Source organism: Bos taurus, chromosome 16 (genome assembly GCF_002263795.3).
Source record: "Bos taurus isolate L1 Dominette 01449 registration number 42190680 breed Hereford chromosome 16, ARS-UCD2.0, whole genome shotgun sequence".
Taxonomy (NCBI): Eukaryota; Metazoa; Chordata; class Mammalia; order Artiodactyla; family Bovidae; genus Bos; species Bos taurus.
Window position 1 is genome coordinate 3758555 of NC_037343.1, and position 105748 is coordinate 3864302.

The following is a 105748-nucleotide window of genomic DNA, read 5'->3' on the forward strand; positions in this document are numbered from 1 at the left end:
CAGGTGGCAGCTGAGAAATGCCGCACCCGAGAACCTGGTGGGCTACAGTTTTATAATCAAAGGAAAAGTAGGAGCGGGAGAAGAACTGCTTTGTCTTTCCTGAGTAGACATCATGTTTCCATCAGCAGCTCCTCCTCCAGCGTGAGCAGGGGAGTTTTCTCATCCCTCCGGGGTCAGGCGAGGTCCACAGTTACTGTTTTTCCATGTGTGCAGAGAGCGTGTCCTAGGGATCATTAACACACTGAGCTCACTGGGCAGTGCATGCTCTCTTGCCATCATTGTTTCATTGTTTGGGGGGTGTCGCGTGCTTCTGTTGCGTGGTTTTGTTGCTAAGCAAGCCTGCTTGGTTTTGTGGTTAAGCAAACCTACTTTCTTGAGTAATCATTAACGTATAGGGGTCTCCCATATTTTTTTTTGACAGCTCCCTAGTGGGATTAACTATTCAGTCACCTACTTTGTCTGGTTACTCCCTATCACCCTAGAGTCCCACAGGGTCCTGCTCAGTACCATTAGCGTAAGGTTCATTTGAGCTGCCTGTAACTATGCCTTGGGGGACTATGGTTGGCAGATTAAAGGGGAATAAAGTGAGTTTCACTTCAGTTCAGTTCAGTCGCTCAGTCATGTCCGACTGTTTGCGACCCCATGAATCGCAGCATGCCAGGCCTCCCTGTCCCTCACCAACTCCCGGAGTTCACCCAGACTCACGTCCATTGAGTCAGTGATGCCATCCAGCCATCTCATCCTCTGTCGTCCCCTTCCCCTCCTGCCCCCAATCCCTCCCAGCATCAGAGTCTTTTCCAATGAGTCAACTCTTCGCATGAGGTGGCCAAAGTACTGGAGTTTCAGCTTTAGCATCATTTCTTCCAAAGAAATCCCAGGGCTGAGCTCCTTCAGAAAGGACTGGTTGAATCTCCTTGCAGTCCAAGGGACTCTCAAGAGTCTTCTCCAACACCACAGTTCAAAGGCATCAATTCTTCGGCACTCAGCTTTCTTCACAGTCCAACTCTCACATCCATACATGACCACTGGAAAAACCATAGCCTTGACTAGACGGACCTTTGTTGGCAAAGTAATGTCTCTGCTTTTGAATATGCTATCTAGGTTGGTCATAACTTTCCTTCCAAGGAGTAAGCGTCTTTTAATTTCATGGCTGCAGTCACCATCTGCAGTGATTTTGGAGCCCCCAAAAATAAAGTCTGACACTGTTTCCACTGTTTCCCCATCTATTTGCCATGAAGTGGTGGGACCAGATGCCACGATCTTCTTTTTCTGAATGTTCAGTTTTAAGCCAACTTTTTCACTCTCCTCTTTCACCTTCATCAAGAGGCTTTTTAGTTCCTCTTCACTTTCTGCCATAAGGGTGGTATCATCTGCATATCTGAGGTTATTGATATTTCTCCTGGCAATTTTGATTCCAGCTTGTGCTTCTTCCAGCCCAGCATTTCTCATGATGTACTCTGCATAGAAGTTAAATAAGCAGGGTGACAATATACAGCCTTGATGTACTCCTTTTCCTATTTGGAACCAGTCTGTTTTTTCATGTCCAGTTCTAACTGTTGCTTCCTGACCTGCATACAGATTTCTCAAGAGGCAGGTCAGGTGGTCTGGTATTCCCATCTCTTTTGGAATTTTCCAGTTTATTGTGATCCACTTGCAAATGAGGTGAGTCCAGATCCCAAGGAACCCCTCTAAGGCTTATAATACGTTTACACACTGGGGATGTGCCTGCCCCCCATCCCCACATTCCTCCTGAGGTGGGATTTTTCGCTCCTCATGAGGTCCATCCTTTGTTTAATAGTCCTCATTGTTAGAAAGTTCTTCCTTTATCCAGTCTGAGTCTCCAGTACTGCTTCATCGCTGCTTACTGTCTAGGTCTGTTTGGTCAACTAGACTACACATTTCTTAAGGGTGGACTTAATATCCTCGAACCCACACCTAGCCACATGTAGTGACAGATACAGGGCCTGGAAAGGAGTGTTTGATGGAACAAAAGCTCTAGTTGAAACTCGTTTCTTTGTTTCACTGGCAAACATGCCTGGAGGGAGGGTGCAGTGATTTTCATGAAGTGTAATAATTGGACAGCATACATTAAAGTTGGAAAAATTCCAGGGCAAATTCCTCGTGGTTACTTAAACTGAAAGGGTGTATCAGTTCACCCTCAGGACAACCACTGGTTTCTGACAGCCGATTTGCTTTTAAATGGGTGCCCTTTGGAATCCCCCGGCCCCCATTCTTCTTTTCTGAGACCCGGTTTTAAATGACACGTGTGTGCTGGGGGAGGGGACAGACAGGTATCTGTAAAGCTATAGAAGTACATTTGAGCCTCTTTAGGGAGCATGTAGAAGTGATCATGGGCCCCTGGCTGCTGTGGGTGCTTGTGAGCAGGGGAAGTGGGCTGTCCTCAGCTGATTTTGAACGTGAGACCGAAACTTAAATTTTCAGGAGATGATTGCAGAACTGCCCTTAACGCCTTGGGAAGCCAAGTCACCAAGCACCTTTGGGCTCTAGTCTCTGCTTCCTCTGTCCACATGGATCAAAAGTCAGCAGCTTCCCCTCTCTCCCTCTGACGCAGGCTCCACTGGAAAATGGCATCTGGCCTCTGCTCTGTGGGGGAGGCCCTGACTATGTGTTCATTGAATTTCCTTCCTTTCTTTCTCTTTCACGCGTCAGAACCTTCGTGGGGACACAAAATGGATACTTGGCATTTTATCAGTGGGAATAAGACATGGTGCAAATAATGGTATAAGAAACACAGCTAAAGGGTTGTGATTTAAAGGATCTCAAACAGGAAAGCTTTGTGGAGAGGAAGGATTTTCATGGGAAGATGCAGGCCTTGGGAACATGTGCAGATGCGTGGTATGTGGCCAGGGAGTGAGGTTCACTATGAGAAGTGGTCTTGGTGGGGGACGGCGTGGGCCCTGGGTGGCAGGGAGAGTGATGCAGGCTCAGCTTCTCTGCACACTGGTGCTGAATGGAGTCTCAGAGTCAGAGTTTCGGGTGAAGTAGCAAAGGACAGCTTTATTCCTTTGCCAGGCAAAGGGTGACACAGCAGACGCCCACCTTGAAAACTAAGCGTCCTCCCCGGGAGGACTTGATGAGAAGCTTTGTAACAATACTTCCCAAGAGTAGGCTTGCTGACCAGAAGAGGGTGTGTGCAGAGTCTCCTAAACCTCTGGGCCCTTTAATCCTTGCCTCAGGTGGTTCCTGGTGGCTCCTCTCCTGATTAGCAACTGTTCACATCTGCCCTTTGGACCTCAGGAAAGGTCACGGAGGCTGGAGTCTTGCCTACAAGAAATGAGGGGGAAAGGGCCTCTGTGCTGGGAGCCCCACAGGGCCCCCCTTGGTTTCAAGAGGAGGGGCCGATCTGCTTGGCAGAAGAGAGATGGCACAAAAAAGGCACCTGTCAGGGCTGAGCGTTTCACAGGCGCACCCCACAGCGCTGAGACGCCAACCTGGATTTTTGTGGCACTGGGTCTAATATCTCGTGGCTACAATGTCAACATCTGTTGAAAAGGAGTCCTTCTGGGGACTGTGCACCTTTGGTGAACAGCGAAGAAAGAATCTTGGAAGTAAACTATGAAGCTGAGGAAATGGAGGTGGCTCTGTTTGGTCCAGGGTAGAAGACACGGGAGTGGAGGGAGGAGGTGAGACGGAGGCCAGACCCTCCAGAGCCCGGGAGCCCGGAGCCTGGCTTTGAGGTGAGCCGTGAGGAGCTGCTGGGAAGCTGGAGCAGGGGCAAATGTGGTTAGAGCCGGGCTTCCGAAATGTGTCTGGGAGGAGGAGAGACCCGGTCAGATGGTTGGGATGCTCCGGAAATAGTCCTGGTGAAAGGCAGTGACTGGGGCATAAAGGAACAAGTGGCGGAAGCGATCTTGTGACAGACCTGCCAGGGCCGCCGTGGAGTTAAGCCGCGGCCTGGCGCCATCACCGCCCCGGCGGACGTCATGGCGGCCCTACTGGGCCAGGTGTGGCTGCAAGCCCTGTACTCGGTGGGGAGCAAGACGCTGCCTGTCCTCACTTCAGGCACTTGGAGGGTGCTTATGGTCGCTGACTGAACCTGAGGACTGCTCGGGGGATGGAGGGCATGTGAGGGCCAGGGGAGCTGCCAGCTCTGTAGAGGAGGCTGCAGCCCGGGGGGTCAGGGTGTGATGCCGCTCACCCTGGGGGGAGACAACGCGATTGGCCGGTGGTACGGGGCTCCTGTCAGCGGGACGTCTTCTTGACCCCAGTTAGGCTCCGTGAGGGCAGACTCTACCTGTCTGGTGCACGCTTCTGTGCCTAGGCTTCTGTGCCTGGCACTTGCTCTGGGCTAAGCCTGCCTCTTCCCCGCTCCACATCTTGTTTCTGGCCAGAGCAATACTGGGGAGGGCTCCTGCCGTTCCCTGGTCTCAGACCTGTGAACACGACCACCAGGGTCAAGGAGCCTGTGGGCAGGGTGCTGACCAAGCACAGGGTTCTGGGCCTCCTCCCAGGCTGGGGGGATGGCAGGAACCCTGGCTCCCAGGAGTTTCCTGGAGAGGACGCAATTACAAGTCGGACGTGCAGGGACCAAATCCCCCAAGAAAGGCTCTGAGCAACAGATCCAAGAGAAGAAAGATGCTGGCAGATAGGAGTCCTAACTCACTCATGGCTCTCACATCATCCTGCCAATGGTCCATTCTGAGATCACCTCCTTGTATCTATTCCCCTTCTCTGTCTTTCTCACTTCCCTTTTCCGCTTTCTTGTTTCCTTGGAATTGAACTTCCCAATAAAAAGTTAAATATAAGCTTCTGACTTAGGCATTTCAAAAAAATTTCCCCTTAGGGAAACAGGACTAAGGTAGGGCTCCATAAATATTTGCTGGGCAAATGAAAGAATTGTATGACCAGACTACTGCAGGATTGAGAAACAAAGATACAGGAGCTAATTTGAAAAAGTCACAGGTTTAGAGATTGTCTGTCAACTCGGGAACTGTCTCCATAGGCCATACCCAGCAGAGACACCCCATCCCAGAGTGGTGGGAAGGGGACAGAGAGAAGAGGCTGAGGCAGACGCGAGACACACTCACATTTAAGAAGCAGGAGAAAAGAAGGGACCCTTGCAAGAGGCCTGGTGAAGCAGAGACAACCAGTGTTCATTCAAGCCCCCGTACACCGCCAGGCCACAGCTCGCCACCCGTTCCCAGCCCCTGTAGACAGGTGTGGCCGTGGACCACATTTTAGCCGATGGACAGAATGATGAACAAGACAGAGCGCCTGCTCCTGTAGACCTCAAGTCAAATAAATCCAGAGAAGTGTCCTGCTGGTACCTGGGCCGCTTTTAGATCTGGCCTGGGAAGACTTCCTAGCAGAGCTGCTGCACTCTCCCTGTCCACAGGACAGTAGAATGACTCTGAGGTCCAAGGGGGTGCGGGAACCACAGGCACATGGAGTCCAGGGTTTGGAAGCATGGTCTTTTTAACTGGCCTCTCCATGAATGAAGAATACACTTCGATTGTGTTAAGCCACTCGATTTGGCCGGGAGGTGGGGTTCTCTGTTAAAGAAGCTAGTGTTATGTCATAACCTAGCAAGTGTGGAAAAGACGAGGGCAGATGCTGAAGCTGAGGAGTGGAACACACTATGGCCCTGAGGCCTGGCCTTGTGGCTCTAAACCCTGATGTCGTCCACACACCCCAGGTTTGTGTGGATGTTGGGTGAGTTCTTGCATACCTCCTCTCAAGCACAAGTTCTTTTAAGAGCTCCCTAGCCAAAGTCACTGAGCTGTGCTCCTGAGGCCACTGACGTCCACATGGGGCAGTTATCCCAGCGTCCCTTCCATGGTGATATGCACATGCCAGAGCTCTTTAGCTGAGAACAGTAGACACAGCAGGAAGGACAGAAGCAGAGAAGCCCTGACGACCTCATCACTGAGGCCTCAGGAGCTGCCTCTGTGTGCCTGCCACGCACGACTCAGCGCCAGGTGCCCCTCCACCCTGTGGGGTCCACTCAAGATTCCCATTCCCAGGCGAGAGCCTCAGACAGGGGTGACTTGAGGCCTGTATTCTTCCTGTCATGTCGGTGGTGATGATGGGAACCCCAGGCCCCCCAGGAGAGGCTATAGGACTTAGAACAGGAGGACGATGCCTCAAGGAAGTGATGCCTCCTGTACCCCTACAAACAATAGCAGGTTCCCTGGAATCCTCTTGGCAGGATCTTATCTCCATGTAGGAGCAGGCAGGAGGAAGGTGTTTGGATTCTTTGGGGGAGTCAGCAACCACTAATCTTTCAGCAGCTTATACATTTTTATTTTAACAAGAAAACATTGTTAGGGAGACTGGCTGGAATCAACCTTTCATCTTTACCTTTGACATGCCCTGAACTGCCAGTTACCCGAGCGGGGGAGGAATATGAATCAGAAGCTGTGGGTGAGGAGCTGCGAGACATGCATCCTATTTTTATCTCTATTTTTGACAAATTGTGTCATTGTTTTATACTCCAATTTCCCCATTAACAAAGCAAGGTAAGAAAACCTCCTCTGCCTGATTTATAGATTTTTTTGTGAGGGAAAGAAGAAAAAGAAAAGAAGAACAAAACACCAAAAACCCCTGAAAGGACTTTAGGGGTCCTTCTAAGAGCAGTTAGTTATCAGAGCATTTGCTTTGGCTTGTATTTTGTTCTCCTGAAAGATAGGTTGGAGTCTGAAGCCCTATGCCTCGGAATGACCCTATTTGGAAATAGGGTCATTAAAAGTGCAATTAAAATTGCGATGAGGTCATTCTAGAGTGGGGTGGACCCTCCATCTGATATGGCCGGTGTCCTTATAAGAAGGAAGAGACACAGACACACACGGGGACGGCATCAGGGGATGAGGGAGGCAGAGCTCAGAGCGGCACAGCTGCAAGCCCAGGACGGCGAGGACTCCAGCCGCCACCAGAGGCTGGCTCAGGTGAGCAAGGATTCTTCCCCGTGATTCCAAGGAGGAGTGTGGCCTTGCTGACACCATCCGTCTTGGGTTTCTAGCCTCCAGAACTGTGAGGCAATAGATAACTGTGACTTAGGCCACTCACTCTGTGGTGCCTGGCTGTGGCAGCCCTAGGAAATGAGTGCAGCATCCTTCCCAGGGCACGGTGAAGCTTGGCCAGAGCTCTCGGCCCGTCCCTGAGAGGTGGTGACCTAGTGTCAGGCATGGAACAGGGTCCTGGATTTCAGAGGTGAAGGTCACAAGGAGCCAAAGTCAGTTGTGGAAAACCCAAAGCAGCTATTTGGGCTAAGCAGGTTTACACAGGCAGCAGGAGTCGAGTCCATACTGACAGAAAGCGTCACTTCTGCTTTGAGGGGCCAGAGTGTTCAGAACAGAACCAGGTGAGGGCAGCCTGGAGACAGAGCGCGCTTTCACTTCCTGAGACGTGACTGAAGCATCACCTTCACACTCAGCTGCACCACTCAGGCTCCTGGAACCACAGGTACCAGGCGGCTGCACCAGCATAGCGGCCCACGTAGAAATCATCCTCGAGGAGAAAGACTGTGAGGGTGTTCTCTAAACGTCGGCCCCGCCTCCACAGAGCTTGTGCTGTTAACCCCTCTATTATGCTAAGTGAAGTGAAGTGAAAGGCGCTCAGTCGTGTCCAACTCTTTGTGACCGCATGAACTGTACAGTCGATGGAATTCTCTAGGCCAGAATACTGGAGTGGGTAACCTTTCACTTCTCCAGGGGATCTTCCCAACCCAGGGATTGAACCCAGATCTCCCACATTGAAGGCGGATTCTTTACCCGCTGAGCCACAAGGGAAGTTCAAGAATACTGGAGTGGGTAGCCTATCCCTTATCCAGCAGATCTTCCCGACCCAGGAAACGAACTGGGGTCTCTTACATTGCAGATAGTTTCTTTACCAACTGAGCTATCAGGGAAGCCTATAGTGAAGTTGCTCAGTCGTGTCCGACTCTTTGTGACCCTGTGGACTGTAGCCCGCCAGGTTCCTCCGTCCATGGGATTTCCCAGGCAAGAAATTTCTTATGCTGCTCTTGGTTTATTTGGATCAGATTATTCTCAATTCACTCTGAAAGCAATAATTTCGTTAAATATATATATAGGCAAAAAGACTATACATATATTATATATATAAAGACAAAAAAGACTAAGAACAAAACCAAAAAAAAGTGTGTGCATATATGTATAGTCATGAACTTTTTTGGTGTGTGTGTACCTGCATGCTAAGTTACTTCGGTCATGTCGGACTCTGCAACCGTATGGAGTGTAGTCTGCCAGGCTCCTCTGTTGATGGGATTCTCCAGGCAAGAGTACTGGAGTGGGTTGCCATGCCCTCCTCCAGGGGATCTACCTGACCCAAGGACTGAACCCTCGTCTCTTACATCTCTTGCATTGGCAGGCAGGTTCTTTACCATTAGCACCACCTGGGTAGCCCAGATACCAATGTATGTCTTTCATAAAATCTAAGTGGTATAAAGTGAACTTTTGAAAAGCAGGGGATACCTGTATTAGAGAGGTTTATGGATAAATTTTCAATGTGATGATTTATAATATAATGCTAAGAATTTGCTTCAAAATAATCCAGGTATGTGGGGCTGGGGAGAGGAGTGGCTGGTGGTGCAAGATAAAACAGGCCTGGCCGTGTATGGCTGTGTTGTAAAAATTGAGCTGGGGTGCACAGGGATTTACTGCATTGTGATCTCTGCTTGGGCACATGTTTGGAGATTTCCATTGTAAGACAGAAATCAGTAAAGCAATAAAAGTTTCCCATATTCCTTAGGATTGTGGTTGTGGTTCCCACATCCCCTAGGACCTCAAAGTTATTCTACTATCCAGCAGCTCCGGTAAGAAGTCTTCCCAGGCCAGACGTCCACCATTAGCAAAAAGTAATAAAAAGTATGGACATACAGTTAGTTCTTCCATCATGGAGGTGGAGTTGGTGTGCATGTGGGTGTGTGCGAAGTGTGTGTGAGTGTGTGTTTGTGTGTACGCTCTCATACTGTTTCACTCTAATTTGGTTGCAGCTCTGAACAACTGCATTCTATCGAGAACAACTTTTTGACAGCTATGGAGAATACTCAACTGAATTTCCAAGGGGATAGGCACAGACACACGGGCCCTGCTTAGGGGGCTGCTGGGGCCAGCCCCACACGGGTGTTCCCTTGGCCAAAGACAGAGGAAAAGCAGCTAATGAAGGTATTGCCTCATGTCCAGAAGGACCCCTCTGGAGGCTGGATGGCAGAAGCTCGAAAGCCACTGGCTCAAAACTTCATTCCAGCCGTGAATTTCTGGAGTTGGAAGGAAGAATGCAAATCCAGGGAAAGGAGGAAGTAGGCTGACGAGAGGCTCTGCTGTGTGGTGGTGGCAGCTGCGCTGAATGGTGCTGGAAAGCTGCTTCACAGTTGTGGCTGGTGGGCTCTGAGGCGGGAGATGGATAAGCCCCAAGCTGAGCAGGTTCTGCCCAGTGCTCAGATACTGCAAACTAGAGGGAGAAACAGGCTGGGCCCTGCCCAGACAAGAGATAAAAGACTCCAGATTCCTGATTCTTGAAGTTAAAGAGACCTCCCAGACTACATACAGGCAGAAAAGCTCTCTGGAGGTCAGAAAGGGAGGAGGCGCCACCCCACAGTAAGTGATATCAGCTACCCATGGGGCTCTTTACTAGAATCCATCTTGGCCAAGAGATACGTGTGCACATGTGGGAGGACCCTAAAATACACCGAATACGGACTCAGAACCAGGCAGAGCAAGATGATTGGCCAAAGGAAACCCAGGAGAAATGTCCCATAAAAGTGATTCTAACTGCCATGAGAGTTTGACTCTCTGTGAGCCCGTGCATGTGTCTATCTGCACATACTTTTTTTCCTCCTAATAAACATTGTACTCGCTTCACTACTTCCCATCTCTATGTGGAAATTCACTCCTACACAGCTGATGGGCCAGGGCCGTGCCACTGGCGACTGGTCCCTGGTGGTCTAGTGGCCAGGACTCAGTGCTCTCACAGCCTTGGCCTGATTACAGTCTCCGGCTGGGAACTGAAACCCCACTTCCTCTGCTATAGGCTGGGGGAACCCGAGATCAGTTTTTCTCCCCTTTTCATATACCTATCCATGTTCACTCAATGAAGTGTTTGCACAGTTTCGTATATGTAGGTCTTGGCTTCTAAGTTCTACATTCTACATTTTTGATAATCGTTCATCTGTTATACACCCACATTTTACAACTGGGAAAACAAACCTTGTTGCATGGCTGGAACAGCAAAAGGTTTGCGTTGGAAGATCTTGGCTTAAATTCTGGTTTCTTTAGTTTCCAGCACAGCTCAACTTAATTTGTTAAAGTAGAGACATTGCTCTGTAAGTGACTCACCACTGCTATTCTCTTGATGATTTTCTGAGAAGAATCATTTGAGTGGCTTCTTCTGGCTTTAAGGCAAGTAGGCATCCATTTTTCCATGAGAAGAGTGTGACCTCCCCGAACCTGCTTTTTCGATTTGGTGGAAACTTGAGGTCTAACAAGTAGGAGTTGTCGTTTCAACAACCATTTGAAATTTGAGGTTGCCAAGGAGGGTTTGGGAAAATTCACTGAGGGCTTCCAGAGTCTTCCTGAGAGGAAGGAGATAAAGATGCAGATTTATGACAGCATCCTTGATGGGTTGAGGCGGCTGTGATTGGAAACTGCTGGCATAAAAGGACAGCGGCACCATCAGGGTCCAGGGGAGGTGTGTGGGTGAGCGGGGACTCATACGGAGTGGCCACGAGAGAGTGTGGGGCACTGGAGGGGGAAGGGTCGGCCGATGAGCTGAGCGCGGTTGGAATGTCTAATTTGCCCTCAGCATGGTGTTCACAGTGACAGCTCCAGAATTCCTGTGTTGGAGGAGTTTAGCGGGCTTGACACGGAGCTGTGTTTTAAAGCAAAACGTTCATTTTCATTTGCTTTGCCTATTTATACTTGGTGGCTTTGAGAAGAGGTTAACGGAGGTCAAGGCGTAGGGGTAGGCCAAGCCCTCCATCTATGCCTTACTGCTTCCAACCTGGGGCAGCGACCCCGATGCCACGCGGAACTCTTGGGCAAAGCCAGAGTACTAGAGTGTGTCGCCAAAGAAATGCTGTGTTGAAAACTCGGGATCACAGATTTCCAAAATGCCTGGCAGTTCCCTTTCTACCTCACTCTCCAAATCTACCAGTCCCCTGGAACAAGCATTTTCTTGTTTGAAGAGAATGTTAGCTTGAATGTTAGAAGAGATATAACCTTATTCTGTATCCCCACCCCCACCCCAGCAGCTCATATCTTGAATCACTTAACTCTCTGAATCTCTGTTCCCTTATCTATAAAATGGGATGAAAGGATCCTGGTCTGTCTTGGTGGTTGAGGGATTAAACTTTGTCAGTTGAAAAGTCCCCCCCTCCCCCCCCCCCAACAATGTCAGGAAACCTCATTAAATGTCTTGCGCAAGGTTGGCTGCCGCTTCACAGCAGAACAGCAAATTAGAGGCAGCCCCACGGCCTTCCCACCCCAGGCAGCTGGGCCCCTGGCAGAGGGAATGCCTGAAACTGGGTCTGACGGGAGGGGGCATCCTGAGTGCAGGCAACTGTTTGAAAAGGGGAAGTGGCAGGCGGGTGAGGACGGCCTGTGACTTGAAGAAAAGGAAGCCGTTCTCACCAGCAGGGTGTAGACAGTTGGTTGGAGGGTGTAGGGGACTCCGGGGATGGTAAAGGTGACTTCCGGCAAGGCACGGATGTTGAGGTACTCTACAGTGTTACGACAACACAGCACTGAGGACCCGCTCAGGTGCGTCTCCATTCTGACTCGCCTACTGCCAGCCCCTCCCCCGCCCCAGGCGAGCACTCGCTTCTCCATGCTGGGCACTGCCCCAGTGGCCTGTGCAGCTGCTTGCTGCTGTCCAAGGGACCTGTGATGATAGAGGTCCCTTGGGTCCACAGTGACCTGGTGGCCCACGGAGCCAAACATCTTGGTACCTTCCACCTGGATTCTGAAGGTAAAGGAAACATCATCAGCCACTCCCTCCCCTCCCTTCTCTTGTCTCCTCCTAAGCTTCCCTGGCCCCCAGCAGCTCTCACTCGCTGCCGGTTATCTAATGCACTGAAGCACAGGAATAACCTCCATTTTGGTCTCTCTCACTACATGAGGGGTCTGAATTTTTCTTTTTTTTGTGGGGGGTAAGATCTATGGCATTCTGGAAATACATTTACTTCTCAACCCAGTACACACACACACACACATGCACACACATCAAAAATTTCATGAAACATGCTTAGTATGTGAGGTTCACTCTGATATCTTCACTTCAATGAAGGTACCCATTTCATTAAAAAATGTAGGTCAGAGAGATCAGAGATCAGTCGCTCAGTCGTGTCCAACTCTTTGCGACCCCATGAATCGCAGCACGCCAGGCCTCCCTGTCCATCACCAACTCTTGGAGTTCACTGAGACTCACGTCCATCGAGTCAGCGATGCCATCCAGTCATCTCATCCTCTGTCGTCCCCTTCTCCTCCTGCCCCCAATCCCTCCCAGCATCAGAGTCTTTTCCAATGAGTCAACTCTTCACATGAGGTGGCCAAAGTACTGGAGTTTCAGCTTTAGCATCATTCCTTCCAAAGAAATCCCAGGGCTGATCTCCTTCAGAATGGACTGGTTGGATCTCCTTGCAGTCCAAGGGACTCTCAAGAGTCTTCTCCAACACCACAGTTCAAAAGCATCAATTCTTCGGCGCTCAGCCTTCTTCACAGTCCAACTCTCACATCCATACATGACCACAGGAAAAACCATAGCCTTGACTAGACGAACCTTTGTTGGCAAAGTAACGTCTCTGCTTTTGAATATGCTATCTAGGTTGGTCATAACTTTCCTTCCAAGGAGTAAGCGGCTTTTAATTTCATGGCTGCAGTCACCATCTGTAGTGATTTTGGAGCCCAGAAAAATAAAGTCTGACACTGTTTCCACTGTTTCCCCATCTATTTCCCATGAAGTGGTGGGACCGGATGCCATGATCTTCGTTTTCTGCATATTGAGCTTTAAGCCAATTTTTTCACTCTCCACTTTCGCTTTCATCGAGAGGCTTTTGAGTTCCTCTTCACTTTCTGCCATAAGGGTGGTCATGACCCCGTAAAATGGTGTCATGACCCACGATGGATAAATCCTTTCGGTTTGAAAAGCCCTCAGTAGACAGTAAACATTGGAGCCTTTTTGGTTTTTGTGTCTCTGTGCCAAGCACATGCCTGTTCTCTTGCAGGAATTTACCCCCAGCTGAATTGAACCTTAAATTATGTTTCTTTGAATTCCTGCATTGTCTGGAACAGTGCCAGGTGTGTGGCAGGAATCTATCTCCACTTCTCTCGATTGTTCCATGCCTCTGAGTGCGTGTGTGTGTGAAGGTTCAGTCAATGCCGCCCCCTCCATGAAGCCCTTGAGGAGTTCTTCGGAGAGAAGTAGACTCGCCCTTTCCTTTGGGTCGCTTTGGTGGCCCATCTTATGGAGCACTGACCACCTCCCACTCTACACAGTAGTAGTTTGTCCATATGTTTCCTCTTCTGCAGTGCTTTACGAAGGCAAAATCAGAGTCCAGCTTATTTCTGCACCCCATGTCACTTAGCCCCTGTCTTTCATGTTCATTTGTGTTGAATGAGTAGTTGGCTGAGTGTTAGTATTTACTGTCTGTTGAATGGAAGATGCACCACACGTGTAGGAAAGGAGCTGAGAGTTGGTGCCGTGTGCCTGCTGTCCTGCCCTGCACCTCTGCTCACATCTTACCTTTAGCCTCACACAACCAGCTTCTGGAATCTTCCCCAGTGACCAGTAGTTTCATTCAAGTCAACTCCGTTCATCAGATTTGAGTTCTGCCTGCTCTGTGTTCTCCCCTCTTGGTGACCACTCTGTGGAGGATCCTTATGTGTCCACTGCAATCTGCCAGGAGCCTTGCTTGCTCGTGTTGTCGTTTAGTCGCTAAGTCGTGTCTGACTCTTTGCAACCCCATGTGCTATAGCCCACCAGGCAACTCTGTGCATGGGATTTCCCAGGCAAGAATACTTGAGTGGGTTGCCATTTCCTTCTCCAGGGTATCTTCCCGACCCAGGGATCGAACCCAAGTCTCCTGCGTTGGCAAGTGGATTCTTTACCACTGAACCACCTAGGAAGCCCTTGCTTGGTGACTAGAACCCAACTTAGGTCCCCAGGGAGACAGGAATGGTCATAGCCTCTGAAAATCAGCTCACTCCCTGCACCACCTCCATGTCACCACATGGAAAGAAGGGCAGATTGTCAAGGAAGGGCCGCTGGAAAACCTGAGAGCTGAGCCTCAGCCAGGACTCTGCTTCTTGGTTTGGTCACTCACAGCAAGTACCGAGACAGGCAGAAATGTCAGCCTACCCTCTGAGATGAGGGCTTCTGACAGCTGTAGGTTGACAAGTTACAAGTGACAGCTGTAAGCTGATCAGCCTGAACCTTTGACGGGAAAAAAAGAAAGAAAAAGAAACAGCTCTGCTCAGTGATTCGTGAATATCCTCCTGCTTCTCTGATAGATGGGTAGGGAGGTGAAAAATGGAAACCACAGGTCTGGTCATGCCAAACTCATGTAGGACCAAGGCCAGCACCATCCTGGGATGTACATTCACCATGTGACATGTGGCATGCCCCCAATATCCCTTTGCTCCAAATATCTTCCCCACTCTTGTAGTGGTGCCTGGGATTTCCACATTATCCACTCCTTTGTGTTAGGCAAAAATGCTATTTGAAATCAACATGACTCACTGGAGCTTGAATATTTATTAATATCGTGTTTATTTTTTAGAATGTGTTCCACCACCTAGTAGGATCCTGGGGAATAGGACCTAAAACTGATTTGTTTTCAGGAGGAAAAGGATCAGTGAAATACGAAACTTGGGGCCCTATATGCAGAGCAGTAAAGGGGCAGGGGAAATGGGCATTTGTGGAAAACTAAGGAAAGTGGTTTTAGAGGTGCGAGAGTGGACGAACTGACGTTTGTTAATGGCCTTTATGCAAGGCGCCATGCTAGGAATGTTCCCTGCCTGATCTTATTAATTCTCATGTCAACCTAGTGTCCATTTGAGGAAAATGGGGCTCAGGGAGATGAAGTAATGTAAGCTGGGGGCTTTGAGTCCAGGTCAATCTCATTGCAAAGTCTTCTATTTTCCATCACAGTTTACTTCATTCCAGGCTGAAAGGGAGCAGGAAGCTCTGAAAGGAGAAAGTGGAGGTGTCCAGACAACCTGCCCTCTTACTCCCAGTTCTGCTCAGGCATGGTCCCTACTGCAGCCAGGCTGGAGAGGAAGCTGTTTTAAGGAGTTTTCAATTCAGTTCAGTTCAGTCACCAAGTCGTGTCCAACTCTTTGCAAGCCCATGGACTGCAGCAGGCTAGGCCTCCCTGTCCATCACCAACTCCCGGAGTTTACTCAAACTCATGTCCGTTGAGCTGGTGATGCCATCCAACCATCTCATCCTCTGTCATCCCCTTCTCCTCCCGCCTTCAATCTTTCCAAGCATCAGGGTCTTTTCCAGTGTGTCATCTCTTCGCATCAGGTGGCCAAAGTATTGGAATTTCAGCTTCAGCATCAGTCCTTCCAGTGATTATTTGAATGAGTAAGGAGTTTTAAGGCTCTCCAAATGGGAGAGGTGAGGGGGGAACTGGGTTTCAGTTGAAATAGGATAAGCTCAGGACAAGTCTCCCTGGGAAGCAGTCAGAGGTAAGAAATCTCTCCCTGACCTTCCTGGGACCCCAGGTAAGTGTGCCCAGAGACAGGTGAGTCTCATGACCTTTTCCAGCTACAACATGCAATTTAAAAATTGTATAAAAAAATAAAAATTGTATAAATTGGCAAAGCACATATAAAATCAAGCCATTTTTAAGAGTATAGTTCAACAGTGTTAAGCATACCACATGGTTGTGCAACCAATCCCCAGAAGCTTTTCATCCTGTAAAACTGAAACTCTACACCCATTCAATAACTTCCCACTTGTCCCTTCCCTGGTCTCTGGGGGCCACCATTCTACTTTCTATTTCTACTTTCACTACTTGGGGTGTGATAAGTGAAACGGTACAGTCCTTGTTTTTTTGTTTTTTTGGTGACAAGTTTGTTTCATACTATTAGAATTTTCTTCCTCTTTCAGGTTGAATAATATTCTATTGTGTGTGCTAAGTTGCTTTAGTCACGTTTGACTCTTTGCAACCCCATGGACTGTAGCCCACCAGGCTCCCCTGGCCATGGGATTCTCCAGGCAAGAATACTGGAGTGGGTTGCCATTTCCCTTCCCAGGGAATCTTCCTGACCTAGGAATCAAACCCTCGACTCCCTTGTCTCCTGCATTGCAGGAAGATTCCTTACCACTGAGCCACTAGGGAAGCCCAATATTCTATTGTATGTATATTACTTGTTATTCCATCCATTAATGTGCATTATTTTATTGTCAGCTAGCTTTTGAATTTTTTCCCCACCTTCTCCCATTGGAATTAAGCTTTTTGAGGTCAGGGACTGTCTTCCTTGTTTCATTGTGTTCCCAGTGACTAGCAACATGGTCAGCACACAACTGGGGCTTGATAAATATTTATTCACTACATAAATAAATGTCTAATCCCAGGGATTTCTTCAATTAGTCTAGTGTGGTACTGGTTACAAAGTCTTTTCCTCAACAACTTTATGAGGCAAACCCCATTTTCTCAATACTCAGAGAGACTATGTTTCACCCCAAATCACACAGCTGGTACTAGCCCAAGCCAGAGCTCTAACCCAGGGACTGTGACTGCTGAAGTCTAGACATGCTGTTTCCCTGTGGTTGTAACCTTAATCTGGTGAGCCTCACAGGCCTTCCCTGTTCACACACACAGTAAACACGGATAGATTCACCAGCTCCTCAGCTGTCATGTTGAACACCAGGGTCTCCCCTTCTGCGGCCAAGCAGGGGTATCCCAGGCCCCGAATCCCATCAGACTCTGCATGCGTGGTCACTCTATGACACTCTCTCAAACTGCTGGCTGACCGCAGCCAGTCCTATGTAATGGTGAAGCCTGAAGGAGAATCATAGAGGGGATCTCTTGTAAATAGTGCAGTCTCCCTCTGTGGCTAAAGCGAATTCTTCCCCTACTCAACTTTGCTTGATTAAATGTTTTCTCCGTGTTTCCATTCACTTTTCTATGCAAACATTTTTTATTGATGTATAATACAGAAATCACAAATATACACTTTCATAAACTATACACACACATAATCAAGCTCCTAAATTGAGAAATAAGACATTACAACTCCCTCCCCAGAAGGCCCATCACGCATCCCTTCAATTGTGATTTTCCTTAAGAGCAACCAGTTATTACTGGCTGTTAGAAGCCATCAACCCCCTGGCTTCTAACGGCTTATACTTGTCTTTGCCTATTTTTGAATTTCGTATGAACGGAATCATACGGTATGAATTCTTTTGTATCTAGCTTTTGTTACTCAACATGGTGTTATTGCATGCTGTTGAATTTTCGTTGTCTTTAGTATTCCCTGGTATGAACGTATTGGCATTATTTATCCATTCTACCATCAATGGATATTGGAGGTGTTTCCTGTATTTGACTAGTGCTAACAGAGCTGCTTGACTTTTGGTGAACATGCTTCCCAGGTGACCTAGTGGTAAAGAATCTGCCTGCCAGTGCAGAAGATGCCAGTTTGATCCCTGGGTCTGGAAGATTCCCCTAGAGGAGGAAATGACAACCCACTCCAGTATTCTTGCTGGGAAAATCCCATGGACAGAGGAGTCTGGCAGGCTACAGAGTTGCAAAGAGTGGGACATGACTGAGCAGCTGAGCACGCATGCCTGTGTACATATTACTGTTAGATATATGGCTAGAAGTAAAACTGCTAGATGATAGGGTTTGCAAGTGTTTCTTTTGAGTGAATGTGACAGAGTTTTCCGTAGTGATTGTATCACTTGATGTTTCCAATATGCAATGTTTTGAAGGGTTCAGTTGATCCATATCCTCACCAATACTGGATATTGCCTGTCTCTCCCCCTTCAGTCTTTTAGTGAAATGCAGTGGGAGGCACTGAGGTTGTAGTTTGTGTTTCCAGATGACTAATAAATTAGACATTTGGATATTCTCTCTTGTGAAGTGGGTTATCTCCAAGAATCGTATTGATTAGTAGGAGGTCTTTATTCTGAATCAAGTGCTTTGTTGGATATATGGATTATAAACATCTTCTCCCAGACTGTGGCTGGTGTTTTCACTCTCTTAATGGTGGGTTTTTTTTTTTTTTGATGAACAGAATATATGAATTTCTATGTAGTCAAATTTATCAATTTTTACCCTTATATTAATAATTAGTAGTTTTTAAAACTTGTTACAGAAATTTTTGCCTACCTTAGGGTCATCAAAACATTGTCCTGTTTTTTTCTGAAACCTTTATTGTTTTACTTTCACATTTATATATATCTACAATCTATTGGAAGTTTGATAACAGGTGAATTGATTCATTTTTTCCTTTCTTAGAAGTCAGATTTATTGAGATATGCATACACATTAAAATTCACCCTTTTAAGTGTACAGTTCAGCGATTTTTGACAAACAAATACAGTTTCTGTTTGCTAATATTTTGTTTAAAACTTTTCATCTATATTTGTGAGAAAGAGACTGATCTGTAATTGTCATTTCTTATGATGTCCTTTGCTGGCCTCATAAAATGAGCTTTGAAATGTCCCTTATTTATCAATTGTCTGGAAGAGTTTGTGTAAGACTGGTGCTATTTCTTCCTTAAATGTTTGAAGGAATTTACCAGTGAGGCTACCCGGACCTGAAGTTTTCTTCGTGGAAATATTTTAAATAGTAGACTCAACATTTAGGTAGATATTGCAGTATTCATTCAATGTTTAAATGGCTATTGCAGTATTCATATTTTCTAATTTTTTTCTTGTGTCAATTTTGATAGGCTCTATTTTTCAAGGCATTTGCCAATTTTTAAAATTGTCAAATTTGCAGAAATAAAATTATTCTTGATATCCTCTTATTATCATTTTAATGTTTGTAGGGTCTTTAGTAATGTATTACTTTTTATGTCTAATATTGTGTAGTGTGTTTTCTTTTCTTTTTTCTTTCTTGAACAGTTTTGCCGACCCCTGGGTTGGGAAGATCCCCTGTAGAAGGAAATGGCAACCCACTCCAGTATTCTTGCCTGGGAAATCCCATGGACAGAAGAGCTTGGTGGGCTACAGTCCATGGGGTCACAAAGAGTTGGATACGACAGAGCGACTGATACTTTGACTTTGACTACCAGTTTGATTAATCTTTGTAAAGAGCTCATTCTTGGCTTTGCTGATTTTTCTCTATTGTGTGACTTTTCTATTTTATGAATGCTCCACTCTTCCTATTATTATTTTCTTCCTTCTACTTTCTTTGGGTTTGATTTGCTCTTCTTTATCTGTTCTCTTGTTTTCTTAATTATTTGTTACTTGAAATAGATGCTGAGATCATTGATTTTCAGCTTTTCTAATATACACATTTCAGGCTATAGTTGTTTCTTGAAGGACTACATTAGGTGCATGCACAAATTTTGACATATTTTTGTCATACCTTCATTATCTGTATCAGTCAAGGTTTTATAAGGGAACAGAGTCATTAGGAGCTGTATGCAGGAAGAATTACATTCCAGACTTCTGACTCTATGAAGCTGTAGGTGTTGACTAACAGAGGACTCTGGGATGTTGCTTCTGCCCTGGTGCTACAGCCTCAGGTCTACAGTTTGGGCAGCCAGCAAGGGAAGACAGAGGTCAAGTGGGAAAGGAAGGGAGAGTTCAGTCCTCCAGGTTGAAGGAGAACAGGAAGCTACCCAGTTCTCTCACTGCTTCTAAGTCAACAATGAGGGGGCCCGCAGCTCAAGGCACACCGTCTGTCACAGCAGCTACCACTGGCTCACATGTTAGCTCTGGAGTAGGAGCAGGGGGCCTGGGACGAGGTCAGCTCTGCCCTGACCAGCCAGAAATCTAGAAAGTCTCTTCAGTGCTGCTATGAGCTCTGCTTTCCATCTCTGAAGCCCAAGAGGCGGATGGACTTGGAGCCTGGAGACAAGTTGGGCCCTGCCTTGGGCTCCAAAAATGTTAAAAAAGGACACGAAAGGGATTTGGGGACCAGCCTGGACCCTTGACCCCTGTCCTCAAGGAACCAAAGCCTCTTTGGCCTTTACCAACTTCCCAGGAGTCCTTCCCTTTGACATTAGGGAAAAAGCATGAGCTAGAAGTGGCTGGATATGGAAAATTTGTTTTAGCACTGAATCTGCTGTGGTTTGCCCCTAATCACCCATACGTGCCATCAGGACTAAAGACAGTCATTATAGAAACCTAGCCCTGAGACACTCCCTCCAGACGCCCCAGGCAAGCCCACTTCTGTAGCAGGTGAGAACACCAAGGCACAGAGAGGTCAAGTGACTGACCCAAGGGCATGCACTTCACTCGGTGGCCAGGATTAGATGTCAAGCCTGATCTTTGTGCTGCAGAATTGTCATCATGATCACCGTGATCCCTCCCTCCCCTCCCCTCTTCCAGGCCAATTAGTTCCCACATCCCCTTAACTCTGTTGCGAGTGGCAGGTTTGGTAGGCTCAGATGTGAGAAGAAATTTGTTGGTCTGTGCAGCCACGGACCATCTGGCCACTGACCAGATCAAACTCATCGTGGGTGGTGTGCGAGGAGCTCCAGGCTCTGGTGGATTTGGAAGGTGTGGCAGAGATTAGAGGTAGGAGCGTGGGACTGTGTCAGAACCTGGGATTCTGTTATCTCTGGAAACACTCCTGCCCCTGCTGCAGGTTTCCGATCCTCCTAGGCTGGAACCAAATACTGTTGTGGAAGATCTGAACACTTTCCCTAGGGAACAAAAGCCCTTGGGCATGTGGGTGATGTGCGTGCGTGTGTGTATGTATGTGTGTGTGTGCTCTTTACAAAAAGGGAGAAGGCAGAGCACTGGGGTGAAATGGTACCATGTGGGCAAAACCAGGCTGTAGTATAGGCAGTGATTCAACCTCAGCGGTCTCAGCACTGGGAGAGGGGAGAGAGCAAAACCCTCGGGCCTCGGGGATGGGGATTGGAGGCAGGGGTTTTGTCTGTTAATAAAACATTTGAAAGCTGAGAGTGGTGGTGACACTATCCAATCAACTTCTTTCTGGAGCTTCAGCTTCCAGAAGGTAAATTAATAATAGGAGGACAGTTGCTCAGGGCTCTGTGGAAATTGGCTTTACCAGGGCTTGATAACCCCAGAGACTGTGTGCCATTGTAAGATATAAGCTGCCCTTCCCTTCCCGCTCAGTTGGCTCCTGACCACCACGCGAGGAGCAACCCAGGATGCTCTTGGCCCTAGTTCATCAGCTCAGCACGGACATGACCAACTGGAAAACATCCCTACCTCATGCTCCTGAAGTTGATGACTGAAGGTGAACCTACTGCACTGTTGTGGTACAGCAGGAAGAGGGCCCGGATGGGGTGCCTGGATCAAGACTGGGCTCTGCCACTCTCTCTACACATGACTTTGGATAGATCACTTTCCTCTAAATCCAGTTTCCTTGTTTATAAAATGAAGCTGATGGATTGGGTGATAATAACCAGGAACATTTTGGTGTGTACATTTAGGTTATGTGTCAGGCTTTGCCCTAAGGACTTTACAAGCATTAGCTCATTCAATACTCACACCAGGCCTATCAGGTAGTATTTTAAAGCCCATTTTACAGATGAGATCACTGAGGCAGAGAGGGTTTAAGTCACTTGCATAATGTGCCATTTAAACCCAGGTTTCAAATCCAGATTTTCCTGATTTTAAAGTTGACAGTCTGAATTAGATAATCCCTAGGGTTTTGCATTCAAGAATTTCTTCCTGGAAGAGAAAAACAGAGAGAGGATGGGAAGGAGGAAGAGATAAAGAGAGAGGGAGAGAGACTAATTTCCTACATGGTGGAAATTTTGAGTCCTTCTAATTGTAAGAAGAGTTAAGGGTGTGTGCAGGGTGGAGTATGGTGGTAAGGAGCTGTATGATGAGAAATCTTGTCACTGTTTACTTTTTGCCAATATTTTCTGTTTTGCTTCAAGGGGCCTCTCAGGAAGAATCATTATTGTATTTCTGACAGGTGCAAAAAATCCCCCCATGCACTCCTCTGCTTTTTACCTGCCCCCTACCCCAATCCAGACACAGAATTATGAAAACCAAAAATTTAAGGCATTCAGACCACTGGTTTACTGCTATGAAGAGCATCTGGCACTGAATGGGTACTCTCCCGCATGGCTTGATCTGCTTTGATTTGGCAAAGCCTCCTGCTTTTGCGCAACTGGAAATAAGGATTCAAAGTCACTAACATCTCACCATGTCAAGAATTCAATTAGTTGAAGTCATTTCAAAAATCACTATCAACTCTATTCTGGGAAAATGCCTTTCTGACCAGAAATTGTTGGGTGAAGAGTCAGCCAAGGGCACAGGCGCTGGGGAAGCTTCTCCCTGGAATACTGCGTGTGCAGGCGGGTGCCGATGCGCGTGCACAGGTCCCTGTGCCTGAAGCAGGAAGAGCAGATCATGTCTCAGATTTTCCAGGGAACAGGACACACGTCAACACCACCAGCTTCTGTGCTTGTCACCGAGCCCAGATTTCTAAAGCAGATAAAACAGGGTTTGGATTCCAGCCCTGCCATTTGTGTGACACTGCGCGACAGTGGAGTTGTTTTGGAGTTTCAGATTCCTCTGAAACAGAAAAGGAAGAATTCCTTGGATGGTATGAGGATTCCAAGAGACCATCCTCAGGATGAGGACTGTCTATGTGTCGTTCAGTCCAGTGCTTGACCTGAGTAAGCACTCAGTACTGATACTCTGGCTAAACCACATGAATCAGGACAGGCACCCAGCACTGACTGAGTGCCCATTTAATGCCACATACAGCTCTAAGTGCTTCATTTTTTTATTTATTGAAAAAAAATTTTTTTGTTTTAATTGGAGGCTAATTACTGTACAATATTGCAGCGGTTTTTGCCATGCATTGACATGACTCAGCCATGGGTGTACATGTGTTCCCCATCCTGAATCCCTCCTCCCACCTCCCTCCCCATCCTATCCCTCGGGGTCATCCCAGTGCACCAGCCCTGAGCACCCTGTCTCATGCATCGAACCTGGATTGGCGATCCACTTCACATGTGGTAATATACATGTTTCAATGCTATTCTCTCAATGACTTTACTAATGTAATCCTTCAACAGCCCCATGAGGTAAATAGTCTCAAAAAAAGTGAAAGTGAAAAGTGAAGTCGCTCAGTTGTGTCCAACTCTTTTCGACCCCATGGACTGTAGCTTGCCAGGCTCCTCGGTCCATGGGATTTTTCAGGCAAGAATACTGGAGTGGGTTGCTACTTCCTTCTCCAGGGGATCTTCCCAACCTGGGCCTTGGATCAAACCCGGGTCTCCTGCATTGCAGGCAGATGCTTTACCCTCTAAGCCACCAGGGAAACCCCAGTCTCAAAGAAGTAAAGGCATTTGTCCAAGGCCAAACAGCTGATAATGATGGAACCAGGCTTGAACCTGGGAAGTCTCACTAGAGAGCCTGTGATCTTCCGCAACACTAGGCTGCTGTCTGGAGCATATATGTACCATAATGCTACACATATTAATAGACTAAAATTCACTGTGGGGATAACAGACAATTTTAATTGTTCAAGGATGTTATCAGGGTTTCTGTGTGTTCTTAGTTTTTACTGTGTGCTCAGGGGATCAACCATTTACAGTCTGTGCTCTGCTAAGTTGCTTCAGTTGTGTCCAGCTCTTTGTGAGCCGATGGACTGTAGACCTCCAGGCTCCTCTGTTCATGGGATTCTCCAAGCAAGAGTACTGGAGTGGCTTGCCGTTTCCTCCTCCAAGGCATCTTCCTGATGCAAGGATCGAAAATGTGTCTCTCATGTCTCCTGCGCTGGCAGGTAGGTCTTTACCTCTAATGGCAACTGGGAAGCCCATTTAAAGTTTAGAAAATGAAAATGCTCCCTGATCCTTAGTTTCCTTATCTGTAAAATGGGAAAATGGGGTTGTTAGGAAGATTAAATGAAAGCATTTGTGAAAATGTGAAAACACACAGTAAACAATCTGTGCCCTCCTTTGTTATCTTCCTGGGTCTTCATGTTCATCTTCCTAGTGACAGGGGCCTCACCTCTACTACTCCTTACTTGAATGCTTTCATTTTTTCTATCAGGACTGCTAGAGCCTGTGAACCAGTTCCCATCCTGGAATTTTCTCAACTATCCTTTCTCAACCGCCTAGGGCTTAGGCTGTAGCTAAATAGAATAAAGGCAGAATTTGGCTTCTGGCTCAATAAGACGGAGTAGAAGAACATGCATGTTCTCCTCCTGCAAGAGCACCAAAATCTAAACTAGCTATTGAACAACCATCAACAGGAGGACACTGGAGTCCACCAAAAAGGGATATCCCATGTCCAAAGACATACATGATCGCGGCTCAGCTGGTAAAGAGTCCGCCTTCAGTGCAGGAGGCCTGGGTTCAATCCCTGGGTTGGGAAGATCCCCTGGAGAAGAGAAAGGCTTCCCACTCTAGTATTCTGGCCTAGAGAATTCCATGGACTACAGTCCATGGGATCACAAAGAGTTGAACACGACTGACTTTCACTTTCACTTTATGGGGTTCCCTGATAGTTTAGTTGGTAAAGAATCCACCTGCAATGCAGGAGACCCCTGTTTTATTCCTGGATCAGGAAGATTTGCTGGAGAAGGGATAGGCTACCCACTCCAGTACTGTTAAACTTCCCTTGTGGCTCAGCTGGTAAAAAGTCCACCTTCACTGAAGGAGACCTGGGTTCAATCCCTGGGTTGGAAAGATCCCCTGGAGAAGGGAAAGGCTTCCCACTCCAGTATTCTGGCCTGGAGAATTCCACAGACTGTATAGTCCCTGGGGTCACAAAGAGTTGGACACAACTGAGCAATTTTTACTTTCAGTTTCTTGTCCAAAGACAGAGTAGAAGTTACAATGAGATGGTAGAAGGGTTGCAATCATAATAAAATCAAATCCCATACCCTCTGGGTGGGCAATCCAAAAGCTGGAGAACAAATTACTGAAGAAGTTCTCCCATTGTTGTGAAGGTTCTGAGCCTCACAATACGCCTCCAAGCCTGGGGATCTGACCTTGAAGGCCAGTGGGATTTGATTACAGGACTTCCACAGGGCTGGAGCCTCACAACACGCCTCCAAGCCTGGGGATCTGACCTTGAAGGCCAGTGGGATTTGATTACAGGACTTCCACAGGGCTGGAGCCTCACAACACGCCTCCAAGCCTGGGGATCTGACCTTGAAGGCCAGTGGGATTTGATTACAGGACTTCCACAGGGCTGGGGGAAACAGAGACTCCAGTCTTGGAGGGCACAAGCAAAACCTTGCACATACCAAGATCCAGGGAAAAGAAACAGTGACCCCGCAGGAGACTGAGTCAGACCTACCTGCTAGTGTTAGAGGGTTTCCTGTGGAGGTGAGGGTTGGCAGGGGCTCACCACAGCGACAGAGGCACTGGCAACACCAGTCCGGAAGGCGCCTCTTGGCCTAAGTCCTTTCAGAGGTTGCCATTAACCCTACCATAGTGCCCTAAAGACCCCAGGGCTGGGTCACCTCAGGCCAAACAACTAACAGGGAGGGAGCCCAACCCCACCCATCAGCAGACAGTTAGATTAAAGCTCTACTGAGCAAGGTCCTGCCTACCGGAGCAAGACCCAGTTTTCCCCAACCAGTCCCTCTCATTATGAAGCTTACACAAGCCTCTTAGCTTCATCCAGCAGAGGACAGACAGAAGAAGCAAGATGAACCACAATCCCACAGTGGCTAGACCAAAAACCACGTTACAGAAATTCAATGAGGATGAAAAAGCAGAGAGTCATGTCCCAGATGCAGGGACAAGATGAACCCCCAGAAAAAACTAAATGAAGTGGAAACAGGCAATCTTCTAGAAAAAGAATTCAGAGTATTTATAGTAAAATGATCCAGGATCTTGGGAAAACAATGGAGAAGATGCAAGAAATGCTTGCCAAGAACATTTTACAAGAATTACAAGAACTAAAGAATTACAATTAGAATTACAAGAACTAAAGAACCAACAGCCAGAGATGAATAATACACTAGAAGGAATCAATAACAGAATAACTGAAGTAGAAGAAAGGATAAGTGACCTGAAGGATGGAATGGTGGAAATCACTGCCATAGCACAGAATATAGAAAAAAGAATGAAAAGAAATGAAGACAGCCTAAGAGACCTCTGGGACAACATCAAATGCAGCAACATTTGCATTATAGGGGTCTCAGAAGGAGAAGACAGAGAGAGAAAGGACCTGAGAAAATATTTGAAGGGATAATAGCTGAAAACTTCCCAAACATGGGAAAGGAAATGGTCAACTAAGTCTGGGAAGCAGAGAGTCCCAGGCAGGATAAACCCAAGGAGGAGCACACTGAGCCATATAGTACTGGAGTGGGTTGCCATTGCCTTCTCCATACATATCAATAATTACCTAAATGTAAGTGGATTAGCAGAGAAGGCAATGGCACCCCACTCCAGTACTCTTGCCTGGAAAATCCCATGGATGGAGGAGCCTGGTGGGCTGCAGTCCATGGGGTCGCTAAGAGTCGCACACGACTGAGCGACTTCACTTTCACTTTTCACTTGCATGCATTGGAGAAGGAAATGGCAACCCACTCCAGTGTTCTTACCTGGGGAATCCCAGGGACAGGGGAGCCTGATGGGCTGCCGTCTATGGGGTCGCACAGAGTCGGACACGACTGAAGCGACTTAGCAGCAACAGCAGCAGCAAGTGGATTAAATGCACCAACCAAAAGACACAGAGTGGCTGGGTAGATGAAAACATGTGCGTGTATGCACCGCCACTTACCACACCACTATACTTAACCCCCCAAGTTGTATGTAATTATTGTATATTGTTAGGTTAATCATCTTTCCATAATGGCCTACAATTATAATTATCTTTCTTTCTTTTTTAAAAATTAATTAATTTATTTTAATTGGAGGCTAATTACTTTACATTATTGTAGTGGTTTATGCCATACATTGACATGAATCAGCCATGGGTGTACACGTGTCCCCCATCAACTGATAAACATCTTTTACTATTGTGATTATGTAACTTTTATTCAGTTAATACCATCGTATAGTGATTGGTCAACAGAAAATGATAGAATTCTATATCACTAAAGCTAACATTTAATAGAAAAACCTGTAATCACTTTTCAAAACTCAGATGCATATCAAAATTATCTTGGACTTTTTTGAAAAATACAAATACCCAGGTATTGGTTTTTTTCTCCACATCTCCAAATGTGTTTCTAACGAGGAGCCATGTCTAAAAACAACTGGATTATATGGTGATCTTTTACTTTTATATAGTTTGGTTCACTTATTTTATTTCACATTTAGTATCCCCATTTCATGTAGTTTGTTTTCCAATTTCTTTCCCTTTTTAAAATGTCCTTTCTCAAGTCTTTATCAAGCACAGCAGAAAAGCTTTTGTATAATAGTGTGTTTAATGTATATATTTTAGAAAACTTAAGAGTTTTTAGCCAGCTAAAATATTTATGACATTTTGATTCCACTTTTTTTACTTAGTTTAAATAGAATGCTAGATTTCTAGTTAAAAAAATGGATACGCAACAAGAAACCAAGTTTTACTGTATAGCGCTACAGTCAATATCTTGTAATAACTTATGTGTGTTAGTCACTTAGTCGTGTCCGACTCTTTGTGACCCCATAGACTGTAGCCTGCCAGGTTCTTCTGTCCGTGGGATTCTCCAGGCAATAATACTGAAGCGGATTGCCATTTCCTTCTCCAGGGGATCTTCCCAGCCCAGGGATCGAACCTGGGTCTCCTGTACTGCAGGCAGATTCTTTACTGTCTGAGCTATAGGGAAGTCCCATAATAACCCATAATGGAAAATAATTTCAAAAATAATATATGTCTATACGTATAACTGAATCTCCTTGCTGTGCACCTGAAACACTGTAAGTCAACTGTACTTCAACAAAATACATATATTAAGAAAAAATAAAAATAAACAGAAGCCACTTCAGTGAGAAGCCCGAGCATTGCAACTAGAGGGTAGCCCCCATTCACTGCCACTAGAGAAAAGCCTGCACCCAGCAACAAAGATCCAACGCAGCCAAAATAAATAAATTTATATATAAAGAAAGATGCTTGTCTAATCTTCCTTTCAGGTGTAACAAGCTTCTTTTATCTGAGAGCCTCCAAGTGGAGCCCCATCACGAAAGTCTTGGCAAACACTGTTCATTTATCCACACAAAAATCAGGACACCCAGTCCTACTGACCTGCTTTCAGAGACAAGAAATCAGGGCCCTCAGAGAGCTCTTCCCCTAGAGGGCAAGATGCAAGCCGAGGAGTGGAGGGTCTTCCGTGCCTAACTCCCACTGTGCTGGCCCAGATGACAGTGGCGTGGGGCAGAGGGAGCTGGAGCGCTAGGAAAGGAGTGGAGACAGCGCTCGTAGGCTGCGACACTGAGCTCGACGGGACAGAGGAAAGGGAGCGTCTAGGAGGGCACCTGGAATGTGTAGCATAGATGTACTTAGTTCTGGGCACAGTGCTGCTAGCTCAAGGTTTTTTTTTTTTTTTCCATTGAGCATTGTTTGTGATCGGAAAGCTTGGGAGCAGGCATCAAAAAGAGAGTGTCTGAATAATTTTGGTATTTCTATGCAATGGAATGCTGTGGAACCAGAATAACAATGAAAAAGCGCCAAAGGAAAATCTCTAGTATATATTTTTGGGTTAAAAAAAATGCCTTAGCAGTACTCACAGTATACTGCTGCTAAGTCACTTCAGTCGTGTCCAACTCTGTGCGACCCCATAGACGGCAGCCCACCAGGCTCCCCCATCCCTGGGATTCTCCAGGCAAGAACACTGGAGTGGGTTTCCATTTCCTTCTCCAATGCATGAAAGTGAAAAGTGAAAGTGAAGTCGCTCAGTTGTGTGCGACTCTTAGCGACCCCATGGACTGCAGCCTACCAGGCTCCTCTGTCCATGGGATTTTCCAGGCAAGAGTACTGGAGTGGGGTGCCATTGCCTTCTCCGACAGTATACTACCATTGGTATATAATAAAAGGGGGAAGGTACATATAGTCCCATTTGTTTATATATGCATAAAATACCTCTGGAAGGATATACCAGAAAGTTGGTGGTGACGCAGGAGATGGATGGGCCCCAGGCTGAGCTGCCAGAGTTTATCCCCTGTGGACAGATCCACCCAAACAGCAGGAGTGAGAGAGGAGCTGAGCCCTGCACAGATAAAAGACAGAGGCTGTGTATTTCTCATTCTCGAGGTCAAGGAGACCTTCCTGACTAGCATGCACAGAAAGGCTCCTTGGAGGTCAAAAAGGGAGTGATGTCAACTACCTGTAGGTCTCTTTGCTAGAATTCATCTTGGCTAAGAGATTCATGCACACACATGAGAGAATCCTGAGATAAACCAAATATGGACTCAGAACCAGGCAAAGCAAGATGATTGGCCAAAGGAAACCTGGAAGAAATGCTCCGCACGAGTGACTCTAACTACCACAAGGGCGCGACTCTCTCTCTGCGCCTACCCGTGTTTCTAGCCACACACACCCCTTTTCCTCCTGATAAACGCTTCACTACTTTCCTTCTCTTTGTGGAAACTTATTTCTTGTCAATAGCCACTGGTCCCTGGTGCTCTAGTGGTTAGGATCCAGCGCTCTCAGAGCCGTATCACGACTTCAACTTCTGGGAGGAAAATGGAAATCCTGCTTCACGCCCTGCAGGCCAGTGTCACCTGAGACCGGCAGCACTGGGCGCTTTTGGGAAGGGGAACTGGATGAGTAGGGGCAGGGTGAGAAGAAGGCCTGTCGTTGTACATCTTCTGGTATTTTTTGAATTTTGAATCATGTGACTATGTTACTTTATTAGTTTACAACTGCTGCTGTAACAAATGACCACAGATGCAATGGCTTAAAACAAGCCAAATTTGTTATAGTTCTGTATACCTGAGGTTTGATCTGGGTTTCTCTGAGTTAAAAGCCAGGTGTCAGAAGGGCTGTGTTCCTTTCTAGAAGCTCTAGAGGAGAATCTGTTAGCCTGCTTTTCCAGCTTCCAGAGGCTGCCCACATTCTTGGGCTCAGGGCCCCTTCCGTCCTCTTCAAAGCCAGCAAAGGTGCGTGTCTCTGACATCCTTCTATGGTCATGCCTCCCTCTGACCACAGCCAGAGATCCTTTTTACTCCTTCCAGTTCTATCAAGACAGAGGTGACACGCATCACTGTATAATTTTCAGGTGTACAGCATAATGATCTGCCATGTACACCATGAAATTATTACAATAGTAAGTGTAGTGAATAGCCATCATCTCATATAGATACAAAATGAAAGAAATAGAAACAAATTTGTGATGAAAACTTAGAATTACTTACTCTTGTAACAACCTTCGTATGTATTATAACATATATGTGTGTGTGTATGAGTTCAGCCATGCCCAACTCTTTGCAATCCCACGGACTTAGCCCACCAGGCTCCTCTGTCCGTGAAATTTTCCAGACAAGAACCTGCAGCAGGTTGCCATTTCCTTCTCCAGTTATAACATACAGCAGTGTTAATTATATTTATCATTTTGTACATTACTTTCCTAGCATTTATGTCTCTTATAACTGAAAGTTTGCATTTTTTGATTGCCCTCATCCAATCCGCACCCCACCCCCCACTGCCTCTGGTAATTACAAATCTGATGTCTTTCTGAGTTTGTTTTTGAAATGTAACTGACGCACAGCACTATGTTAGTTCCTGTCACATAGCACATGCTGTGTACTTAGTGGCTCAGTCCTGTCCAACTCTTGGCAACTCCATGGATTGTAGCCCACCAGGCTCCTCCAGGCAAGAATGCTGGAGGGGGTTGCCACCCTCCTCTGGAGGATATCCCAACCCAGGGATCAAACCCAGGTCTCCTGCATTGCAGGCAGATTCTTTACTAGCCGAGCCACCAGGGAAGCCCAAGAATACTGGAGTGGGTAGCCTATCCCTTCTCCTGGGGATCCTTTCAGCCCAAGAATAGAACCGGGGTCTCCTGCATTGCAGACGGATTTTTTTACAGCTGAGCTTCCAGGGAAGCCCATTACATAGCATAGTGATTTGATATTTCTATACATTTCAAAATGATCACCATAATAAATACAATTACCCTCTGTTACCATACGAAGATTCTATATACAATCGTATTCCCCACACTGCATTCCATACCTGGGATTCATTTACTTTTAACTGGAAATTTGTACCTCAATGTCCCTCGTTTGTCTGTTCTCCTCCAGCAACCACCTGTTTGTCCTCTGTATCCATGACTCTGCTTCTATTTCATGCTTGTTCATTTGTTTTTTACATTCCACATATAAGTAAAATCATCTAGTTAGTATTTGTCTTCTCTGTCTGACTGCTTATTTCACTAAGTCTATTCCTGTTGTTGCATGTGGCAAGAGTTCATTCTTTTTTATGGCTGAGTATATTCCGCTGTGGGCTTCCCAGGTGGTGCCAGTGGTAAAGAACCCGCCTGTCAATGCAGGAGACATAAGAGATGAGGGTTCGATTCCTGGGTCAGGAAGATTCCCTGGAGGAGGGCATGGCAACCCACTTCAGTATTCTTTTCTGGAGAATCCCATGGACAGAACAGCTGGGCAGGCTACTGTCTGTAGGGTCACAAAGGGTCGGACACGACTAAAGTGACTTAGCACGCAGGCACACGTGTTCCATTGTAGGTACATATACCACATCTATTTTATCCATTCGTCTAATGATGGACACTTAGGTTGCTTCCGTATCTTGCCGATTGTCAGTAGTGCTGCAATGAACACTTTGCACCGATCCCTTTCCTGATCGGTGTTCTCACTTTTCTCTGGACACATGTCCAGGACGGGCATTGCTGCACTGTGTGGTCGTTCTATTTGTTGAGGAAGCTCCAATCTGTTTCCCACGGTGGCTCCCCCAGCTTACATTCCCACCAACAGTGCACAAGAGTTCCTTTTTCTCCACATCCTCATCAATACTTTTTATTTGTTGACTTAAAAAAAATTATCTAATTGGAGGATAATTGCTTTACAATGTTGTACTGGTTTCTGCTGTACAACAACATGGATCAGCCATAAGTAAAAACATATTCCCTCCCTCTGGAGCCCCCCTCACCCCTGCCACCATCTCACCCCTCTGAGTTCACAGAGCACCAGGCTGAGCTCCTTGTGTTATACACTAGCTTCCCACCAGCTACCTGTTTTACACATGGTGGTATGTGCATTTCAGTGCTACACTCTCCATCCGTTCCACCCTCTCCTTCCCTGCTGTGTCCACAAATCCATTCTCTACATCTGTGTCTCTGTTCCGCCCCGCAGATAGATTCAACGGTACCATTTTCCTAGATTTCATATTTATGCAGTATTCCGACAGGTGTGGGGCCTTGGTTTTGATTTGCATTTTCGTGATGATTAGTGATGCTGAGCCAGCCGGAGATCCTTTTAAGCACTCTGGTGCTAGCAAGCACTCGATCAATTTCAGCTATTCTTTTTATTAATATGTGGTCCTTCAGCAAATATAGCTGGGAAAGATGGCTCACTGAGCCATTAACTCCTTGGTATGAATTAGTTTCTCAGCAGGAATAGTTGAGAAAGGACCTCAGGATGGGAGCAAGGATGGAGTTACAGAGAGGGAGAGCTTAAAAAAAAAAGAATGCTAGGGAATCTAAAGCAAATCTCTTTGTGGTTTTGCTGAGGCCCACCCCGGCACAGCATGAAGATAGCTCTGCAAGCAGCCGTTGGCGTATCTCCCTCTGAGCCCAGCCAGGCGGTGGAGGAAATGAAGAGGCGCTCCAGGGAGGGGCACGGCCAAGAGGCCAGGGCGGAGCGGGGAGAGCCGGTGGTGAGCGCAGCTGCCCTGCGACATGGACGGCCCTTCGCGCTGCTGCTGCTGGCCCAGGACACAGGTAACCCGCTCTCGGAGGGCCGGGACTGCTTTCTGTTTCCCGCTGGTCTGGCATCTGGGCTCCACAAGAATAAAATGGGCCTTAAGGGATTAGAGAGCAAGGCACCTCCTGCTTCCCTTACACTGCTCCCTAGAGCACTGTGCGTAATCTGACAGCTGTTTAGATTCCCAAACTTCCAAATCAGATGCGTAATCTGATAGCTGTTTACGAGAACAACGGGAAGGAACACCATCCATGGGGTTAGAGCATGTCTAAGTCTCTTAGGACAAGGGTTGAACTGCAGGTAAATGTATTATTAAGATGAATGCCGTCTGTTTCATTTTACTCTCTTTAATGTGGCTACGAGAACATTTGGAATTACACATGTGGCTGCCGTTGGATTTCTATTAGACATCTCTGGTCTGTACTGCTCTGGTCTCCCTTCTCCCACCTTTCCCTTTTCCCCTCAACTCTCTGATCAGACTAGAGATGCCTTTTGTCCTGGGAATCTAAAGTCTTCAGAATCAGCTTTTGGATCATCTATTTTCAGTTGTTAAGTCACTGATTACACTTAGCAATGCTTTGCTCTGTAACAGACCCTTGGTTCTAGGATAAAGGGATTCAGGTGGCAGCAAGTAGCAGGGGGATGAACTTTTATTAAGCATCAGGGCTACCAGCTTCATTAATGTTACCGCCTTTAAACTTATTGTCCAGCCAGCTCTGTGGGGTGGGGATATTTACTTTCTCAGATAAAGCAACTGGGGCTTAGAGAGCTCTGGTAAATTGCCCGAGATTACCCACCTAGTACGAGGTGAAGAGTCAGAAGTTGAAAGCTGGTATGTCTGGCTCAAGTGCAAGTTTCCCCTCTACCCTGACCAGCAGCACAAGCTTCATTTTTGGCCTCACTTGAAATGAAACTACAGGGGTTTCCCCACTACCTGTGGGTCCTGCCTGAATTTGAAAGGGACTCACTAACAAGACCCTGGATGATGCATTATCATAGATTTCTAGGTGGTGCGAGGAACCAGCCTAGGACTGGGCCTCTGAACACCTGGGTTCATCGGCTCCTCATGTCCTAAGTGGCTTAGGACAGGTAGCTTTTGCCTCTATAAAATGAGAGGATCTTTACACCTGTGATCCTAGGTCTGCTCGCTAGGGAAATAGAATTAGGCTGCCTTTGTCACTTAATCACTGATGGTTTACACCTGAAATTAGAGGACTTTTTTCCTAAATAAAATTTTTTTTCCAACAGTCTGAGAAACTCTTAATTCCGCATGTGCAAATTTCTGTTGAATATGCTGAAAATTAAAACCTGGAAGGGGAATCCACATTGTGTGGGTGGGCAGGAAACCTCAAATTATTTTCAAGGATCAGGGGGCTTTTGATGCCCTCCCACACGGCCGGCATTTTCCTAGTGGTTTCATGCTGGTGCGTGTCATGGGGGAATTTTGATCTGGTATCATTGCTCTAATGACTAGAAATTCTCATTATCTGTTTAGCAGATCAGAGAGGAATGCCAGTCTCTCCAAAACCTGCTTATTAATTCTCCCTGAAAAGCCGTTTTACGAGAGCGGCATCAAAGCCAGGAACCCCGAGGAGGGCTCCCTTTAGGCCTCTTGACAACAGCGTCTCTCATGTCAAAGCTGATCTTAAGGAGTGAGTCAGGTCCAGCCCGGGGCTCGGCCAGCTGCAGCTCCCATGCTCCCCTAAGCTTAGCTTAGGCAGCTAAGCTTCCTAAGCCCCCAACCCCCAACTCAGGACTTACTCAAACCTCTTTATTCAATGCCCTCTGATTGCTGCTAAGAAGACCTGCTGCTGCTGCTGTTGCTAAGTCGCTTCAGTCATGTCCGACTCTGTGTGACCCCATAGACGGCAGCTCACCAGGCTCCCCCGTCCCTGGGATTCTCCAGGCAAGAATACTGGAGTGGGTTGCCATTTCCTTCTCCAATGCATGAAAGTGAAAAGTGAAAGTGAAGTCGCTCAGTCGTGTCTGACTCTTAGCGACCCCATGGACTGTAGCCCACCAGGCTCCTCCATCCATGGGATTTTCCAGGCAAGAGTCCTGGAGTGGGGTGCCATTGCCTTCTCCTAAGAAGACCTAGGAAGGCTAATTTTCCAAATGAGTTGCCGTTTCTTGTTCCCAGTCTCTGAAGGGTGAATTGAATTATCCTGCAGTAGGTAGTTCTTCTAAATGGATTTCAGGGTGAATATCTTTCCAACTTGGCAGAGTCTTAAATTAATTCATTGACAGTCTTTGAGGCCTTGACATTTGAAAAAAATGAGCCAGGGAATAAACCCTTTATTTAAACCCCTTTGAAACTTGGCTCTGGAGTTCCAAGGTGGGGTGGGAAAAAGTGACAGACAGAACTGTTAGGAAGGATTTCAAAACCTACTTCTTTCTTTTTTTTTTTTAAATTAAATTTAAAAATTCTTATTTGATTGTTAAGGGTTACTTTTCATTTATAGCTATTACAAAATATTGGCTATATTACCCGCATTGTACAACACGTTGCACCAGGAGCCTTTGTTGAGTATCTTATACTCAACAATTTGTACCTCCCACTCTCCTACCTTCATGTTACCTGCCTCCTCTCCCGACTGGTAACCTCTAGTTTGTTCTCTGTATCTGCAAGTGCTTCTTTTTTGTTATAGTCTCTCATTTGTTGTATTTTTTGATTCCACGTATGAGTGATACTGCACAGTGCTGGTCCTTCTCTGACTTATTTCACTTAGCATAATGCCTTCAAGTCCGTCCATGCTGCTGCAACTTGCAAAATTTTGTTCTTTTGTATGACTGAGTCGTGCTCCATTATATGTATTTATTATATATTATATATATCTTCTTTACTCATTCATCTGTTGATGGACACTTCTGTTGCTTCCCTATCTTGGCGATTGTAAATAATGTCACTATGTCACTATGAACACTGGGGTGCTGTCTGTCTTTTTGAAATAATAAAACCCATTTCTTTCTTAAGTGCAATTATTAGCAGCAAGTGATTTGTCTATTGCTCAACATATTCTGCTGCTGCTAAGTCACTTCAGTCGTGTCTGACTCTGTGCCACCCCATAGACGGCAGCCCACCAGGCTCCCCGTCCCTGGGATTCTCCAGGCAAGAACACTGGAGTGGGTTGCCATTTCTTTCTCCAATGCATGCAAGTGAAAAGTGAAAGTGAAGTCGCTCAGTCGTGTCCGACCCTCAGCGACCCCATGGACTGCAGCCTTCCAGGCTCCTCCATGGGATTTTCCAGGCAAGAGTACTGGAGTGGGGTGCCACTGCCTTCTCCGCAACATATTTTAGGGACCCATAGTTCGGGACCCTTTACTAATATTGTGTGGCTGTAAATAAAAGGAGGGAAACATTTTATTTGAGCAAAAGTTTAGTAAGTTACTTCTGGAAAAACAAACCACAAACTAGCTTTTAAAAACATCTTTCAGCATGTTGACAACAGAGTTGGTCAAAGTTACCTTCAAGTTAAGTTTTTCTGTGAGAATCCATAAGAAAAGAGCATGGGTGGGTAACCTAAATTTGTGAGGCAGCAGCTTCAATGGGAAGAACAAGATAAAGATGTTTTTCACTTTTGCTGAAGCTAATTATTATTATTATTTTTTTGAAGTCGCTCAGTCGTGTCTGACTCTTTGCGATCCCATGGATTGTAGCCCACCAGGCTCCTCTGTCCACGGGATTTTCCAGGCAAGAGTACTGGAGTGGGGTGCCATTTTCTTCTCCAGGAGATCTTCCCGACCCAGGGATTGAACCCTGGTCTCCCGCATTGTAGGCAGACGCTTTACTGTCTGAGCCACCAGGGCACCCTTAAAGGACTACGACCTTCAGAAACGGGAAAAATGGATGAAAAAACAAAGACAAAAGTGATAAGGCTTAATCTTAGCAAGGCTACACGGGCACGTCATCACCCCCAGGGAGCAGTTGGGCAGTTTGAGAAAATGTGGAGGGAAATTCTGTGTGCTTTTAACGAGGTTGAGAGTCTTTCAAGGCAGGGAGCACATAGTAGGTGCTCATTTCGTGCTGAATGAACAAGGCGTGGCAGGGTGGCACCTCTTTGCTGACTTGCCATTTTCAGCCCTCTCATCTGCTCCTAAAGCTGATGGAAGAGCTCTCCGTCCTCAAAGACAGGGAAGAAAGGAGTGAGGCCCACATATGCCCGTTCAGGGGTCCACAGAGCAATGGGGAGAAAGTCAACACACCTTTCTAAGGACTCAGCCGCGTCTCTAGTTGAACACACCTTGAAACCTGGCAGTGTGCCCTTGGGTGTGCCAGGTGGGGATAAAGATGAGGGAGGTGGTGAGAAGGGTGATGGAGAGACAGCACCCAGGAGGGTGATGCTGGAGGTGCCAGGAGGCCTTCAGAGGGTCCTGGTAGGATCCTCACGCCCCCTCCCCAACAATGCACCGGTGATGTGGCAAGTCCTTCCTCCGGGATGCACACATAAATGAAAAAGCCAGGAAAGCTGGCAGGGTGTCTGGTGGACGATGGAGGAGGAGGCCTGGAGGATAGGGGGCTAGAACCTGAGTCCTTGCTCCAGCAGCAGAGTCTTCCCAAGCCACTGATGGAGCTCTGCCTAGCTCCTTCCCTGGCTCCCTGTTTCACAGCGGTCCCTCCTGCTTCACAACAGGTATTTACTTAACATCTCCTCTGCATATGGCTTTTGGATTTCAAAATGAGATAAATAAAGTGACTGCAGTGAGGATCAGGCTCTGGGTGCACTAGATTAATGTGACATTTACTTAAATGTGTTTTAAAATAGATCCCAGGAAAATGAAGATGGTCTAACCCTTGCTCATCACATATCAAAATATATTCCTGGCAGGAAAACAGGTTCATTGCAAACTGCTTCACTGACCTACATTAGAAGTAGCAGACGTTACTAGAAAGAGGTCAGAACTGCAAGATAAATTAGAGCTTTGTTAGATGCAAGGAGAGATGCTCCATAAATAGAAAGGGAAAGCTAGGGGTTGTGAGAAGAAGTTCTACTGTCAGGAGAATTTTTTTTTTCCTCCAGCTGCTGGGTTCATGGGCAACTTCAATTATGCCTGGGCTGCCTTTGGCCATTCCATTCGCTTCTGAACACTTCTTTTAAAGAACTACCTTCACTTCCCAAGGTTTCCGTTATCATGGTACTGGAGGCCTTAGAGTTTTCCGCTCATCTGCCCCCCAACCCTACTCTCCTAATTCTTAGTCTCTTCCCTTTTATCATCACTCCTGTGAGGGCCTGATGCCCAGGGGAGTTGGGGAAGCTCTCTCCTCTTCTATATTTTTTCTGTTCTTCTCTCTCAACACAATGTACGTTTACTGCAGAAAAATCAGAAAGCACAGAGGAGTAAGAAAGGAGTCTATGAAGTCATGAGGGAGCTCATCACCCAGAGAAAATCATCACTAGCACTTTGGGTGTTTGTCTTTCCAAGATGTGGACCTGGAGATGGCTGTAATATACTGCTAGGTGGGGAAAATGAAGAACACGCAGTGCACACATGCAGACCCACACACATAGGACGTGTTCATTTTGATGGAGAGTGTTTGATATTCTGTTGTGTTGATCTGCCTTTGGTTGACTAAGCAATATGATGTGAGCATCTTTTCACAGAACACTTCAATGGTTAAATCTTATTCCACTTTATGGATATCCCACAGTTGACACAAAAGTCCACCATCTCTGAGTATCAAGGATGTGTCTTCACTGCTGCCCTTAAAAATGGTTTGGCAGTCACCTGTCTTAAGGGCTGAATCTCTGCACACATCCTTGGCAAGTTCCTCAGGATAAATTCCTCTAAGTGGAGTTGCTGGGTCAAAGAAGTATGGTCATGTCCAGGACTTTTTGATACATATCACCAAATTGTTCTTCACAAAGATTGTAACAATTTGCCCATCTGCCAGAGAGTGTCCAGAACACTAGCCAAGACTGAGAATTTTCATTTTTAAAAAATATGGTTTTAACTTACTTTGTTAGTGAGATAGTACTTATTTAACTGTACTTATTTATGTAAGTGGCCATTTGCATGCATGTTTGTCTAAACATTTCTTGAGCATCAGGTAGGTGCCCAAGTCTGGGTTTCCAGCAGCGTGCAATGATTGGTGAGTCCTGGCTCCTTTGGGGAGGGGTCTCAGTCTAGTGGGGAGGCCAGACAAGGTTACAGAAGACTTCAGCTGTGTGTGACGAGTGCTGTGGTCTGAGATGAAGTGTAGGAGAGTCTCTTGGCCTAGTGACCTTGAGGGGTAGAGACTGGTGAGAAAGAAGGCTTCCTGGAGGAAGGGACAGCTCACTTTAGTCCTGGTGGAAAAATAGGAGACAAAGAAGATATCCGGGTGCCTACATACAGGGAAGGATGGCCCAGGGTCTGGGAAACGAAGATCAGTTTGGTGGTGGTATTGAGTGTAAAAGAAACTGCTAAGCGACAAGGCTGGAAATGCGGGCAGCCAGGTGGTGACAGGCGTCACAGCCTGTGTAAGGCCTTTGGACGACATGCCGGCAGTCGCTGGGAGGCACCGACCATTAGCAAGCAGATTTATGCCTGATAATAATCATAACACTTTCTGTGATAATGTCAGTCCTCCTCGTTCCAGTGTCTTGGTCACTAGATTTGACAGTGTTCCTTGTGACACTGTGGGTGTTAACTGAAAAAGTAGTGAAAGATGCTAAGTAGTTTTCTACTAATTTTAATTGTGAGAAACTATGTTTTCCACTGGTGACTGATATTGCCAAGGTTATTATATCCTGAGAGCTACAATGGTGTTAGTAAAGTGTGCCCAATATATTACAGATGCAAATGCATTGACGCATTTCATGTGAGTCAACTAGATTTTTCTAACATCAATGTCTCATCGTTGGCGCATTTGCTACCATGGTCCTCCATTTTGGCCTGGTTTTTTTTTTTTTTTGGCTTTGGCTGTGCTGTGTGGCTTGTTGGATCGTATTCCTTGACCAGGGATAGAGTCCAGGCCCCCCGCAGTGGAAGCGCGGAGTCCTACCTGCTGGCCTGCCAGAGAATTCCCTTAATCATGTATTTTTAATGGTTGTAGAAGCTCATACTTTTCATAATTTTTTTTTTTCAAATTATACACGTTGTCTAGAATATTGCATCTTTTAAAGAGCTATTGCTGTTTCCGCTATTTTAATAGAAGAGAATTTTTTATTTTGATGTTGACCTTTGGATTGTAAAAGGACCTGTCCTAGGTTCACAGATAAAATGAGTCTTCTCTTTCCCTTATTTAATATTTTCTATTTTGGAGAAGTTGGCATCAATGTCAAAAGACTACAATTTGTTTGGCATCAATAATATTTCATTAACTGTTTTATGAATTGGGTTAAACTGTGTTTTTTTAAAGCATTTTTAAATCCCTGTGATTTTTCAAATATATTGTGTACATTAAGTTTTGCTTTTTTCATATTTATGTTGTTGTAAATTTTATGCCAAATTAGTGTTGAACAAATATATTTTAAAAAATATATTTTCAAGGGTATAGCTTTGGCCTATTTTTAAAAATCTATATTTTTATTAATATCAATGATTTCTGAAAGACTTTCCCATAATGCCTCTAACTGAGTTTTTCAAGTCACAATGTTTTCAATTGACTTTTTCATCACTTATTTGATGGTTGTCTCAAGTCTGATTACACTGCTTTCAATGCTCTCCGATGTTTCTCTGAAGTCTCGCAGTTCTTGGATAATATAACAGCATTTGACAATGTTGAAAGAACTTTTGCTATATTACTTAGTACTAGGCTTAAATAATGGGCAGCCTTAGAACCATGGGGGGATTTTATGTTGAAATCCATTAAGTTTGTCATAACTTCTTTGTCATTGTTGTGTCTGCCCCTCAATTATGATTACGGCCTAGATTCAGTGTTCTCTTGTTATGGTGTTGACGGTCTACTAAAAATCTTCCTCTAGCTATATAATTTGCTGTGCAAAAAAAATTTCTTTAATGTCATATAGATATATTGGCATTCTGAAAATTTACAAATCTAAAAATAAGTGTTTCACATGGCTTACATCAAGAGATATGTCTTAGATGTTTAACTGTGTAATATTTAACATTTCTTGCTGTTGCTGTTCAGTTGCTCAGTCGTGTCTGACTCTTTGCAACCCCAAGAACAGCCGCATGCCAGGCTTCTCTGTCCACACTGTCTCCCTGAGTTTGCTCAAACTCGAGTCCGTTGAGTTAGTGCTGCCATTCGACCATCTCACTCTGTCACCCCTTCTCCTTTTGCCCTCAGTTTTTCCCAGCATCAGTGCAGTCTTTTCCAATGGGTCAGTTCTTCGCATCAGGTGGCCAAAGTATTGGAGCTTCAGCTTCAGCATCAGTCCTTCCAGTGAATATTCAGGACTGATTTCCCTTAGGATGGACTGGTTGGATCTCCTTGCAGTCCAAGGGACTCTCAAGAGTCTTCTCCAACACCACAGTTCAAAAGCATCAGTTCTTCGGTGCTCAGCCTTCTTTATGGTCCAACTCTCACATCCATACATGACCACTGGAAAAACCAGTAGTAGCTTTGACTATCAGAGAAGGCAATGGCACCCCATTCCAGTACTCTTGCCTGGAAACTCCCATGGACAGAGGAGCCTGGTAGGCTGCAGTCCATGGGGTCGCTAAAGAGTTGGACATGACTGAGCGACTTCACTTTCACTTTTCACTTTGATGCATTGGAGAAGAAAATGGCAACCCACTCCAGTGTTCTTGCCTGGAGACTCCCAGGGACAGGGGAGCCTTGTGGGCTGCCGTCTATGGGGTCACACAAAGTTGGACACGACTGAAGCGACTTAGCAGCAGCAGCTTTGACTATAGCTTTGATTTTATGGACCTTTGTCGGCAAAGTTATGTCTCTGCTTTTTAAAACACTGTCTAGGTTTGACATAGTTTTTCTTCCAAGGAGTGAGCATTTTTAAATTTCATGGCTGCAGTCACTGCATTGATTTTGGAGCCCAAGAAAATGAAATATGACACTGCTACATTTCCCCATCTATTTGCCATGAAATGATAGGACTGGTGTTGGAGAAGACTCTTGAGAGTCCCTTGGACTTCAAGGAGATCCAACCAGTCCATCCTAAAGGAGATCAGTCCTGGGTGTTCTTTGGAAGGACTGATGCTAAAGCTGAAACTCCAGTACTTTGGCCACCTCATGCAAAGAGTTGACTCGTTGGAAAAGACTCTGATGCTGGGAGGGATTGGGGGCAGGAGCAGAAGGGGACGACAGAGGATGAGATGGCTAGGTGGCATCACCGACTCGATGGACGTGAGTTTGAGTGAACTCCGGGAGTTGGTGATGGACAGGGAGGCCTGGCGTGCTGCGATTCATGGGGTCGCAAAGAGTCAACACAACTGAGCGACTGAACTGAACTGAACTGAACTGATAGGACTGGATGCCATGATCTTAGTTTTTTGAATGTTGGGTTGTAAGCCAGCTTTTTCACTCTTCTCTTTCGCCTTCATCAAGAGGCTCTTTAGTTCCTCTTCACTTTCTGCCATCAAGGTGGTATCATCTACATATCTGAGGTTGTTGATGTTTCTCCCAGCAATCTTGATTCCAGCTTATGCTTCATCTAGCCCAGCATTTTGCATGATGTACTCTGCATATAAGTTAAATAAGCAGGGTGACAATATACAACCTTGATGTACTCTTTTCCAATTTTTGAACCAGTCCGTTGTTCCATGTCCTGTTCTAACTGTTGCTTCTTGACCTGCATATAGTTTTCGCAGGAGGCATTTCTTAACAATATTCATTTGTTAAGAATTATTCATTGTTAACATTTCTTAAGAATTCAAAACTGTTTTGGTCAACAAGTCTCCTATTTTTTAATTATTTGACTTTTGTTTTTTCATTCACTAACCAGTGTGTATGCTATTTGGTGTTTGTATCCTGGATAAATGTTCTGCTCTATTGCTATTATCCTTTTATGATTTCTGTAAATGAAGAATCTCATTTGAACACTCATATATTTTCTTGGGTGATCCTCTGAATGCTAATGTCTTGCTAAAGACATAATTGTGTATATTATGTGTTCAACAAGAGAATGCCAATATTTTCTTTATCATATAGAATCTGTTTTGCAGCCTTAATAATCACATATTTTTTCCAATCAGATTTGAAATTTGAATATGCAATACTACTATTAATGTTCATTTCAGATTCTTCACACACAAAAATAGCGGTAAATGCTCTCAATCTTTGTGCTCTTTCTTATTTTCCAGTTGATCTATTTCATTCTCAAAGTGTTGGCAACATGCAAATCCTTTGAAATGTAATAAAGTGACCAGAATCTGGGCTTCCCGGGTGGTGCGATGGCAAAGAGCCCGCCTGCCAAGGCAGAGGGTGCAGGCGACCTGGGTTTTGAGATGATCCCCTGGAGAAGGAAATGGCGATCTACTCCAGTATTCTTGCTGAAAAATTCCATGAATAGAGGGCTACAGTCCATGAGGTCACAAAAGGTCTGAAGCGACTGAGCACACATGTATGCAAACAGAATCTAGTGTATTTTTTCCTCACCATTTAGAAGAATTTTTGTCCATTATATTTCCCTAAACTTCCAATCTGCATCATCTTATGTAAAGTAAACATTTCCTACCTGAGATGGGTAGTTTTCAACAAGAGTGAGCCTTTGTTTCACATTCAAACTACAAGGCTATTTATTTGGGTTCTTTGCATTTTTTTCTAGTTTTCCTTGAAATCTATCAGTTGTGGTTGACAATGGAATGAAAATGTAAATACAGATCCTGCTCACGTTTCTGTGATACATTCCGTGAAATCTATGACTCTGAACTCTTATCTGTATCCTTTTGTTATTTCACCTTTTCTCTCCCTAGTTTTATTCAACAATGCATACCATTTTCTCCTTTTTTTGGCTGCATTGAGTCTTTGTTGCTTTGCATGGGCTTTCTCTAGCTGCAGCTCGGAGGGGACTCCGGGTGTGGTGGCTTATCTTGTTGCAGAGCACAGACTCTAGGCGCGAGGGCTTCAGTAGTTGCAGCGTGTAAGCTTGGCAGTTGCAGCTCGTGGGCTCAATAGTTGCGGTGCGTGGGCTTAGTTGCTCCATGGCATGCAGCATCTTCCCTGACCAGTGATTGAGCCTGTGTCCGCTACGTTGTCAGGCAGATTCCCATCCACTGTGCCACCAGGGAAGTCCACAAATCATTTTATTTCTTTCCTTCTGTAGGCAGGTTTTCAATTTCTGTTTTTGGGTTTGATACCTTTTTTCTTTCCAATATCATGGGGAAAATAATATATGAGCTTAGTTTCTCATTTTAGAATGTGTAACTTTTAAAAATATTATGTAGCAAGCTATGAAATGTAACTGCAGTTAATTTTTGTCCTAAAGAAATTTCTTCTATATAGGGCAGAAGGAAAGTAATAGAATATTATTATTCTATCATCTCAGCTGTAAAAAGAATGAACTCCTGCCATTTGCAGCAACATGAATGGACCTGGAGGGTATTATGCCAAGCGAGATATGCAAGACAGAGAAAGGCAAATGCTGTATGGTTTCACTTACATATGGAACCTAAAAAACAAAACAAATTAACAAAGATAACAAAACAGAAATAGAGTCATAGATACAGAGGACAAACACAAAGAGGCTGTCGGAGGGGAGGAGAAAAATAGGTGAGAGAGATTAAGAGGTACAAAGTACGTTGCCTTTGCAAAGTAAATAAGTCATGGGTATGAAATGTATGGTATAAGGAATATAGTCAACAATTATGTAGTATCTTTGTATGGTGACAGAGGGTGACTAGACTTATTGTGATCATTTTGAAATGTATAAAGATATCAAATCACTATGCCGTGTAACAGGAACTAACATAATGCTATAGATCAATTATACTTCAGAAACAAACATAGAAAAAGAGATCAGATTTATAGTAACCAGAGATGGAGGTGGAGGAGGGGGAATTGGATGCAGGCAGTCAAGAGGTACAAACGTCCAGTTATAAAATAACAAGTACTACAGTGTAAGGTACAACATGATAAATATAATTAACGCTGCTGTATGTTACATATGAAAGTTGTTAAGAGAGTAAGTAAATCCTAAGATTTACTTAGGATATTTTCACAGGGAAAATTTCTTTTATATTTCTTTAATTTTGTATCTGTATGAGATATAGATGTTCACTAAATTTACTGTGGTAACCATTTCAGGGTAATCATTATACAGCAATCTCTAATTTATGAATGTACATAATTACTTTGTAGGGCTCCCCAGGTAGCTCAGTGGTAAAGAATCTGCCTGCCCAAGCAAGAGACAAGGGTTTGATCTCTGAATTGGGAAGACCTTCTGGAGGAGGAAATGGTAACCCACTCCAGTATTCTTACTTGAAAATCCTGTGGACAGAGGAGCCTGACAGGCTCTAGTCCATGGGGTCTTGAAGAATCAGACATGACTGGATGACTGAGCACTAGCACAATTATTTTGTATATATGTAATGGAAATGAACATTCATTATTACAAAAGTTGAGTTATATCATATTTAAAATCTGGTAGATTAAAATTAGCAACTCTGAACTACTGTTCAGGTGGACAATTTGAATTATGAGGCAAAATTTTAAATTTAGCCAATACACAAATACTTATATAGGATTTAAAATTTTTTAGATAAAAATCAAAACAGCAGTTGGAAAAGCAGCTCCTTGTTTGGAAGCACTAATCATTGTAGATGTTTTCAGTTAACGAGGTCTTCATCAACCTCTTTGTGCTTTACTTACGAAGCAAGAGTCTTTTTATTTCCATCTGTCAGAAAATTATCATAATAAATGGATTTTTGGTAGATAATTTATTGTTATTTTTCAGAAAATTATTGTAGTAAGGATATAAATCACCTACCTTTGAAATCAGTAGTCAAAGATATCTATGATGGGAGTAGTCTCCTTAGATGTCATGACCTTGAGCAATAAACAACCTGAGCAACCATCCGTGGCTGCTCTAAACATTTTTATGGCCAATACAGCTAATAAAGTGCTCCCACATACAGAGAAACAACCTGTGTAGGAAATGAAGGACAGGCTAAGTGATCCTGAGACATGTGTTTGGATGCTCCTCCTGAGGTTCGCAGAGTCATTGGGCAATTCACTCCTCATTCCCTGGGAATCCTTGTCAATTCATCTACAAATGGGGATAAGTCGTATGCCTAATCCTTCAAACTGCTACGTGGAGGCCAGGGAGATGTTCCCAGTTCTGAATCGTAAATGAAATCATGAGATGTGTATGAGAGATGTGTTTCCATTTTGTACTCGATAAAATATGCTTTCCTTAAAAATTGTATTGTTTTAAAATCGAATGAAGTACATGTCCAGAGCCAGTAAAAGCCAGTAATTCCAATGAATTTGAAATCATTTCCTGTTAAGTCACCTGTGGACAGTTGCTGATTTTACAGGTCCAGTGCTGAACTTCTGTAGGAGCCTAAGGGGTTAACATCCTCATTTTCTTAGGAAGCCAAATGTTAAGGTAACTGTTTGAAGCTTGCAAATAAGCCACTGTGCAAACTGAAAACCTAAAGATGATCTTTACAGCAACTCCCATCCAATAAATGGCTCTATAATAAACCTCAAGAGGACACAGGGTTTCTATTTTGAGAAATGAAAATTTGCAAAAACAACCAGAAAAGCGGTTGAAGTCCCAGAAATGGTAAGAATAGTGACATCAGCGGAAGCCAGGGGGAAGTTTGGTTGAACACCCTCCCCCCTCTTCTCCTGATGACCCCACTTGATTACAGCAGTATGTCTGGCCAGACTGGAGAAAAGGAGTGTGTCCCATCCTTCCCTCACACAGCAAGCATTTACTGTGGGCCTGCTACGTTCCAGGCGCTGGCCGTGGGCTGGTTGAGTCGCATCAGACCTGATCTTGGCCCACACAGGGCTCTTGAGTTCTCGTCTGTGAACTGTCTTTCCCACACCGTGTTTCCCCAGATTCTGGCCCTCTTTCCTTCCACCATCCTAGGTGATAGCTTCCCTTCAGCCTCAGGTGTCCAGGATTCCTCCTCTTATGAATAATTTCAGATATTCACCAAGGGAGAAATGACTGCATATTCCTTTGCTCCTGGCACCACGGTACTTCCAGAGCCTCAGCACTGCCTATAGAAAGCTTTCTTATTGTTCAGAATCAGCACAAATGGCACCTCCTCCATGCAGCCTTCCCTCATTGCCCAAGTTTGGAATGGTTTGTCCTTCCTCTCTGATCCAATAGCCCTTTGTTGGTACATCACTTGAGCACTGACCACACACCTGCTTTTTCTTACAGCTGTTGGGGGCGTCAGTGGAGACCTCTCCTGGCAGATTGGGCTGGGAGGACAGGGGATACCACTCTCTGAGCCCAGGGCCCATGTCTAAATCCTCTCTACCCCTGTAGCCTGCTTTGTTCTGCTGGGTACACACCATAAAATTTTTTAAAATTTTGGCTGGATTGGACTCTTTTCTTTGATTTTAGTTTCCCAGAATTAGCTTGATCAAACTCTGCTGTTAGTGGCGCTCTGCCATCATGGGTCCAGGCATAGCTCTTATGGTCCATTATTTAATAACTTTTGGCCTCCAGACTTATTTCCTATCCTCCGTCCTGCGCTCCCCTCCCCCATCCCTCACTCAACTACCCTAACCCAGGCATGGATACACATTTTTGTTTTAATAAAATGCAACCTTCTAATGAATCTAAATAACATCTAAGAGTTCAAGTGTGTAAGCTTGAGCACTTAACGTTGTTTGGGATTGAATTTGCCTTTTGGCCAAGAGAATGAAACACTTCGTTAGAATTTCAGGCCCTAGCCAGCAGTGTGAATTTGTCTGGGGCAGGACAGGTGACCCCCGGAATCCAAGGGGTACACAGTCAGCAGCTTAGTCTGGCACAAAAGCTCTGCTTCCTCTCTCCGGTCGCCCCACCTCAGAGCCTGTCCCCCATACCAGGGCTCTGTCCTCTCTGGCAGAGCCTGTCTACACAGCTGCCATGGTGCCAGCCAGGAGGCCCCAGAGAGTTCTCTTTTCCAAGACATTATCTGTTCTCCTTGACACATACGGCTCTTTGAAGAAGCCCGTTTCTGTTTCTCCTGCATCTTTTGGTTTGTGCTTCTTGATCACACCCTTGGTAAAGTGCCCACACCCACCCTACGGTGAAGAAACTCAGACCAGCTGTTCTCAGATTTTTTGGTCTCAGTGCCCCTTTATACTCTTAAAAATTTGCTTTACAGCCTACATAAGCAAATTTTTAGAGTATAAAGGGGCACTGAGACCAAAAAATCTGAGAACAGCTGGTCTTGGAGAAGGAAATGGCAACCCACTCCAGTATTCTTGCCTGGAGAGAATCCCAGGGATAGCGGAGGCTGGTGGGGTGCCGTCTATGGGGTCGCACAGAATTGGACATGACTGAAGCGACTTAGCAGCAGCAGCAGCAGGCTGTATCCATCTGCATTTAACACATTAGGAATTAAAACTGACAATTTAAAAATAAGTTTTAACTAATTTTTAAAGAAGTACTATAACCATTACATATTAATACAGTTAACACACTTCTATGAAAAATTAACCATATATTCCAAATCATGAAAAATTTAGTGAGAACAAAAGTATTGCTTGACATTTTTGCCAATCTCATGATTAATATCTAGCTTGGTAAAAGAGAACTAGATTCTCAGATCTGCTTCTGCAGTCAGTCTTTGCCATATCACATGTCACGTAGCCTTTGGAAAACTCCACTGGACCTTGAGAAACACCGAGAGTGAAAATAGCAACTAACCTCTTAGCACTATGATGACAGAGTTTTTATGCTCCCAAACCTCTGAAAGGCTCTCTGGAACCCCCAGGATAACCCCTAGGATATTCCCAGACCACACTTTGGGAACTGCCTGCTGCGTTAGACCATTGGTCTCCTTATGTTAAGCAGACTATGGATTGCAGTTGTTCAGTCGCTGAGCCACGTCCGACTCTTTGGGACCCCATGGACTGCAGCACTCTAGAGTATGGATTGGGTCTCAGTAATTCTTGTTTGAAGCACTTGGAAATATCTGTGCCATTGCGAGTTATTCTACCCTCATAGTCACCCGGGGAAACACTGCACTTGTTCTGCTGATGGCATTTGGTTCTTATAGAGGACAGCCTCCTGAGATGAGGCCGCTCTGTTGAATATCCTTAGTGCTTTCAGATCTTTGTTCTTTGAGGAGCATTTTGATTTCAGGAAATAGCCAAAGGTGACGTGAACTGAAATCTGGCAAATTACTTGGGTAGTCAGTTGGGTAACATTACATTTTTGGAATTTAAAAAGTAACACTGACTTCTTAATATTTGGATTTCAAAGCTGCCTTAACAAGCTAATGTTACATATATATATTCATACCTGTGCAGATGATGTTTGAATATGTTTAATAATTGCACCATCCTCTGAAGAGTAAAAATTGGAAACAAAGCCTTAATGTCCACAAGGAGACCAGTTAAATAAACCATGGACATCCATGGAGTAGAACGCTTGGCAGATGAAAAAAAGAATGAGAAAGAGCTTTACATATTGATAACGAATTAACTCCAATGTGTATCACGTGAAAAGGCAAGAGGCAGATTAATATATATAGTATGCTATCATCCACAGGAAAAAAACTGTATTGCTTGTATGCATCTATACGTCTGTGTGTGTGTGTGTGTGTGTGTTTGCTCATATACATAAGGTGTTCATGAGCAAACACGAGCACCTTATGTACGCTGGTTGCCTCCAGAGAGAGGAACTAGCTGCCTGGGGTGAAGAGTAGAAAAGCACCTTTTCAAGGACTATCTTTCTGTTCCTTTTAAGTTTATAGTCATATGAATGTTCCTAATAAAATAAAAACTTTCAGAAGCCCCAAACTTAAAAAATTATGATGTTCCCTCCTTCTTTCAAAATTAAAAATAAAAACAATTCTTAACACTTAGAAAGGCTATCCTCCACAGAGGAGTTCTTAGTATTACTTGAGCAATTAGGATGATTATTAGAAAAACAATACAATGTACACGGGGGGCACATCCAAAGAAGACACCAGAAGGGGAGGAACTAGTCATTCTGTTCAGTCCAGTTCAGTCGCTCAGTCGTGTCCACCTCTTTGCGACCCCATGGACCGCAGCACGCCAGGCCTCCCCGTCCATCGCCAACTCCCAGAGTCTACTCAGACTCATGTCCACTGAGCCGGTGATGCGTTTTGTAGTCCTACCTTATTCTTTTCACCGTCGCCCCATTCCCCAAAGGGGGAAACTGAGTCCAGACGGGCTTAGTGACTCATCTATGTCATTTGGGCTCTGGGCTCCGACTCCTGCCTTGTTAGGGGGTTTCCTGATGTCTCCTGCAGGTCTCTTTGTGGGGGTGTGGCCGTGGGTGGGGGGTGGAGGGGGACAGATCCTCTTTCATTTGGTGCTAAACACCATCTCTCCCCACTTCCCACCCACAGCAGGGGTCGTGATGGCAGCTCTTGGGCAGTGTCCTCTGCACCCCGGCCCCTTCGGCTCTCCACGCACCCAGGCGGGGCCACCTCCTCCAGGCTCTGCTGGGACACTGCTCTTGGTTCTGCAGACAAAGTGCCTCAACTTCCACAATCGGCACTTCCCAGATCAATCATCACCTACTTTATCATCCAGTTTGGTTGGTTCAGATGACTTTAAGTAAGTAAGCGTTAGTCACTCAGTCGTGCCCGACTCTTTGCGACCCCATGGACTGCAGCCCACCAGGCTCCTCTGTCCATGAGATTTTCCAGGCAAGGATACTGGAGTGGGTTGCCATTTCCTTCTCCAGGGGATCTTCCCAACCCAGGGATCAAACCCAGGTTTCCTGCACTGCAGGCAGATTCTTTACCAACTGAGCTACAAGGGAAGCCCAGATGTCTTTGGACTGTCTTAAATCAACTTCTCCTTCAAAGGATAAAGATTTACCATCAATGAAGGGATTGAAAGTCTGTGGTGGAGACTTGCCAAGGTTCTGATAGAGGCTGAGTGACCCTGGTTGGGTTCCTCAGAAGAATCTTGGGCATTTATTCATTCATTCACTCAACGAATGTATGTTGAACCTATGAATTGGAGAGGCACTGTTCTAGGCCCCGGGTATATGGCGATGACCACAACAGGGAAGCTTTCTGTTCCTGTGGAGCTTATGTCTTGTGATAAGAGACTAACAGTAAGCAAGCAAACTAATCAGTGGTTGTGGTAAATTCACATTCTAGTTAAGAGATCAGAGGGCGATGGGGCAGAGAGGCTGGGATGCTGACTTTGGACCGTGTGCTTGGGGAAGGCCTGTCTGAAGATGGCCTCTTTAAGAGAAAGAAATTATCTCAGGGCCCTGAGGCCCTCCTTTCCAGAGGTGAGAGTCTAACGTTCTCTGCATCAGACAGGTTCCTATGGAAGAATGAAACACAGCGAGGAGAAGAGAATTGCCGATTCCCAGGGGCCTGTGTCTGCCAGCGGCTGCTGAGTACCTCTGAGAAACTCTGCTTTGAGCTAATAGGAACCCCCTGTTCTGGGAAGATCAGTATATGGAACAAAAACCTCTGGGTGGACCCCTGGGCAAGATGAATTTGACCGACCATATGTTCCAGGACTCCAGCGGTAAGTCCTAGACACCACCACTCAGTTGCTCGGCTTGGGTAAGATGAGCAAAATGCCAGCTCTGGGAAAGTGGCTGCTAGTTTCTATTAAATAATAGTCTGACCATTTAGTTCTTGAACAACACTATGACCATCCCACAGATGAGGAAAATGAGACTCAGAGAGGTGACATGACTGTCCTAAGATCACACAAGTTTCTCTTGAGTACCTGAGACCAGGCCATGGGACCCTCAAGCTCAGATTCTTTCACGATGTCATCCTTCATGCTGTTATGCCCACCGACCTTCCTCGGCCTTCCCAGGACAGGCCTTTGCCCTTTTCTGGCCCTAAATGGACAGTCTCATGTTGTCTGTCTTCCTTGCTGAGAACAGATGTGCCCTGCCTGGCCAGCACCCTCCAGCTGGTACCCCAGGCTCCTGTCTTATCACTCTGGCCTTTTGTACGACATTCACCACTGCCTACACACTCAAGTCCTGTGTCTTGGTATCTCATCTTGAGTAATTCCCTGCTGGTGCTGTGGGCACTGGAAGATCTGGTTTCCAAGTCCCCTCCCTACCCTTTGCCCAGACAGTGGGCAGGGTCTGTTAAAGAGAAACTTGGTGAGCCAGCTGTCATACTTAGAAGGGGGACAGGAAAGAAGGCCAAGAGGAAGTGAACCATGGAGGTACCTGACCCAAATCCACCCAGCCTTCGTGCTCCAGGAGCTGTAATTCTTGGTGCAGTACTTCTGCCTTTAGATATTATGTATCGTCAGTGGGTATTAGCTTGCCCTAGTGATCCAGTAGGTTCCCTCTTCCCCACTCCAGCAGCAGTCTCTGCATCTCAGCTCCCAAGATGTGTCTGGAGAGCTGCGCTGAACCATGCAGCTCTGCTTTAAGGGGGAAGGAATAGGAAGAGGCCTAAGTACAGGCAAGAAAGCTTTGAGTTTAGAATTGAAAACATGGACTCCAGCACTGACTCCAGCACTTAGTAGCAGCAAGTAACTGACCCTGAGGATCTATACAGTAGGAGATTGGGTTACATGTGTTTTAAGATTCCCTCTAACTCTGAGAATCCAGGGTCAGACTGAATGGAGAGGGGATAAGTTTAGTGTCTCCGTCCCTTGATGCAGGAGAAATTTTTGAAGTGTGGATGATAACACCATCACCCCCTCACCAAACATGGGCAGGCTGTAACAGCTGGTACCTCTGCCTGGTTCCATTCCAACTGCCCGGTGTCCTGACCATTCCCCATCCCTCACATGTGTGCCTCCCTGGGGATGGTTGCCTGCATCCTCCTGATTGTCTTTTTTTTTTGAACATCCTGCCATGGCTGTTGACCCTTTGTAAGAATGGCAGAACTCAGGAGTACAACAATAGCCTGATAGCAAGCTGCAGTTTAACTCAGGTCAGAGAGATATGGGTTCAAGTCTGATCTCTGCCACTGTCTAGCTCTATGACCTTGAGCAAGTCTGATCTCTGCGGGCTGGTTTCCTTACTGTGAGGTGGGTATAATGATTGCTTCCAGCTTATTATCTGTCTATGAAGAATGAATAAGATAATGAATGTGCCGGGTATATATCCAGCCCCCAGTGTAAGGTAGCTAATATTACTGTTTAGGGTCCCATAGAGTTCATTTGGGTATGTGTTGTCTCAGTCATTTCCAGCTGCTATAACAAATTACTGTTTGGGTGGTTTATAAACAACAGACATTTCTCATAGTTCTGGGGGCCAGAAGGTCTAAGGTAAGGCCCTGGCACATTCAATGTCTGGTGAGAGCCCGCTTCTGGTTCTTAGATGGTTGTCTTCTTGCGGTGTCCTCACAGGTTTGAAGGGGGCAAGGAGACCCTCTGGAGTCTCTTTTATAGAAGAACTAATCCCGTTCATGAGGGCTTCACCCTCTTGACCTACTCACCTCCCAAAGACCCTACCTTCAAACACCATCACCTTGGGGGTTAGGATTTTAACACATGAGTCTGGCAGGACACAAGCATTCAGTCTATGCTGCTGCTACTGCTAAGTCGCTTCAGTCGTGTCCGACTCTGTTCGACCCCATAGACGCCAGCCCATCAGGCTCCCCTGTCCCTGGGATTCTCCAGGCAAAAACACTGGAGTGGGTTGCCATTTCCTTCTCCAATGCATGAAAGTGAAAGTGAAGTTGCTCAGTCATGTCCGACTCTTTGTGACCCCACGGACTGCAGCCCACCAGGCTCCTCCATCCGTGGGATTCTCCAGGCAAGAGTACTAGAGTGGGGTGCCATCGCCTTCTCCAATTCAGTCTATAGCATGTGTTAAAGAATTACTCTCAAATTTCCTTTCCCTTTCTGCAGAGAACATCACCACCTCAACGTCAGGCCCCACACTACCCAGCAGGTGGGTGAAAGAAGGGCTGGCCCCTGGAGGAGTATCGGGGATCTTGGAAGGGGGTCTGCTTGGCCCAGTGTGGGAACTGGTGTGGGTGGGACCTTGGTATGGAGATCGGGGCAGAGGGAAGAGGGTCGACATGGAGGCAGGAGATGGTTGGCTGTTGGGGAGGTAGAAGCCCAGCAGTGGGGAGGCCCCAGGGCCACCTTGTGGATAGTCCCCACAGCCGGCCAGGGCACTGAAGTGTCCTCATTCTCTCGTTCACTTCCCTCAGCCTAGACACAGCGGCCACAGCTGTTTCTGGCTCCATTGGTGTCGTGGCCCTCATCTTGCTCCTGGTGGGACTCTTGTCCGTGACTCTGAAAAAATGGAGGCATGAGAGTGAGTTGACCAGCTGGCCCTGGAGCTGAGTATGAGGACAGGGGGGAAACTGAGGGCAGGAACGGGGTGTCTTTCCTCTGGGGCAGCCTTGGGGGAGGGGAGAACAGGGAGGCTGTAGGTCTATTCTCTGGAGTTGCCAGGGACTCAGCACAGAGCAACAAGATTTGTTTATGGTACAAACTCTTTATGCTAAAAGTCACACATGAGCAATCTGAACAGACATGGTTCAAATGCATCAACTAAAATAAATTTTGATACCAAGTAATATCTAAATAATAACGAAAATCATAAAGGGTAAAACAGTGCTCACTCTCCCTGTCTCTTCCTGGGCACTTAGCCTAGTCTCAGAGGGCCAATGGGTTGAACGTGGTGGCTTTGCATTCTGAAGTTCAACCCTAAGTCCAGCAATCAAAGAAAGATGGCTACCACCCCAACTTAGACTGACTCTGAATTTATTAATTCTTCTAGGACTATTTAAGAAACAACAGAAGCATCAGACCAACTTTCTCCACAAATCCTTGGTAAGGAAATGGCTGAGTCATACCTAGAGGGTCTCCTGGTTATCTCTGCCAGGATTTCATGCTGTTCCTAGGCAGGCACCACACAGGTATTGTGGTGATGAGGCAGAGAACAGCCCTAAAAGAAATGTTTTTGAAGATCAGAGCTTGCTCAGCAAGAACCCGAGGTTCCACTTGCTGTCCTGTAGGGACCCCGGTAGCCTGTTTTATCTTTGGAATCACTGGTGTCTCTCACCTGCATCCTGTCTCTAAAGGAGCTTTCCTGCCATGCCGATGCCATATATTCCAACGTGATCAACCTGGCACCCAGGAAAGAGGATGACTTCGCTGTCTATGCCAACGTGCCCCCTTTCAACCGCCCCAGGAGGACATCACCAGACCACGTGGAATATGCCTCCATTGTATTTCACTGATGAGAGGCTCGTGAGATGCTTCAGAGTGGAGAGTCAGACCTGTGCCTATCTGTATCCTGATGCGGCTTTTGCTCTAGATATGTGTGTATATGTGTGCATGTGTGTGTGTGTGTCTTTGCACGTGCCTGTGTGTGTTCATGCCCGCCCATGCTCAAAAAACCATAATATGTATTCTGATGGAGGTAAATGACTTGGTATTTCTTCTAATTTATTGGAAGCAAGGTGCAGTTCTAATGGAAAGGGGTGACATCTGAGTGACAAGGGACATAGTCATTTCAGCCACTCTGAGCCAGAGGCAGGTTCCTGAGAGAGACTGGCCGAAAGAAGAGCCGTCTCTCTCCCCTGCCCCTCATAAGGCCAGGGCTGAGGAGCAGGGCTCACCCCACTCAGGGACCAGCTCCCGGACTTCGTCTCTGCTGTGCTGCCCTGTAAGGAGCTGACTCCCTGCAGAGGTTAACGCGTGCGTCACACTCAGGTCTGTGGCTGATCACCACGCACATTTTCACAGCAGCTTTCCAGGGCCATGCAGCAAGTGTGGAGGGAGACGGCGTGGGGGAGCTGCAAGTCCATGGGGTCTCAAAGAGTTGGACATGACTGAAGCAACTTAGCACGCAAATGCAATGGAGAAAAGAAAATTTCATTTAAAAACAAAGCTTATGGAAGCCACTTTCATCTTCGAGGATGATGTGATTCACATCGTTAAGAAAACACCTATTCTACGGATCCATTCCATCTATAGAGACTGGAGAGGGGAGATGAAAGTAGGAAGGAAACACAAAGATTTCCAAGCCTCTGCCTTCTTTTCTATTGATAATGGGAAAGTTCAAGAGCAGGCAACCCTTTGTCTTTAACACAGCTGTATGATGACCAGGTACCCTGATTTGTTGGGGATTTTCCTGGTGTACAACTGTGGTCCCAGCAAAATTATTATTAGATCCCCTTTCATTCTCTAAATTGTCATAGTTTGGATGATAGATTATGTGGTCACCTGTTCACAAGATTTTGAGAGTGCAAAAGCAATTCCAAGACCAATAAGGAAGGGAAAGCAAAGTTGTTTTGTACAATAAAGTGGGAACGGAATCGGGGTGGGAGTGGAGGAGGCTGCATGTACGGTGCCTTGGGGAGGTGCGAGGGCAGTCTGGAGGCCAAACGGAGCTAAAATCACATAAAGATTTCCACCACCATAAACCTTGGTAAAGCCCAGTGAACACAACAATTCCTGGTGCGGGTATTTAGGGGAAGGGGGCACCATGGAAAGGGAACCGAAGTCTACATCTAGGTCAGCACAGAGCAGAAATAAAGGGAAGTGGTAAGAGGTGCAATATGAATGAGCTGGACCGTTCAGAGGAAGGCTGAGCTCAGAGCCGGAAGAGAACACAAGAATGCAAACTCTCTGAAACTTCTCAGAAATCTCAGGGAGGGGACCAGAGTTTCGGAAGAACCTACAGTTGGGAGGTTAACAACGGTATTTAATGGGTAGTTTGACCTCAGCATGAATCTGGGTTGTAAAATTTAAACAGCTTCCTTTATGGTGAGACTTCTCAGAGGCTTCAATATGTAATCTACTTCATGAATAAAGTCCTTCATGAATAAAGCTCTCTTTTGTTTTCCTAGGGAGCATTCCATAGGGCAGGAAGTAATCCTTGTAACATCCTGTGGGAAGGCTTTTTTAAGGGGCCACCTGCCCAGGAGGCACTGTCACAGGGATCTCGGGTGGTGTGGGCCTGGAACGGCTTGCCGTGAAGCCTCTGTTCCCGGCCAGAGGTTGGGGTCAGGTCACGGCGGTGAGAGCACCAAATTCCGGCCACTAGACCAGTGGTCGGTGACAAGGCCCTGCCCCTTCAGCTTTGAGGCAGAAGAATTTCCACAAAGATGGAAAGTAATGTTACAAAGTATTTATTAGGAAGAAAAAGTACAGTACTTATGGATAGACATACGAAAGAGAGAGTCACACTGTCGTGGTGGTTTAAATCATTTGTATGGGACATTTCTTCTGGGTTTCTTTTGGCCAGTCATTCTGATTTGCCTGGTTCAGAGTCCGTATTTGGTTTATCTCAGTGTCCTCCTGTGTGTGCACATGCATCTCTTAACAGAGATGGATTCCACCGAAGAGCCTATGGGCGGAGCTTCACTTAGGATCACTCTCCTTTTGACCTCCAAGGAGCCTTTCTGCACGTGTGTAGTCGGGGAGGTGTCCTGACTTGGAGAATGAGAAATACATGGTCTCTTCTATCTGGGCAGGGCCCAGCTTCCTCTCTCAATTGTCCTGCTATTGATATTTTGGAGTTTCAGCTTGCAGGGGATGACTCTCCAATTGCTTTACACTGGGGGAAGGGGCACCTACCTCCTGCCTCAAAAGGGGGATCTCAGCCTAACTCTGCTTCTGATTCTACCCAAGAGTGAACAGTGGTCATTATTAGTCTTGTATGTGGCAAATAGAATGGCTGTGAAGCCAGGACACTTCCCTTTTCCAGCCTTGATTTGTACCCAACAGTTCCCATTTTTAGCTTCCCAGGTGGCTCTAGTGGTAAAGAACCTGCCTGTCAATGCAGGAGACATGAGAGACGCGGGTTCCACCCCTGGGTCAGGAAGATCCCCTAGAGAAGGGAATGACAATCCACTCCAGTATTCTTGCCTGGAGAAGCTCATGGACTGAAGAGCCTGGGGGAACTGCAGGCCGTGGGGTCACAAAGAGTTGGACATGACTGAGGGGACTGAGCCCCATATTTAGTGAGGCAGCCAGAGACATCTCTCTGAGCAGTAGCTCCCAGCTGGAACAATTTTGCTCCCCCTCCCAGACATCTGAAAATATCTGGAGACACTTTCTATTGTCACAGAGGAGTGGTGTGTGTGTGTGTGCTACTGGCATATATAGAGGCTAGGGATGTTATCAAAATGCACTGGAAAGCCCCCTACAAAATAGAATTGTTCTGCCTAAAATGTCAGTCATGCTGCTGTTGAAAAACCCTGCTCTAGGTTTTTCTGGAGCCTGTTGTGTGGTTCCAATACATAGCTAAGATGAAGATGTTGACCAGCCTCTCCATGTCCCAGCCTTGGGACCCATGGTGATTTTAACAAATTAAAACAAGCCCCCCCTGCCCCCCAGATGATTTAAAAGTCTCAGCAACTAGAAGGATGACTGAGCAACCATCTTGATTTGCCTTGGATTGTTTCTGTTTTAGCACTGAGAGCATTGAGTTTTAGCATCGAAGAGTTTGGGGAACCCCTCAAGTCTGGCCTGCTAGCAGCTAGAACTCTCTGCTGCTGAATTAGCCTTTGTGATCTTATTTTATTTTTTAAATTTATTCACTTTAATTGGAGGCTAATTACAATATTGTAGTGGGTTTTGCCAAACATCGACATGAATCAGCCATGGGTGTAGATGTGTCCCCCATCCTGAACCCCCCTCCCACTTCTCTCCCCATCCCATCCTCCAGGGTCATCCCAGTGCACCAGCCCTGAGCATCCTGCCTTATGCATTGAACCTGGACCGGCGATCTGTTTCACATATGATAAGCGAGCAGCTGCATTTCTCAGTTAGGGTGGGAGAATTCTGGACAGTTACAGCTGAAGCCCAGAGTGCAAGCGAGATGCACACTCCAAGGAGGCCCAGGGTGTGGGCACTGAGATGAGTCCCTCCAGCTTACCTGCAAAGCAGGTTGTCCACAGCCCTTTGGCCTGGTGGACGAACCCACTCACACCCACGGCTCCTGCCTTGCATCACTCTCAGAGGAGTTGCTCAATGTGTTTTGCTGAGACAGCGAATGGGTGCTGCTCTTTTAGAAGATTCTTCAGAAATTCTGTAAAGTAGGTTGAGACACTTCTTTCTAGACGTTTGGTCATGTGGTGGTTGATCTTTGTCTTGGGGAAGCACAGTTCTGGAGGACTCTGAACACGCTCCAAGAAAATGTGTTTGCTTTAACATGGACAGGGATTTGCAGTATGAAACACTTTGCAAAGTACTGAGAAAAATCTCTTTCTGTGACTGGAAATGTGGTTCACTTGCTCTGTTAACGTTTCTATCAGAGGATAGAAAAGACCAGCTTCTCAGTGCCCAGCAGAGAGGAATATTTTATTACTGACAGTATTTGAAATTAGTGGTGCATAGTGATAACAAAAGCAGACTGCCTTTAGTCGGTTTTATTATCTTCTAAATCCTCTGCAGACAAGGCACCCCTTTAGTGCCTGCTTCCAGGATGGACAGCTCTGACTGCCACCTGCCCCCTACCCACTACATTCACCACTCTCTTCGTAGCTATCAGTCTCGATCCTTCACTTAGCTTGTACAACATTTGACAAGTTAACTAATTTCTTTAAACCTTGATTTTCTCATCTGTTAGATGGTGAAAATAATTTCACAGATTATGGAAATAATCTGTGACTCCTTTGAAGATAGGTATCATCCGATGGTGTTTATGAAAACGTTCTGTAAATTGTAAGATGCTGTAGAAAAGGTGAAGGATGATTCTCCACTGATTATATGACAATTGATTATGTTACAAGGAGTTATTTCTCATGGATCTGTTCAATAGACTAGACCAACAGGACGATTTTATCATCATTAAAAGAGCATGGCCACTGTGCGTTAACACATTTTTGTTTTTAAGAACCCACCTCAAGTACTACTCAGCAACATCTCCTCATAAATGGGAACTCAACAAATAAATAAATCATGTTGTCCCTAATTTTTCACTTCCTTAAGAGCCAGTGATCTAAGAGGAGTCAAGCTCATGCTCGTGCACGGCCATGTTGGACACTTTGCAACCCTTTGGACGGTAGCCCTCCAGGCTCCTCTGTCCATGGGATTCTCCAGGCAAGAATACTGGAGTGGGTTGCCATTTCCTCCTCCAGGGGATCTTCCCGACTCAGGGATCAAACCCATGTCTCCTGTTTTGCAGGATTCTTTACCCACTGAGCCATCGGGGAAGCTACCGTTTCTAGGCATAGATGTTAAAAACTAGATTTACTGAATTCACCAATATTCCCTGGAAATACCTAGCTGGAGCCATCTTGACTGTGTAAGGAAAGTGGGGGGACAGTCAGAGGCCCCACAGAGTTAGAAGGATGTTCTTGAGGCTTGGCATCGGGCACTCCCACCCCTTTCCTCTTGTGTCTTTGCCAGGCCTTCAGAGTGTCCTTAGCAAGCTCCACCTGTCCCTGATAGAACATCTCGGGGACCTCTCCTGACCCTTTGCCAGGAGACATCTCTGCTCCCCAAGGTGTTAATGCCATCTACTTGCCAATGCCCCTGAAATCTGCATCTCCAACTGTAGACATCAGTAGACACTCATCTACCTGCTTACTGGACTTCACCTCTTGGAAGAATGACAGCAATAAAAATGAAAAATACTTTCGTAGTCTTAGCTGTGTGTAAACACTAATGCGGTCTTAACAGAGACATTTGAAGTACCTCACATATAATAACTCATATAAGCTTCACAGCAGCACTTGAGAAAGCTACTATTATTCCTATCTTCAAGAAATGGGTCACAGAGAAGCTGGGTAGCGACGCTAAGCAGGCGGAGTCGGCCTCGCTTCGGGGCCTGGTCCTCACGCACCGTGTGTCCCGGCCCCTGTGTGTGCACCCTCGCCAGGACCGTCGCGGAAAGGAGCCTGCTGCTCCCCCGCCACTCTCTCCCTCCCCGCCAGTCCCCCATGGCCTGAAGGGAAAAATCCAAGTCACCTTGCAATTGTCTTTCTCCCACCTCCATTCCAAGTAATTCAACCACCAAATCCTATCACTTCTACATCCTACATGTTCAAAAAATCTGTTTAATTACCTCTCTCTCTCTCTCTCTAGTCTAACTTTGCAACCAGGGGTTCTTCAAAAACAAACTGCCAGGGGCATTTATCAGTTCACCTTTCTTCAGCTAATCAGCTTCCCTTCAGCAGTTTCCAGTTGCCTGTTGGATAAATCCTAACTCCTTAGCCGAGTCTACAAGGCCCTCTGTGACCCCACCCATACCCACCACCTTGGCCCCATTGCTCCTCATTGCTGCCCCCACCCCCACCCCCCCCTGCTTCATTTCGGCTGGCTCTGAGTTTCCCAGATGCTCTGGTTCTCTCTCTCCCCACTGAGACTTTACTCACGCTCTTCCTTCTGCCTGTAACCCTTCCCCCATTCCCTAGGTCAGAGTGAGACCTTCTCTGACTGAAGACTGTGATGAGCCTTTCTGCTGTTCCCCAGCTCCCTTTAACTTTCCAGGAGATAGCATTCACCACATCTGAGTGTAATTTCTCATCTGAAGTCTATGATCCCAACTGCTTGAGGGTAGGGATCATGTCTGTCTTCTTTCTCTCTGGGTCCTAAATGCAGAGCCAGGTGCATCTTCAACTACCAAGAAATATCTGTAGCATGAATGAGTGGCAGGACTGTTCAGAGCGAATAACACACTGACCACAGTAGCAAAACCCTTGCTATTTGATAAAATATCAGCTTTATCAAGATAGAGTTCACATGCCATACAATTCATGATTCTACAGAAGTATGCAATCATCACCACAATTTTAGAGCATTTTCATCACCCCAGAAGAAACCTTTTCTCATTATCAGTCACTCTTCACTTCTTGCTATGTTATTTTAAAAAGATAATAAAGCCTGGTATTTGCAGAGTGTTTCATATGGGTAAATAGAGCCCATGTGGGCTCATTGAATCTTGAACAATTCTGTGAGGTGGGCATTGGATGGCATCTGTCAATGAGTTTTAACTTCAGTTTATGGAGGAAGACTTTTAATCAATAAAAATTTTTATCTAAAAGGAAGGGGAGAAGTGGTGGAGGTGGAGGTGCCCAGGAGGCTGGAGTCTTCTGCTTGCAGACTGTTCATTCTGGATAGGTACTGGCTGGGATCACTGACTTGATGGACATGAGTTTGAGCAAGCCCCGGGAGTTGGTGTCGGACAGGGAAGCCTGGTGTGCTGCAGTCCGTGGGGTCACAAAGAGTCGGAACTGAGCGACTGGACTTGGGAGCTCCATGCATGCTGTCACATGAACTTGGGGTGCTGCACTGCACCTGACGCTCTGGGGAGTTCAGGGTCCACAAAACTCACTGTTGAGAACATTTATTAGTTGGAAGATGCAGATGGTAGACAAATAATACACAAAGCAAATAGATTTTGAGATAATATTACAAGATCTGAATCTGAATCCTGATTCTGCTACTTATTACAACTCTCTGACTTTGGGAAAGTTAACCTTCCCATTTATAATACTTTGGTCACCTAATGAGAAGAGCCAACTCATTGAAAAGGACTCTGATGCTGGGAAAGATTGAGGGCAGGAGGAGAAGGGGATGACAGAGGATGAGATGGTTGGATGGCATCACTGACTCAATGGACATGGGTTTGAGCAAACTCCAAGAGATAGTGAAGGATAAGAAAGTCTGGCATGCTGCAGTCCACGGGGTCACAAAGAACTGGACACGACTTAGTGACTGAACAGCAACAAACCATCCCAATATTCAGCTTCTTTACTTTAAAACAGTATCCATAGTATTTTCCTTGTATGGTTGTTGTGAGGATTAAAGGAGCTAGTGTATTGAAGCAACTTCATATATTGGTGCTCAGTGAATAGTAGAACATTTTATTACTGATGAACAGATTTTTAAAAAATGAACTAAAGCATGCATGGAAGTAACACTATATAATTGCTATCCAGGTTGTAGTGGAATAGACACGCTCAAGCACAGATAAAGGAACACACATGCTGAAAGCCAAAGGTCTGTGTGACGCAAAGGCCAGAAAGTCACTTTCCTTGGGCTTGGACATCAACTTCTGCAGCTTTATTCAAAAGAAGTAATCTAAAATTACCAACAATAGCAGCAAAATCACTGTGTACAAAGTTACCTATCACTGTGTTGCTTCAGTAGTAAAAACACTGGAAACAACTGATTGATCGTCCAAAGAATGCTTTGGAATTTAGGGATATGTAAGCAAGGCAGGGGGTTGGGAGGGGAGTCGGGGTGAGCAGGGAGGGGGCTTCCCAGGTAGTACTAGTGGTAAAGAACCCGCCTGCCAGTGCAGGAGACGTAAGTGAAATGGGTTCAATCTCTGGGTCAGGGAGACCTCTTGGAGGAGGGCATGGCAACCTTTCCAGTATTCTTGCCTGGAGAATCCCATGGACAGAGGAGTCTGGAGGGCTACAGTCCATAGGGCTGCAGAGTCAGACACGACTAAAGCGACTTGGCATGCAAGCACACAGCAGGGCGGGGTATTAGGCAACCGTTAAAAAGGCCATGAAAACCTTTTGGGCACAGAAGAATCCACATGGCCAGACACCCCAAGGTAGGAGGGAGCCTGGAAGAGTGTGAAGAAACAAAGACAAATACCCGAGGTGCAGCTGAGAGGGTGGATCTCGTTCAGGGTCTAAGTTCAGTGGGAAGCCACTGAGGAGTTGTTAGCAGAGAGGGGCATAACCGGAATTGCAGGTTTTAAAAGCTCATTTGTCATAATGTGGAAAACAATTTGGGAAACTGTTTCAAAAAACCCACAAGTATGCCGGAAAAGCTTCATGCAAAGTGGTATGAGGATGATTGAAACAAGTATTTTTCCTCTTTTAAAAAACTCCTTAATCAAAAAATAAAAATAAAATGATAATAAAAAAAGATTTTAGAAAAATTCCTTAATCTTGACCCACGATTTTTTCTCCCTTAAAAATGGGGAGAGATAAATGACTTTCGTGCAGAAAGTAGCTATGTTCTCTGTGAGACGCTGCGGCCCACGAATATTGGAGGTGTCGTGCAAGGGCGTGCAAGGCCTGGGAGGGATGTGGTCTTACAAAATGTATAAGGGGTGGGAGGTGAAAGTGAGTTATCGACCTCCATCAGCCGCTCCTTCTCCACCAGGTGATAAGCTATCAGAAATAGCTTCCTGTTGATGTTACAGATGTTATAGCTTCATTTATCACTGTCTGATCTCCTCTTGACTCCTGCCTTTAAAGATGTCAGCTCAAAGCAGAGTGAGGAGGACCATATCACTTGGAGCTCAGCAGATAGGGGCTTGGATATGGACCTCCCAAGGAGCTCCAGCAGAAATCCACTGACCATGACCTCTGGGAAGGAACAGGCTAAGGGCTTTTGTGAGAAAATCATTATTTCATCTTCAGCAAGTGTTTGCATGTAGGTAGGCAGTGAGGTGTGGGCAAACTCTAGGTATGTATAAGGAACAGAATGCTTAAATGCATTCACTCACTTACATATGCCACAAACACTGCTTGACTACCTTAGAAGCCAGCAGAGTTCTGGTGACTGGGGACACGGTAGAGTTGATCCTGGGTGGCCTCGGCCTGCAGCTGAGGCCCCTGCTTCAAGCAGGGCTTCATTTCTGGCCAGAGATTGAGGCTGGGCAACAGCAGGGAGAGTGCTGAATCTCAGCCACTAGTCCACCAGAGTCAGAGGCCAGCGGCAAGGCCCTGGCCCATCAGCTGTGTAGAAACGAATTTCCATGTAGAGACAGCAAGTAGTGAAACAAATAAATTGTTTATTTGAAGAAACAATGGTATAGGGCGTGTGGATGGACTCAAGAGCCAGCTCAGATGGAGAGTCGCACCATCGTGGCAACTGGATCACGTTCATGGGGCATTTCTTCTGGGTTTCTTTTAACCAATCATCTTGCTTTGCTGGTTCTGAGTCCATATTTGGTTTATCTCAAGGTCCTCCCATGCATGCACACACATCTCATAGCCCAGATGGATTCCAGCAAAGAGGCCTGACATCACTTACAACATCACTTACTATGAGGTGATGCTCCCTCCCTTTTTGACCTCCAAGTAGTCTTTCTGTGCATGTGTAGTCAGGGAGCTCTTTTTAACCTCGAGAATGAGTAATACGTGATCTGTATCTCTTATCTAGGCAGGGTCCAGCCTCCTTCATCATCCTGCTTTTATGGAGTTTCTGCCTTTATGGAATTTCTGTCCACAGGGGAGAAACTGTTCAGCCTGGGACCCATCTATCTCCTGCCTCTGAATCATACATAGACCCTGGATTTACAGCAGAGTCATGGATGATCTAATCAAATTCCTTGCAAATGTATATGAAGAAAATGTAGTCCAGAGAGGGCAAAGGCCTGTGATCTCCAAGTCACTGATGTCCAAATCAAGTAGACTTTCTACTGTTACAAGACTATCCCAGTGAGAGCACACACACAGAAGATCACAATATGTCGTGTTCAAAGACCCTTAGGAGAAGGCAATGGCACCCCACTCCAGTATTCTTGCCTGGAAAATCCCATGGATAGAGGAGCCTTGTAGGCTGCAGTCCATGAGGTCGATAAGAGTCGGACACGACTGAGTGACTTCACTTTCACTTTTCATTTTCATGCGTTGGAGAAGGAAATGGCAACCCACTTCAGTGTTCTTGCCTGGAGAACCCCAGGGACGGGGAGCCTGGTGGGCTGCCGTCTATGGGGTCACACAGTGTCGGACACGACTGAAGCGACTTAGCAGCAGCAGCGGCAACAGCAAAGACCCTTAACAACTACATTTAAAAAAATATATTTTATTTATGTACTTATGGTTGTGCTGGATCTTCATTGCTGCTCACGGGCTTTCTCTAGCCCTGGCGAGTGGGGTATACATCTCGTCGTGGTGGCCTCTCCTCTTCCGGAGCACAGGCTCCAGCTGCGTGGGCTTCTGTAGCTGCTGCGTGCGGGCCCAGTAGTTGTGACACATGGGCTTAGCTACTGCACAGCATGCGGAATCTTCCTGGACCAAGGATGGAAGCCATGTCCCCTGCACTGGCAGGTGGATTCACATCCAGGGATGCCCAGCTACATGGGACTGTGAGCCTTGGAGTGGCATCATGGAAGGTTCTGGTCCAAGAATGGTCCACACAGAAGAGCAGAGCAGAGTGAATTCTGCACAGCCCTGGATGCTGACATATCTATCCTGGGTTCAGATAAAAGAGAAAACAACGTAGTGAGTCAAAATCTTGGCTTGATTCCCGTAGGTTAACTGTAGCTAGAGTTAAGTAGCAGAAGACCCTGACACTCAGGAGCAGAGAGCTGTTTGTTGACAGTGTAAGGATGAACCTGAAGGGTGTGGAAAAGCCAGTTAGGAAGTTATTCTGTAAAGCTTCCAGAATGCCCATGCATTCCTAAACTTTGAGTAAGAATGTTGCTTCCTATTGCTTCCCTGGTGGCTGGGTTGCTGGGTTGGGAAGATCCCCTAGAGAAGGAAATGGCAACCCACTCCAGTGTTCTTGCCTGAGAAATCTCACGGACAGAGGAGCCTGGTGGCTACAGTCCATGGAGTCACAAAAGAATCAGACACAACTTAGTGATTAAACAAAAATAATTCTTAACATGCTATGAGAGAAAAGAAAACTAGCTACAGACATATTTCCACAGTGAACTGATAACACACTGCAGACGCGGAAACACGGAGCAGGGCTCGGCCCGAGAGGTGGACTTTTAACTTTAAAGAATAAAAATGTAAATATTAATAGCTGCTATATGCTGTTTACCAGGGGGCTTCCCCAATTGCTCAGTAGGTAAAGAATCCTGCAATGCAGGACACACAGGAGGTGTGGGGTTGATCCCTGGGTTGGGAAGAGCCTCTGGAGGAGGAAACGGCAGCCCACTCCAGTGTTCTTGCCTGGAGAATCCCCTGGACAGAGGAGCCTGGTGGGCTACAGTCCCTGGGGTCGCAAAGAATCGGATACAACTGAGCATGATGAGCTGTTTACCAGAGAAAAGAGCATCTGTTAAGTACTTTGCCCATGTATTTGTATTAACTTTAAAAAACCTTATGAAATTTTAAAAATTAAACATTTATTATTAACCTGTGAAAAAACTGAGAGAGGTTAAGTAACTTTTCCCAAGTCACTCAGCTATCGGGTAACTGAGCCAGTTTTCAAATCTGAATATATCTGATTCAGGAGCTCTTATTCCACACTGGTTATCTTGTCCAGAGCAGGGAGGTGACATCACAGAGGCCTGCAAAGTTCTGCTTTCTTTGTTTTACATCAGGGTCATTTTATCCTCCTCCTGTTCTTCAGTCCTCAGTTTAGTCTCGGAGGGTTAGCCTGAGACCCCACACCCAAAGCCTGCCGTCAGCCTTCCTTCCCTTGCTGGCACTGTCTGTCTTGCAAACTGCCCCAGCCGTCTCAGGTTGGCCCTGTTCAGCGTTTAATGGCAAAGCGCTTAAAATCATCTTTACCAGTTGCCTACATCCCATACACACACTCTGAAATGAGCTACGGCCATGGCACACACAGTTTCGGAGGTGAAGCAAGCGGGAAGGGACCTTTGCCGATTTGTAGAGACCCACTTCTTCATTTCATAAAGGAAGAACATGAGCTTGCTGGTGGGAAAGTGATTCGTCCGAGTTCATGCAAGCAAATGAGTGCCAGAGCTGAGCCTTGGAGCTGGGCCTTGAACCCAGGCCTCCTGCCTCCTCCTGCAGTGCCCTTTCCACTCCACCAGGCCATGCATGTATTCGTGGTATTTAAATTTGTGTTCACACGGAGGGAAAGAGACTACTACTCTCCACAGACATAAACTGCACGGAGCAGAAGGGCAGAGCCCTGCCAAGAGAGATAGGAGGTGGTATCTGTTGCTTCACCCTGCTTTTCTCAACCGAGCTAGATCATTATCTTTGAGTAGCAGGCCCCCGCCCCGTTGGAAATGATGAAACATTGGTGACTGACCTCCAGTGGCTGACAAGCTTCCGGGTGGGGCTGGGGGGTGGTGAGGGAGATGTTTCCATCAGGACACCGCTGAAACACAGGCTGGGCCCAGACCTTTCTCATGGTCCTGGGGGTAAGTATTATCTGGGCAGTAGGATTTAAAATTAGTTAAAGGGATGTGTGTCTGTTTGTGAATATAAATGTACTCAAATTTCAGAGCGGATTCTTTGTTTACGCGCTAGGATGCCAGGGTGTGGAATTCAATTGCCATCCTCTTGGAGTGAGCTTAAGATTTGGCACCGTGCACTTCACAGACCTCAGTGTCTCTCTCTTTTTGACCGCACATGGAGGCATGTGGGATCTTAGTTCCCCAACCAGGGATTGAACCTGTGCATTGGGAGCATGCAGTCTTAACCGCTGGATCGCCCAGGAAGTCCCTGGACATTAATTAGCCTCTTGCTCCTGAGACCTGAGATCTGTTGGCAATAGCAGCAGCAGCCTTCAGGGCTCCAGCTGGAAGGTGACTTTGGAGGCAGACAGAACCAGATCCAAAGAACTTTGCAGAATGTTTATAAGCCTCAATTTCCTCATCTACAAAATGGGTATAAAACCAGCCATGGTACAGTATTGCTATGAGGATCACAGACAATGGACATTTAGCGCCCAGTCCGGTGCTCCAGCAATAGTAGCTATAAATTAATGACTCTTTTCAAGTCATCTGTGAACCAGATCACAGAGAATACCCCGCTACGTGAGTTTTTCCCTTAAGACTCATTCTGAGCTACAAAGAACTGGGATGTTTTGTGGGAAACAAACCAGTCTGGCAGTTTAAAAATGTTATGAATGAGAATGAGAAAATGTATGCTGTCAAAGAAAAAAGCCATGCAAACATCCAGACCAGGAAAAGCCATGCAAACATCCAGGCAAAGAAAAGCCAGCAACAATGACAGCAAAATACAATAGTTGACCCTTACATAGAGCTTCCTATGTCCTAGGAACTGCTCTAAGAGCATCATGTAGATTAATTCATTCAATCTTCACAACAGCTCTGAAAATACAGGTGCTATTCATAGTTTCTCTTTACAGTTGAGAAAACTGAGGCACAAAGGTGTTGAGTGATTTGACTGAAGTTGGTGACAGAAAGCTCTTCTGGAGGACTTCAGCACAGAAGAGTGTTTTTAGAGCAGGCCTCTTGCCATCGTCTCTGCAGCCCGGGGAGCTCAGGAGTGTAGACTAGGCATTCAAGGAAGACGTGGTAATTGGGATCCTGCTCTTGTTCCTTGTATGGGCCTTGTTGTGTGGGCTTCAACAACCCTACCCAGTACAACACCTTGAGTAGGGTCAGCTGCATGATCAGCAGAGCCCAGTGCAAATAAACATCTGGGGTCCCTCTTTTAAAAATTATTAAGAATTTAAAGATGGCAACAGCAGAGCTCTAGGCCCATCATGGGGCCCTTCTGAGCATGAGGTCCTACTGAACAGAATAGGAGGTAAGCCTGTGGCCCTGAGACCCAGCAGTGAGGCAGGAACAGGGCTGGAAGCTTCCATGGTCTCACTTATCCCTCTTGACAAATCCTGTGAGAGAGGCCTTTGGCTTTCTGATTAACGGAGGAGGGCAATTAGGCTCAGGGACATTAAGTGCCCCACTCCCCACCAAGCTTAAACAGTATTTATTAATGGAAACAGATTGAATTGCAATGTGTACAGAATGTTATTAATACAAAGTGCTTTTCCCCATACATTGCCTCTAAAATTTAGAGTCTAAATATTGTGCCAGGAATCGCGGAGCTAAGTATGGACTAGACCTGGTTCCAGCCACTAAAGCACTCACAAACTGAGCATACCCTGTAGAAGGCGTTCAGTTTCTTTAAAATCTAGTTGGTCAATTCTATAAAATTTTGTTGGCTGGCCCCTCCAATTTACCTGGAGCTTTGCAGAACTAGCAATATGACTTCTGAATACTGCTTAAGTTACTTGCAATTGTCTTGCTGAATTAGTCTTGGCTCTAAGTTTCAATCATCTCAAGTCAGTCAGTTCAGTTCAGTTCGGTTCAGTCGCTCAGTCGTGTCCGACTCTTTGCGACTCCATGAATCGCAGGACGCCAGGCCTCCCTGTCCATCATCTCAAGTAATTGTTTGTAAAAAGGCTTTCCATCAAATTACTAATCAGAAATTTAGGATGATTTGTTTTCTTCCTAAAAATTGGAAGTGCCTGCACCTATAAAGCCACGTGACTGGAGATGTGGCTTGGCTGATTGAGACTCACAGTTGCTATTTCTTGTGAATTTGAGTCTTATCATCTATGTCACTTTAAAGGAACTCTAAAACAATAAAATATCAGAACTAAATCTGTTTAACTCATCCCTTTTAGTTTCTAGACAGGGAAACCGAGGCTGAGAGAGAGGAAGCAAGGTGTCCAAGGTAGCTGAGTCTAGAAAGTTGAGCTACAATGTTGACCTGGTTTTTCATTTCATATTCCAGATGTGTCCCAGCTGCCTAGGGTGAGGTCCCTACCATGGTGACCAGAGCTGAAGCAAATCTAGGGACGATTCCTCTGATACGCAGGACAGAGGTAACACCCTAACTCTGTTGTCGTCTTCTCTGTGGGGTTTGTCAGGCCCTGTTTCCTCCCTTTCACAGTGCTTTGACCTTCTCTGTTCCCTGGTGCCTGGACATAGGGACACACCTAGCACCAAGGATCTCCCAGGACCATATAGCTTTGTTAATTGGATTGCTTATACCTCCCATCTGAAAATCATGAGTGAGGGCCTGTGGAAATGGGTGCATTTATATAGGTAAGCCAACTTACAGGGATTGACCCCTCTTTCTGGTCTAAGGATCAACCCCTGTTGTATACCTCTATATGCCAAGCACTTAAGTGTCTTCAATACAGTGTGTAGTGTGGTGAAGGCTCTGGCCTCAAACAGCCTGGGTTTGAATTCTTTCCCCTTCACGGGGAACTAAAGCCTGGTTCTCTCCTATGCAAAAGCAGGGCAGCCATAGTATCTACTTCATAACGTTCTTATTTTGAGGGTTAAGATAATTAAACAAGATAATTTATTCAAAATGTTTTGAATGATGCTGGCATATAGGAAGCACACAACTTGAGTTAAAAGGAAACAACTGACATCCTCATTATCCCCATAAAATTCTGGGACCAGAAGACAGAAAGCAAGTCATAGCTAGGAAGGCCAGAGCTGGGATTCCCCAGCCCGGTTCACCTAACCACTGAGTCCCTGTTTCTCACCATTTCCCTGCCCTTGCTTGTGAGGTTTCTGGGGAGCATACCCAGCTTTCCCCCATATCCTCTTATTCCCATGTGGTCAATATACAGTGAACTTTGTTGCAGACAAGCAATTCCATTACAGCTGTCCTCTACAGCCAGAGCTGGCAGATAGCTTCAGCTGGAGTGCTGTGGTCTCCATTCTCCACCCATCCATCCATCTCAGTGGCTCTTCTATAAAGATTCTATTGCATGGGCATCTCTTTTTCTTCTAAAACATTACACCTTATGCACATCTTCTGACGATTCATCATGCTTCATCACAGCATTTCTTGTGCTTTTTGATTTTTTTTTTACACCTTAATGTCTTGATTTTCCAAGTATAACATGAGCTCTTGGAAGTTCAGATAGCATTCTCCCCTTTTCATGGCCAAGGGTATTTCATCCAGGACCACACACAGACCACTCAATAAATATTTGATTCATTGAAATTCAGACATTTAATTTACTATCTCAATGTTCTATTAACATGGTGAGATAGAGTTTAGATGTAAATAAGACATTTATGTAGAGAAATCTGGTCTCATGTTAATTTAAGCTACTCAGAATTTCTGGACTTGTTTTTACACTCTTAAAATACCTTTTTTTCCCCTCATTAGAAAAAATCATCCATAACATTTCAGTACCTAACTTTTAATATTTAGGTATGTTTTCTCCCATTTCCCCATTTTGAAGAAAGCACATTTAAACAGACTCCCCAATTTAATTTCCATAAATGTATGTTCATGAGAAAATTTATATTTAATATGCAAAATTATTGTCAATGAATTTTCTGGATTTGATGAACAGAATCATGTGAATTGAGGGGTAATCTAATAGACATAGTTTTTTTTAATGATCTAGAGTTTTTTTCTTTAAAAATATTTATTCTTTTTATATTCATTTTTTTACAGAGTTGTGATCATATTGTATATTGTATACTACATATATACAATAAAGTACAAGCTAAATATAACTGTCTTGTAATTTTTCACGGAAGACTCTTTCCCTAGATTAATTTTTTTCTAAACATAATTTTGCAAGTCTACACTACTTTTTAAAAATGGTTTTAAAAAGGTGGGAACCCACCTTGTTACAATTCCTTTTCAAATTATGTTCCAACCTTTCTGGCTTGTTATTATTTTTTCCTAATAAATTTTTGAATAATTTTGAGGTTTAAAAAATTCTCTCTCTAATTTTGATTGGAATTGTATTGGACCAATAAATCAATTTCAAAGCAGTTTTTTTAGTCTTCTAACTTCCCAATCTGAAACATTAGATGTCTTTCAATTAGTTTAAGTCTTTTAGGTTTCTCAGTAAATTTCTAGAATTTTCTATAAAATAATTCTCTTATAATTAAAATAATTCTTAGCACTATCTGTTGTGATGGTTGATAAGGCTCCTCGTTCCCCCTGCCCCCACTTCTATTTTCTATTATAGAAAAATAGAAAGAATGGCTGGTAATTTTAGAATATTTGTCATGCCCTTAGGACTTTCCTGAGCAGTCTCATTAATTTCACTGGTTTTTCAATTGATTCTTTTGGGATTCCTAGGTATAAAATCACATCTTTTGCAAATAAGGATAAACTTGACTTTTACTTGCTCCATTTCTTTCATGCATAAGTTATTAGCTGACGCTCCAGCACCAGCCTGTCTGGGCACAAAGCCTCATTAACTCTTCTCATTATCTTGGCCAACTCATTTAACTTCTCTGTGTCTGAGTTCTGTCCTCCGTAAGATGGAAGTAATAATAATAGTACCTACCTCCTAGGTAGTTGTGAGAAGCAGATGAGTAGACATATGTAAAAGTGTCAGCCACAGAGAGCCTGCTCAATAAATATTCAATATTATTTTTATAGATTGGAGGAACTTCCAGGAATTAGAATTTCTAGGATTAATTTTTTAAAATGGTTACAGCAGACATCTTCATTCTCAAATAACGGCTAAAATATTTTACCATTTGGTAAGATGTTGATTGCTGGTATAGAAGGGATATTCTTTATTAGAGTAAGAAGCAATCCTCACATTTGAACTTTAATAACATAAGAAATAAAGAAATGAGGGATAGTTAGGGAGTTTGGGATGAGCAAGTACACAGTGCTATATTTTAAATGGATGAAAAACAGGACCTACTGTGTAGCACAGAGAACTTTGCTTAGTGTTATGTGGCAGCCTGAATGGAAAGGAGTTTGAGAGACAATAGATACATGTATATGTATGACTGAGTACCTTTGCTGTCCGCCTGAAACTATCATAATATTGTTAATTGGCTATACTCCAATACAATTTAAAACATTTAATTAAAAAATAGTAAAAATGAATGAGTATTCAATTTTATCAAATGTTTTTTGGCATTTTATGCGATCATAGTTTAAATTTTTTGATTTATCCATGTATTTATAGTATATAAATGGCAGTTCCTTAAATGATCGAGGCTTAGACTTTTAAGTCAGATGAGCTTGAATTAAAAAGACTCTTCCAGTGGGGGCACAAGGGCAAACTGTTCACTTCTTGGACAACCTCAGTGTCCTCATCTAGGAAATGGTGATGATGTCCGTTCTTGTAGAGCAAGAAGATAAAAGCCACATGGAAAACACTCAACCTTAGTTTTCATTATTGTAATAATTAATCTCCAGGATATCCCTGGAGTAACTTAAATTTATTTTTAAATTTTTATTGGAGTTTAGTTTGTTTACAATGTTGTGTTAGTTTCAGGTGTACAGCGAAGAGAATCAGTCACACATATTCACATGTGTGCGTGCTAAGTCGCTTCAGTCCCGTCCGACTCTTTGTGACCCTATAGACTGTTTCCCACCAGGCTCCTCTGTCCGTGGGACTCTCCAGGCAAGAACACTGGAGCGGGTTTCCATGCCCTTCTCTAGGGAATCGTCCTGACCCAGGGATCAAACCCACATCTCCTGCAGCTTCTGCACTGGCAGATGGTTTCTTTACCACTGTGCCCCATACACACACTGCTGCTGCTGCTGCTAAGTCGCTTCAGTCGTGTCCGACACTGTGCGACCCCATAGACGGCAGCCCACCAGGCTCCCCGTCCCTGGGGTTCTCCAGGCAAGAACACTGGAGTGGGTTGCCATTTCCTTCTCCAATGCATGAGAGTGAAAAGTGAAAGTGAAGTAGCTCAGTCATGTCCAACTCCTACCGACCCCATGGACTGCAGCCTACCAGGCTCCTCCATCCATGGGATTTTCCAGGCAAGAGTGCTGGAGTGGGGTGCCATTGCCTTCTCGCTACACACACTACTATATATAAAAGAGATAACTAATAAGAACCTACTATATAGCACAGGGAACAATTCTCAATACTCTGTAATGACTTATATAGGAAAAGAAAATAAAAAAGAGTGGATATGTGTGTATGTGTGGGGCTTCCCCAGTGGCTCAGTGTTAGAGAAACTGCCTGCAATGCAGGAACTGCAGGAGATGTGGGTTTAATCCCTGGGTCAGGAAGATCCCCTGGAGGAGGACAACCCACTCCAGTATTCTTGCCTGGAGAATCCCATGGATGGAGGAACCTGGTGGGTTACAGTCCACGGGGTCACAAAGAGTTGGACATGACTGGGTGACTGAGCACACAGCACAGAGTGGCATATGTCTATCCCAATCTCTCAGTTTATCTCTCCCTCCCCTCCCTCTCATAACCGTAAGTTGTTTTCTATATCTGTGACTGTTTCTGTTTTTTAAGTAAGTTCACTTGTACCATTTTTTTTTAGATACCACATATAAGCAATATCTCTGTCTGACTTACTTTGTATGATATTTTGTAGTATGATAATTTGTAGGTTCATCCATGTTGCTGCAAATGGCCTTGTTTCCTTCTCTTTTATGGCCGAGGGCTTCCCTGGTGGTTCAAAGGGTAAAGCATCTGCCCGCAATGCAGGAGACCGTGTTCGTTCCCTGGGTGGGGAAGAGCCCCTGGAGAAGGACATGGCAACCCCACTCCAGTATTCCTGCCTGGGGAATCCCATGGACGGAGGAGCCTAGTGGGCTATATATATAGTCCATGGGGTCACAGAGAGTCGGACACGACTGAGTGACTTCAATATTCCATTGTATACATGCACCACGTTTTCTTTATGTGTTCCTCTGTGGACGGTCGGCGGACACTTAGGTTGCTTCCATGCTTGGAAGCGACCCCTTTTACATGTAGCTGTCCACTTTTCCCAGCACCACTTATTGAAGAGACTGTCTTTTTTCATCCTATGCTCTTGTCTCCTCCATCATAGATTAGTTGACATATGTGTGTGGGTTTATTTCTGGGCTTCCTATCCTGGTCCATTGATCTTTATGTCTGTTTTTGTGACAGTACCATACTGTCCTGATTACTGTGAAAGTCGCTCAGTCCTGTCCTTCTCTTTGCGACCCCATGGGCTATATAGCCCATGGAATTCTCTAGGCCAGAATATTGGAGTGGGTAGCCTTTCTCTTCTCTAGGGGATCTTCCCAACCTAGGGATCAAACCCAGGTCTCCTGCATTGCATGCAGATTCTTTACCAGCTGAGCCACCAGGGAAGCCTAAGAATACTGAAGTGGGTAGCCTATCCCTTCTCCAGCGGATCTTCGTGACCCAGGAATCAAACTGGGGTCTCCTGCATTGCAGGCAGATTCTTTACCAACTGAACTATCAGGGAAGCCCCCTGATTACTGTAGATTTGTAGTAGAGTCTGAAGTTAGGGAGCCTAGTTTCCCTGTAGTAACTTTAAAAAAAATAATTTAATTAGTTTATTTTAATTGGAAGCTAACTACTTTACAATATTGTAGTGGTTTTTGCCATACATCGACATGACTCAGCCATGGGTGAACATGTGTCCCCCATCCTGAACTCTCCTCTCACTTCCCTCCCCATCCCATCCCTCAGGGTTCTCCCAGTGCATTGGTTTTGAGTGCCCTGTTTCATGCATCAAACTTGGACTGGTGATATATTTCACATATGGTAATATACATGTTTCAATGCTATTCTCTCAAATCATCCCACCCTCGCCTTCTCCCACAGAGTCCTAAAATCTGTTCTTTACATCTGTGTCTCTTTTGCTGTCTCGCATATAGGGTCATCATTACCATCTTTCTAAATTCCATATGTACTGTATTGGTGTTTTTCTTTCTGGCTTACTTCACTCTGTATAATAGGCTCCAGTTTCATCCACCTCATTAGAACAGATTCAAATGCATTCTTTTTGATGGCTGAGTAATATTCCATTGTATGTGTACCACAGCTTTCTTATCCATTCGTCTGCCAATGGACATCTAGATTGCGTCCATATCCTAGCTATTGTAAACAGTGCTGCAACGAACATTGGGGTACATGTGTCTCTTTCAATTCTGGTTTCCTCAATGTGTATGCCCAGCAGTGGGATTGCTGGGTCATATGGCAGTTCTATTTCCAGTTTTTTAATGAATCTCCATACTGTTTCTCCACAGTGGCTGTACTAGTTTGCATTCCCACCAACAGTGTAAGAGGCTTCCCTTTTCTCCACACTCTGTCTGCATTTATTGTTTGTAGACTTTTTGATAGCAGCAATTCTGACCTGCATGAGATGGTACCTCATTGTGGTTTTGATTTGCATTTCTCTGATAATGAGTGATGTTGAGCATCTTTTCATGTGTTTGTTAGCCATCTGTATGTCTTCTTTGGAGAAATGTCTGTTTAGTTCTTTGGCCCATTTTTTTACTGGGTCATTTATTTTTCTGGAATTGAGCTGCATGAGCTGCTTGTATGTTTTTGAGATTAATTCTTTGTCAGTTGCTTTGTTTGCTATTATTTTCTCCCATTCTGAAGGCTGTCTTTTCACCTTGCTTATAGTTTCCTTTGTTGTTCAAAAGCAGGCATAGAAGGAACATACCTCAACATAATAAAAGCCATATATGACAAACCCACAGCAAACATCATCTTCAATAGTGAAAAATGGAAAGTATTTCCCCTAAAGTCAGGAATAAGACAAGGGTGCCCACTCTCACCACTACTATTCAACATAGTTTTGGAAGTTTTAGTCACAGCAATCAGAGAAGAAAAAGAAATAAAAGGAATCCAGGTTGAAAAAAAAGAAGTAAAACTCTCACTGTTTGCAGAAAACATGATCCTCTACATAGAAAACCTTAAAGACACCACCAGAAAATTATCAGAGCTAATCAATGAATCGAGTAAAGTAACAGGATTTAAAATTAATAATACACAGAAATCCCTTGCATTCCTATACACTAACAATGAGAAAACAGAAAGAAAAATTAAGGAATCAATTCCATTCACCATTGCAATGAAAAGAATAAAATACTTAGGAATAAATTGACCTAAAGAAACAAAAAAACCTATAAACTATACTTAAAGAAACTATAAACTATAGTTCAGTTCAGTTCAGTTCAGTTGCTCAGTTGTGTCTGACTCTTTGCGACCCCATGAATCGCAGCACGCCAGGCCTCACTGTCCATCACCAACTCCCGGAGTTCACTCAGACTCACGTCCATTGAGTCAGTGATGCCATCCAGCCATCTCATCCTCTGTCATCACCTTCTCCTCCTGCCCCCAATCCCTCCCAGCATCAGAGTCTTTTCCAATGAGTCAACTCTTCGCATGAGCTGGCCAAAGTACTGGAGTTTCAGCTTCAGCATCATTCCTTCCAAAGAACACCCAGGGCTGATGTCCTTCAGAATGGACTGGTTGGATCTCCTTGCAGTCCAAGGGACTCTCCAGAGTCTTCTCCAACACCACAGTTCAAAGGCATCAATTCTTCAGTGCTCAGTGTTCTTCACAGTCCAACTCTCACATCCATACATAACCACAGGAAAAACCATAGCCTTGACTATAAACTATAACTAAAGAAACAAAAGACCTATAAACTATAGGACACTGAAAAGGTTTTTTATATAAAACTATAAAACACTGATGAAAGAAATCAAAGAGGACACAAATATATGGACAAATATATCATGTTCATGGATTGGAAGAATCAACATAGTGAAAATGAGTATACTACCCAAAGCAATCTATAGATTCAATGCAATCCCTATCAATCTACCAATGGTATTTTTCACAGAACTAGAACAAATAATTTCAAAATTTGTATGGAAATACAAAAACCCTGAATAGTCAAAGCAATCTTGAGAAAGAAGAATGGAACTGGAGGAAACAACCTGCCTGACTTCAGGCTCTACTACAAAGCCACAGTCACCATACAGTATGGTACTGGCACAAAGACAGAAACATAGATCAGTGGAACAAAATAGAAAGCCCAGAGATAAATCCACACACCTATGGACAGTTTATCTTTAACAAAGGAGGCAAGAATAAACATACAAAGGAAAGAAGACAATCTTTTTAACAAGGATGCTGGGACAACTGGTCAACCACTTGTAAAAGAATGAAACTAGAACACTTTCTAACACCATACACAAAAATAAACTCAAAATTGATTAAAGATTTAAATGTAAGACCAGAAACTATAAAACTCCTAGAGGAAAACATATGCAAAACACTATCTGACATAAATCACAGCAGGATCCTCTATGACCCACCTCCCAGAGTAATGGAAATAAAAGCAAAAATAAACAAATGGGACCTAATTAATCTTAAAAGCTTTTGCACAATGAAGGAAACTATAAGCAAGGTGGAGCAACTTTTGATATAATCATGCATTTACCTCTGTATTCATAAACGAGATAAGCCTGGAGAGCCTTCCATTATTTTCTGTGCCCTATGTTCCTTAAAATTTCAAAAATTCATTTGTAACACTATCTGGATGCAGATTTTGAGTAGATAGTTTTTATACTGCTTTTAATTTCAAATAATAATAGCTGTCATTTATCGGATGCTTATTACTATGTGACAAAAGCTAGAATAACTTACGTACCTCATCTTACTTCATCTGCAGAAGTGGGTATCATTTATGTTCATCTAATCAAACCCTGAGAATTAGTGGTTATTGATTTTATCTTACAAGTAAGAAAGCAGAGACTTTGAGAGGTTAAATAATTAGACCCAACTCATGCAGAGGATGAGCTGGGATGTGAAGCCAGACTATCTGACTCCAAGTTCTCTGCCTTTAGCTGCTCGAGAGGTACCAAACTCGGATCCCAAACTTCTTTCTTGTTATTTTGCTTTGCTTTTAGTCTGTTTAAGTTTTCTGTGCCTTATGGAGTCCATTTCATTAATCTATATTTTTCTAGGAAATCGATAATTTTATTGATATTTCCACACACAGAAAAATGTCAGGAATTTCACAATTTTTGGCTTCCTCCGTTTATGTGGTTATAGCTATTATTAGTTTGGCTTATTTATGTTTCATTCTTTTCTTGATTATTCAAAACTGCATATTCAATTAGAGGACAAAAGTCTAGTAGAGTGAAGGAGACTGAATGATATAAAATAGAAATATGTATTGTTTTTCTTTCAAAATATTCCATTTCCATCCAACTACACTTTCCTTTCCCCTACTGTAATTCCATCTTTAAAGAACAGAATGTTAAGGGCCAGAAAGAGCCTTAGGAGTACTACAAGTGCTGGGCGTAGAAAGAATTTCTACCTGTCCCAGGTCACACAGGTAGCAAGTAACTGAGCCAGGAGGAGGAGCCTGGCTCTCATCTCCCTGTCTTGTTATCTTAGAGCTCAAATTCTTCATTTTAAAGACAATAAATTAATGAAAATTTCCCCAAAATCTTTTTATAAACACTTTATAAAAAAATCTTTAAAGCTACTTATTTTTTTTGCTGAAGAATTGATGCTTTTGAACTGTGGTGTTGGAGAAGACTCTTGAGAGTCCCTTGGACTGCAAGGAGATCCAACCAGTCCATTCTGAAGGACATCAGCCCTGGGTGTTCTTTGGAAGGAATGATGCTAAAGCTGAAACTCCAGTACTTTGGCCAGCTCATGCGAAGAGTTGACTCATTGGAAAAGACTCTGATGCTGGGAGGGATTGGGGGCAGGAGGAGAAGGGGACGACAGAGGATGTGATGGCTGGATGGCATCACCGACTCGATGGATGTGAATTTGAGTGAACTCTGGGAGTTGGTGATGGACAGGGAGGCCTGGCATTCTGCGATTCATGGGGTCGCAAAGAGTCGGACATGACTGAGTGACTGAACTGAACTGAACTGAACTGAGGTCCTTATTGCTTATCCATTTTAAACATAAAAGCTACTTAATTTTAAAAGATTGATCAAGTCTGCTTAGCAATATTGATTACGATTACTTTAATCCATGTGATGTTTACATAAATCATCTTCTGTTGTGCTCTTTCTGAATTTATCTATCCAAAGAAAGCATGGCATCAGACAGGAAAAGCTGTGTTTTTATTATTTCACCTCTTTTAGGGGTGTACCTTTTAGAAAGGCCACGAGAGAGCTCCTTTAGCAGGAGAGGGGGAAATAAGAATGTGAATCCAGCCTCAGGGTTTCCACCAGGTTCAAAGAAAACAGAAGAAATGCTCTCGGCCCTCTGCTGGCCTGTGGTTTGCAGGCAGTTGGCAGGACACTGCATTCACATGGGGCTGGGTATCCAAACCTGAAAGAGGGCAGGACAGTCACATCTTGATGGTGGAGCGAGGCGTACCAAACTCTCACATGGTCCAGGCATTTTTTTCACAACTTAATTACTTCAAATTGCTCATTTCCCAGTTGTTTGGGGTGTGTACACAAATGAGCAGATGTTTCTGCCGACTGTCTGATCAGCAATCTGCAATTAGCCCCCAAGGAACAACCTGCTCATTGCGGTTAGGGGCCATTAGCCACTTAAATAATGGCATCTGTCATCATTTTCAAACCTCATCCTGCCAAGATTTTATCTTCAAACTGTACTCAAAACCGAATGTCTAAGCTTCCAAAAATACACAGACCGAATTTTTATAGCTCCGCTCTAGTCACCAACTTGGTGCAGTGTTTTAGGGTTGAATAATGCCTGGTAACTACTGAGTGCTTTCCACATGCCTGCCACTGTATTTAGGTCTCTATAAACGTAACTCCCCAAGCCCCGACAAGAACTCTGTGAGGTATATACTATCCTTAACCCCGTTTAACAGGTACAGAAACTAAGACACTGAGAAGTTCAATAATTCACACCTAGAAGGGAACAGAACTTGGATCCGTATTGACTTTTATCTTAGCTATTGAGGACACAGGTAGTGTGTCATTTAGCGAGTAAGATGCTCATAATATATTAAAATGAAAGGAGGAAGTGTAGGCAATACTGTTCTGAATAAAAAGACCAAATAAGATAATGCTTTTAACATAATGTAACATTTATCTAATGCAGTGATTCTCAACTGGGGGCAAAAGTGACTGCCTCAGGGAGACATTTGGAAACGTGAGGGGTCATTTTGGCCTGTTACATCTGTTATCGTGGTCTCCCAGGCAGTACACAAGCAGTTTTAGACAAGGAGCTGTGTGCCTCTGAATGTCCAGAGTAGTAAGAAATACTGGTAAAGTAGAATACTAGTCATTTTCAGTGATGCTATAAAACTGAAGAGTAGTAAGAAATACTGGTAAAGTAGAATACTAATCATTTTCAGTGATGTCATAAAACTGAAGAATAGTAAGAAATACTGGTAAAGTAGAATACTAATCATTTTCAGTGATGTCATAAAACTGAAGAATAGTAAGAAATACTGGTAAAGTAGAATACTAATCATTTTCAGTGATGCCATAAAACTGAAGGCAAACTCCAATGCCTTCAGGGATCAGTCAGGGACTGAAAAGTACATGACTTTCCTCAGGGCATCCACGTACAAATCTTTAAAGTACATTATCAAATAAAATCATCTAGGTGTCAAATTTGGCCAGTGAGCGCCCAGATTGGGGTTTTTTAACAGAGGTTTTTCTGATCTGGAAACAAGTTTATGATCTATTAAGCAAAGCGGAAAAGGAACTACTCAGTATGGTGCCTTGTTTCAAAAAGATTGTGTATACAAATATTTCCATACACGTACAAAGTGCATATATTTATGAAAACACAAAGATAATTTTATGGAATGAAATTTGGGTTCATTTTATGAAATGCTTTGCTTATTTGCACTTCTAATTTTTTTAATTACAAATGCCTCTTAGTTGTTTGATTTTTAATAAATAGAGAGGAGCCTTAAAAAAATGAAAACTTAGAGCATGGTTTCAGAATACAGCCCTAGTGGTATCCCTACCAACCCCTTCAGTGGAAGAAGCGGAATAACTTCTGCGATTAAGGACAAATGAGGCATTTAATATGAAGTCAGCATTCCTAAAGCATAAGAGTGCCTTTTAAAAAGAAACTGTTGATTTCCTGGCACACCGGCTTTGCTTCCAGCCCTTTCCCGTGACTTTCATGCTTTTTTTTGATTCAATAAAGCTCTCCTGGTAACATCAAATCGTTTTTTTTACGTCTGCCCCAGAAATCAGGATTAGTACCAAAATTTCCCTGAGAAGGAGAAGGAAATGGCAACCCACTCCAGTATTCTTGCCAGGAGAATTCCATGGACAGAAGAGCCTGGTGGGCTACAGTCCATGGGGTCACAAAGAGTCAGACACGACTGAGTGACTAACATACTTCCTTGAGAAATTTGCTTGAGAAATCGGTATCTGTAGAAATTTAAGTATGGCTTATCCAAAATAAGACTAGATCAGGTATTTAAAATATATCGATGCCCTTTCTTCAATCCAGTCAACTAATTTTTCAATATCATTGTTTTTCGTGAATATTCGCCTCCTCACTTCATCACTCTGGTGTTTCATTTCCAGCCTCCTGGCTCTGCAAATTTTATCCTGTGCATGTAACTTTGCACTGAACTTTCTTTCTAGAGCTAGCTGATCACTGGGGAGTATCAGATTGTCTATCAATCCGTCCTGGGACTTAGGGGAGGGGTTTGTTTGTTGTTGTTCTTCAGTTGCTAAGTCATGTCCAACAGTTTGCGACCCCATGAACACCAGGCTTCCCTGTCCATCACTATCTCCCAGAGTTTGCTCAGATTCATATCCATTAAGTCAGTGATGTCATCCAACCATTTCATCCTCTGTCACCCCCTTCTCTTCCTGCCCTCAATCTTTCCCAGAATCAGCGTCTTTTCCAGTGAGTCAGTTCTTCACATCAGGTGGCCAAAGTATTGGAGATTGAGCTTCAGCATCAGTCCTTCCAATGAGTATTCAGGACTGATTTCCTTTAGGATTGACTGGTTCGATCTCCTTGCAGGCCAAGGGACTCAAGAGTCTTCTCCAGCACCACAGTTCAAAAACATCAATTTTTTGGCACTCAGGTTTCTTTATGGTCCAACTCTCACATTCATACATGACTACTGGAAAAAATGTAGCTTTGACTGTACATACCTTTGTCAGCAAAGTGGTGTCTCTGCCTTTTAATACACTGTCTAGGTTTGTTATAGCTATTCTTCCAAGGAGCAAGCGTCTTTTTATTTTGTGGTTGCAGTCACCATCTGCATTGATTTTGGAGCTCAAGAAAATTGAAATCTGACACTGTTTCCATATTTTCCCCATCTATTTGCCATGAACTGATAGGACTGGATGTCATGGTCTTTATTTTCTGAATGTTGAGTTTTAAGCCAGCTTTTTCATTCTCCTCTTTCACCTTCATCAAGAGGCTCTTTAGTTCCTCTTCACTTTCTGCCGTTATCTGCATATCTGAGGTTGTTGTTATTTTCCCCAGCAATCTTGATTCCAGCTTGTGATTCATCCAGCCCAGCATTTCACATGATGTATTCTGCATATAAGTTAAATAAGCAGGGTGACAATATACTGCCTTGTCCTCCTTTCCCAATTTTGAACTAGTCTGTTAATCCATGCCTAGTTCTACCTGTTGCTTCTTGTCCTTAGGTTTCTCAGGAGGCAGGTAATGTGGTCTGGTATTCCCATCTCATTAAGAATGTTCCATAGTTTATTGCGATCCACACAGTCAAAGGCTTTAGAATAGCCAATGAATCAGAAGTCAATGATTTTTTTGGAATTCCCTTGCTTTTTCAATGATTCAGCATATGTTGGCAATTTGATCTCTGGTTCCTCTGCCTTTTCTAAAACCAGCTTGAACATCAGGAAGTTCACATATCATATATTGCTGAAGCCTGGCTTGGAGAATTTTGAGCATTACTTTACTTGCATGTGAGATGAGAGCAATTGTGTGGTAGTTTGAGCATTCTTTGGCATTTCCTTTCTTTGGGATTGGAATGAAAACTGACCTTTTCCAGTCCTGTGGCCACTGCTGAGTTTTCCAAATTTGCTGGCATATTGAATGCAGCACTTTCACAGCATCATCTTTTATGACTTGAAATAGTTCAATCGGAATTCCATCACCTCCACTAGCTTTGTTCGTAGTGATGCTTTCTAAGGCCCACTTGACTTCACATTCCAGGATGTCTGGCTCTAGGTGAGTGATCACACCATCATGATTATCTGGGTCATGAAGATCTTTTTTGTACAGTTCTTCTGTGTATTCTTCCCACCTCTTCTTAATATCTTCTGCTTCTGTTAGGTCCATACCATTTCTGTCCTTTATTGAGCCCATCTTTGCATGAAATGTTCCCTTGGTATCTCTAATTTTCTTGAAGAGATCTCTAGTCTTTCCCATTCTGTTGTTTTCCTCTATTTCTTTGCATTGATTGCCGAGGAAGGCTTTCTTATCTCTCCTTGCTATTCTTTGGAACTCTGCATTCAAATGGGTATATATTTCCTTTTCTCCTTTGCTTTTTGCTTCTCTTCTTTTCACAGCTATTTGTAAGGCCTCCTCAGACAGCCGTTTTGCTTTTCTGCATTTCTTTTTCTTGGGATGGTCTTGATCCCTGTCTCCTGTACAATGTCACAAACCTTGATCCATAGTTCATCGGACACTCTGTCATTCAGATCTAGTCCCTTAAATCTATTTCTCACTTGGAATTCCATCATCTCCACTATTTTTGTTTGTAGCAATGCTTCCTAAGGCCCACTTGACTTCACACTCCAGGATGTCTGGTTCTAGGTAAGTGACAATACCATCCCGGTTATCTGGGTCATTAAACTGTGGAAAATTCTTCAAGAGATGGGAATACCGGATCACCTGACCTGCCTCCTGAGAAATCTGTATGCAGGTCAAGAAGCAACAGTTACAACTGGACATGGAACAACAGACTGGTTCCAAATTGGGAAAGGAGTACATCAAGGCTGTATATTGTCACCCTGCTTATTTAACTTATATGCAGAGTACATCATGAGAAATGTTGGACTGGATGAAGCACAGGCTGGAATCTAGATTACCAGGAGAAATATCAATAACCTCAGATATGCAGATGACACCACCCTTATGGCAGAAAGTGAAGAACTGAAGAGCCTTTTGATGAAAGGGAAAGAGGAGAGTGAAAAAGTTGGCTTAAAGTTCAACATTCAGAAAACTAAGATCATGGCATCTGGTCCCATCACTTCATGAAAAAGAGATGGGGAAACAGTGGAAACAGTGTCAGACTTTATTTTGGGGGGCTCCAAAATCACTGCAGATGGTGACTGCAGCCATGAAATTAAAAGACGCTTGCTCCTTGAAAGAAAACCTATGACCAACCTAGATAGCATATTAAAAGCAGAGACATTACTTTGTCAACAAAGGTCCATCTAGTCAAAGCTATGGTTTTTCCAGTAGCTATGTATGGATGTGAGAGATAGACTATAAAGAAAGTTGAGTGCTGAAGAATTGATCCTTTTAACTGTGGTGTTGGGGAAGACTATTGAATCCCTTGGACTGCAAGGAGATCCAACCAGTCCATCCTAAAGGAAATCAGTCCTGACTATTCTTTGGAAGGACTGATGCTGAAGCTGAAACTCCAATACTTTGGCCACCTGATGCAAAGAATGACTCATTGGAAAAGACCCTGATACTGGGAAAATTTGAAGGTGGGAGGAGAAGGGGACGACAGAGAATGAGATGGTTGGATGGCATTACTGACCTAAAGGATATGAGTTTGAGTAAACTCCAGGAGTTGGTGATGGACAGGGAGGCCTGGTGTGCTGTAGTCCATGGGATCACAAAGAATCAGACACGACTGACTGACTGAAATGAACTGAAGAGATTTTTTGTACAGTTCTGTGTATTCTTGCCACCTTTTCTTAATTTCTTTTGCTTCTGTTAGGTCCTTGCCATTTTTGTCCTTTATTTATCTTTGCATGAAATGGTCCCTTGGTATCTCTAATTTTCTTGAAGAGATCTCTAGTCTTATCCATTCTATTGGTTTTCTTTATTTCTTTACATTGTTCACTTAAGAAGGCTTTCTTATGTCTCCTTGCTATGCTCTGGAAATCTGCATTCAGTTGGATGTATCTTTCCCTTTCTCCTTTGCCTTTCACCTCTCTTCTTTTCTCAGCTACTTGTAAGGCCTCCTTGGACAATCACTTTGCTTTCTTGCATTTCTTTTTCTTCGGGATGATTTTGGTCACCACCTCCTGTACAATGTTATGAACCTCTGTCCACAGTTCTTCAGGCACTCTGTATACCAGATCGAATCCCTTGAATCTATTCATCATCTCCACTGTGTAATCATAAGGGATTTGATTTAGGTTATCCCCAAATAGCCTAGTGGTTTTCCCCACTTTCTTCAGTTTGAGCCTGAATTTTACAATAAGGAGCTGATTATCTGAACCACAGTCAGCTCCTGATCTTGTTTTTGCTGAGTGTATAGAGCTTTTCCATCTTCGGCTGCAAAGAACATAATCAATATGATTTTGATACTAACTGTCTGGTGATGGCCATGTGTAAAGGGGGGAGGTAGGTAGTTTCCTGGGGTCCCCTCTCACTTGGCTTGCCATCTGGATCAGTTTCCACCTCCTGCTCCCAGTGACCCCCTCATGCCATGACGAAAGTGAGTTAATGCAACACTCCTGCAGAAGGAACCACAGGAGACTCCTTCTCCAGAGATAACCTTCTGGTGCTCCTCGGCACCAGGGTGGTGGGTGCTAGGATGAAGCGGGGTAAGGGGAATTCCCCTACTTAGAACGTTCCCACTTTCCATCTTCCTGACCCATCTCACATGCCGAATCTGTAGGTAATGAAGAACTCATGTCTGGATGCTGAATCCATCTTTATAAATCAAACTAAATAGCATTCTTTAAGAGTGATGATGTTAGGTATACTTTGCTCATTTAACTAGAAAAGTAAAGAGCGGATAGAGTTAGGTTCCTTTGGAGGAAGTGTCTAGAATTTATTACATCAGAACTTATTATGTCAGAAAGAGGGGACTTAAGCTAAGTATGATGACTAAATTGGGCACGTGTTGCTCCCATTTTTCTCCTTGCTTTGCTTTTGGCGGCTCTGGGTCTTCGCTGCGGCATGTAGGCTTTCTCTGGCTGCAGCGAGCAGGGGCTCCTCTCTGGTTACGTGTGCGGGCTTCTCACCGTGGTGGCTCCTCTTGCGGGAGCAGGGCTCGGTGCGCTGGCCTCTCTGGTTGCAGTGTGCGGGCTCAGCGGCGACACGCGGGCCCTGGGCTCTGGGGCTCGGGAGCTGAGGCACGCGGGCTCAGTCGCCCTGTGGCACGTGGGCTCTTCTGTGTCTCCTGCACTGGCAGCCAACTTCTTTAACCACCGGACCACCAGGGAAGTCTGCTCCCAACTTTCGACCTCACACAAGAAAGGTTGTTCCCAAAGAGTGGCTTGTTGGTTGGTAAAGGACGTAGGGGAGAAGGTAGATTTTTCTCTCTGGCAGCTTCCAGGCTGGCCAACACTCAGCCCTGGCGAGGCGGTGGAGGCAAACCTTGCAGGCTCCCTCCTCAGCTACTGCCTCCTCTCTCTCCAAACTTAGTCCCAGTTGGATGTTGGATAGGCCCACCCAGTGCAGAACTACAGATAGAAGTAAAAAAGGCAGGACTTTCCACACTACCCCTAACACTTGGAAACCTTGATTGAGAAAATAAGCTTTATCGGCAATAAAAGGCTTTTCAGCATTTATCGTCTGCAGCAGGACAATGGGCCATCGTATGGCCCATCTTGTGCTAAGTAAAGATCATTTCAAAAGCTTTGAAACCATCTTGGCTTTGTTTTATAATACACTCCATATTCAGTGCTGTGGTCTTTATTTTTGACACTAAAAAATTTTTTTTTAATTGAAGTATAGTTGATTTACAAAATCATGTTAGTTTCTGGAGTACAGCAAAATGATTCAGAATATATATATATATATATATATATATATATATATTCTTTTTCATCATGGTTTATTACAGGTTATTAAATATAATTCCCTGTACTATACAGTAGGACCTTGTTTTTTTTTTTTTTAATCTGTTTTATATATAGTAGTTTGTATCTGCTAATCCCAAACTCCTAATTTATTTCCTTTCAGCAGTGTGGGTGCATGTGTGTCTGTGTGTGTGTGTGTGAGACATTGGTATGCTTCACAGAATCTCTCCCAGTGTATTCGCTCCTATGGGATTCCTCTGTGCTTCCAGTAGCAGGCAAGGCTCTGGAGAAGAGACGGAATGTTGGGGGTGTAGGCTTGGATGTAGAGCTCAAACCAGGCTTGACTGTAGGGCCTCAGACATGTCCCTCAGCCCTCTGGGCCTCACGTGGCTCCTTATAAGAGGAGAGTAGTGACATCTAGGTCCTAGGATTGTGTGGATCAGTTTGGAAGGCTGGGCTGCGGGGGTGCTCAGCCCTGGGGCTGGCAGCAAGCCAGTGCCTACTGGCTGGCAGACACTAATACTGTTACTGCCTGTTTTGTAGATTCAAAAACTGGAATCTGGGGAGAGGAAAGGAAAGGACTCCCCAGCAGCAGAGACTGCCCAAGAGTTCTGACCCACTGCAGGTCTCCAGGCCATCCTGCCGGGGGTGCTCCGTGGAGACGAGGTACCGGAGAGAGCCCGCGCCCCACTCGCGACCCGCAGTAGCCCTGCCAGGAGCTTGTCATGCTGGCTCAGTGAGTGGTCTGGAGAGAGCCAGCTCAGGTTCCCGTGTCAGTAACATCACTTCCTGTGCACATCACCCTCCCTGGGCCCTGAAGCCTTCCCTTTCAAGAGGAAAGGGACTCAAGCCACAACAGCAGTACCTGCAGGCTGCCCCTGGCTTGGGGCAGGGATGGGTTTGCAGCCATCTCAGCACCTCCAGAACCTCTCACCTGATTTCCTCATTTCCCAACAGGGTCATGGAGGTCTGGCATGGAGTAGTGATCGCAGTAGTGTCGCTGATCCTGCAGACCTGTCTCCTCGCAGTCATCAACTACCTGCTCAGCAGGCACATGGGTAACTGGCTCAGCGTTCTCTTCCCTCCTGGCCCCTCTCAGGGACCGTTCCCAAGCCCACAGCAAGATGAGCCCCCAAGTATCACTTGAAATCCTACTTGAGGAATCACTAGCCAGGTCACTCCACCAACCTCTTAGTGGGTTATCTGTGCTCTGACCCAGCCCATCTGTGTTTGGGAATGATGGCTGAGAGTCCTTTTGCTACCCAGACCTCCTGCCTAGAGACAAGCTTCTGTGATGCTCTTGAGGTTGGGCTCACTTAACCTGAGCATAGTAAATTTCCTTCATCACCGCCAAGGGACCTGTAGAAATGGCCTTGAATTACAAGAGAAAGGAGTATGGTTAGACTAAGATATGAGCTTAAATTTCTGAGCTGATTCGCACTGAAAAGCAGGACGCTCTGTCTGAGGAAGACATTATAATTAGGGGAAATAAAATAACACTGCTTGGGCTGTGCTAAGACAAGGGATTGAGCAGGATGATGTAAGTCTAAGCTTCTCTCGTCATTCATTAATTTATCCAGTGCAAGAGGAAACAAAAATCTGTGCAGATATGAACCTTGCATTCCGTGGGTAATACAACAAACGAACAAGTAAAATGTGTGTCAGGGCACGGGAAGTATACAGAAAAAGATGAAGCAAGGCAGGGAGGTATGAACTGGATGGGAGCCAGCATCCCTGAGATGCTGACGTTTGAGTCTAAACTTGAGGGAAGCTAGGAAGTGAGCCACGCCTACAATGTTGAGAAGCCCGGAGATTTGCTCATTATGCGGAAGCGGAGGGGCCCGGCTGGATGGAGCTGCGGTGCGGCAGGAAGGGGAAGGGGAGTGAGGCCTTCGGCTTGGACTGTAGGTTTTACTCCAAGTGAGGCGAGGGGCACTGCAGGGTTCTGAGCAAAGGAGGGCCGAGGTTTGAAGAGATCTGTCGGACGAGTGTTCCCTCAGGAGAGCTGTGTTCACAGATCCAGGATGTGCACGACCAGGAGAACATTCACTTTTGACTCTTGCCCTGTCCCCGGTAGCCAAGGAAATCGAGCGCATTCTAAAAGGGGCCAGGTCCCAGGCCCCCAGCTTATGTCCAACTCACTGCTGCCCGCCTGCTGCCGAGGAGAGGAAGGAGACTCGGGCAGAGAGGAACGTCCTGGTGCCTGAGCCCCGCTACCGGCGTGAGTACTGCTGCGAGGAGAACGTGTCATGACGCTGCTTCTGTTCTGTCTGGACTATCGGGGAGCCTCCTCGCAGAAGCCCCAGTCTTCCTGCCCAAACCACGAGCCGGAGGATTCCTCACACGCTCCCCGGTGCAGGCCAAGCCAGGCCCCTGCTTTGAGAAGGCCCCCCATCCTGTGCGGTGTGGCAGACGCAGTGGGCTTTGCGTAGGTCTTACTTCAGGCCTGGGGCTGTCTCTGCTCCTGTCTTTGTGACACTGTGGTGTCTTATCTTCTGCCCGCCATTAGTTAGAGCCCAGATTTCAACCACCTCTGTCTGCTCCCAGCCATGGGATCTGGGCATTTTAATAAACCTGAGTCTTGGTGATGGTTCACTTTCTACATCTGCCTCCGGCAAGGGGACTAACAGGAACACCACACTCCTGCTGTTTTCTCTCTCTCCCCACTTGAGAGACCCGCCAGGCCACTCTCTTCACACAGTGGAAACTGCCGCTTCCGCAGCAAGACATTCACTCACCAGAGACTACCCTTTCCACTGCTTTATCTTTTGGTTGATTTAAGTTTGCTCCATCCTTCTAAATTTTATCTTTAACGTTAGAGAAATCTGGTTGTCAGGCTTCCTCCGCACCAAGATAAGGCCTCAATGCATGAGGGACGCAGAAGATGCCACTTGCATGAACTCAGGGTTTCAGAGGAGGCAGAGAGGCACTGGCCTCACCATGACCCTTGATCCCAAAGCTTCCCTGAAGCCTGGCTGCAGTCAGAGATGCAGTGGTTGGCAGGGACTTCAGAGATCCTTGTCCAACCCTCTCTGTCACTGGGGACAAGATCAGGGCACAAAGAGGAATGTAATCTGCCTGGAGTTAGTGACAGGCTTAGATTAGAAGCATGCCTGTGATTTCTGGGGCCAGATCTGTTTGCCTTGGGCCATAGCGGCTCAGCACATCCCGCCTACTCCCCTTCCAGCAGACAGTCTTTATCAAGCACAGGGCAGCCTTGTGGGCTTGGTATTTACTTTTAGATGGAGCTGGAAGTACAGCAGGGCCTGGACTCTTGGATCTGTTCCTGGCTGTTTCCAGAGGTTTCCACTTTCTCTGCTCCATTCCTCTGTTCTCTCTGGGGGACACTGATCTCTCTCCCCCACTCCACTTTGAGTTGCTGGCTCTGCTTCTGTCTTTGTCTCATGCTTCCTTCCATCGCCTCTATACTCTCTAAACACCTTCTGGCTTCCTTTAGAAGAAGAACAATTTCTATTTTTTCCCTAGATGACAGTGACACGTCCTCAGATAGCTCTGACAGCTCAAACAGCTCACCTCCCACCACCTCCCAGGTAAGGGACACTCCAGCAGTCTGGGGTCACCTGGGCTACAGAGGCGGGAGTAAGGAAGGAGGGCCACGGAGTCATTATAGCAGGCTTCGGTGAGGGTGGTCGGGTTTTCACTCACAGGCCTGTACCAACAACACAGAGCATCCACGCAAGGTGGGTCTGAGTGGGCTCGAACAATGAAGGTGCTCACAGGAAATCCTCTTCTCCCCACGTCCCAGTTACTGGCCAAAGTCCACCCTGAGTCCCGACCTCACTTGGAGAGTCTCCACATTTTTCTTCCTTAAGCCATTCGTTGCCGCAGGTACAAGGAGCAATCTCTCTCATTGCCTTGGCCCTGCTCTCAGACACGGCTACCTGGGACCCAGGTTCTTTCCCATCTGGCCCAGGGCGGGCCTCTTTGAGTTGAATACTTTCTCCAAACGTGGTAGGAATTTTGACCCAAATTTCTTTGCTTTTTCCCCCAAGGTCACCAAGGATGTCAACTACACACAAGTAGTCTTTGCAGCCCCTGGAGATCGAAGAAATGACTCTGTCCTGGACTATGAGAACATAAAAGAAGCCACAGATTATGTCAATGTCAACCCAAAGAGGCAAAAGCCCGATTTCTGGACTTTTGTGAACCCTGCTGTCTCTGAGCCAGTGGAATACACTCAAGTGGTCATGTGAATCCTGGGCTTTTTAATGGGGTGCAGTTCCTTATGAATTCTTGCACTTATTTTATAGCAAAATTACTGTTTTTTTGTTTTCTTTTTTTTTAAGACCAGGCGTAGGAGGAAAAACAAGCCTGTATCTCAGCAAGAAACATTCAGATCAGGAAGAAATTCCAGGTTAAGCATGAAAACATTGGAGCATATCAGTAAAGAAAGTGATGAAGTCTTTCTCCATAAAAATTTTTTAAAAGATTTTAATCAGCTGTAGTAGAGTTCTGTTTGACAGTCTAATGATTAAATGCCTCTCTAATCTCTTCAGTTATTGGGAATAAACAACTTCCTTAAAAATTTTAAATAAATAGCAACCACCAGTTCCTCTTTTCCTCTGGCGTAACCTTGCATGCCGTTCCTTTTTGAGTGTTGGGTTTTGCTGAGTAAGCCTGCTCTGCCCTCAGAACTTTAAATAGTGCGCTTGAAAAGCTCACCATTTCACCCTTGAATCTGCTGCTGCTGCTAAGTCACTTCAGTCGTGTCCGACTCTGTGTGACCCATAGACGGCAGCTCACCAGGCTCCCCCGTCCCTGGGATTCTCAAGGCAGGAACACTGGAGTGGGTTGCCATTTCCTTCTCCAATGCATGAAAGTGAAAAGTGACAGTGAAGTCGCTCAGTCGTGTCCGACGCTTCACAACCCCATGGACTGCAGCCTACCAGGCTCCTCCATCCATGGGATTTTCCAGGCAAGAGTACTGGAGTGGGGTGCCATCGCCTTCTCCATTGAATCCGCTAGTTCTTAGGAATTAAAGATGACAGAGCCATCTTTATGTTATTAAAAAAAAAAAAAAACTTTCCAAATTCAATCCAATAAAATTCAATACCTATTCTTGGTTTGTGGTTGCTGTTGTTTTTACTTTTACTACCAATTTTGGTAGCAAAAGAACACTTTCTTAACCTAATTAAGTATAGTTTATCTGAAACCAGCTGATGACATGATGTTTAACTGTAAGGCCTTAGACTCAGTCTCACTAAATCATAAACAAAGTGGGAATGTCTAAAAGCCTACCATTTCCTTTACTCTCCAACATAGTTCTAGAAACTCTAATCAGTGCAGTCAAACAGTTAACGCAAACGAGGGCTGTACCTATGGGAGAGGAGGATAATTTTGTCATTGTTTGCAATATGCTAGTCCTAGAAAACCTCAAAAAAATTAAGTGTTTTTAAATTAATAACATGCTGTAAGCAGTGACTAGATAAATATACAACTTACTTTTCCCAACAGCTAATTAAGACACAAAATGAAAAAAAAAAAAAAAAATGCTCACAATAGCTAAGCAAACATCTCAAAAAATGGAAACTTTAGAAATACTCCTGGCCAAATTCAAACACCATAGAAACTATTCATCAACTGTGTTCTGAAATCTGCTGACTCTAAACGACCTTTCTAGCCCCAGTACTGAGAAAGGGGTTAGGGTGTTGTGAGAGTGGGGCAGCTTTCATCTTTCCAGGTTCCTCTTCCGCAAGATGATCTGAAGACATTGTTCCTGTTTGAGTTTTGGAAATTTTTGCCTGTCTACAAGTCCCTACACATTTAACTATCATTGTTGTTCCTCTCCCACTACAGCTTGAAGGTTTGTGTTCCCCTCAAATTCATATACTGAAATCCTAACTCAAGATAATGGTACTGGGAGATGGAGCCTTTGGGAGGTTATTAGATCATAAGGAAGGCACCCTCCTGAATGAGATTAGCGCTGTTAGAAATCCAGAGCTCCCTAGTGCCTTCCATCATATGAGGATACAATGAGAAGCCTGCGACCCAGAAAAAGACACTCACCAACTAGTCTGACACTTTTCAAAACTATGAATAATAAATATCTGCTGTTTATAAGCAACCACTCTATGATATTTTTTGATGGCAGCCTGGAGGGACTATCACATCTCCTTAGAAGGCTTTCCTTTCTTTTTCCCCGATTTTATTGAGATATAATTGACATACAACTCTGTGTAAGTTTAAGGTGTACAGCACAATGATTTGACTTACATACATCATGAAATAATTATCACAGTAGGTTTAGTGAGCATCCATTATCTTGTATAGATACAAAATTAATTAAAGAAATAGAAAATTTTTTTCCTTGTGATGAGAACTCTTAGGATTTACTCTCAACAGCTTTCACATAGAACATTCATAAATGTTAATCACATTTATCATATTGTCATTACACCCTTAATACTTATTATTTTATAACTGAAATTATGTACCTTTTGACTGCTTTTAACCAATTCCCCTTCCACAACCCTCTGCCTTTGATAACAAAAAATTTGATCTCTATTTTCCTATGAATTTGTTTCTGAAGTATAACTGACCTACAGCACTATGCTAGTTCCTGTCACACAATATAGTGATTTGATATTTCTTTTTTTTCTCATTTTTCCCTCATCTTTTAAAAAATTTATTTTTTTCTGATTGGAGGATAATTGCTTTACAATGTCATATTGCTTTCTGCCCTACAACAATGTGAATCAGTCATCAGTTCAGTTCAGTCGCTCAGTCATGTCCAGATCTTTGCAATCCCATGGATTGCAGCACACCAGGCCTCCCTGTCCATCACCAACTCCTAGATCTTACTCAAACTCATGTCCATTCAATCAGTGATACCATCCAACCATCTCATCCTCTGTCATCCCCTTCTCCTCCTGCCTTCAATCTTTCCTAGCATCAGGGTCTTTTCCAATGAATCAGTTCTTCACATCAGGTGGCCAAAGTATTGGAGTTTCAGCTTCAGCATCAGTCCTTCCAATGAATATTCAAGACTGATTTCCTTTAGGATGGACTGGTTGGATCTTCTTGCTGTCCAAGGGGCTCTCAAGAGTCTTTTCCAACACCACAGTTCAAAAGCATCGATTCTTCTGCGCTCAACTTTCTTTATAGTCCAACTCTCACATCCATACACGACTACTGAAAAAACCATAGCCTTGACTAGATGGACCATTGTTGGCAAAGTAATGTCTCTGCTTTTTAATATGCTGTCTAGGTTGGTCATAGCTTTTCTCCCAAGGAGCAAGCATCTTTTAATTTCATGGCTGCAATCACCATCTGCAGTGATTTTGGAGCCAAGAAAATAAAGTCTGTCACTGTTTCCATTGTTTCCCCATCTATTTGCCATGAAGTGATGGGACCAGATGCTATGATCTTAGTTTTATGAATGTTGAGTTTTAAGCCAGCCTTTTCACTCTCCTCTTTAATTTTCATTAAGAAACTTTTTAGTTCTTCTTCACTTTCTGCCATAAAGGTGGTGTCATCTGCTTATCTGAGGTTATTGATATTTCTCCCAGCAATCTTGATTCCAGCTTGTGCTTCATCCAGGCCAGCATTTCGTATGATGTACTCTGCATATAAGTTAAATAAGCAGGGGGACGATATACAGCCTTGATGTACTCCTTTCCTGATTTGGAACTAGTCCATTGTTCCAGGTCCAGTTGTAACTGTTGCTTCTTGACCTGCATACAGATTTCTCAGGAGGCAGGTCAGGTGGTCTGGTATTTCCATCTCTTGAAGAATTTTCCACAGTTTGTTGTGATCCACACAGTCAAAGGCTTTGGTGTAGTCAATAAAGCAGAAATAGATGTTTTTCTGGAACTCTCTTGCTTTTTCAATGATCCAATGGATGTTGGCAATTTGATCTCTGGTTCCTCTGGCTTTTCTAAATCCAGCTTGAACATCTGAAATTTCACCATTCATGTACTGTTGAAGCCTGGCTTGGAGAATTTTAAGCATTACTTTACTAGTGTGTGAGATGAGTGCAATTGTATTGTAGTTTGACCATTCTTTGGCATTGCCTTTCTTTGGGATTGGAATGAAAGCTGACTTTTTCCAGTCCTGTAGCCACTGCTGAGTTTTCCAAATTTTCTGGCATATATGAGTACTCTCAATATGCCAGCAAATTTGGAATCAGTCATAACTATATATCTATATCTATATCTGTATTTATCCCCTCCCTCTTCAGCCTCTCTCCTACCCACACCATCCGCCTCTCTAAGTCGTCACAGAGCACCAGGCTGGTAACCCTGTTTTATATAACAGCTTCCCACTAGCTCTCTGTTTCACACATGGTAGTGTGAAACAGAGTAGTAGTGTATATATATCAATGCTACTTTCTCAATTCATCCCACCCTCTCCTTCCCCTGCTGTGTCTATGAGTCCATTCTCTATGTCTGTGTCTCTATTCCTGCCCTGCAAATAGGTTCATCAGTATCATTTTTCTAGATTCCATATATATGCATTAATATACAATATTTGTCTTTCTCTTTCTGACTTACTTGACTCTGTATAATAGGCTCTAGGTTCATCTACCTCAGTTCAGTTGATTCACATTTGTTCTTTTTTATGTCCTAGCAATATCCCACTGTGTATACATACCACGGCTTCATCCATTCATCTGTTGTTGGATATCTAGGTTGCTTCCATGTTCTTGCTATTGTAAATAGTGCTGCAATGAACACTGGGGTACACGTGTCTTCTGAATTATGCTTCATATGGTGGTTTTATTCCTGGTATTTTAAGGAATCTCCATACTGTTCTCCATAGTGTCTGTATCAGTCTACATTCCCACCAACAGTGCAAGAGGGTTCACCTTTCTCCACGTCCTCTCCAACATTTACTGTTTGTAGATTTTTTGATGATAGCCATTCTGACCAGCATGAGAAGATACAGCATTGTAGTTTTGATTTGCATTTCTCTTACAATGAGTGATATTGAGCACCTTTTATGTGTTTATTGGCCATCTGTGTGTCTTCCTTGAAGAAATATGTTTCGGTCTTCTGCTCATTTTTTGAGGGGTTGTTTGTTTTTCTGATATTGAGCTACTGATAGCTCAATACATAACTCATACATAGCTCAATACATAAATACATAAACTGATTATGTATTTTGGAGATTGATCCTTTGCCAGTTGTTTCATTTGTAATTATTTTCTCCCAATCTCAGGGTTGTCTGTCATCTTGTTTATAGTTTCCTTTGCTATGCAAAGCTTTTAAGTTTAACTAGGTCCCATTGATTTATTTTTTGTTTTTATTTCATTACTACAGCAGGTGGGTCAAAGAGGATCTGCTACAGTTTATGTTGAGTGTTCTGCCTGTTTTCCTTTAAGAGTTGTATAGTTTCTGGCTTACATTTAAGTCTTTAATCCATTTTGAGTTTATTTTTGTGAATGGTGTTAGGAAGCATTCTAAATTCGTTCTTTTGCATGTAGTTGTCCAGTTTTCCCAGCACCACTTATTGGGAAGAGGCTGTTTTTTCTCCATCGTATATTTTTGTTTCCTTTGTCAAAGATAAGGTGCCCATAGGTGCATGGATTTGTCTCCAGGCTTCTATATTGTTCCATTGGTATATATTTCTGTTTTTGTGCCAGTACCATACTGTCTTGATGACTATAGCCTTCCAGTTTCATCCAAAGTCAGGAAGGTTGATTCCTCCAGCTCCATTTTTCTATCTTAATATTACTTTGGCTAGTCTTTTGTTTTCCATACAAACTGTAGAATTTTTTGTTCTGGTTCTGTGAAAATGGCTTTGGTAATTTGATAAGGGTTGCATTGAGTCTGTAGATTGCTTGGGTAGTATAGTCTTTTTCACAATACTGATTCTTCCAATCCAAGAACATGGTGTATCTCTCTATCTGTTTGTGTCATCTTTGATTTCTTTGGTCAGTATCTCAGTTTTCTGTACACAGGTCTTTTGTCTCTTTAGGCAGGTTTATTCCTAGGTAATTTTTTTTTTTTTTGCAATGGTGAATGTGATTGTTTCCTTAATTTCTCTTTTGATTTTTCATTGTTAGTGTATGGGAATGTAAGTGATTTCTGTGTATTAATTTTGTATCCTGCGACTTCACTAAATTCACCCATTAGGGCTAGTAATTTTCTGGTGGCATCTTAAGGGTTTTATGCATCAGTTCAGTTCAGTTCAGTCGCTCAGTCATGTCCGACTCTGCGACCCCATGAATCGCAGCACGCCAGGCCTCCCTGTCCATCACCAACTCCTGGAGTTCACTCAGACTCACATCCATCGAGTCAGTGATGCCATCCAGCCATCTCATCCTCTGTCATCCCCTTCTCCTCCTGCCCTCAATGCCTCGCAGCATCAGAGTCTTTTCCAATGAGTCAACTCTTCACATGAGGTGGCCAAAGTACTGGAGTTTGAGCTTTAGCATCATTCCCTCCAAAGAAATCCCAGGGCTGATCTCCTTAGAATGGACTGGTTAGATCTCCTTGCAGTCCAAAGGACTCTCAAGAGTCTTCTCCAACACCACAGTTCAAAAGCATCAATTCTTCACCACTCAGCCTTTTTCACAGTCCAACTCTCACATCCATACATGACCACAGGAAAAACCATAGCCTTGACTAGATGGAACTTTGTTGGCAAAGTCATGTCCTGTTTTTGAATTAGCTATCTAGGTTGGTCATAACTTTCCTTCCAAGGAGTAAGTGTCTTTTAATTTCATGGCTGCAGTCACCATCTGCAGTGATTTTGGAGCCCCCAAAAATAAAGTCTGACACTGTTTCCCCATCTATTTCCCATGAAGTGATGGGACCAGATGCCATGTTTTATGTATAGTATCATGTTTTTTGCATACAGTAAGAGTTTTACTTTTTCTTTTCTAATCAGGATTCCTTTTATTTCTTTTTCTTCTCTGACTTCCAAAACTATATCATAATAGTTGTGGGAATGGGCACCCCTGTCTTGTTCCTGATCTTAGAGAAAATGCTTTCAGCTTTTTACCACTGAGAATAATGTATGCTTTGAGTTTGTCATATATCATCTTTATTATGTTGAGGTAAATTTCTTCTCTGCCCATTTTCTGGAGGGTTTTTATCATAAACGGGTGTTGGATTTTATTGGATGCTTTCTCTGCATATATTGAGATTATCATATGTTTTTTCTTTCAATTTTTTAATATGGTGTATCAAATTTATTGATCTGCTTATATTGAAAAATCTGTGAATCCCTGGGATAAACCCTATTAAATCATAGTGTGTGATACTTTTAATGTGTTGTTGAATTCTCTTTGCTAGAATTTTGTTGAGGATTTTTGAGTCAAGTCCATCAGTGATTTGGCCTACAATTTTATTTTCTTGTAATGTGTTTGTCTGGTTTGAGTATCAGGGTGATGGTGGTCTCATAGAATAAATTTGGGAGCATTTCTTCCTCTGCAATTTCTTTGAAAGAGTTTGAGCAGGATAGGTGTTAACTCTTCTCTAAATGTTTGATAGAATTCACCAGTGAAGCCATCTGGCACTGGATTCCTGTTTGTTGGAAGATTTTAGATCATAGTTTCATTTTCAGTTCTTGCAATTGGTCTGTTCTTATTTTCTATTTCTTCGTGATTCAGTCTTGGAAGATGAATTCTTCTCTAAGAATTCATCCATTTCTTCTGGGTTGTCCATTTTATTGGCATATAGTTGCTCATGGTAGTCTCTTATGACCCTTCATATTTCTGCATTGTCTGTTGCAACTTCTTTCTCATTTCTAATTTTACTGATTTGAGTATTCTCCCTTTTTTACTGACGCGTCTGACCAATGATTGGTCAATTATATATATCTTTTCAAAGAACCAGCTTGTAGTTTTACTGGTCTTTGCTTTTGCTTTCTTCATTTCTTTTTCATTTAGTTTCTGCTCTGATCTTTATAATTTCTTTCCTTCTACTAACTTTTGGATTTATTTGTTGTTAGTCTTTTTTCTAGTTGCTCTAGATGTAAGTTTAGGCTGTTTATTTGATGTTTTTCTCATTTCTTGATGTTGGCTTGTACTGCTATAAAATCCTCTCTCAGCCCTGCTTTTAGGGTCCCCAGAGCTTTTGGGTTGTCATGTTTTCACTGTCATTTGTTTCTAGGTATTTTTTTAAATTTCCTCTTTGACTTCCTCAGTGACCTCTTGGTTATTTGGGAGCATATTGTTTAACCTCCATGTATTTGTCTTTTTTAACATTTTTTTCCTGTAATTAATATCTAATCTCAAAATATTCTAGTCAGAAAAAAACTGCTTGATACAATTTTAATTTTCTTTTCTTTCAATTTACCAAGGCTTGATTTGTAACCCAAGTTAGGATCTATCCTGGAGAACATTCTATGTGTGCTTGAGAAAAAAGTGTACTCTGCTGCATTTGTATGGAATGTCCTATAGATATCAATTAGGGAACTAATGTATTTAAGGCTTGTGTTTCCTTATTTTCTGTCTGGATGAACTGTCGGTGTGAGTGGGATGTTAAGTTCAGTTCAGTTCAGTCACTCAGTAGTGTCCAACTCTTTGCGACCCCATGAACTGCAGCACGTCAGGCCTCCCTGTCCATCACCAACTTCTGGAGTTCACCCAGACTCATGTCCATCAAGTCAGTGATGCCATCCAGCCATCTCATCCTCTGTCATCCCCTTCTCCTCCTGCCCCCAATCCCTCCCAGCATCAGTCTTTTCCAATGAGTCAACTCTTCACATGAGGTGGCCAAAGTACTGGAGTTTGAGCTTTAGCATCATTCCTTCCAAAGAAATCCCAAGGCTGATCTCCTTCAGAATGGACTGGCTGGATCTCCTTGCAGTCCAAGGGACTCTCAAGAGTCTTCTCCTACACCACAGTTCAAAAGCATCAATTGTTTGGTGCTCAGCCTTCTTCACAGTCCAACTCTCACATCCATACATGCCACAGGAAAAACCATAGCCTTGACTAGACGGACCTGTGTTGGCAAAGTAATGTCTCTGCTTTTGAATATGCTATATAGGTTGGTCATAACTTTCCTTCCAAGGAGTAAGCGTCTTTTAATTTCATGGCTGCAGTCACCATCTGCAGTGATTTTGGAGCCCCGAAAAATAAAGTCTGACACCATTTCCACTGTTTCCCCATCTATTTCCCATGAAGTGATGGGACCGGATGCCATAATCTTCGTTTTCTGAATGTTGAGCTTTAAGCCAACTTTTTTACTCTCCTCTTTCACTTTCATCAAGAGGCTTTTTAGTTCCTCTTCACTTTCTGCCATAAGGGTGGTGTCTTCTGCATATCTGAGGTTATTGATATTTCTCCCGGCAATCTTGATTCCAGCTTGTGTTTCTTCCAGTCCAGCGTTTCTCATGATGTACTCTGCATAGAAGTTAAATAAGCAGGGTGACAATATATAGCCTTGACATACTCCTTTTCCTATTTGGAACCAGTCTGTTGTTCCATGTCCAGTTCTAACTGTTGCTTCCTGACCTGCATACAAATTTCTCAAGAGGCAGGTCAGGTGGTCTGGTATTCCCATCTCTTTCAGAATTTTCCACAGCTTATTGTGATCCACACAGTCAAAGGCTTTGGCATAGTCCATAAAGCAGAAATAGATGTTTTTCTGGAACTCTCTTGCTTTTTCGATGATCCAGCAGATGTTGGCAATTTGATCTCTGGGTCCTCTGCCTTTTCTAAAACCAGCTTGAACATCAGGAAGTTCACGGTTCATATATTGCTGAAGCCTGGGTTGGAGAATTTTGAGCATAACTTTACTAGCGTGTGAGATGAGTGCAATTGTGTGGTAGTTTGAGCATTCTTTGGCATTGCCTTTCTTTGGGATTGGAATGAAAACTGACCTTTTCCAGTCCTGTGGCCACTGCTGAGTTTTCCAAATTTGCTGGCATATTGAATGCAGCACTTTCACAGCATCATCTTTCAGGATTTGGAAAGATGCAGCCTGGTGGGCTGCAGTCCATGGAGTCATGAAGAGTCAGACACAACTGAGCAATTCCACTTTCACTTTTCACTTTCATGCATTGGAGAAGGAAATGGCAACCCACTCCAGTGTTCTTGCCTGGAGAATCCCAGAGACAGGGGAGCCTGGTGGGCTGCCATCTATGGGGTCGCACAGAGTCGGACACGACTGAAGCGACTTAGCAGCAGCAGCATTGCTATATATTGAGGTGCTCCTATGTTGGGTGCATATATATTTATAATTATTATATGTTCTTCTTGGATTGATCCCTTGATCATTATGTATTGTCTTTCCTTGTCTCTTGTAACAGTCTTTATTTTAACATTTATAGCTCAACTGGAATTCCATCACCTCCACTAGCTTTGTTCATAGTGATGCTTTCCAAGGCCCATTTGACTTCACATTCCAGGATGTCTGGCTCTAGGTCAGTGATCACACCATCATGATTATCTGGGTCATGAAGATCTATTTTGTATAGTTCTTCTGTGTATTCTTCCCACCTCTTCTTAATATCTTCTTCTTCTGTTAGGTCCATACCATTTCTGTCCTTTATTGAGCCCGTCTTTGCATGAAAACACCTGGAGTAACAGGCAAATTTGGCCTTGGAATACGGAATGAAGCAGGGCAAAGACTAATAGAGTTTTGCCAAGAAAATGCACTGGTCATAACAAACACCCTCTTCCAACAACACAAGAGAAGACTCTACACATGGACATCACCAGATGGTCAACACCGAAATCAGATTGATTATATTCTTTGCAGCCAAAGATGGAGAAGCTGTATACCGTCAACAAAAACAAGACCAGGAGCCGACTGTGGCTCAGATCATGAACTCCTTATTGCCAAATTCAGACTGAAATTGAAGAAAGTAGAGAAAACCATTAGACCATTCAGGTATGACCTAAATCAAATCCCTTATGATTATACAGTGGAAGTGAGAAATAGATTTAAGGGCCTACATCTGATAGACAGAGTGCCTGATGAACTATGGACTGAGGTTCGTGACATTGTACAGGAGACAGGGATCAAGACCATCCCCATGGAAGAGAAATGCAAAAAAGCAAAATGGCTGTCTGGGGAGGCCTTACAAATAGCTGTGAAAAGAAGAGAAGCAAAAAGCAAAGGAGAAAAGGAAAGATATAAGCATCTGAATGCAGAGTTCCAAAGAATAGCAAGAAGAGATAAGAAAGCCTTCGTCAGCGATCAATGCAAAGAAATAGAGGAAAACAACAGAATGGCAAAGACTAGAGGTCTCTTCAGGAATATTAGAGGTACCAAGGGAACATTTCATGCAAAGATGGGCACAATAAATGGATGTTAAAGCCCCCCACTATTATTGTGTTCTTTTTATAGCTGTTAGCTATTTCCCCTTTTATAGCTGTTAGCATTGCCTTATGAGAAGGCAATGGCACCCCACTCCAGTACTCTTGCCTGGAAAATCCCATGGACGGAGGAGCCTGGTAGGCTGCAGTCCATGGGGTCATGAAGAGTCAGACACAACTGAGCAACTCCACTTTCACTTTTCACTTTCATGCATTGGAGAAGGAAATGGCAACCCACTCCAGTGTTCTTGCCTGGAGAATCCCAGAGACGGGGGAGCCTGGTGGGCTGCCATCTATGGGGTCGCACAGAGTCGGACATGACTGAAGCGACTTAGCAGCAGCAGCATTGCTATATATTGAGGTGCTCCTATGTTGGGTGCATATATATTTATAATTATTATATGTTCTTCTTGGATTGATCCCTTGATCATTATGTATTGTCTTTCCTTGTCTCTTGTAACAGCCTTTATTTTAAAATTTATTTTATATGATATAAGTATTGCTTCTTCAGATTTCTTTTGATTTCCATTTGCATGGAGTATTTTTTTCTAGCTCCCCACTTTCTGGTCTGTATGTGTCCCTGGATCTGAAGTGGGTTTCTTGTAGACAGCATTTATATGGGTCTTGTTTTTGTATTCATTTAGCCAGTCTGTGTCTTTTGGTTTGAGCATTTAATCCATTTATATTTAAGGTAATTATTGATATATCTGATCCTATTGCCATCTATTTATTATTTTGACTTTGTTTTTGTAGGCCTTTCTTCATCTTGTATTTCCTATCTGAAGAAGTTCCTTCAGCATTTTTTGTGAAGCTGGTTTGGTGGTACTGAATTCTCTTAATTTTGCTTACCTGTAAAGCTTTTAATTTCTATGAATCTGAATGAAATTCTTGCTGGGTAGAGTAATTTTGGTTGTGGGTTCTTTCCCTTTTATCATTTTAAGTATATCCTGCCATTCCCTTCAGGCCTGCAGAGTTTCTGCTGAAAGACCACCTGTTAACCTTATGGGGATGCCATTGCATGATATTTGTTGCTTTTCCCTTTCTACTTTTAATATTTTTTCTTTGTGTTTAATTTTTGTTAATTTCATTAATACGTGTCTTGGCATGTTTCTCTTTGAGTTTATCCTGTATGGGACTCCCTGAGCTTCCTGGATTTGGTTGGCAATTTCCTTTCCCATGTTAGGAAAGTTTTCGACTATAACCTCCTCAAATATTTTCTCATACCCTTTCTTTTTCTCTTCTTCTGGGAACATTATAATGCACATGTTGGTCTGCCTAATGTTTTCCCAGCGCTCTCTGTTACTATCCTCATTTCTTTTTATTCTTTTTTCTTTACTCTACTCTGTTTCAGTTATTTCCACTTTTCTGTCCTGCAGTTCATTTATCTGTTCTTCGGCCTCAGTTATTCTGCTATTGGTTCTCTCTAGTGTATGTTTTTTCTCAGTTATTGTGTTGCTCATCACTGACTGTTCTTTATTTCTTCTAGGTCCTTGTTAAACATTTCTTGTATCTTCTCAATCTGTGCCTCCATTCTGCTTATTTGTGCTTCCATTCAATTTCTGAGATTTTGGATCATCTTTACTACCATTACTCTGAATTCCTTTTTAGGTAGAGTACCTATTCCTCTTCATTTATTGTTCCTGTCTGTTTTCACTTTGCTGCTTTCATCTGCTGCATGTCTCCTCATTTTGTTTAACTGGCTGTGTTTGGGATCTCCTTTCTGCAGGCTGCAGGGTCATAGGTCCTCTTACTTGTAGAGTCTGTTCCCAGTGGATGGTGTTGGACTAGTGCTTTGTGAAGATTTCCTGGTGAGGGGACTGGTGCCTGTGTCCTCGTGGGTGGAGCTGGATCTTGTTCCTCTGATGCGCATTGCCATGTCCAGTGGTGTGTTTTAGGGTATTTGTGAGCTTATTATGGCTTTAGGCAGCCTGTCTGCCATTGGGTTGATCCAGGACCTAATGTTGAAATGGAGGCCTTTAAGAGAATCCTCACTGCCTAATATTCAATCGGGTCAGGTGTTCAACATCCGGGGCTCGGATCACCTACCTTGGAGGTTCAGGCCCAACCCCTGGCTGGAGCACCAAGACTCCACAAGCTGCACAGACAAGAGAAAGAAAAAGATAAATGAGTCAATCAAACAAAGAAAAGACAGACAAAACACCAAGTCAACTCCACACATCAGCAGATAATTGGATTAAAGATTTACTGAGTAAGGCCTTATGTACCAGAGCAAGACCCAGTTTTTCCCACCACCAGTCCCTCCCATCAAGCTTACACAAGTTTCTTAGCCTCCTCCATCTGAAGGCAGACAGAAGAAGCAAGAAGAACATCATTACAGAAAATTAATCAGCATGAAAAAGCAGAAAGTTATGTCCCCAATTAAGGGACAAAATAAAACAAGATACACAGA

The 105748-nt window shown here is 44.4% G+C and overlaps 3 protein-coding genes across 6 annotated transcripts; 2 read left to right on the forward strand and 1 right to left on the reverse strand.

The window, feature by feature from the left end:
• Window positions 1-13902: 13902 nt before the first annotated feature.
• Window positions 13903-19528, reverse strand: CTSE (cathepsin E). The gene is made up of 3 exons (XM_059875854.1): window positions 19523-19528; window positions 16784-16967; window positions 13903-14189 (listed from the first exon to the last, which is right to left on the reverse strand). The coding sequence occupies exons 1-3, from the start codon at window positions 19526-19528 to the stop codon at window positions 13909-13911; spliced, it is 471 nt and encodes a 156-aa protein (XP_059731837.1). The 3' UTR covers window positions 13903-13908.
• Window positions 19529-32559: 13031 nt separating this feature from the next.
• LOC515828 (uncharacterized) lies at window positions 32560-56709 on the forward strand. Of its 4 annotated transcripts, XM_005216725.5 has the most exons (7): window positions 32843-32938; window positions 50316-50526; window positions 51245-51462; window positions 53770-53812; window positions 54078-54184; window positions 54653-54705; window positions 54957-56709. In XM_005216725.5, the coding sequence occupies exons 3-7, from the start codon at window positions 51390-51392 to the stop codon at window positions 55113-55115; spliced, it is 435 nt and encodes a 144-aa protein (XP_005216782.1). In that variant the 5' UTR covers window positions 32843-32938; window positions 50316-50526; window positions 51245-51389; the 3' UTR covers window positions 55116-56709. The 4 variants fall into 4 exon arrangements, with proteins under 4 accessions (XP_010811357.1, XP_005216782.1, XP_002693914.1 ...); XM_002693868.7 differs by lacking the exon at window positions 50316-50526; XM_005216726.5 differs by lacking the exon at window positions 50316-50526 and having other exon boundaries at window positions 51249-51462.
• A 10914-nt stretch (window positions 56710-67623) lies between these two features.
• Window positions 67624-92695, forward strand: RHEX (regulator of hemoglobinization and erythroid cell expansion). The gene is made up of 7 exons (XM_002693870.5): window positions 67624-67870; window positions 70218-70308; window positions 88647-88769; window positions 89061-89161; window positions 90181-90324; window positions 91590-91654; window positions 92117-92695. The coding sequence occupies exons 4-7, from the start codon at window positions 89065-89067 to the stop codon at window positions 92315-92317; spliced, it is 507 nt and encodes a 168-aa protein (XP_002693916.1). The 5' UTR covers window positions 67624-67870; window positions 70218-70308; window positions 88647-88769; window positions 89061-89064; the 3' UTR covers window positions 92318-92695.
• The last annotated feature ends 13053 nt before the right edge of the window (window positions 92696-105748 follow it).

Excerpts from the sequence above, each read along its gene's own strand:
- CTSE (XM_059875854.1), bottom strand. Across the intron at positions 14,190-16,783 it reads TGTGTGTGTGAACAGGGAAG|GTGGTGCAGGGAGTGAGCTG; the intron begins GCCTGTGAGGCT and ends GGTGACATGGAG.
- LOC515828 (XM_010813055.4), top strand. The coding sequence starts at position 32,746 with ATGAAGATAGCTCTGCAAGCAGCCGTTGGCGTATCTCCCTCTGAGCCC. Across the intron at positions 32,939-50,315 it reads GCTGCTGGCCCAGGACACAG|CAGGGGTCGTGATGGCAGCT; the intron begins GTAACCCGCTCT and ends TCCCACCCACAG. Across the intron at positions 50,527-51,248 it reads GTTGGTTCAGATGACTTTAA|GTTCCTATGGAAGAATGAAA; the intron begins GTAAGTAAGCGT and ends TGCATCAGACAG.
- RHEX (XM_002693870.5), top strand. The coding sequence starts at position 89,065 with ATGGAGGTCTGGCATGGAGTAGTGATCGCAGTAGTGTCGCTGATCCTG. Across the intron at positions 89,162-90,180 it reads CCTGCTCAGCAGGCACATGG|CCAAGGAAATCGAGCGCATT; the intron begins GTAACTGGCTCA and ends TGTCCCCGGTAG. Across the intron at positions 90,325-91,589 it reads GCCTGAGCCCCGCTACCGGC|ATGACAGTGACACGTCCTCA; the intron begins GTGAGTACTGCT and ends TTTTTTCCCTAG.